The sequence below is a fragment of the Acipenser ruthenus genome, chromosome 3 (assembly GCF_902713425.1).
Source record: "Acipenser ruthenus chromosome 3, fAciRut3.2 maternal haplotype, whole genome shotgun sequence".
NCBI lineage: Eukaryota > Metazoa > Chordata > Actinopteri > Acipenseriformes > Acipenseridae > Acipenser > Acipenser ruthenus.
The window spans coordinates 3,698,546-3,842,443 of NC_081191.1; the positions used below are offsets into that span (position 1 = coordinate 3,698,546).

The following is a 143,898-nucleotide window of genomic DNA, read 5'->3' on the forward strand; positions in this document are numbered from 1 at the left end:
AGATTTCCAGCATGGGAAACAATGGATGAAAAGAAAAATGTTTACTTTAGATCAATTTTGGCGGTAGCTCTCTACTTCAATAATACAGTATATCCAGGAGGGCGTCACACCTCAAATACGCAAGACAGAAAACAGCACAGAGGTTTTGCGTGCAGGGAATCCATGAACACGGCATAGCGACATCTGCTGCCGTTTGGAAGCAGCGGTGCATTTCCTGAGCTGAAACATCACACATCTTCAGTCTCATCCCAAAGCCCTTGCAACTCCAGGTAAAATGTTTTCCCATTTAACATGTGATTTGATTAGCCGTTAGTCATCAAGTTCGTTTCTCGAAGCTGAGACTGCTAAACAATGTAATTTATGTATGCATTGTATTAACTCACAGGTTTTCAACCGGCGGTACGGTTACCCCTGGGGGTACTTCTAAGGGTCATAGGGGGTACACGGGACGACTCAGAAATGCACAAATAAAAAAGAAAGTAAGAGAATATTATGATCTTGAATTTGTTTAACGGTATTATATATTCTGTAAACCACGATGTATACTTATTTAATCTTTGTTTAGCAGCCCAAAGTTAACGGCTAATGAAAAAAAAAAAAAATCTATCACGTCCACATTTTCCACCTGTACGCATGCGCGATTTCGATTGCGTGGATTTCCACTCAGATATACAGGCGTTGTGTAATATTCTGTATCCCATAAAATCCCCTACATCCCCTGCTCATTGTACGATATGCAATCAGGTGGTCTGGCGATTAGTCTTCTGCACTTTTTCTATGGTTTGTTTTGTTGGAATCCCGAAGTTACCACTTTTTTCTAATGTTAAGGTTAGGTGAAGGGTGAGGGTTAGTCTATATTTGTAATGTTAAGGTTAGGTGAAGGGTGAGGGTTTGTCTGTATTTGTAATGTTAAGATTAGGTGAAAGGTGAGGGTTTGTATTTGTAATGTTAAGGTTAGGTGAAGGGTGAGGGTTAGTCTGTATTTGTAATGTTAAGGTTAGGTGAAGGGTGAGGGTTTGTCTGTATTTGTAATGTTAAGGTTAGGTGAAGGGTGAGGGTTTGTCTGTATTTGTAATGTTAAGGTTAGGTGAAGGGTGAGGGTTAGTCTGTATTTGTAATGTTAAGGTTAGGTGAAGGGTGAGGGTTAGTCTGTATTTGTAATGTTAAGGTTAGGTGAAGGGTGAGGGTTTGTCTGTATTTGTAATGTTAAGGTTAGGTGAAGGGTGAGGGTTAGTCTATATTTGTAATGTTAAGGTTAGGTGAAGGGTGAGGGTTAGTCTATATTTGTAATGTTAAGGTTAGGTGAAGGGTGAGGGTTAGTCTATATTTGTAATGTTAAGGTTAGGTGAAGGGTGAGGGTTTGTATTTGTAATGTTAAGGTTAGGTGAAGGGTGAGGGTTAGTCTGTATTTGTAATGTTAAGGTTAGGTGAAGGGTGAGGGTTTGTCTGTATTTGTAATGTTAAGGTTAGGTGAAGGGTGAGGGTTTGTCTGTATTTGTAATGTTAAGGTTAGGTGAAGGGTGAGGGTTAGTCTGTATTTGTAATGTTAAGGTTAGGTGAAGGGTGAGGGTTAGTCTATATTTGTAATGTTAAGGTTAGGTGAAGGGTGAGGGGTAGTCTATATTTGTAATGTTAAGGTTAGGTGAAGGGTGAGGGTTAGTCTATATTTGTAATGTTAAGGTTAGGTGAAGGGTGAGGGTTTGTCTGTATTTGTAATGTTAAGGTTAGGTGAAGGGTGAGGGTTTGTCTGTATTTGTAATGTTAAGGTTAGGTGAAGGGTGAGGGTTAGTCTATATTTGTAATGTTAAGGTTAGGTGAAGGGTGAGGGTTTGTCTGTATTTGTAATGTTAAGGTTAGGTGAAGGGTGAGAGTTTGTCTGTATTTGTAATGTTAAGGTTAGGTGAAGGGTGAGGGTTAGTCTATATTTGTAATGTTAAGGTTAGGTGAAGGGTGAGGGTTTGTCTGTATTTGTAATGTTAAGGTTAGGTGAAGGGTGAGGGTTAGTCTATATTTGTAATGTTAAGGTTAGGTGAAGGGTGAGGGTTTGTATTTGTAATGTTAAGGTTAGGTGAAGGGTGAGGGTTTGTCTCTATTTGTAATGTTAAAGTTAGGTGAAGGGTGAGGGTTAGTCTGTATTTGTAATGTTAAGGTTAGGTGAAGGGTGAGGGTTTGTCTGTATTTGTAATGTTAAGGTTAGGTGAAGGGTGAGGGTTTGTCTGTATTTGTAATGTTAAGGTTAGGTGAAGGGTGAGGGTTAGTCTATATTTGTAATGTTAAGGTTAGGTGAAGGGTGAGGGGTAGTCTATATTTGTAATGTTAAGGTTAGGTGAAGGGTGAGGATTTGTCTGTATTTGTAATCTTAAGGTTAGGTGAAGGGTGAGGGTTTGTCTGTATTTGTAATGTTAAGGTTAGGTGAAGGGTGAGGGTTTGTCTGTTTTTGTAATGTTAAGGTTAGGTGAAGGGTGAGGGGTAGTCTATATTTGTAATGTTAAGGTTAGGTGAAGGGTGAGGGGTAGTCTATATTTGCATTATTAGGGTACAATGTTTTTTTTTACTAATCAAAAACCACTTGATTGCAGATAGTACGTGCAATAAGCAGGGGATGCAGAATATTACACAACACCGGTGTAGGTGAAGTGAAGCAGGTGTCTGCCGATTGTGCCAGGAGAGAGCTCTGTGCTGCTCGTGATCTTTGCTGTTTTCAACTTCTCCTATCAGTGAAGCGCGGTGTTTCTGCGTTTTTAAGAAGCATAAATGCTCTGGGAAACATAAATAGTCATCACAATACTTGGACGTTTTTTGTTTATTACCGCGGCTGCATTTTATTAACAGTAATAGCAGCTGGTTGAATATGTGTTCGGTGTTTGATACATTTCTTACCTGCAATAGAAAAACACAAGTCAGAAAGTGCAAAGCGACATAAAGTTATACAGAGTCCCTTTGGATCATTTTTAGTTAGTAATCATAGTTTTATCTTGAGGTTAATGTTTTTGATACTGTAAACATTTTAAACGGCACACATAATTATGCTGAGGTGGGAAGTGAATAGTAACGTGATAAACATTTACAGTGCAGACTATTTTGTATTATTTATAATGACTTTTCCCAATAGAAACCAAATATGAGTCTTTCCAAAGATTACTAAATACTACCTTTTAATTCTTTGCATCCAAAGACGTGTAATTAAGTTTTAAGAATGAAGCCTACTGTTTGGTTTTCTGCCTCAGTCCCAGACTGTTGTGTAAAATTATATATTAAATTAACTGGAGAAAAAAGAACTGTGTTAACCAGATTATTCTGCCTTTTATTGCAACTGTGGTACCATTCAGTGAGCGAAATTTGTAAAGGGTACTTTAGCTGAAACCTCCCGACAGAAGGGGGACAGTTTCAAAAAAAGGTTGAAAACCCCTGTCTGAGGAACCTTTTCTGGCGGTCATCATACTGAGGTGAAGATTGTTCTTGACAATTGTTGGTAAATTGTTATACAAGGGGTAGCTTTCAGCACACAGACCCTGATTGTTGAAAAAAATTCTGTGTAACACTAAACCACCTCCAGCATTTTAGATGAACTTCATTGATTCTGTACAGCCTGATTAAAAAAGTTCACCTGATTCATTTTAGCACATTTAGCGCATTACATTACACTGCATAAAACCTTCTGCAATGACCGTCTAATGTGCCTTCACAATGATCTCTTTATATTATCAAAATACTGGAAATTACGAAGACATTGGTAAACTCATGCTTTAGTTTAGATGCAAATGTTTTGTCATTGGATGATTTGGTTGAGACAACAGTATTATTTGTACTCAGGTGATAATGCAACATGGAGAAATGAAAATCTGTACTTTGAATTAGCAGTTCATTTTGTTTTGTTTTTCATGAAAGAATGAACAATTCCTGAGTTAACTATATATCTAAACAGAGTAATTCATCTTCTGTATAACATGATTTTAGATTGTAGAGAAGCTGGGGTGTACCCCAGAGTAATGGTTGATTAAATACAGAGCTAGATAAATACACCTCTTTGTAGCTATGGGAGAAGGTGTAATCTCAGGAAACCCTAGGTGCTTGATACTACAATCCAGGAGTATTTCCCATTTCTGAAAAATGTTAAATGTACTCTGACATTTTTATGTGCAATTAATTTACAAAGCAACAAAATAAATACTTGCAGCCACCTTGATTGTAAATCACATTATTATTATTTATTTCTTAGCAGAAGCCCTTATACAGGGCGACTTACAATTGTTACAAGATATCACATTATTTTTACATACAATTTTTTATTTTTTTACACATTATTTTTATTTATTTCTTAACAGACGCCCTTATCCAGGGCGACTTACAGTTGTTACAAGATATCACATTATTTTTACATACAATTACATTATATTTTTTTTACAAATTATTTTTTACATACAATTACCCATTTATACAGTTGGGTTTTTACTGGAGCAGTCTAGGTAAAGTACCTTGCTCAAGGGTACAGCAGCAGTGTCCCCCACCTGGGATTGAACCCACAACCCTCTAGTCAAGAGTCCAGAGCCCTAACCACTACTCCACACTGCTCCACACATATAATATGATTACTATTACTTGATTGTAATTCACATATAACATGATTACTGTTACTTGATTGTAAATCACATCTAACATGATTACTACTCAGAACTCTGCAATACGTGGTTGGAAATTCATCCAAACCATGTGACCAATCGCGTTCATTCAGTTGTAGACATTAGTTCCCATTGGCATCTACAACTCTGTGAGTTTTTGTGTAATTATTTTTATTTTATGCAACTTTTAAGGTTTTATTGGCAGAAAGAAAAATAATAATAATCTTAAAATAATAATAATCTTAATAACAACAATAGGCTTCCCAGACATGGGCTTCGAAGCCTAATTAAAGATTATCCTGATGCTTGGAGCTACAAGCTAAGTGTTCTAATGGAGAGGGGTCTGAACCAAGTGTTACAGAACACCTACAGTTTACAAGAAACATGAGGCGTTATCTTTGCTGTGTCCTGTTGTCCGTATAGCAGAGTTAGATTTTTAAACAAAGTGACAAGTCTTTTGAAATGTTTTAGCACACGTCATGGATCTGGGCAATACATTTCTCAACATTTGCTTGTGAGCGTTCACCAGGAGAAAAAACAAATCTTCTAAGGATTGCAGTGCATCCAGATCACTCTCTGTCCTGCAACAGTGCAGATTTTCTGTTCCCACAACATGCCACTCATTTCAATCAGCAGCATTGTTGCAGGAGGGAGCATGGACTGGATACACAGAGACTTGCAGAAGAAAAAATCTCTTTCTCCTGGGGAACGTTCGAGTAAAAGTTGAAAAAAGCAATTACCTAGTTTATTTATCTATGATGTGTGAATAAAAAAAGATCAAAACTATGGCTGCGTACTGACGACACTGTAACACACTGCAGGGAGTTCTGTAACACTTTCATTTACACTGATTTATTAAACAAATATCTCAAAAGTAGCTGGGTCATTTTGTGTCATGTCAGCTATTATAGGGACATAGTCCATGTTATATTCTACTGATGTTGTTTCAGCATATTTAGTCATCATGAATTTCAGGGCTGCGTATGCAAAAAATAATATCTGCATTAAAAATACTATTCTATTCTTTCAACAAATCTGAATGTACACAGAAATCAAGATAGGGGCAGTGCCAGCTCTAGGATATGGTCAGTTTCACAGAGACCAATGTAGTGAAGACTAATGCTCTTGTAAGTCTAACTATATCTCGGCTATAACTGTCATTTGATCTGCCGGCTTGTCTTATCAGACTGTAATGGTGCCAAGGAAAGTGAATGGGACTGTCTTCGGAGAGGAGAGAAATTCTAGCCACCTGGGTTTCGCATTTCTTGGTTTTGTACTGTAAAGACACTCTCCCCTTCCAGTGCAGTACAGAGGTTAGGCTGATAATAAAAGCAATACATCTTGCACCTCTTATTTAAGTAAGCATTAAAGAATAAACTTGTGTCCTAGAATAAGGTTTCACTGCCCCTTACCTAAAAGCACTTCTTTTAGAACAAATGTAATGGACAGATTATTATCAGTGGAGTGTCTGTCTCATTTTCATCAGGAATCAGTTGAAGCAGCACTTTTGCTTCTGAGGTTGAGATTTGATTTTGCTGTTATATACGATTTTGGGGTCCGATACAACTGTTTGGGATAGAGAAGTTGGAATTATTGGGGTGAAGTGCAATTTTTTTCGCAGTACGAATGAGATATCTTTCAATTATTTGTAAACGTGCACTAAACGTGCAATAAAAGGGTAAAATTGTGCTGGTCCCCAGTGTATTATTAACAGATGAATTGTGCATTTCAAATAGAATATAAAAACGGGGGTAAAACTGAAAATATATTGTGATAAACCAGGGTTAGTTTGACACTTGCAGGAGCTTTTCACACTGTCTTCTATAAAAGGAACAGCACTCAGAATCACAGGTAGGTTTTTTTAACAGGGCACATAACCCCAGCACTTTATTTACACTCAGCACTGCTACTATAAAATTGTACAATTACAAATAATTACATTGTGTTAAAAGTGTCACCATTTTCTACATAAATGGAATAGCTCCGTATTTCATATGAAAAAGTTAGGTCAGTTTCTTTTTTTTGTGAATAAAACACAGGACAAAAGCACTTGTTACTGTCAACTTCCCTTGACAGGGGACGACATTAAATGCAAGTGAATGAGCCTGTTGTACCACCTTCCTCCTGCACCCCCTACACCCTGGTCTGTGATGCCACACATTCAGCAAATGATCTGTGAGTTCATGCATGGTATAACAACTAACAAGGATGATTCAAAGTAGAAATTAAACCATAATCACACAATCATAGACATTCTTTTTTTTTTGTAATCTTTTTAGTGTAGACATTTTTGGTATCAGTGAAAAATTGTCGGTATCAATAAGAGGATTGTTATTAAAAATAAATAAATAAATAAAAAACTTCGCTCAAATTCCCCAAAGGTAAAAAAGGCCACTGGTATTTCAGTGCATAATTAACTAAATGCTGAGTTCAAATATAAAGTGATGATGTAAAACATCATCATATTACCATTCTGAGTTTTCTAAAAGACAACCTCACAGTCTCAAAATTAACCATAATTGTTTGGAGCAACCTGAATTACCCTGCATTCCTGTGAAAAACTATAGCACATAACCATGACATACCTGACATACCTTATTAAAGGGGAGAGAGTCTCGGGTAATGGAGGAGGCTCCTTAATATAATACATCAAGCATCAGAAACTAATGAGTGTGGGTCAGTGACCTCCTTTATTGCACAGAACGAAAGAAAACCTTGCAATTTCATCACATGGCAGTACTTGCTTTTACTGCTGGATGTTGGAACTCCTCTTGAATAGTTATTGGACTGAGGACTTAACTCCGATCCCATTTCCTAGCCTGCTGTGACAATTCAGTAATTAAAGGGCTTAGCAGCATTGCACACAATTTCAGGCTTATGCTGATGCAGTCTGTCTTGCATCCAGCAGGAGTGCTGGGCTAAGTGGTTTACCCTGGACCCTTCACATTTTGTAATTTGCCTGCCTGCTCCAAAGAGCTTACCAGAGAGATAGAATCTAAGTGTTGTTATTCCCTGCTAAACATCAAACCTACAACCTCCCAATGAATAGGCACCTCTTTAAAAAGCTTTTCAAAAGATTAATCTTGGAACTTATTGTTTGCTTCTTGGGTCACTGCAGTGCGTGGTTTTCGTTCCAACCCGTCCCTAATGAGTTTGTTTCAATTTGCATTGCATTTCAGTGACTATTTGGACTATTATTATTATTTGTACATCAGGTATAACCGTGTATGGAATGAATGGAACAAAAACATGGTCTTTCTGTCTGTACACCAATAAGTATATAACTGGGGCATGTGGTTCCCCAGCCAAACACTGTAAATAACATGGGGAAACCACAGTAAGACAGTAACAACTAATTTATTTCAGCGTCCACGCCATGATCTCAGCCCAGGAAGGTGGCCTCAGCAAACTGATTTAAAAATGTTTAAACATCTATCATTACTGTAGCTACAGACCAGTGGAGTCTCATTAGAGGAGACAGGGGAGGCAGTGCCTCCTCAAAACTTCAAAGTGAAAAACAATATTGTTGTGTATATTGTTGTGCAGCATTATAATATAATAATGTTCAATAAAACAAAAGAAAAAAATATTGTCTAAAATGCAAGAAAGAATTATATTCAAACCAAAACCCTAGATTCAACATTTCTATATTAACAGCAGCACTGGCTCCTCAGAGGAGGCAAGTATCCGTTATAAACTACAAACTGCTATTAACCATAGTACTAGCAGTAGAAGATCATGTGATCGGAGCACACGTTTTAATTGGAGAAGCCCAGAGAGTTTTTTTCATAAGTGGAGACAAGCCTCCTTTATAAACTTCTATCTCTATAACCACAGTACTAGCAGTGACAGGAGATGTAGTCTGAGCCCTGGTTTTAATTGGAGGAGCAGCTCATACACTCCCACCCCCTGCTGAAGCACCGCTACTCTGTGCTCGATTGCGAGTGAAGTGTTGAATAATTGAAATTGCGTCACTAGATTACATTTTTTAATTCAGTTTTCTGAAGGAGATTTTTAAAAGTGACCAGAAAAAAAAAGAAATCCATCATAACAGTAGGAGAAATTTAAAAACTTGACAGAAAGTTAAATAGGAAGCCAGTATGTTGTTGTAGTTTTCGTCCGCATTTCTGCTGATTGAAAACACCTTTCAGCGTGTACCAGATAAACTACTATTCCCAGAAGACACTGCGTGTCCGTATGGCCATTGCATATTGTGACGCCGGGAGCGTCTGTAAGTGAGATTTATTTTCAAAGTTTCGTATTATGATACCACTTCCTTTCTCTGCGAACACACCAAGTTGTTAGTGTTTGTTGGAAGTTGTATTTTTATTATTTTAGCCCTTCCCCAGCAGTGTTTGTTTATTTTCCCCAGCGAAGGTAAACTCTTTAACTTTATTTTCATCTGTAGGACTACGGCATATAATTCTTTTGTTGGTCATTTATTTAAGTTAATTAAGTCTATATAGGATGCGCTTGATTTTTGTCTGCCTTTCTCCTGTCTTAACAACTTTGTTTAGAAAATGTTTTATGCAAAGCATGTTATTGACATACTGGCAGTGTGTACCAGTTAAGTGTATTAGAATAAACTATGATGGGCTACTGTTTTCTTTTGTCTGTTGGCTAGTGCAGAAAATGCGTTTAACAGCCGAATTGGGGTACACCTGTTTAGACTGCACTTGTAGATCTTTTGATCTACCCTGATGCACTGGACTCACCACTCACTGCTCAACACTCACTGGATCCTCAGCTGATGCACTATCCTGCACTATTGCACCGCTAATATGTCATTGTAGATATAACCTCTTGTAATCCTAACCTGTTGCATCCTATTTCATATTGTATTTTAGTAGTATTATTTGCACTTACTGTAAACTATACTGTATTAAATTAGTCTTGCATTGTCACCCTGTACTGCCCTGTAACACCTGTAGTAATAATAATAATAATAATAATAATTAATGAAAAGTGTTGACAGTCAGAAGACAATAATACAATTCTACTGCTGCCTGGAGCTTAAGGAAACCCTTTGCCTTTTTTCTTCCTCCGCCATTTTTGGGCCACCAGCCTCCACTGCTACAGACCATTATCAGACTATTGTGCTGGAAGTTCAAATGGGAAATTGAGATAGGGGTGTGTGTGTAATCAGCTGACAAATGGAGAGGAGAGAAGTACGGTGGAAACACCACTCAGGTGCTAAGGTTTTATTAAAGGTAGGGCGTCAATACCTGGTAGTGTAAAAGGTAGAGATGCAACAATTAATCGATTAATGATCATCTGTTCTTAAAAGGGACATATGGTGCAGACGCATGCATATTCTTTTCAGTTATTAATTGAACTCAGGTCCTTTCAATTTATTTAGTTTTTTAATGCATGAATGTAAGTTGTGCTTTGCTATTTAATCATACATGCACAGAAGCATTTTTAGTTATAGGCTCTTCTGATTTAAAAAAAAAAAAAAAAAGATGTTTGTTGATACATCGATTATTGTCGATAAAAGCGGATTTGATAATCGATTGAGAAATTAGATTACCAATTGCACCAGTAGTAAAAGGAACAGAAATACAGTAAAACGGTAATAGAGACTATACGGCATGCGCTGCGCTCACTGTTCTGAGAGGTCCCGCTGACACACACCCTCCTATACCTATAGGACAACAATCCCGAAACTCAAATCTGCCCCCTTACAGGAAAATAATATTTAAATAAACTTTGGACCAGTTCCACACTTGGTGGCCAAAGGTTCTGTTGGTGTTGATTGTGTGGCTACTCACAGCAAGCAGTACAGTGTGTTGATCTCTGTAGCTCGGACACGCCCACCAGCCAGGGCTACGCCTACCAGCCGGTCAAGGAACTGCAGCCAACCAATCCTTAGCTACGGTTCCTTGTAAACAAACCTCAGCTGGTAGCGCCTCACAAGCAGAGTGTCTGGCTCTCCTGCAGATACCTGGATGCAGGTGAGATGACGTCCCTGTTACAGCAATGTGTTGTTTTTCAGAGGCCTAGTTTCCTACTCTCCAGCAATCCTGCAGGTTTTCTAGGTGTCTTTACATCATCAGTGGCTAAAGATCTGGAACACCTGTTAATCTTGACTAATTAAGCCAATAATTGGTGCAATTAAGTAACTCAGAGCTCAGTTGAAATGAAAACCAGAAGACCCAGTAGCTCTGTAGGACTAGTTTTGGAGACCCCTGCCTTAGGAGATCGTCTTCAGCAAGCTCATTCAAACACAACCAACCCTAGCTCCCAGACTGGCTCCGGTATGTATCCTCACTTACACTTCTTTTTCTCTCCTCAGCCTTTTCTAGTTTATTTTAATAATGCCATGAAAGAAGGTACATATTTTGTATACATGGCAGCTTTTTTTTTAAAGGTTTCTAAATGTTCCATTTCCAACAGTGCCGTCAACAGAAATGTTCATGCCCAGGACAAGTTTTTAAGTCACCTCCTGACCTCCCCCCCCCCCGCCGACGAGATTATTTTAATGTCATTGCTGTTATTCATTTTAAGTAAAAGCTTGCGCAACAACTGGACATTCTTGGAATACGAGGGCGATCAACTGTAATATGTTTGTGCACGGTAGGAATGTCAGCATTCATTTTTCCATACAGCATTATAAAAAATGATCGCCCAGTCTGGCCCCCCAGTTGCCACACCCCGCCGTCTGCCCATGGGCAGCACTGGTTATCAATACTTCATGTTGATATCATAACATTAATTTAAGGATGGTTCACTTGGCATTAAACAAGAGTATGTCCCAAGAAATTAGGAGGGATGTGCGTAGTCAGAAAATAGCTGGAAAGCAAGGACACCTGCCAATAATAATATTTAACATTCTCCTTGTGAAGATGTTCAAGATTGTATTTGAATGCTATATGGAAAAACCAGATGTGGACATTTATTAAAATGCCAGGGTTTTAAAGAGAAACCTGTCCGTGTTCACAAAGCTCTTGAGTTTGATATTAAAGGAACGGTTTTAGACTGCTATTGGAATATTCAACAACAGTATAGGAAAGTACTGTGCTTAATCCACAAGTGTTTCCAGCCATCCTCATGAGTGAAAACATATGCAGTGTATGGAAAAGGAAGCATGTTTAACCTTGAAATAAACAGCTGGATTCGTACAGTTACTTTCCTTACATCAAGCATCAAAAAAAGCAACACAGTTTAATTTGGAACAGTGTGATTCTCCAAGTAGATTTTACTGAATGCAAGGTAGATTCCAACACAAGTTAACCCTTTAGGGACTAGTATTGCTTTCCTTCTCCCACTGAAAGTGCAGTTGAGGACAGTACAAAAAGGAAAACGTTTGTCATTCATTGCATTTATTTTACTACCGCCTGCAATGGGAGTCCACAAATAAAAATAAAAAAATGAAAGTGTTTTAAGTAAAAAAAATAAAAAAATGCATAGATTGTGCCTGTGAAACATTCAAATATGATTGATAATAATGTTTATATTTCCGTGAAATCCCCTCTTCTTTTTTTCCATTTTACAGTTTAATAATAATACAAAAGTTAAAATGCAGATATTATGTTTTACTTCTACTTTCCAGTTTGAATAAAAAAAAGCCCTGTCATATAAGTCATAGGGCCATCCAGGTAAAGTTATCAATATCAGAATACTGGCTAGCCCAAGATTATTGTAGTGATAGGTCTAGTCTAATACACAGAAGCCTTGGATAAAATAAAATAAAAATATAAGGATAATAACGAAGAAAGTCTTGCACTTGAAATTAATCTGATACTGATGACTTATATTATGTAATGAACATTACGTTTACATGGCGTGGCCCTATAGTCAATTACACTGTACCGTGATAATGGAGGGTGGGTCTCTCAGAGCAAGCAGTGTAAACTATTGTTCTTACTAGTTTGGGATTATTGGAATTGATGTTTTTTTTTTTTCTTTAAAAAATAAAATAAAATAAATTCCAAACACGATCTGTGAAAAAAAAAAAAAAAAACCTATTTCATTCTGTTGCCCCATAGCAGATCCCTTATAGCGACTGCTGAAAGACAGGAGACCTTAGAAGGGAGCAATTGTTGAGAGATGTGAGACTGAGGAGCGGCTGTTTAATCCTACACCCTAGCAGCTGCTTGTCAAGGCCGTTCCCTTGTCCTATGAGCACTTTCTGTCCCTGTATTCTAGGTACTGTAAGGTCTTGTACATGCACATTGTTTAGGGGTTGACAGACTTCACATACCGTTTTCATGGTTTCTGATAAGGTTTTTGATGTGTTAACATGTATGCAGTTTCCACAGGACTGGTTAAAAAGATTAACAGTGTGTTCAGAGTACACATTTACACATTGGATTCCAGTCAGATAACCCCATTCTGCTCCTCCGCCCCAGGAATAAATTACTTGCCATATAATAAAATGTAACTAGACAAGCGTGTTGAGGTATGGAAACGCACCTAAAAATACAATGGTTTTAATGAGGGTTTTTTTTATTTTAACTAATGGAAATCAGAAAGATACAATGGGATCATTACACATTTCTTTTGATTGTTTTGTTTTGTTTGTTATTGTTCAGATCCAGCATTGTAAACAGGACTGCTTTCTTTCACCATCTATATACATTCAATAGACTGCTGACAACATGTTGGAAGAAATGTTGGAGGAAATGGGTCAAGCAATAACCCCTTTGTCATTATTATTATTATTTATTTCTTAGCAGACGCCCTTATCCAGGGCGACTTACAATCGTAAGCAAATACATTTCAAGCATTACAGTACAAGTAATAATACAATTAAGAGCAAGATAAATACAATGACTTTGGTTCAAGCAAGTACAAGTGTGACAAAATACAATTCAATAATACAGCAGATAACAGTGTCAGTGATAGGTACATCAGGATATGATTAAATACAAAATACTACAGATAAAACACTTGGCAGATTACAGTACTCTGAAGTACAGGATTAAATGCAGTAAAATAGGGGGCAGATAAGAGCAAATAAAGCACATTTAAGGAAGGGTGATAAGTGTCCCAGGGGAAAAACAGAGGAGTTCTGCAGGTGTTGTCTGAAGAGGTGAGTCTTAAGGAGGCGCCGGAATGTGGTCAGGGACTGGGCAGTCCTGACATCTGTAGGAAGGTCATTCCACCACTGCGGAGCGAGGGTGGAGAAGGAGCGGGCTCTGGAGGCAGGGGAGCGTAGAGGAGGTAGAGCAGTCTTCTAGTGCAGGCGGAGCAGAGAGGTCGAGTGGGGGTGTAGGGAGAGATGAGGGTCTGGAGGTAGCTGGGTGCAGTCTGGTCAAGGCATCTGTAGGCTAGTACAAGAGTTTTGAACTGGATGCGAGCGGTGATCGGGAGCCAGTGGAGTAAGCGGAGTAGTGGAGTAGCGTGGGAGAAGCGAGGCAGAGAGAACACCAGGCGGGCAGCGGAGTTCTGGATGAGCTGGAGCGGACGGGTGGCGGACGCAGGGAGGCCAGCCAGGAGGGAGTTGCAGTAGTCTAGGCGGGAGAGTACCAAGGCCTGGACCAGGAGCTGGGTGGCGTAGTTGGTGAGGAAGGGTCGGATTCTTCGGATGTTGTGAACTGGATGTGAGTGGTGTAAAATACAAGTAAAGGTCCATACCAGAGTTCTCCCAAAAAGTCTGTGTTTATTTAGAAAACACAAATAATAATCATTAACCACCCCTCTACCAGCGATGGTATCGGGGGGGAACATGGCAGGTTTACAGTCCTGATAAACAAATAATAATAACACTCCTGTGACCACAATCCTCCGTGCACGAAACTGTGCTCTTTCTCCGGGGTCGTGGTGAGTGCTGGTTCTGTGCTGTGTTGTGCTGTGAGGGACGTGCTCCAGGTCTTAGTGCTGGCTCCGCGGCTGCAGCTCCCGACTCACTCCTCCTCTGCTAAAGACAAACACAAAAAATAACAAACACACAGGCTCCGGCTGGATACCGTCATCAGCGAAAGGGGCCGTACTAACGTAGCTGCTTCCCCTTTGTACCCAGAACCTCCTCCTTGCAAGCAACCGGTTGCCATGGTTTCTCCAATAGGGGCCCGCCCCGCAGCTGATTGCAATGGAATCCTTCCAGGTACGTGCAACTACGCGCTCCCCCTAATATGGTCACCTTTCAGTTTCCGGCCACCGTCAAGGCAGTCCATCTAGGAGGAAGCATACGATCAACCTTACCCAGCGCCGTTTTTGGTTGGGAGGGAGATTTACAGTTCAAATTCTTTCTCTCTCTGTCACACCCTGACATTGAGAAAAACTCACAGTGATAACCCCTTACACTGAGAAAAACTCACAGTGATAACCCATTACATTGAGAAAAACTCACAGTGCTAACCCCTTACATTAACAGACAAACTCACAGTGATAACCCCTTACATTAACAGACAAACTCACAGTGATAACCCCTTACATTGAGAAAAACTCACAGTGCTAACCCCTTACACTGAGAAAAGCTCACAGTGATAACCCATTACATTAAGAAAAACTCACAGTGCTAACCCCTTACATTAAGAGACAAACTCACAGTGATAACCCCTTACATTGAGAAAAACTCACAGTGCTAACCCCTTACACTGAGAAAAGCTCACAGTGATAACCCATTACATTGAGAAAAACTCACAGTGCTAACCCCTTACATTGAGAAAAACTCACAGTGCTAACCCCTTACACTGAGAAAAGCTCACAGTGATAACCCATTACATTGAGAAAAACTCACAGTGCTAACCCCTTACATTGAGAAAAACTCACAGTGATAACCCCTTACACTGAGAAAAACTCAGTGCTAACCCCTTACATTAAGAGACAAACTCACAGTGATAACCCCTTACACTGAGAAAAACTCACAGTGATAACCCCTTACACTGAGAAAAACTCAGTGCTAACCCCTTACATTAAGAGACAAACTCACAGTGATAACCCCTTACATTAAGAGACAAACTCACAGTGCTAACCCCTTACACTGAGAAAAACTCACAGTGCTAACCCCTTACACTGAGAAAAACTCAGTGCTAACCCCTTACTTTAAGAGAAAAACTCACAGTGCTAACCCCTTACACTGAGAAAAACTCAGTGCTAACCCCTTACTTTAAGAGAAAAACTCACAGTGATAACCCCTTACACTGAGAAAAACTCAGTGATAACCCCTTACATTAAGAGAAAAACTCACCGTGCTAACCCCTTACACTGAGAAAAACTCACAGTGCTAACCCCTTACACTGAGAAAAACTCAGTGATAACCCCTTACACTGAGAAAAACTCACAGTGATAACCCCTTACTTTAAGAGACAAACTCACAGTGATAACCCCTTACTTTAAGAGAAAAACTCACAGTGATAACCCCTTACACTGAGAAAAACTCACAGTGCTAACCCCTTACACTGAGAAAAACTCACAGTGATAACCCCTTACATTAAGAGAAAAACTCACAGTGATAACCCCTTACACTGAGAAAAACTCACAGTGCTAACCCCTTACATTAAGAGAAAAACTCACAGTGATAACCCCTTACATTAAGAGAAAAACTCACAGTGATAACCCCTTACACTGAGAAAAACTCACAGTGCTAACCCCTTACATTAAGAGAAAAACTCACAGTGATAACCCCTTACACTGAGAAAAACTCACAGTGATAACCCCTTACACTGAGAAAAACTCACAGTGCTAACCCCTTACACTGAGAAAAACTCACAGTGCTAACCCCTTACATTAAGAGACAAACTCACAGTGATAACCCCTTACACTGAGAAAAACTCACAGTGATAACCCCTTTAAGAGACAAACTCACAGTGATAACCCCTTACACTGAGAAAAACTCACAGTGCTAACCCCTTACACTGAGAAAAACTCACAGTGCTAACCCCTTACACTGAGAAAAACTCACAGTGCTAACCCCTTACACTGAGAAAAACTCACAGTGATAACCCCTTACACTGAGAAAAACTCCCAGGGATAACCCCTTACATTAAAACCACCACTGGAATACAGAGTTCCTGGCTCGAGCAGGTTTAGATGGATCACGCCACTAGATTTGTGTGGTGTGGTTGTGACAGCCGTGGCTGGATTAAGAACTCTCGGGGGCATTTGGGAACAGAGTATCCAACTATATGCTGTGAGCTAAGCGTGGCAGGCTTTGAAGTAGCAGGTCCCAGAATGCTTTGACACAAATGAAACATATAGGGCTAGGACAAGAACAAAAAAAAAAAAAAAAATGGAATAAAAAAAATGTGTAAATGGACTGTCCGTCAAAATAGTTTTAATTCAAAGTCAAACATTTCAGCTGTTTCTTCTACAATGTCCAAGACTGCATAAAACACTCCTTAATGCCATAGTATTTTACTTGGGAGTAATATGCCTTTACCTGAAGAAGAACAAAGGAAGAAAATGAACTACTTTTTAGGGAAAATGGGTCAAACTGTTTTTTTTTTTCCCTCAGAAGAAATCTAGAATTGATACAAATATAAAACATGAAATGCACATTCCATATTAAATGATATATAACATAACATCAATATTGCCCTCCACTGATCTGGATGACAGGTGTCCCATTGCTATTGTTGCTTAATATTAACCTATTTCTCAACCTGCTTGTTTAATAAAGGCATTGACTGTGTGCGTCTTCTTGTCCATTAACCCATTAGTAGCAAATATTTTTTTCTTTGAAAAAAATCAGAACACAAGCTGTAATGTCATTCAATACCTTCATTTAGACTTTTGTGGTTAATAAAACTGGAGTAAGTTATCACTACATAACACTATAGTTAAAGTTAAAAATCAAAATAACAGGTAGATGCCAGTTCAAAATGCTCCAAAAATAAATTACAAAGTAGCCTGCCCTCAAATGAGGACAATGACGTTTAATGGGTTAAGCCAGCCTCCAATTAAGGAGACTGTTCAGGCTACCTTAGTCTGAGCTGGTGTTTCAGGTTCTCCAGGGGGTTGTGACATAAGGTATAGTTCTGAGATAACTTGCCATTAAGACAATACAGAATAATAATACAAAGCAAGCAACTTAATGTTTTGTGTCTATTGACAGAAAGGTCTTGTTGTCATACCATTTTTTGCCTCAAAACTTTTGTTCTGACATAACTTTTTCAGTTATGATAAAGCGTATTACGAGGCCTTCCAAGCATCTATCACTGCCGCCTGCGATTATGCAGTTAAACAAAGCTGCAGCGGCATTGTTTCTTCTCTCAGGCTTGATTTCTCCCGCCTAAGGAAGACTGTTGCGCCACCCAGCGAATAGGAGGCTATTCTCTCTTTATCTCTGCTGGTTTGCTCGGAGCCGCCATATTGTCAACCCAGAGACGCTGAGAGGTAACGCGGTACAAAATTTACATTTCACAACTAGGTTAGCCTTTATTCTACACTTGGAAACAAATACAGTAATGTGTGCTAAAATGTAACGCTTCCGTTTAACTAGCGTTGAAACTCAAAGAGCTCTGCTTGTAGTGTATTTTTGGAAATGCTCTTCGGTTTTCATCCCTGCCGGTATAGATGTAGTCCACACTGAAGAAGGTGGCTTCGACGATTCGAAAGGCTTGGTATATTAAAATTATACTTTTAGATTAAAAAAAAGGTTCGATTTTCAAAGAATAAGGTTAGGATTATTTGTTAAATTGTGGGGAAATTAAGTAAAATTGTTGTGTTGAGCCAGTTATCAAATTGTGAGGCGCACGGCGGGGGCCGGGGGGAGATCCGGCTACACCAGCAAGTAGTCCTATTAAATAAAATAGCACAATGTGAATAGTTGCTTTTTTTCCACACATTTATAAATCTGGTGGTATGTTTTTGCACACCAAACGGATGCGTTGATATGTGTGTGTGTGTGTAATATATAACGATAATCTATTCTGCGAGGCGACCATAGTCACGGTTTTAACAAGCCCAGTATATGTGTGGCTTTTCTCTTTTTTTTGAATTTTTGAAGATGACTACCAAGTCGAATTAACCCCTTTGTAATAATACTTGAGTGGAAATGTGAGACGTTTTGAAGGAACGATATGTCCACACTTTTTTGAATTACAAATGAACACGGATTTTAAATGTCTGTAGTTTCCTGTATCTCTGGTTGTAGCAGGTTCAAATACATTACATTACACTTGGGTAATTTTGTTTTCTAACACAGAAATATGTCATTTTATTTTTTTAAAGTATTTTTACTTGTATTTCATAAAGCACAACCCGTAATTTACATGCAGTAGAGGACTAAAACAGTTTATTGCTGTTTTTGTTATTTTACAGTTTCCAATACTACAGTAGTACAGAAGCTCTACCCACCTCCCTAAGTCCCCTCTCCTTAAATAGGCAAATTCGTCAGGAAAATCTCAGGCTACGAATGTGGCCTTAAAGGAGACGCGGGGGTTGGGTAAGAATATGGGGAACTTTTAATGTATTTTTTAGGTCGGTGTTTCGTTAGGCAACGCCTGTAAATACTGTCTTTGGGTTAAACTTCCTTGAATTTCTGCTTTGGAATTTTACATTTCATTATTGGCATGTAAATGACTCAAATATGGCAGACCGTGATTAATATACAGTATGTTGGCTTGTTGTTGGTGAGTATTTGCTGAATGGGCCCATACATAATGTGTTGTAGAATGAAGTCGTCATACAATAATATAACTTTAATTTGATACTGTAATTTTTGGTTCTCCAAATCGGCATATTTACAGTCTCGGTACCATTGTGAAGTAGCAGGTCTGTTTTTTTTATTGCTGGATATTATGCACACTATCAACCACTGTACATTGAAAAAGCAGTTTTGCTGTAGAGTACCTTAAAACAGCTATTGCTTACTGTGCATCAGTTTGCAGATCCCTTTGGTATATCAGTTTATGCCAGCCTCCTTCTAATGGTTCTTATGTTAAAAGCACCGCCACACCAGCCAACTAATCGTCCTGATCGATATTCTGTTCATTTGGCAAACATTCCTTTATAAATTAGGCCATACTGCTTTACAAATGATATGATCAATTAACATTTGTATCTATTACAATTTAACATAATAGGGCTGTTAATAATTGTACTCCTGTGAAACTTTGACAAGTTTGATTTTAAATCATTTCTGAACCGTTTGACATGTAGAAGTAGGATTTTCTTTTTTTATTACTCCTTCGGCATTAACAGTGCAAAATGAAAAGATGAAAGGATGTGCAAATTGTAACGCCTGACTGAAGACCTTGTGTCATACTTATTATGATGGCAGGTGCTGGGCAACATGCTGCCCTAAGGGCCTTTCACACTGGGATGCTCTACCCGGGTCTGAACCTACCCGGGTCAGGACCTGGTGTCATGCGGGTCAGGTACGCGATTTCACACTGCGTTTGATAACACAGGGTTGACCTGGGTGACAGACACAATGCGCGTATCAATGCCCCGGAAGCAGCTTGTTACAGATGCTTCTCTGGATTGAACCATTTTATAACTACTGTTATAAAATACTTATTTATTGTTTTGATACTTCTATTTGACTTGGAATTATTATATAGACAATAGAGTTCTATTTCTAAATTGGTGCTATCTAGACAACCTTCTAAATTCTATACAAGAGAAACATTTTGAAACATATATGTCAGAAATGTTATAGCTAACAATATGAATCCTAGTTGCACATGATGCATACTGTACATAAATATGTATTTCACCTTAATCGGCTAACAGTGACCTGTAATGGAAGTAGACATTCATGTCGTAGGGCCTACTAGTAAACACACTCCATATTTTCATTGCTGATATTTTCATTGCTGATATTTTCAATGCGTATTTGGAAAAGTATCAGTGCCACAAATGGGTGCGCTGTTCACAGGGAATGAGACACACTGCACAGTAGTTCCTACACAAAACATTCTGGTGGGCAGTGTTGGCAGTTAGATATTTTTTAAACTTACAACCTTGTTCAGGAAGTCAGTTCTTTGTCTTGATGCATGTGATCAAAATGCAAGTTTGTCGCTTAAATTTTTGTTTCTGTAGTGGCTTTGTGTGAAATTTCCTGTTTTGAAAGCTTGCTGCTTGTCAGTTTTAGTTTTTAAAGGTCTAATTGTGTGAGATGAACTAAAGGGAATGGAGTTATTGTGCAGTGTCTTGCATAGCAGCTAGGTGTATGCTTGTGTGGATAGATACAGTACACTACATCAGTACGGAATGTGAGGGCACACAATTGGTACCCCTGCTAATGTTGTTGTGTTAGACAGCCGAATGCCTCCCATATAACACTGTATTTTTGAGATTGAGTGCTTGGGATCTTTTGGGCACTGACAAGCCCTGGGGGAGGGGTGGGGGGCAGTTAGAAACTTGTTTGTAATTGTAACAAATATAAACCAAGTGGTTTTATAGTCTGCATTTTGAGGGTAGAGTCTCCAGACAGTAACAGTAAATGAAATTTAGATTAATCATTGTTACGAGGCTCTCCAGATAGAATTGTCACCACAATTAAATACATTTACTAAACTGCTCAAGCAATTCAAACTCGCCTTAAGTGTCGAATTAAAAGTGTGATGTGACTGTGCTGTTGCATACAGGGGTATGTTTGCATTCAGCAGCTGCATGACGTGTTTAGTGCGTGCACCACCAGTAATAGGGAGTTGAGAGCTGCGACAGAGTTCATCAAACGTGTTCTTGTTATTAAATACAACAGCTGCATTCAATACCGGATTCGTGTCTTTTATTTAAAGAACCGGACACATTGGAGGGATATGTTAAAATGGATGTGTGTCTGGGCGGATATAGAATTCTGATTCGGTTCACCGAATCCTAAGTATTCGGCCGAATCCGAACCCTGCTCAAAAAGTAGGTATTCGGGCCGAAACCGAATCCTGGATTCGGTGCATCCCTAGTTGTTTTATAAGTGTCACTTTCAAGGCTCGATTTCCATTTGTCCCGTCTTCTCACTTTCTCTTTTTGTTCTTTTACTTGGAGGTCTTACAGCCTGCGTTTCTTTGTTGTCAACTCCTGCCGAGCCATTGCATTGCTCCTGATTGCTTGCACCATCGTACCTGCTGCAGGAAGGTCCTTTAAGAGGTAAGGCTAGGCTATTCAAATGCAATGCATTTAGACGTGTTAAAGCAACGTAGTGGTATCTGGCTAGTGAGAGAACCTGTTTCCGAGAGTGTGCAATAACCATTGTTCTGCATGTCTTTCTGAAATGAACGATGTTTTGTTTGATGAATGATAGATCTGCATGCTTTAAGTATGCATTGGGGTAAAGATCACTGTGGTGCTTAAAAGGTGTTAGGACAGTGTCGCTTATGACACTGAAAGCTGGTAAGGAATGCTGGATATATTTTCTTCAGTTTGAGGTCTTGGCAACAGTTATGAATGTCTTTTTCTAATAGATTAAATTCAATATCCATTCATATGTCGCCACCTGTGTAGTTAGAATGATTTATGTTATGGTGTGCTAGGGGGAGGGGGATGCACCATATGAGTAGCTTTGTGTATTGGTTATGGTTTACTTTATTATTATTACTATTGCAGTAAAACCTGTTGCATCTGGCATCACTTGAGACCAGAAAATTGTCAGATTAGACAGTGTGCTGGATTAGTTACTGTAAAAAAGGCTAATACTGTACCTAAAAGGTAAAATGACAACTATTTGCAAGCTTTAAACTGTACATGCACAGGTATAATAAACAAGAATGCCTCGGCAAAATCTTTGCCTGTTATTAGCACTAGCCTGTTTAAACCATTCCCATAGAAAGAGATTTACTTGTTTGTACTGTACCTGCATGCGGGATTCGGGCATGCGGGATTTTCTTTGAGTGGAAGTTTAATGTTCAACAACTGCACAAGTCAGAATGATGCTGGTGGGACATGTGAGTATTTATTTTTTTATTTTATTTATACTGGTTTTAAACTTGGAAAAGATAAATCACATGACAGTGTGCTGGATTGCACAGTCAGTTACACTGATTTTATGCAGAAAAGACGTGCAGAGGGTATCGAACCATTCATTTCAATAGGGATTTGGTTGGGACCCAAAAATCATGCCTAATTCTACAGAATGTCTGTTTGTAGAAGGTCTGGATTAGACAAGTTTTCCTGAATTATTGATGTTGCTCTGATCTGGTTTTGTCTAGGTGGTGAAGTGAATATTCTTAGAACACACAGCTTGCTGCCATCCATAGCTCCAAACAAAAGCGTGGGGGAGGAGGGGGTGTATATCCAGAGGCATGTGTGCTATCAACTGACATACCAACAGTTACCATTTGGATGGCAACAGATAATTTGCATGCCTGCAGAAATTAAGTTCACTTATGCTTGTACATGTGCAGTGGTTTCAGGTCTCTCTGAAGATGGTAGAAAGACCTAATAGGCATTTTCCATGTACTGTAATTAATTCCAACTTTAATTCAATATTTATTAAATATTGGTTTATGTTAGGGATGCAAGTTGGTTAGGATTTATTTATTTTTGTAATCCTGCAAGGTGTCACAATGTATTTTAGACTTTGGACCAGTTTTTGCATGCGTCTAAGGCTGTGTTCACACTGGGCCCGTTTAGAGGGTTAGGTCCACACTCGGTTCGGTACATGTGGTGTGACGCGTGAACTACAAAGTCTGCATCGGAAACAAACTGTACTGAGTCCATCTAAAGAGAACACCAACTGGACAGTCCTTTTGCACATATGAAACAAATTATACAAGGTAACTTGACTAGGAACTAGACATTTCGCGTTTTGTTCATATTCTGAGGAAAGAAGTGGAGCAAAAAACAAAAAAATGTCTCAAATACATTAGGGTTACCAGACATCCTGGGAAAATTGACTGTCAGTTTTCAGCCTTAATTTTTTGTCCAGGCCGGAAACAGTAAAATTGGTAATCATTCCGGTTAATAGCAGAGTAATGTATTAGGTTGTGTAAGCACCATTCAAAAATAAAATAAACAATCTTATGGCATTATTTGTTTAATTATTCTGATTGTGTATGTTTAAATGGTAATAGCTGATGTATTTTTTAAATCTGCCTTTTTGTACATTTAACATGTTTTGACTAGATGACTATATAAGAGAATTATAGCGAAAACAAGGCCGAGCACAGTGATCAACTTCAGATTGATATCAGCAAAAAATATTTAGGGTCGGGTGGGAAACACCTCTCACTGAAGGCAAGGCAGACTGGCCTGCTTTGTCCTGCCACTGAGACTTCTGCCGTCGATCAGGGTATTGTGCACAATACTCTAAGTGTTTTCCTCTTGCGCTCCATTTTCAAATCAAACTAGTAACTGTCACTGTATATACCTATAATAGCAAATGCTTACCTACACCTTTAAACCCGCTAATTTCAAAGTAGCCGCTTTGAATGACAGGCTATAGCTGTCAAATGAAAGTGCACAGTTGGTCTGATGATTGACAGTAATTTAAACGAATGAGAGCATTCTAGCTCTTCAGCCAACCAGATCTGTCAGGACAGGATGAAATGACTGATGTTGAAACTACACTAGCCTATTAAGGAACCACTGATTTGACTGACAGCGACCCCTAGCCATTCAGAGTGGAACGGAGACGGGACAGACGGCAAGTATAAACTACACAGATGAGATGATTTCTTAAATTATTATTTTTAAGGAAAAAAAAAAATAGCGAGTGGTTTTACCGATGTTTATCCTATATAAATTTATTTCAGTCGAAATTCGACGCTTAACGACCTTTACCAATTACAATCAAAGTAGCAAGCCTAGTTGTAACTCACGCAGTCGTGTAAGTCCCTTATATTTATCACTTAGCAAGGCTCTGAAAATGACATGGCTCTACACCCCTGCTGTTGCTGGGAAGTGCATGTGCAGCGACGTGCCCTTCGATCTGTGTTCAGCACTCGGTTTGTTAACCGTTAAGGGTGTAAAACCAAAAAATCCAGTGTAGTGGTTTCTTTTTAGTTTGTCATCCCATATCCAGTCAAGATAGACAAACTTTTATTTTATGTACAGTATTGGAAGACATAATGATGATGATTCATAGGACATGTCTCCAGGTAACTGGATTCTAAATAAATAAGTGCAATATGTAGCTGTTAGGTAATATTTTTTCATTGAAATATTTAAACGGGCATGTTATAATGAAAACAAATCCGCGTTTCTGTTAGGTGCTATACTAATTTATTGAACTACTATAACATCTATCAGACTAAATGCAATGTTAAAGGCAGCAATTCACTCAAACTGGTGGTGATTTTATTATTGATGTAAAGAGCCCCAATCTTCAAGAGCGAGGCATGTTGCTAAATTGAGTGTTGAACTGTATTTGTAATAGTTGTTTTTACAAGGGATTGTGAATTTGTTTTCTGCAATTAATCTCACCTGGAAGCTTAATGTTTGCTTGTCCAGCTTTGACAATTGATGCAATAGGCTTTGTGTTTACTTGTTGTTTTTTTTTTTTGTGGGTCTCTCACTGGGCTGGCTATGCAGTCAGTTTTAGTTTAAAACCCACTAGATCAACGCCAGATTCCTCTTCCAAGGACCGAGTGCATTGTCTTGGTACTTGGCGGTATAAACCCTGGCAACATTGTTAAATGCTTTCCTCAAGCTTGGCTGATTCCAGGGTTTTCCCTTGGACCTCTCAGCTGAGCTCTGATGCAACTTGAATGGGAAGCTAATTGGATATTGTTATACCTATACAAATGTACTGTATGTTGTGAATTAAAATAAATAGCCAATATGAATGTTAAGTTTTGATTGATTTGATTTTTTTTTTTTTTGGCGGCCTGCATATACTTTCCCCTATCGAGCTATGGACTTAACATCCTTCCGGTCAGGAAAAAAAATAAATAAAAAAGCCTGTTTTTTGTTTTCAGATCACTTGGTAACTGGTAAGATTCGCAGGAACACACCGAGGTGATTTTATCATACAAGATTTTTTTTTTTCACCCCATTGGAAGCGAAGCTTTCTCAGCCCCCCCCCTTTCATGGCTTCTATTTGGATTCTCCCAGCGGGAGGCACCAAAATTGAAATACGGGCTGAATAAGTTAATTGTTCAGCAATATAATTTGATAAAGCCTACTGATGCTTTTAATGTATTGCCAGATTTACTCTGAATTGGCCAAAAGCAGCTTCTGACAGCAATAAACCAACAAAGTAGTCAGCCAACATCAGTGAGTGCCGGTTTGTAATTGAAAATAACAAGAAACCTTTTGCATACAATGCCACGGTGAAATGCATTCAAGTGAACTCCGCCAGTATCCATTGAATAGTGACAAGCAAACGTAAACTTAAAATGAAAAACAATCTGCAGTTGCAACAAAAACGTATGAAGCGTGTTTGACAAACGTATGAAGCGTGTTTGACAAACGTATGAAGTTGTTACACTTGCCAGCTGTGTTGGCGAATTTATGAAAGAGGTTTTTATTGAACCATCTGACATTTTGTTAGATGGCATGAGAGGAAAAAAATGAGGTGATGTGTAAAATGTACGCCCTGCAATTGAGCAATGACACGGCAGCTTGGTGCATTACCAATATATCACATTTCTAACTGTCTCATTGCTGCAATCAAATCAAGCCTGGCTTTTAGCATGGCATTAGATGAGTCAACTGATAATTGTATCTGGATTCAAACCCTGTTCCTGGCGGCACACCGTGTCTGCTGGTATTCGTTCCAACGCAACGCTCAATTGCTTAATTGATCCATATCAACAAATGAAGAGCTTGAAAATAACAGGAAAATGCCCAGTTAATCACTTTATTAGTTCAACGAAGGGTTCATTTAAGCAATTGAGCGCTGCGTTGTAAGGAAAACCAAAATTGGATTGTGTTTTTACATTTGCTACTAAAACATCCTTTTTATAGCTGTGCACTGTTTTATCCATTTTTAATGATGCATTGAGTATGTATTATACAAATATATAGAGCAGTGTGAACTGAAAATAATTTTTTTTGGGGGGGGGATTCTCAGCACCTGCTGTGGCCCCATGTCATGTTTCAGGGCCGCAAATGTGGCCCTTTGTAAAAATCATGTTTGAGAACCACTGGTCTAGATTATAATTTCAATCATGATAAGCTAATTTCAGGAAGGAAAAATTGCAACTCGGCCATTATTTATTTTAGGTTCTGATGTTTGTCAATCTGCTGCCAGCACTGTTTTCACTGCTAATAAACCATTTGAAATGCTGACTTTTGTGTACCTGTACACAACTCTATTCTATGATTCTAGGTTAAGTTTGATTGTGGCTATCATACCAGAAAAAAGATTAAACCATTTTTGGCAGAAATTTAAAAAGCAGCCGTCACTGCCTTCCTTTTTAGACCATTTTAATACCATTCCCAGTGTTGTCCAGTGAAAATGAACCGTTTCACTGCCCTATATTTCAAACCTGACCATACCAGCTCTTGAAACGTTGTCTTGCTCTAAATTGGGAGGATATTGTAAATTATAAATAAGGCTTCTGATTTTCGGTTTTAACTGATAAACGATAACATACCCCTCCCCCCCCCCCCCCTCCCCCCGATACAAAAACAAAATGAAATTGGTGTCTAGCCAATAAACGCCAGAAAAACACTGGAAATGATTACTCAATTCAAGTTGACTTCACCGCTTTACCATTTAAATTTTTTTAAATGGCTTAGTTCTGTGCAGTTGGGCAATGTCCCTCCATCCTGACTTGTATCTATCATTGATTCGTTCTGAATTCTTTAAACCAACCTCAGCTACTGAGTGGCAGCAAATTCTACATTTCTATTGGAGACTCGCTTGCGAGATTTAAAGCAAGATTACAATTACAGTAGGCTTGTTCGTGGGATTTAAAAATATATTAGTTAGATGGTGAGAATTTAAAACAGAATTACAGATTGTGGCAATGTAAAAAAAACTCACAAAATGCCTAAACACACAAAAACCCCAGCAGAATGTGCTTGTGACCAGAAGGATTTTATTGTGGAAGACAAAAGGAAAGAAGGTACAACAAAGTGTGCAGGTACTGTCGAGTTACTGCTATTGTGACAGAAAAAAAAAAAAAAAAACGCCCAAGCATTTTGGAAAGTAGCTGAAAACAAACAATAATTTAATACAGTATATTAAAAGCAAACGCCTCCCAAAAAATAACGGTTTATATAGCTCAAATAGCTAAAAATAAGCGCTGAAAAATTAAATTTAATAAAAACCGAAAAACAGAAGCCCCAATTATAAATAAGTCTAACAATTGGCCAATTTCCTGAAACCTCTTATGGTTGTGCTGGAATTTTGAAATCTTTCTTGCCAATTGCTGCATTGACACATGGTTACCACAGCGTACGTGATGGATTACTGTAATACAGTTCCAGACTACAAACATCTCAAGTCAGCTACGTGGTGAGAGTTCCCTAAGTATTGGAATGTGATACCCTAACTCCAGGATACTAGAACCCTAAGTGCATCGTTTGTTTATCTATTTTCTCTTGTTGTAGGTGCTCCTGGAATAACACGTTCACCTCTGTGTTGAGAATATGTCGGGACCAGTTCCGAGTCGAGCCAGAGTTTACCCCGATGTAAACACACAGAGACCTCGGGAGTACTGGGACTACGAATCGCATGTCGTTGAGTGGGGGTGAGCTCGGCAGATGGAAGTACCTAATGGTGGTAAAAGGTGTTGGAGCTGCTAGCACAGTTCATAAAGCACTGGTAGCTGAGTGTAATTAACAGCATTAATAAAAGGTACCTGTCTTGTGGAAACATTTAATTGCCAAGAAGACTAATGACCACTTTTCTTAGAATATGGCAGACTTCAAATTAGTTATGTTTATTTTTTTGCAGCGCAGCAGTTCAAACTGACTTTGTAACAGCCCTCTTAAATGGTTAGAGGTTAAGAAAATATTCCCAACTTGTGTGTGTATACTTCTAACACAAATGTTTTATACAGAAACCAAGATGACTACCAGTTGGTGAGGAAACTGGGCCGAGGCAAATACAGTGAAGTGTTTGAAGCCATTAACATCACAAACAATGAAAAAGTAGTTGTCAAAATACTTAAGGTAGGTGCCAAAGAATTACTTCTTATTTACCCCAAACATTGATACTGTCCCTTATACCGTGTTTACACTTACAACTCGGACCTGAACTGGCTTAGGTTTGATCAGATTAAAAGATTCTTAGTTGAGCCGTCTGTTTAGGTCCCATTGTGTAATGCTGAAATCAATTCATTTTCTTAAGTAAAGGCATATCTTACTCCTGTTAGTTAGCATGCACTCTAGCAGCCTCATCTACCAGTCGCTGTGTTGAGGGTGTTTGTCAAACCCGTCTGCAGCGGAGTGAAACGGAAGCTGAGCGGATGCGGTTTATAAGGCTCGAATCAAGTATTCAGGGAATACAACCAATCTGGGGTGGGGTGGGGTGGGGTGGGGAGGGGGGGGGGGGGGTAACCCCGGTTTCATGCAACAGTGTGACGGTGATAGCATAACCAATGCTGCAATTGAAACTTGTTTTTACTGAAATATAAACGGTAACATGTAATCTTAAGAGCTGTCTGTTACATGCAGTCAGATTAGGACTTTACTAATACTGAGCATGGGAGCTGCAGCATGCCATTTCACATGTTACAGCTGTACACAATTAGAGGTGTCGTGACTGCCTTCAACAATTCGACACAACGCTTGCAAAATTATTTAAAATTTAGTGCTGGGACGAACACAGGATTTTCATGTTCGGATATTCGCTCATAATTTAAATATTCATTTGGATATTCGTTCGTTTTTCCAAAAGTAATAAGTGCCATTATATTGCTGTGAACGCAGGCAGAGATGACATAGAGTAGGGGCAGGGGGCGTGGCCGTGGCCCCTGTATGTGTGCCTTTATTTTACAGCAAGACCGTACAATATGTAACACGTTCAAATACAAAAATATCCCAGGAGTAAAGAATATGTTGTGTAGGACTTACTTTACCCCAGTGAATTAACTACAAAACAGAGGATGCCAAATAACCGTTCGTTAAACGTTGTTTTGTTTATTCCCGAAATATATAGTACATAAAGTTGACAATGCATTATATGTATGTGTGTGTGTATATATGTGTATGTATGTGTGTATAATATGTATTTGTCATTTAGAGAATACGAACATCTGATTTTTGTATCCGAATACATGTCAAAAAATATTCGTTTGGATATTTGTCCCAGCACTAGTTAAAATAACATGCTGAGTTCATTGCTGTCATCAGCTGCACAGATTAACCATTCAGCAGAATGAGGCAACAAACAAGCGAGTACAGACATTGTTACTGTTTTAGTGTCACTTTGGTGTCTTAACAGGTTGTTGTATTTTAACCCCATGCTGCCTACGGGGAATGACCATATTTGGTCATAAATATGAACACTTTCTGTTTAAACGCTTGTAGTTTTGGAACCTTAAATTAGAAATTAAAACCCAATACACCTACAGAAAGGCATTAAGTAGATCTTTCCATTGATGCAATTTATTTTGTTTTTTTTTCATGAGCTACACCCCCCAAAAGATTATCGAAATATGACATATTATAAATATTTTTAAAAATTGCCAATTTCAACCTCTTTCCAAGTGTTATATAAAAAAACTTACAGTATATTGTATCTTCACAATTTGTCAAGGATTTCAAATCTGAAATCAGAATTTGAATATCTTGCAAAGTTGCAGAACTAGATAAGGTTTTATAATACATAGTATTTTACAAAAATCAACCTCCGAAATGGCAAAGGCAGACTAGGGTTACAACTTGACAAAAAGTGAGACTGGAAACACTATTGCCTTGTTTGAGATACAATTATATTTCAGTATAAAAATAAAGAAACAACACACAAGTTATCAAGTAAAAAAAAAAAAAAACACTGCAGATGTACTCGGCACAAAAAAAAACAATATAAAGTGGAAAAAAACCAACAACAATATGACTAATTAGCCCAAGTACTTACCGTTTAGATGATATGTAGATTAGCACTCTTGGGATTGTAAAACCGGAGATCCACAACTTCGAATCTGCTGTGCACTCAGTCACAATGGCGCCAGCAGAGACTCGTCCTTGTAATCAAAATATTATATGTCCCGCCCACCCTAGCCCTAAACCAATGGTATCATGACAAGCCCCGTAGTCATGGCTATGACCCACATTTTAAGAAAACAAAATTGCTGGTTGGATGGCTGAGATATGACGTGTTTTGTCATCATAAAAAAAAGTTACGAAATTACTGCGCGTCGGCAGCTAAGGGTTAAGCAGTTGAATATGTAGCAACCAACTTGCTCCTGAAGTGGCACCCAGCAATTGGATTTGGTAACCAAATTTTTTTTTTGGCCTCCACACTGTTGGCTCCTAAGGCAAAAACTTTGTCTGGAGCCCTGATTTGGAATTTTCATTTTCATGAAATGTATTTAAAAGAATAAACAGGAAACAAAATCAAAACAGGCCGTGAAGCTTATTGGACCAAAAGTGCTTTACCTGTGTTATTGCAAACGTTTACACAAGCAAATGAGACCATCGTGTGATTTTTATGTTTCATGCTAAATTTACTGTATCGTATCATTGACACTGCCGAGACCCAGCCCTAGTTACAGTAGATGTTGCTTCTCATATCTGGATTATTGTTTCCAATTAAAGCATTGTGTATTCTCTTTATATGGCATTATATTATTTGAGGGGAATAAAATATTTGAGGAACAAAAATTATAGTTTTATCCTGTGTTTGCAGCCAGTAAAAAAGAAGAAAATCAAGCGAGAAATTAAGATCTTGGAGAACCTCAGAGGGGGCCCCAACATAATCGCTCTGTTAGACATCGTCAAAGATCCTGTGGTGAGTGCTGCTAGTGACTGGGGATTTGAATATTAACTTGAGGGTTTTTATTTATACAGTCACAGTCCAAACTCTTGCCATTCTCTAAACAGTGGCCGTGTTTGGTTTTCAGAGAAACATTCTTAGTGATGGCATAAACAACATTTCAAATATAACATTGACGTTCAACAATATGTACCTTTTCCCTAAGTATGACTGTTGACATTTAAACATTAAGGTAATGCTTTTTAATACAAGACAGATTGTTTTTGATTCATGGCTTAATAATTAATATGTAACTTTAGAAAAGGTTGCGTTGTTGCTTCATTTTTTTAATGGGGGGGCAGGGAGGGATAGTCAAACAGAAGAGCCTGTGTGTGTGTGTGTGTGTGTGACTAATCTCCTTTCCTTTGTCTGGGTATCCCTCAGTCTAGGACACCAGCCCTGGTCTTTGAACATGTAAACAACACAGACTTTAAGGTAAGACATTCATTCTGAAACACCCAAAGAGAGCTAATAGCTTCTTGTGTCTTTAGATTTGCTTATTTTTATGCAAGAATTTGTATTGGAGTGCACAATCTGACGTGCACTTGAGATTTACAGCCAGTAAATAACACGTAATTGTAATGTTTATGAAGTGAAGGGTATGTTCTATATGGGGTTTTCATGTAATTGTGTATCCTTCATGGTGGTGTAAAATGTTTTAATTCTCTAACTATATATTATGATAACTTACTCATTGTTATCTACAAAAGTTAAATGTAATGCATCAAACGACTGAAATACAGCTTGTGTTCTGATTTTTTTTTTTTCAAATAAATTTATTTGGTTCATAATGGGTTAAATCTTGATTGTGCTTTGTAGTAACCTCTTTTTTTTTTTTTTTTAGCAATTATATCAAACGTTATCAGACTACGACATTCGGTTCTACATGTATGAAATATTAAAGGTAAGGCTGTGCCGTATCTAGGCTGTGTGGTCCAGTGGTTAAAGAAAAGGTCTTATAACCAGGAGGTCCCCGGTTCAAATCCCACCTCAGCCACTGACTCGCTGTGTGACCCTGAGCAAGTCACTTAACCTCCTTGTGCTCCGTCTTTCGGGTGAGACGTAGTTGTAAGTGACTCTGCAGCTGATGCATAGTTCACACACCCTAGTCTCTGTAAGTCGCCTTGGATAAAGGCGTCTGCTAAACAAACAAATAATAATAATAATAATCTAGCAATGCGTTGCAGACTCAAATAGCTTTTCCTTCTAATCTTAAACTGTATTAATCCCATCACAGTTTAATAGATTTAAATGCTAGAACAGCTGCAGACACTGTCTGTACCCTTCTGCAGACAGGAACAGATTGTCTTACAGCAGCACACTCTCCACATGGTTCTGAGAGAGGGCTGGGCATTTACCAATGGGTTTCTAGTCATCAAGCTAGCATCATATTTCTAAATAGGAGAGACTTCCTTTTTTTATTTATTTTAACTGATCAGGATCGTTTTTGGGAAAGGGATCATATAATTTGTTATTTAAATTATTAATTTTTTAGCAAATGGGTGTGAAGTGGAAGATTCCGAAACTAGATTGGATTGTTTATTGTTAGTGTGATAGCGATGCAAAAGGTTTTAAATTACAACTTTTAAAGCAGGTGATGGGAAATGTATTTTGAGCGTGGATTTCTATATTTGCATTGCCAGCATGAAACCCTAGCATTTTGCACTGCAGCCTACTGCGAGTTGTGTAATGGACCTGGAACGGAAGCAGAGAAATATTCTCTCTCGCTACAAAATTGCACCATTTGCTTTGTGATCGCCGATAAAATTTTACTCTCCGATTTAGACACTGTGAAATATATTTTGGGCGAGTAAAATGCAACATTACCTGGAAGTCATGAATACTTTAAATTAATACTGTAAATACATTTGAGAAACTATAATATTTTATTCCTTATTGATTGCCTTGATATAGCAATATAAAGCATGTTCTGGCAACACGGACCCACAACTGTTTGCGCAATGCGTGATACATGCACTTGCATATTTGTTGCACGTTTACGTGAACGGCCAAATTTAAAAAAATGTTTAATTTTAAACTACCTCTTGAATAAGCTGCAAACAGAATGTATATTGTGGAGAGCATCTGTATTAAATGCTTCTACCCTTTTTTAAAACTTACGACACTGGCAAATATTTGGGGTAACAGAAAACATCAGTGCAGTTTACTGAAATTTCTGATTTACACACTACACCAGACAATTGTTTTTCAGGCAGTTCATGTGCGTCTTGTAGCCTGATGTGAACCTTATGATTTTTAGATGTTCAAGAAGCTAGAAACAGTTATATTACACTGATTGCCAGATGACCTACTTTTGGCATTGGATGTGGCTGCTTTTAAACTGTCCTGTTTTTCTTGTTTTGCCTTAGGCCCTTGATTACTGTCACAGTATGGGAATCATGCACAGAGATGTCAAGCCACACAATGTCATGATCGACCACGAACACAGAAAGGTATTGTAGTAAATGTTTCCAGTTTGAGATTCCATAAAGGTTACATGTGAAAACATCATAAGGTCAAAGAATTGAGGCATTAATGCCCAACAATTGTACATGGAGAACAATTGAGGCAGTAATAAATGGGCCAATCTGAACATTTTACTTTTTTATTCTAGTGATTGGGTAGAGCATGTTCCTTTTGCGTTGTAAGAAGAGTTTATATACATACATACAATTCACTGTGGTAATGGACATTTCCATAAATATATTTTAACAAATGGCAAACTTAAGTACAGTCAATTCTCATTTAAGACTAACTCTGATAAAACACAATTCCTGATACTACAAATGTTCTATATGGTCCCGGTCAAATTTAGCAGTCACTTATTGGAAATTACTACTTGTAATACAAATTCACTTAACACAAATTTCTTGTTTCTGCAAATTACTTTTGGAGTCCCTCCAGGGAAGAAACATTTGAATAAAATGAATCGCCTTTGTTTGAACAGCTGAGTGTAAGATATTGGGAAATGTATTAACTTGCATCCACATTGGCACTTCTGGCACTGGTAGTGCTGTTTTGGGACTACTGATCCTGTAATGCATTTCGAGTTGCCACAGTGCTCATGCATCTATGCCATTTCCATGAAGCACAGAATTGAGTGATAAGCCCCAAAAGCTTGCAATATCCTTGCAGACAAAAGGGTGTTGCAAGCAGTGGATAATGCATCACCGTACAAGAAAGAAACATGTTGCTGCAGATTTCAACATTCCTGCGAACATTTTGTCAACCATTCTGAAAAGATGGAATAAAACAGCACTATGAACAGCAAAATGGATGCAAGTCGTCGGCCTTTCTGATTTGCTCAGTACCATGACGAAGGCATCTTGCGTTTTGTGGTTTAAAAATGCCTGTGATCAGAATGGGACACACAAGTTTCAAGTTGCAGTGCATACTTTTTTAAAAGTTCACTTACAACTGTATTTTCAGTAAAATGCACAACATTTAAATGTCTAATTGTTTTCATTGTACTGTAATTTTTAAATTGATTTATGTGACCAACATAAAAACTGTCGGTATGCATTTGGCTGCTTGTATTAAGAATGACTAAGACTTCCTTTTAAAATTCTTATTAATGACTACATTGGTACTACGCATAGCTTTGTTATATTATCAGCTTTTCATTGGTCTCTGGATAATCTTTAAACACTTCATTAGAATTGCAGATAGCGTCATACCTAAAAGATAATGCTGCAATAAGGATTGGCTTTTTGTTGTGAAACCTTGTTGGACAAGGGGGCAGGGTGGCGTGGGTATTTGTGAAATTGCTTCTATTTTAATATGCCTTAAATTATGCTTCTGATTTTACAGCTTCGTCTGATTGACTGGGGTTTGGCAGAATTTTACCATCCTGGCCAGGAATACAATGTCCGAGTCGCATCCAGGTACTTCAAGGGACCAGAACTGCTGGTGGACTACCAGGTGAGCATATCTTTCAATGCATTATCTGGATGTACACATTCAGCTAATAAGACAACTTCAATTTAGCATAGTTATCCTTAGTCCAGACACGCATGTGTGTGTATGTAGACTGCATAGATTAAGATATTGTAGTACTGTTTGGTATACAGCTGCCTACAATTTTTTGTTTTCTTAATTTCCATTAACAGTTTTACCTAGTAAACATTAACTGTTTCACTGTCACATTGTTTTAACTTCGTCATGTCAATGCTACAGACTGAGCACTTTCAGAAAGTCTTCCTAGTACACAATTTGTGACATCGTTATTTTTTGTAACATTTATAGAACTGTATTACAGGCTTTTTATTTAATGTTATGTTGGTATAATCCTACGGTTTGCTGTTGCTTTACAAGTTTATAACCTTTTTTTATGTGCTCTTCTAGATGTATGACTACAGTTTAGATATGTGGAGTTTAGGTTGTATGCTGGCCAGTATGATCTTCAGAAAGGAACCTTTTTTCCATGGACATGATAACTACGACCAGGTACATTTAATCAAGCAAGGAAGTTGTGTGTTTGTTTTTTTTTCTGTATGTAACTTATTTCCATTATGCTGTGAATGATTTTAGATTATTTTACAGATGTTTTAATTATTTCTGTTATTTGGCAGAAAAACAAGAGATGGAATCATTTCTATATAAAAAACATAGCTGCATTAACTTAACCATTTGTATATTCAGATTAGTGTGTGTTTTCCTGTTTAATATACAGTTACGAAAACGCTTAGACTTGTATTGCTCATTTTGTATTTCAACAGCTTGTACGAATCGCTAAAGTACTGGGCACAGAAGACTTGTATGACTACATTGACAAATACAACATTGAACTAGATCCTCGGTTTAATGATATTTTGGGCAGGTAGGTTTTTTGTTTTGTGGTGTTTTTTTGCTTATTATTCTTATTAGAAATGGTGCACCTATGCAGAGCAAACAGGCAATGCCATGTTTGACCTGAAACGGATAGTTAGTTTGAATTAAACATGCCAGGTGTTTGTCTCCTATAAATACTACTTCCAAACTATATACCAAGTTTCAGCATGGTAACTCTATATGCATATTAGTTGATATGACTTGGATTTGATATAAACAAACAACTTCTAAATGTTATCCTGTTTTGGTGGGGGGTAGGACTGGACTGTCTCAGAATTGTAATTCTGGAATAAAGAACATGTTTCTGAATTAATTTCCCTGAAGCGGTCAATACATGATCAAACGTGCCAGCTGTTAAGATTGGAAAAGGAAACTCTACATGGTTTTGAGTTTGGGTTGGTCAAGGCGAATACATATGTCTTGATAAAGATGACTGTAGTTGCTCAGTGTTTAACACAGGTGTGTGTATTAATTCTTTGAGATAGACATGTGGTGTGTATGCAGCAGAGTGAATCTAACTAAGAGGAAAATCACAGTCTCGTATGTCGTATTGGTGGATACAAGTGTTGCTATCGGCATTGCTGTGATTTGGAATACAAGTGGTATTGTACCACTTCATTAACATTTGTTTATTTTTTTTCTGTCCCACAGACATTCCCGTAAAAGGTGGGAGCGCTTCGTACACAGTGAGAACCAGCACCTGGTGAGCACTGAAGCTCTGGATTTCCTTGACAAACTACTTCGCTATGATCATCAAGCACGCCTCACAGCCAGGGAGGCCATGGAACATCCTTACTTCTGTGAGTCTCCTATGCAATGCCTGCCTCTCTGGGACAAGCTAGCTACAACCCGTTTAGTTAGCTGTTTCACTTGTGGCTGTTGCCTCATAAATTCGCAGTTGTATTCTATGATTCTACAAGTAATCCAGTATGCATTTTGTTTGTATGGCTGTGTGTGTGCATAGATAGATAGGACTAGTTGATGCCTGTGTTTCGGCAGTCCTGTGGTCGAAGGCTTAAGTGTACAGATATTCTCTCGCGTTCACAGGCTTGCATTTAAAAATGCAGAAGTCAGTTTTCTAACTGGGTGTAGCAGTGGTGAACAAACTTTCATAATGCTTACAAAACAGTTACTCAGAACTGAAACCTCCCTTCATCTCACCTTGTCATGACAAATTTTGCGTTTTGAGATGTTTCATTGAATTGTTTGATTTTACTAGCGCTATTCATTAATTTCACAGTTTGATATAAACAAAATGTACTTTAGAAACAGAAATTTCGTCACATTAAGTTTTTCATTTTTATAATTATGTATTTCTTTTTTGAAAGCCCAGTTGCTTGAACACAACACACTTGTTTGGTAGGTTGATCGTTAATCAGTGTAAAATATTAAAGTATGTAAAACTATATAGATTTAAGGGATGATTGCTTAACTGCCTTATTACAAGATTTAGTGTGAATTATTAGAACAACCACAAAAGAAAAATTCACAATTTGACTGGCTGCAGTAAGTCTACGCCTTCAGAAAATAAGATGTAATTCAAGGTTTGTGTCTAGTATGACAAAAGCCAGTGTGGCACATTTATAACTGTCAACCTTTTTAAGAGTCGATTTAAGATAAATATCAGTTATCTCGTACAGTTCTACAGATTAGTTCCATTACTGAGGCAGAGAAACACAATTGATGTTTCTGGGAATGAGCATTTAATGTTTGTATCCATCATTTTTAATTTTTTTTTTGTACAAAAAAAAAAAAATCTAAATATTCTAGGAAAATAAAATTTTAGGGAACCAACTCGGGAACTTCACATCAGGACTAGCAAGTTTCAAAAGGTAATAATTAGTTTCTAAGCATATATATATATATATATATATATATATATATAATTAGTTACTGCTTTCTTGAAAGCTACTTACTCTCCTGAGCTTTCCACTAATCGGGCAAAACATGTATGCAGTTGCTGTACTATGTCTTTTAAAACGCTGTGAATGTAGAAACCTTTTAGTGACTTTCACGTGATTTGATTGGCTCCAATGCTGATTACCCTTAATTCTATAGTTATTATTATTATTATTTATTTCTTAGCAGACGCCCTTATCCAGGGCGACTTACAATCGTAAGCAAATACATTTCAAGTGTTACAATACAAGTAATACAATAAGAGCAAGTTTACTGCTTTCTCACACCTTATATATTAGTACTTTATGGAAAAAGTGTTGCTGTGCGTGAATGCCTTCATGGTAGATTTTATATGTGTGTGTTATACAGGGTTCTCCCCAGGCCTTTTCAGCTGGTCGGGCCGCCCGGCAAAGTGCCTGTCGCCGCCCGACTGAAAAAACCCGATCCGCCCGTCTTGCAGATGCTACTGTGCCTTTAACAATAAGGATTGTTTGCACTTCTAGCAGACGATATCAGTTGCGCGTTGCTGGGTGAAAAAAAAATCTTGGAACCACATGACAGCTGGGTTACGTCTCGACACAACATTTAACCAATCAGAGAGTTGAAGGGGCGGGTTTTCTGTGTTAAGTACTTAGAGAGGCTAAAACATTAAAAATGACTGCAAAAAAAAATAACCAATTATTTTCAAAGCAAAAATAGTGACAGTGAATGCAGGGGGTCAAAATAATCCGGTCATCCGCGCAGTCCACCGCCTAATACTATATTTGTGCCGGTTACTTTATTAAAAAAATATTATGATTTATTTTCAGGTATTTTCATTGTCTGTCAGTTTGTCGTATTATTGTACTGTAAGATTTTATATAGTACATAATAGCTATACATAGGCACCAACAAAAAAAGAAAAGCGTATTCCTTTTGTTGTAGTGTGGAGCAGTGTGGAGTAGTGGTTAGGGCTCTGGACTCTTGACCGGATGGTTGTGGGTTCAATCCCAGGTGGGGACACTGCTGCTGTACCCTTGAGCAAGGTACTTCACCTAGATTGCTCCAGTAAAACCCCAACTGTATAAATGGGTAATTGTATGTAAGAAATAATGTGATAAATTGTAAGTCGCCCTGGATAAGGGTGTCTGCTAAGAAATTAATAATATGTACCCAAGTGCTTGTGAGATATTGGGGGTTCATATATAGAGGCTGTATGCCTTTTAAGAAGAAAGGCGTGATGGGATATCAGCTGAACATGTCAGCTGACATACAAATGCTTAAGTGCAGAGGTGCTGGATTATTACACTCTGGTGTTCTGATGGTGACCAAACGTGTGTTAGTACTGTTGTGTTAAATTGTTAATGAACAGTTGCATTCAAAAAATGTAGAACCGGGAAAAACAAAGACGTGCATTAACAAAATGCACTGAAAACGTAACAAAGAAAATGTAACACAGAATTTAAATGAAGCAGGAAGCTCAATAATTAAGCTAAAAAGGAAGTGAAAAGGTTACCTTACGCAAATTCGAAAAGGTTACCTTACGCAAATTCGACCTTACACAAAAAGTTCCATAAGGCATAAATAAAATTGAGTTGCGGAAAATATTGCTTGGCGTACAGAAATGCAAAGTAGTGCGGTGTGCGGAGGAATACAGCAGTAGCATCTCCTACAAGGGAAGACTTTGCGCTCTCACAGCCTCTGTCTCGTGTTCTTGTTTCCGATCGGATACTCGCGGCATCGTGTTATTTCAGTGATACTGTATTTCTGTTATTTCACCCAATTTCATTCAAATCATGATGCGACCAAGTGATAGCAAGAATGCAGGACCAGTTCGTAAGCGAAAGAAGATTGATATACGTATCCGATATATATTGATATATACGTTTCCGACTTGCGTAAAATTCGGGTTACCCAAGGCTTTCCGGAACGGAACGATTGCGTAAGTTGGGGAGCATCTGTATAGTCAACGAAAGACAACACATTATTCAAATTCTTTGTCGTATTATGTATTTGAGGTAAGAAGTTTTATTTTTCTGTTTAAAAGTGCTCCCGGCTATAATGTTCTGCCGCCCGGCTGTACAGAATTCCTGGGGACCAGAGTAAAAAGGCAGATAAATGAATGCTGTTTTAAATACCATTATACACAGCTGTAACAATTACTGTACTATATTATTAAGAAAATAAATTACAAACAAGAGGAGGTCATTTGGCCCATCTTGCTCGTTTGGTTGTTTAGTAGCTTATTGATCCCAGAATTTCATCATGCAGCAGCTTGAAGGATCCCAGGGTGACCGCTTCAACATTATTACTGGGGAGTTGGTTCCAGACTCCCACAATTCTCTGTGTAAAAAAAGTGCCTCCTATTTTCTGTTCTGTTATTGTTTTGAGATTCATCTTTTATAAGGGAGCTCCCCTAAACCCCTTCTTTAGAAAGATGCAGGGTGTTAATGCTTGACAGTGCATGCATTAGCTGCTGGGTGACAGGCAGAAGATCCTCGAGATGGTTGAAGTTGATACGCCCCCTGCAGACAAGCAGGATTTATTTACATATAGTAGCGCTGAGCTGCGGGGTTTTCGGGATGTCAACTCTATATGATCAAGCTTTTTTTAATTGGCAATCGCTGCAACACCTGATGAAGACACACTGTATTATTATAACGTTTTTTAAACAATGTAAGAATCTGATGTATTATAATGGCGGTTAAGTCTTGGAAGAGATTTGAGTGAGCGACCAACTTCGTCTATGAGCGTCCTCGAGCAAAGTATACATGGTTAATTTGTCATTGCTGTTAACTAGTTTATATTATATAATATATATGTGTGTGTAATTTATTTATTTATATATATATATATATATAATATATATATAAATATATTAGTGTTTTGCAGAAATATTCACCCCCTACCAATAATGCCACATTTTGTTGAATTACAAATAATTTATGCACAGTTGTTCAAACAAACTTTTTTTATTCAAAGCTGTAGTGGTTAAACTGAACACTGTTATATGAGGAGGAGGTCAAATGTCAGCAAAACTTGCAAAGAAAATGTACCAAATGAAATTTACTGGTTGCATAAGTATTCAGCCCCTTAAGTTAATACTTGGTAGAAGCACCTTTTGCAGCAGTTACTGCTATGAGTCTTTTTGGATAGGTCTCTACTAGCTTTGCACAGTAGGATGGTGACATTTTTGCCCATTCTTCACTGGGAAAATTGCTCCAGTTCTGATAAGTTTGTTGGGGATCGTCGATGGACTGCAATCTTCAAGTCTCGCCGTAAATTTGATTGGATTCAAGTGAGAACTTTGACTGGGCCACTCAAGAACTTTAATTCTCAAAAGCTTTTTCCACGTCTGCAGTATCATCTACATACTTTTTCGCAAACTCCATACATGCTTTAAGATGAGGCTTTTTGAGTAATGGCTTCTTTCTTGCCACCCGTCCATACAGGCCAGCTTTGTGTAGGGACCGGCTTATTGTTGATGTGCGACTCCCATCTCAGGCACAGAACTTTGCAGATCTCTCAAGGTCATTGTTGGCTTCAGAGTGACATTCCGAACCAGTTTCCTGCTTGCCCGGATGCTCAGTTTGGGAGGGCGACCTGATCTGGGTAGTGTCTGGGTGGTATGATGCATCTTCCACTTCTTAATGATAGACTTCACTGTGCTGAGTGATAATCAGCGCCTTTTGAAATTTTGTTGTACCCTTCTCCTGCTCTGTGCCTCTCTACCACTTTATCCCTGACTTGTTTCGAAAGCTCCTTGGTCATCATGGTTGCTTTGTTGGATCACTATGTGGGTTGCAGCTTGAAAGTCTTTATATACCTGAGGGAAATTCTCTACAAGTTAAACCACTTTGAGTACACACATGCAACTGAGATTAATCTGTTTTTCCCTGTAAATCTTATTTATATTCTATATGCATTTTTTAACTTTATCAATGTGGAGTAGTTTGTGTAGATTCTACATGTAAAGTCTAATTTGAAAGCGTCGTGGAGTACGCTCAGGAGCCAACAAAATGTGAAAACTTTGCAGGGGGGTGAAAAACCACTGTGTGTTATATAATGTACAAAACAAAAATATATGCCTCCTTCCGCTTTAGATCCGATAGTAAAAGACCAGGTGAGGATGGGATCCTCATCAGCAATGTCTGCTGGCAACACCCCAGTTAGCTCCTCCAGTATGATGGCAGGTATGTAATTGGATTTTGGACTTCAGGTAAGGTACTTTTGACTCATGTTGGAATAAAATTAGCAAAAAAAAAAGTCAAATGATGTGATTGTAGCTGACATGCTTGTCTGTGTAGTGTGTTTTTAAAAAAGACAAACAAAAAAAAAACCTTAATTTGTTTTATGATTTATGATTTCACATTGTGCCAGCCTAGCCTGGAAAGTTTGAATTCACTATTTTTGAGTAGTACCTCAAAGATTTAAGTCTTTGTTTGCACAGTTTACTGACCATGTACTTCTTATTTTGTAGGTATTACATCGATGTCTTCGTCGCAGCCTCTTGGTAACCTCGCTGGCTCTCCTGTCGTCTCCTCTCCGAATACGTTGGGAGCACCAATCCCAGCTGCTGCAGGGGCACAGCCCTGAACTCTGACCTCTGATTAGCGTGACAAGGCCCATCACCTCATACCTTTTCTTTCATGTACCTGTGTGGGCCAGCCGGCAGCCCGCCAGTCCTGCGCTCACAGTGAAGGTGTTCGGTGCTCTGGAGTTTATTTTTATTATGTTGAGTAAAAGAGAAAAACACACACGTTGGGTTCCTTTTTTCTTTTTTTTTTCCTCCGTACTATAATTGTATATTACGGACACACAACAGATATTTTATGTTGCGTCTGTGTCTGGATTAAATGTAGCTGCGTTCTTTCATGATGATGGTGTTTAGAAATGCAACTACTACAATGTAGAAATTAGAAGAAAAAAAAAGGATAATAAAATTAATTTTATATGTCCCTAAAGTGCATCCTTGTTGGAGGCTGTTTACAAGTTTGGATGTTCCCAATAAAGTTCCATTTTAACAATGATTTATTTTTAAAATCAGCTTTTTTTTTTTTTTTTTTTTTGCTAAAAAAAATCTGCCTCGTCAGTTAATATGTGCAGCATTTTTGTTTGATCTTTATTTTTGAAAACACATTACTTTTAAATATCACAAGCCCATACTGTCTTTGTTTAGGGAAATTGCATTTCCATCACTGCATATGTCTTTTCATTAGTTGCTGGGTTTTTTTTGACGTATGTTTTAAGGCACTGTTCATCGTTTTATTTGTACAGGGTTTAATGTTAAATTGTGGGAATGTAATGCTGCAAATAAAGCTTTATGTTGAGGCAGATTTCTTTCAGATTGGTGAATATAATAAATAACTAGTTCATAGAACGGCAAGGGGATTTGTTTTCACAAACTTAACATTTGTTTATTAACAAAAGAGCATGACTGTAATGCAGATGCCTGTGTACACACTGCCTCTGAAACACTGGAGATCCTGCAGTAGAAGATCATCCCTGTGCAGCTCTGGCCTGGGTTTCTCGTGGTTTTCATTGTTTGTGATCAGTTAGGATTGAGACGTCAACGCTGCATAAAATGAGTGGAATACATTGGTTTGTTCCAAGAGGCACATCAAATGGTTGCATGTCTACATTAAGTTGACCTACTTTTTTTTCATGCTGACAGCTAATATTTGTTGAACTATTGATGGCAATGTGTATTTTTGCTTTCTTTTTATACATGCATCACCCTTACAAACAATTGTAAGTTGCAGATTTGAAACAATCCATTTAGGTTAAGCTTGGAAGTAGCTTTTTTTATTTTATTTATTTATTTATTTATTTATTTATTTATTTATTTATTCACACAAAGTCTTTGACTAACTATTTAACAACTGTATGTTATTCCTACAATGTAGTGTTAAAATCAAATTTGGAATCCGCTCTGACCCCACAGGTTGGGTGATAAGCGTGATGTGAAAGCAGACAAGCTGATGTTCAAAAGGAGAGACTAATAGCATGATTTGCTGTCTGTTCCTACGGTAATGCCCGTATGTAACCCTAGTACATCTACTAGAAAGTGTGCTCCCCTGTTAGCGTGTCGACTACAGCCATTGTGCATCACTACTCTCTACCACCCAAACTGACTCTTACAGTATTTTAGAATATTCAGAAAGCCTTTGGCAGACAAAATGCAATCAAAGAAAACCCTGTGTGTTTTGAAGTATTGAATATCTATCTGTTTCCCTTAGCTATTTTGTTACATAACTTTAAACCCTAAATTTGAATGTGTTTCACAAGTATTGCTATCAGTTGGCAGCAAGTTTAATGATTCTTTATTTAATTGACCCAAAGTTTATTTAAGAGCTTGAATATGTTATAGTATGCAGATTACTTTTAGCAGCAAACATACTGGTCATGTGAAGAATACAATATAAGGGTAACGTGAACTGAAAGATCAGAAGTATACATATGGTCATAGACGACGGTGGTCAACCTTGACTCCTTCAGGGCATTACACTGCAAGACTTTGTGCCAAAAAGATCCTGTAATTACTTTAGTTCCATATTAATGGATCCAACTGAAGTTCAACTATTTAGAAACTAGTCCTGGACTGGAAGCACAAAGGTTGCCTACCTCTACCAAGGCCAATTGGAAAGAAGAAAGTGTTCCAATGGGCAACCTGCTGTTCCAGGGTCCGCATGGTCACTGCCAGCAGATAAACCACTTTTGTACGGCACACCTTCAGCCATGTGCATAACCAAAGGGATTTCACTTGTCATGCTGAAGATTGGCAGATGATGTCTCTTCCTGCTGTTAAGTCAGTTGCATCTCATCACTCACCGGACCGAAGTAACAAAGGTTACCAAGCTGCTGAACGCTGGAGAAATCTGCGTTGACTCGTCTGGCACCGCTTGGTATGAGCAGGATTCGAACCACCCTGTTCTCCAAACACAAGTTCTTCTGCTGTGGGAGTCACAACGGACCCTGTGAGAGGGGCAGTATCTTTAGCCTGGGCTACACTTCTAGTATAGTGCTTGCTTCCTTTTTTGTACAAAAATGCCACTCTTTGGGCCCTAGTATCAAAGATGGAGTGAACTGTATAGCGATTAGAAATATTGGATTATAGTGACCTATCCAGTCCTGAGGAAGTCAATGCCAGCAGAAATGTTTCCAAAGGCTCCAACGGCCCCATCATAACAGCAGGTTGTTATTTGCAGGGACATCTCTGTTACTAATGGGCATAGCAAGGTTGCCACTGCAGCAGATGGAGGAGTTCCTGACAGGATGACCTTTCACCTGCTTTAGGGAGTCTTATTTACTCGTGTTTGATTCGCACATGAAGCGTTTTAAAAGGCTCTTGATGTCATCTGAGGCAACTTGACAGCACAGGCCTAATACTGCTGGAATACTTTGTTAATGATAATAAAACGCACTGAGTTCTGTCTTTTTCATAGCCTCTGAATGTGTCTGGGGATACTAAAAGGATTTCACATCAACTACAGGGCTCTGCTGTTGGTCAAGTATTGCTTAAGATGACAGGTGATGGATGGGCAAAGTAATGTCTATGTAAACTTCTAACATCACCTAAAGTAGAAAAATTTAAGAAACCCAATGTTAATCCTGATCTGTAGTGCAACAATACATATTTAAGAAAGTGTTATTCACTGTTTAGCAGCAGAACTTAATGTGAGCTGTGGAAGTTAAGAAAGGACCAATAACTAACTTTCTTATTCTGTGCCTTCAAGATGGATAATCATTAAAATGTATATAATTAAGAAGAATGTAAACCACTAGATGGCACTAGGATATCTTAACCAACTGTCAATTCTGCACTATGGTATTGGTACATTAGACATGCTGGGGTTTTATTCCATGCAGCACGTTGTGGTGTAATGCATTCACCCATAGCAACCCAATACTGAAAAACCCTGGGTTGTGAGCCCTGGGGATGGGTTTACTGAACCCCTTGCACTAGGAAGAAAAACATTGACAAACAAAACGATTGACAAAAAACAAGCAAGAACACTGCAATCCTTTAAGGTAATCTGAGGTCCGATCATAAATAAAAGTTACTTCAATAAAAAATAATCAGAAATCAGATGAGCAACTTTATACCAAATTGAGACATGTTAACTGATAAAAAATAATGATGCAAATATTCTGGTCTGTCTGAATCTAATCAAACCTTGGAGCATTTTTTATTGACGCATGAACAAGAGCTGGGTGTCATAGTTAAAAATACAAAACCCACAACATGTACATTAGATCCCATTCCTACTGCACTTTGAAAAGAAGTATATCCAAAAATAAATACCACTCTCAAATAATGTTAACAGCTCTCTTTCATCGGGTATTGTTCCTAATTTGTTCAAGACAGCAGTAATAAAACCTTTGTTCAAGAAGCCCACCCTCGATCCAAATGTGCTTAATAACTACAGACCTCTATCCAATCTTCCTTTTTTATCCAAGGTGTTAGAAAGAGTGGTGGCGGAGCAACTTAACAGATTTCTTGCTGCACAGAACATTGCTGGTTTTCGGTCGTATCATAGCACTGGTACGGCAATAATTTGAGTGGTAAATGATGCGTTGTGATCCTCTGACGTGGGCTCTCCGGTTTTTGTCTTACTGGATTTAAGGGCAGCTTTTGACACCATTAATCACTGTTTTAATTGAAAATATGGTGGGGCTGTCGGGTACTGTCCTGTCCTTGTTCCGGTCCTCTAACAGGTTTCAGTTTGTTAAAATTGAGGAGGAGACCTCAAAGGTTACATGTGGGGTCCTCCAGTGCTCAATTCTTGCCCCAATTCTGTTTTCTCTTTATATGCTACCCTTGGGTAATATTATGCATAGACATGGAGTTAATTTTCACTGTTGATGATACTCTGCTTTACCTCTCACTCAAGCAGGGTGATGGGTCTGCTGCTAATATTTTGAATACCTGTCTAGCTGACAAAATTGAATGTTTAAAAACTTCCAAATGCTAAATTCAGACAAAACAGAATTGATGACATTGGGACCTCAGAAACAATACAAGAAAATACACTCATTTGATTTTGTACTTAACGTTCTTTGTACAGATTTTAGAGCAGAAATAAAAAAACGTAGGTCTCATCTGAAGCACACATTAAAAATGTTTTTTTTCATTTAAGAAACCTTGCCAGATTGAGAGGTATTTTTTCCAGGCAGGATGCTGAGCGATTGATGCACGCTTTTATGTTGTCAAGAATTGATTATTGTAATGGTATTTTAATTGGTATTGGTAGCAATGTGACATCTCATCAGCAACTTGTACAACATGCTGCTGCAGGAGTTTTAACTGGTACTAAGAGACGAGATCATATCACTCCTGTGCTGGCATCTCTATACTGGCTTCCTGTCCGATTTAGGATAGATTTAAGTTATTAACCTATAAGGCTTTAAATGGCCTTGCTCCACCTTAAAAGTATTTTAACACCATACGTCCCCAAAATTATTGGAACCTCAAGATTTGTCATTTATATCCTTTATACCTACCTGCATGAAAACCTGTGTGAGAATTTCAATTTTCAATCCTTAATCAGAAATATAAAAACAATAGGGAAAATCTTAGAACAATTTATGCTTTAATTAGGCATCTTAAACAGCTTCTGTAAAGTCTTATGCATCTTACCATTTGTGGCCATGTCTTCCTTCTGTCTTGGTGTTTTAAATGAATTACATGTGTGGCCCTCCTGTTTCCTCTTGTCTCTGGACAGCAGGTGGCATCTCTCCCCCTGGATGGATGCAGGCAGGTGATGTTTCCTGTTGTTACACACAGCGCACTCCTGAAGGCCGTGACTGCCACACGCCTCCTGATCCGACAGCGACACATCCTCCACGCCTTCCTGTTTAACAAAAAAAATATTCCAGTGGGAAGGAAGGAAGTTTCCATAATATTTCCCTTTGATAATTTGTTTTCCATTCATAAGTTTATTGTGCCTGGATCTTATTTTGGACCATTAATCAAGGGCCTGTGTTAACCCTTTAGCTCTTACACTTTTATAGGCAGACATGCTGTTCTCTATTCCATGTTGTTTTCCGTTGGCACACTGCGTGACGCTCACTATTTATGACATCGCAGTTTTGATTTGTGTGATTACATCAGGTTGTCAGGGTTAATGTATCAATCCAACCAAGGGTATATACAGTAACAAAACAATACCAGTACCCAAAAAGAAAAACTGTTATGTACAGTAACGGAGTAGATTTTTGAACATGTTACCCCCATCCATTTTGTGATGCAGTTATTCCGAATTAGTTCTGTTGCTCATAACTGTTTGTTTTTATTGTTCAAGCTTGATGCTATCTAGTTTGCTGGACGGTATTGTTTTGCCATGCTTTTTGTTTCTGGTTCCTCACAACCATGTGATGAATGAGCATTCAACCTACTGGTTTAATAGTACAGATTTTTATTTTTCTTGTGTGTGTCAAGGAAGTATTATATTACAATGGAACACTACTGCCTTAGGTAGTTCCTCTTTGAAAACAACAGTAAAACAGATGTTAAAATGTCAGTCAAGTGGCATGAAATGTCAACAGAGATGCTAAATCTTTGTATAGGTCAGTGGGATTGAAGCTTACAAATGCCAATTTACTTGTAAGATGGTAACTGAGCTGGCATTCTTAACTTCAGCACTGATGTCTCTGTGCAATCGGTGTGGTGCACCTGAATTAATGGTTTTTTTTTTTTTCTATCATGTACTTCAAATGAACTGACTGCTCAGTGGAATGTTAGATACATAATACCTTAATGGATGGGGACATTATCTTGTATTTAATAATTATTTGGGTTAGTCTTATCTGGTTATTTATTATATGAGGTGTTTTATGGATTGAATAATATATAAGAAAATGTGTGCGTGTGTGTGTGTTTAATAGTTTTCTTTCAAAACCAATGAAGTCAATTCGCTGGTTTTTATTCCCAAATCTAATGATGGTTAAAAAGGAAATAATCTCGTGTCACAAAGGAAATAATCTCGTGTCAAGTGTCTTTTTACGCAAGATTGATCAGAAAATCGGTAATGCAAGACACCAGGCATCTGCTTTTCTTTTTAAATTGATGACAAAAGCAGGTAATGACTCACGATATAATTGTGTTACTGCATGCAGTTAGAAAGGACAATCCAAACGAAGAGTCTGCGTAGCATTATGGCGGTTATGTTTCTGTTTTTAAACAACACTTTTCTCCCAATTTTTGATGCTATTCCAAACGTACAGATTCGATAAAAAGATTATATGAATTAAATAAATAAGTAAACCTTGCCCGTTTTCCGGACACACCTATAATTGTATGCCAATGTGGTCTTAAAAAAAACAAACAAACAAAAAAAACAAACACCGTTCCTGACCCTGTAGTGTGTGACAATCCTTTTCCTGTTTCCTGGCAATAACCCTTCTGCTTTGAGTGGTAGTTTAACAGAAATTGTTTTAACGGCCCTAATAAGCGTTACTTTTGTAGCCTATGAACCTTGCATTCCAAAACGACCAGGGGCTAAACCAAGACATCTAAACCAGTTTTAAAAACAGGGAGTGCCCACCCACACGGCACACACGCTCTTGTTTACGACGGTGCTTGACAGCATGGGGAATTCTGAAGTGTCAGCCCTGACATTGCAACTCGTTTTTATTTAGCACTCGTTCCTGTGACATCAATTCCAACAGTACCAAAGTCATATTACTGTGTGCTGAGGTCATTTTATTCAGAAATGGACAGTGCGTGCTTGTTTTTTTTCCTCCCAGTCCTCCACAGAGAACATGTCGATGATTTTAGGCCATTGATGTTCTGCATAGGCAACCATGTGTAAAACAATATTACAATAATCTACATTAATGATATAGATTCTGGTATAGTAAGCAAACTTGTTAAATTTGCAGACGACACAAAAATAGGCGTGGCAAACACTGTTGCAGCAGCAAAGGTCATTCAAAATGATCTTGACAGCATTCAGAACTGGGCAGACACATGGCAAATGACATTTAATAGAGAATAGTGTAAAGTCAACATGAAAACTATAATAAGATCCAAAATGGAAAATTACCTATATGGTAACAATATCATGGGGGACAGTCAGCATGGTTTCAGGAAAGGGAGATCGTGTCTAACTAACCTACTTGACTTTTTTGAGGATGCAACATTGAAAATGGATAATTGCAAAGCATATGACATGGTTTATTTAGATTTCCAGAAAGCTTTTGACAAAGTCCCGCATAAAAGATTAATTCTCAAACTGAACGCAGTAGGGATTCAAGGAAATGCATGCACGTGGATTAGGGAGTGGTTAACATGTAGAAAACAGAAAGTACTGATTAGAGGAGAAACCTCAAAATGGAGTGAGGTAACCAGTGGTGTATCACAGGGATCAGTATTAGGTCCTCTGCTATTCCTAATCTACATTAATGATTTAGATGCTGGTATAGTAAGCAAACTCATTAAATTTGCAGACGACACAAAAATAGGAGGAGTGGCAAACACTGTTGCAGCAGCAAAGGTCATTGAAAATGATCTAGACAGCATGCAGAACTGGGCAGACACATGGCAAATGACATTTAATAGAGAAAAGTGTAAAGTATTGCATGCAGGCAAAAAAATGAGCATTGTAAATATCATATGGGAGATACTGAAATTGAAGAAGGGAACTATGAAAAAGACCTAGGAGTTTATGTTGATTCAGAAATGTCTTCCGCTAGACAATGTGGGGAAGCGATAAAAAAGGACAAGATGCTCGGATATATTGTGAGAAGTGTTGAATTTAAATCAAGGGAAGTAATGTTAAAACTTTACAATGCATTATAAGACCACCTAGAATATTGGGTTCAGTTCTGGTCACCTCGTTACAAAAAGGATATTGCTGCTCTAGAAAGAGTGCAAAGAAGAGCAACCAGAATTATCCCGGGTTTAAAAGACATGTCGTATGCAGACAGGCTAAAACAATTGAATCTATTCAGTCTTGAACAAAGAAAACTACGCGGCGATCTGATTCAAACATTCAAAATCCTAAAAGGTATAGACAATGTCGACCCAGGGGACTTTTTTGACCTGAAAAAAGAAATAAGGACCAGGGGTCACAAATGGAGATTAGATAAAGGGGCATTCAGAACAGAAAATAGGAGGCACTTTTTTAACACAGAGAATTGTGAGGGTCTGGAACCAACTTCCGTAATGTTGTTGAAGCCGACACCCTGGGATCCTTCAAGAAGGAGCTTGATGAGATTCTGGGATCAATAAGCTACTAACAACCAAACGAGCAAGATGGGCTGAATGGCCTCCTCTTGTTTCTAAACTTTCTTATGTTCTTATGGAGGTTCCTGAATGGCTCAGCTGGATTCCACAGAGAGATGTAGATCTCAGTCAGCAGGGACTGAGTGAACTCCACATGCTACAATGACCCCTACTGGCCAGGAGGCCAGCGAGCTCAAGCGCACACCAGCTGGTCTCCAGCTCGTCAGAATCCGCTGTGCAAGCTGCTGAGTGTAAATAGATGACAAGGGGGACAAAAATGGGGCTAAAATAATCTGGCCCTCTGTGGACTGTTCCATTGTAGCAATGGGTTTCTCAAGTACAGTTTATATTTGAAATTAAGAACTGTGCTTAACGGTTTTAAAATCCTCAACAACGACAGCGTTCGCAGTGAGCTTCCGAAAATCATTTGGTGCCATTTGAACAGTCACCATGCGCTCTGTGGGCTGGTAACCACAGGAGGTTATGTTTTTGTGGATCACTATCACTGAAACCAGTCTTTATTAATGTCTCAGAAATCACACTATAGCAGACTGCTTTTAGAGTTCATTTGAGCCTAATTTAGGCTTAAATAAAAAAAGGTCAAAATACTAAGGTTACTAATAAGCTCTTTTTAACTGGAATGCTGGCACGCATGGAATGAAGATACTAAGAGATGGAACTGGGTTTCTGTAACAGTCAGAGTTTGATATTATTCTGCATAGCGTGGGGATTTCCAAATGGTGGCCAGTTACAAGGAAAGTCCTCTACTTGCTGAACATGATATCCAAACCTTCATTTAGGGACCAAAACAGACGAAGCGGCCCCCATCCCTCAGACACCTCCCTGCGTGGACCATCTTGGGTTGAAGCGTCACCTGCTGTAATCCCATGCCTTTTGAGAAGTCTTGGGAATGAATGGAGCTCCGACATGCACAGCCCAGACTTCCTCCCCCCCTTCACACAGCGGAAATGAAGACATCAACCCCCTGCAATGTGAAACAGAAACTGTGGGGCGAAGAGGCACACAATCAATGATCCATGTTGCTGCACTTGCTCAATGCAGCTATTTCATCTTCTACTGCAGTGCAGTGTGTATTATGTACGATACAACACTCTTCAAAATGGCACCAGTGCTTGTGTCTACAAGCACAATGAACAATTAAACCTGCCCTCCTCTTTCCAGTTTTCATTACTGTCTCCATACAAACTCAGGAGTTAATTACACAACTGAGCTTTCTTCAGTGAAAAGATATTTTAAAACATTTAGAATTAATCACCAAAATTAATTTGGTGTGATATCGTACAGAATTCAACGAGATGTGAAGTATCATGTGCTTAAGTTCAGTGTCGGTAACAACTGTTTATTATTGAACAGGTATTTATTATGTAGCAACACAGCCAGCTGTTGTTAGAACTTATTCAACATGCTACCTTGTGGGGAATGTCAGTGCATGACCTATACATGTGTGGAGAGGTGGTAACAGCCTATCCCTCCCAAAGCCATCCCAGCACGCCCTGCAGGAAGTCACTCTAGGACTGCATGTTCTGGGCCTGTCACATGCATATCCAGCCAGTAGTCCCTGTTATTGGGAACTTTGCAACTCTAGGATGAACAATTTATATCTACAATGACATAATTATAGTGCAATACTGCAAGGATTATTATTTATTTATTAGCAGACACCCTTATCCAGGGCGAATTACAATTGTTACAAGATATCACATTATTTTTACATACAATTACCCATTTATACAGTTGGGTTTTTACTGGAGCAATCTAGGTAAAGTACCTCGCTCAAGGGTACAGCAGCAATGTCCCCCACCTGGGATTGAACCCACGACCCTCCGGTCAAGAGTCCAGAGCCCTAACCACTACTCCACACTGCTGTCCCAGCAGCAGCTGAGGATCCAGTATTGTGGTGCTGAGGTCAGACGAATACAGTAGATAGTAGGAAGGGTAGATTACTGCAGTCTAAACAGGGGGGTCTTGAGGAGGCAGCAGAAGGCAGTGAGAGACAGGGCAGTCCTGATGTTCTCCAGGAGCTGGTTCCACCACAGAGGGGCTAGGCACAGGAGGATGGAGAGTGGAGAGAAGGCAGCTGAGGAGAAGTGGAGAGGGCGAGAGGGGGTGTAGGGAGACATGAGGGATTGGAGGTAGGAGGGGTACCCTTCCAAACCTTTAGAATCCACATTGGAATTTCAAGACTGTGTTTTTCATTAATGTTTTAAGGGCAAATTCCAGCCTTACTGACACCACCCTGTGGGTGTTGTTTTAAAGCGATGTACATTGCACACAAACACTCAACGTATGCATTTTGGCACTGTACCTTGAGTAATGCTTTAACATGTAATGTATAACCTATTGTAGCAATATATAGTTTCCAGGGCAATAATATTTTTGTAATTAAGAAAATGAATACAAAAATATTCTGAAACACACACCAAATTGTACCCTTTACCTCGTGTGCTCTTTTGCTTGTCAGTTTCCAATTTTATTTCAATGCAATTTGTTCAACTTTTTTTTTCTTTAAAAATCAAAACCACTGGCAGAAACATGAACACTTAAGAAAATATTCATCTTAGTGTATTACTGGTTTTGTGCCAATTTAAAAAGAAAAAATCACCCTGCCGTCTGACGGCATAGAAGAAAATTCAGGTGTGATCACAGACGTGATTGGAGAACATGGCCCCATCCCGATAACCAAGAATAGACCAAGTCTATTCTAGCAAGACCCTCACATTGTGGATCCCACATACAGCTTACCTGCAGGAACTACCAGAACACGTTTTATGGAAGAGCTAAAATGGGTACCAATGCATGAGCGGACCGCAACACATATTGATGACCTTTGACACACAGTAAAAAGAACAAGGGACTACAAGATGGAGAAACTGCAAGAAAAGGTTAAACATTAAATTCAACTCTTCCCCACCTTCTTTTTGTTGGTTGCACAAAACATTTGAAACCACACAGTATATATTTTCCGAAAATGGAAACAGTTGTACAAAACATAAGAGACACAAAGAATTGAGCGCTTCTTCTTAAAATCTGAGAGCGACTCGAGTATCACGAGGAGGAAACTGACAATTTGTACCCAGCCTGTCGTAAATTTTGAACCCCCCTGTTCGTTGCAAATAAAAAAAAATAAAGTCAGCATCATTTTATTTGTGGTTCACATGTGTCCCTTGTACCTTAAAAGGGTTAAACAGCAAATTAATCAGAGACTTACTTTTTGGTAAATATCCTTTATCTATCTATCTATCTATCAGATATTTTATATATACATATTGTATATATATATATATATAAAAAAAAAAACTTCAAAATGTTTCAATTAATTTAATATTTTTTTAATTTATTTTTTGCAGTGTACAAACTGAAGGCAGAAACGGCTGCTGTATCCCAGCGATTCTCATCATACAGTACCTGGCTACTGCTCATTATTATCCACACTGACACGGGTAACAGGGGTTCTGACACATTACTGCCTGCTGTTTCAGAGTAGCTGGCTTATTACAACTCCAAGAAGACCTTACTTTTTAATATTATTAAATCATCATTATTATTATTAGGCCATACACTAATTTAAAGCTTGCAGATCCATCACCTGCCACCTAATCAAAACTACATTTTGTCTGTGATCACGACACACACCCCAAACTGGGAGATCAGCTTTGGATGAGGTATTCTACATGTTCTTAATATTCTGTATGAAACAAATGCAAAAATAATTTCTATTAAAAATACAGAGTCCCCAAATAGAACTCTCTCCCTCCCTCGCTATTCTTTTAGGAGTGTGACACAGAGATCTCAGTGGTGTACAGGTTATAAGGGACTCCACAGTGACATGCACTAGAAAAACGTATAGAAAACATAGAAAACAAAACGGAAGCATTTTGATAGCAAATTGACAAAGATCATATTATACAAGAAGTCTGAGAATGAAGTCAAGTTCTTTTGCAAGGGCTCCATTGATTCCTTTACATCTAAGCAAGCTGGATGGATGGATGGTCGAGTCTGTTTACCAGTCATTACTGCAGTATTTGTGGTACTGACTGACTGTCTTTTTCAACAAGTGTCCATTTAATGTGTCCACACACATGGATGCAGAACTTACAAAACGCTGTGTTCAAGATATCAGGGTCAGTGCTTAGCAATGATACAATGTGCATTTTAAGGGACTAGCCAACACATGGTAATACTGTGTACAAATGAAGGGGAAACACAATAGGCTTTTCTTCAACACCCTGAGCTAAGTCAAAACTCATGTCTCCTAGTTAAGCCTACTGGCTTCACAAGGATCTTGTTTAAAACAGAAAGGCAGAATTCAAGTGCGCTGGTGGTGAACAATCGATTCCCTGTGCACGGTTTGCTGTCAGAGGAAGGCAGTGTCCAAGGTCACATGATGCAGCATTTGTTCTTGTGGTTGTGTGGCTCCTTGAATCGGAGTCTCTGTTTGGGTCGATATTTTTCCAAATAGGTGAGCTGCTTGCTGTTGATGGCTCCCCTTCGTTTCCTGAAACAAGTACACAAATTAGGGTTTAATAAATGTTTTAAGTTTTTTTTTTTTTTTTTTAATTTATTATTGTATTTAAAACACTCCTGCCTTCAAATGATCCTGACAGTTAATAACACGGGCATAACGACAACTTTGACTTGCAGTGAATGGTTATTCTCTAGCTTTATAGTTTTAAATTAACTAGCCAAGCTTTTCATGTCTTGCTGGTAAACAATTTGTAAAGTATGAATGCACCGAATGATAAGAGATAAACTTACTGCCTGATGAACTGTATGGCATCCTCATACTTCATCCCACTTTCAATAAGAGCAAGAGCAACAAGGACAGGGGCTCTGAGACAAAAAAACACACACATACACACATCAACTACACAGCACGAGAGAAATGTGTCATATTGGCACCTAAACCTTAGGCTGAATCCATACTACAAGTAATCTCTCCAACTACTAAATTAACAAAAAAGTAAAAACGGCATCAATTAAGAGAAACTCTACAAAACATGCTTTTACAAATTCAACATTAAGAAAATAGTCTTAACCCCAGATTTCTTTGTGCCTTCATGGGCAGGTGGTTGTTCTTCTGTGTAACAGCACCATCTAGTGTTCAAGCAAGCTCATGCAGCAACAGGTTCCCCTTAAAACCACAGTGCAAGCTGCCTTACCTTCAGACACTTGCACAGCAGATATCAGAAATAAACACGCATTTATTTATACATTTTCAAAAACCTAAGTTATCAGGGTGGTTAGCTGTAAATGGCAGCTCACCTGTAGAAATTATTATTTATTTCTTTTTTATTACCTGTAAGATCTGGTAATTCAGTGATACTGCCCCCCCCCCCCCGGCTCATCCTTCAACACAATGGCTGTACTAACCAAGGCGTCAATTCCAATCTTCCAGTCACAAGCCGGCCACAATGGATGGAGCCCTCTGGAGGGTTACACACCTGGCTCTACCGAAGCAGGATTGCTGCTTGTCACAATCACAGAAACTTGGTTGGGATATTCTTCAGTACAAGTTATGGATGCTATCAAAAATCTGGTAGTATTGTCTCTTTGTATGTTCATATACTTAAAGATCTATTTTGTATGATTTCTCTATCCCCCAGCCTCCTCCTCCCCTCCCCCTCTGTGCCTCCACTTTGTCAAGACCATGAAGACATGTGAGTAACACTTACCTTCCAAGGCCAGCAACACAGTGGACAGCAACACAGCTGCCAGGATCCTCACAGAACTTGCTTTTCAGTAAATTCAGCCAGTCCTCAACTATCTTCTTAGGCGGTGGAGCCCCGTCATCAAAAGGCCAGTCCTGTAAGGAGGAAACATAACCGAACATTAGAAGTGACTGTGTGCTTGGTTTGGTGTGGAAGCCTTCAGGAGGTGAGGATACATACAGTAAATGGAGCTTGCAATAACACTTCATGACCCTGACCCCCTACCCTTACCAACAGCAGGTGCCAAACCAACCCAGGACAACTTGTTTTAGCAGCTCAGCTTATTAAATTATAATTCACTTTTACAAAGAAGTTGCCGAAGTTCAACTAGCAATAGCTCTGTTGTCCCAAGGAGCTGACTACAGATCAGGCTTCTAGGGAATCTTCTAAAGGGAAGAGGGTTGAAAAACAACATAATATACCTGGGTATCAATGCTTCTGTACTCCATCAGAATGTTTTATTGCTGTTACTATTTACTTATTTCAGATGGTTTACTCTGTTTTCCATTCTTGCCTATGTGACTGTCCAGCCACTCAAACCTCTGCAAGCTTTCAAAGTCCCGCTTGTGGATAAACATAGAGCAGAGTTTTCAGATACAATAACTACTATCTGAACCAGCAAATAATGCTTCAAAATATTAACTTTATCTTTAAGGTGTTAAGGGAGAAATCTAGAAGCAGGATTTCTCACCAAATCTCACTTCCAGTCATACAGGGAAATGAACCGTTTAAGCAGGTTATTGTGTGTATGGCTTACTTGTTACATTATGAAGTTAGCAGGATGCAGGAGATATTCCACTAATCAAAACACCAGAGTCACAATGATACATACAGCACTGTAATTATAAAGATGCTAACCTGGTACTCTTAATAAACACACACTTTGACTTCTTCGGTCATTTGAGATTAGAAATGACTGTTGAGTTCAGGAAAGAGGAAATGCATTGATCAGTGTGAAGTGAACTTCCTTCTTACAGTACATCAGCACACATTCATCACCCCAGTCCTTTTTGTTTGACGGGTTGTAGATAAATTACTTCACACAATATATGACTCAGAATTCAGTACTGTTCAAATAAATACTCACTGTGTACTGTAACCAACTTTGCATTCCAGGACTAATCCCAGAAAGAAAGGGTGGGTACTACTGGTGGGTTTCAATGGTGTGTCTGGGCTGGCAATCACTTTTACAAAAAGTTAAACTCTGATTGTATTACTTCATAGAATTGTACAACTTAGAATTACAATAATGTGCAAATATGCTACCCATTGTGTCAAAGTATTCCATAAAAAATGAGCTTAAAAATGCATCTCTTGTACGATTATCTACTGCTGCTTACTCCTACTCCAGTGCAAATTACTTTTTAAAAGGCCTCCTCAAGGCTGACTGAGGAAGCGAGGTGGGGAAGCATATTAGCATTGCACATGCTTCACCAAACTGTGCTTTACTACAGGCTTCAGTGCACAGAGCAACCCCATCTCACTTCAGTCTTGTGGAGTCCTTTGAGAAGCCGAGTTTTGCTGGAACAGCAAGCAAGCAATAGATAAATCATACAAAATAGAAAAGTAAGAAATTAAATTAGGAAAACATTTATATAAAAGGTATCCTTTTAAACACTGGAGTTCAGGTTATCACTATAGGGTGAACCAGGACAGAGGAAGCAGCACACACACCCACATTGTCAGGCTGTATGCATTGCTGTATGACAGCCGCACTGCACTCACTGAGCAGAGCACCCGAGAGCTGGAAACTCCATGTTATCACAAGCTTTATCTACTTGCCAAGGAACACTCCTATCACAAGATCAGAGTCACCCACATTGTCAGCTCCCAGCAATGCATACAGCCTGCCAGCCGCACTGCACTCACTGAGCAGAGCTCCAGAGAGCTGGAAACTCCACGTTATCACAAGCTTTACCTGCTTGCCAAGGCACACACTCCTAGCACAAGATCAGCCATACTGAAGTACTTCTGCTTGACTGAGCCACTGCCGGCCAGCTGCGGTTCATTTATAAACTAGATGCATCGTACCATACTGTAGAGTCCCTTCAATTATACATTGCACAACGCTGGGTATTTAAAGCTGCAGACAACCTTTTCAAGTAAAGGGATTTGAACAGGTTAGAATTAGTTGTAATAGTATTTGTAAACCATTAAGGAGTTAATGACCCTCCACCTACCTGAGCTATGAATGACATGCAGCAACCCCTGAATGAGACATGTCATGCATGAAACTACTTCTAATCAAAAAGCACACCGAATTATGCAAATGTTCTGCTTGTCTCGCTATTCAATTATGCAGGCAAGTATGCTTTTACTTCTTTACTGAAGCATGTTTTTATTGTTCCTTTCTTCCCAGACTGTCAGATGGTTATCATCATTGTGCAAATACTGATGAAATGAAAGCTGGCGTCTGCATTGTACTTCATTCAAGCGCCACTTTGTGCTGCAGTCCGAATGCATTGCACTGCATCACAGGAGCCTTGTGCAAATCACTTTCCCTTACTGACCGACAGGTTTTTATACCTTACTTGTTTATTAGTTTATTTTATACCTTACTTGTTTATTAGTGGAGAAATGCACTGCATTAGTACTAAATGTTAAGCGCAGTTTGCTCCCCAATTGTTTTTTTGTTTTGTTTTGCTTGAAAAGTCCCCCTGCATTATTTAAACCTTGCCGTTCTGTTCACTGCAGGTGGTTTAACCAATAACTCTTAACCAATATACACGCCCTACTGCTGCTATGGTCAAAGGGGTGCCCCTATGAATGAGATATTGCATTAGAAATGTTTCATTCATTTTGTCTTTAAAATGAGACCCCCTTTTTATACTGCTATATATATATATATATATATATATATTATATATATATATAGACACACACACACACATTGTGACGGTTAAGGAGAGTCTGCACTGGGCTTGGTGTGTGTATAGAACACTCTACACATTGTGATGGTTTTGTAGAGTCGTGAACCCCAAGCATCAAAAAATTCCACAGTCCACCATATTATATATATATATATATATATATATATATATATATATATATATATACACACACACACACACAAAAATCAACTCCAGTGGACAGCCACAGTGAAGGTGAAGAAAGACAGCAACTCATGTTAATCAAGTCCATATATTCTCAATTAACGCAATAATCTTTATTTCATATCTTTAAAACTTCACAGCAAACACAGCTAACACATTTCAACCCATAGCTCTGAAGACGACCTATGGGTTAAAACATGTTAGCTAGGTTTGCTGCTTTGGGTATACAGGCGAAGTCATGAACGTTTTGCGGCCAACTGTGTGCGACAGGTGGACAGATTTGGTGGTGGGAGTGTCATGGTGTGGGCGGCAATCTCTGACAGTGGCAGAACCAACCTTGTTCATGTTCAAGGCAACCTGACAGCTCAGCGCTACTGTCATGAGATCATACGGCCTCATGTGATCCCATTCATGAACCATCGTAACGTCATTTTCCAGCATGACAATGCACGACCGCACAATTCTGTCAAGACGTGGAGGTATCTTCGCCAAGCACACATGCATGTCATGGTCAATGTTCATCCTGGCTCGGTACTTTGTTTCACGCTGGGCAATAAAATGAGTGCTCCCACCTTGCATAGTTTTATTCAGCTTATTCATTTCACTGAATAGGTCTGCGAGGTAACCCAGTTTTGCCAGCCACATGTCATCTCACCTCTGTATGCATGAGGAAGGAATGGTGCTCTGTGCCCACTTCCTCACAAAGTGCAGCAAAACACCTGGAGTTTGTTGCTCTGGATTTAATAAAATTAACAGTTGTCCGCTGTGTTCAGAACACTGTGAAGACCTGGTTCAGTATCTTTTGCAGCAAGCGCCTCTCTGTGTAAAAAGACCAAACAGTGCGAGGTGCGACAGCTTTTATTTTTTGCACAACAGCAGAATGCTTTCCCGTCATTGCTGCGGCTCCAGCAGTGCAGACGCCAGTGCAATTAGTACAGCTGATTCATCGAGTTGTATAGCAAAATCATTGTCACACAGCCGATCAATGCACTGCGAAACTATGTCTTCTGACATAAACGCAATCCGTTGTTTGACAGTGTCATTTCACATTGCTATTTTTGCCAGTTCCTTGGCCTTCTGCTCTCCAAACACTTCCTTTACAATTTCAATGACACCATGCATTATCAACTCCTCAGCAATCACATGCGATTGTTTTTCTGCACCACTATGTACGATGACACTACAAGTTTTTTTTGTTTCTTTTTTATCTGCGGTGGTTGTGGATTTCATTACAGCTTTAGTACCAAGCAGTTCCTTAGCCTTTCGCTCAAAAATGAATGTTGCTTGTTTTTTTTTTTTTTTATAAATTTCATGCTTGATATTTAAATGTCTGTAATTTGGAGGGTTTCAAACATTCATTGGACAGTACTTGTGCACAAACTACACACTGCAGTTGAGGTATATCTCCACTTCCAGTACAAATAAAACTGAAATTCAAGAAGCTGTCTTTGTATTTCCTTAATTTTGCAGGGTTAATAATGGCTTTATGTTTTTTACTCACAACACTACCTTCTCGCTGTTCTTCAGCCCTTACGGGTGAACTTGTTGAAGGAAGTTCTGTATCACCATTCTGTGGGTTTTGTTGCTGATGGTCGAATTAAAAATGTATCCATATCTGGTATTTATTGTGTGCGTTTCCAGCAATTTTTCCTCTGTTTGTTAATCTGTCGCCCTCCCCCTGAAATAGCTCTATTACACCATATGTAACCCGAGAACGTGTTAAGTAACCTGAGAACACGTTCATTTCTGCGCATGCTTATGACATGCTGAAGCTAATAGGTTTCAGCGTGTCATAAGCATGCAGGGAAAATAACACATTCTCTGGTTTATTTTTGGAGGACCCCTTGAAAACTCCTCAAGGCCCCCTAGGGGGCCGCGGACCCCCGGTTGAGAACCCCTGGTTTAAAAGACACATACTAGCAAAGTGTAGCTTGTACTCACCATGACTGTAATGCCATCCTTTTCTAGTGGTGTTTTGTCGTAAGTGATCTCACACACTCTTACGACCGTTGTTGCACCGTATTTCTTCAAATCCTAGATACAATAAATAATACAATTATGGGTAGATTTATTAAGGCACATATTCTATAAGCAACAACTTCCATAAAAAACGAACACATTTAAATGTATTTAAATTACTGCAAATCTTGATCAATCACTTTCATTAAATGGAAGGGGTTATACCAATCATTTCAAAACCTGCATAGCGAGCATTGTTTTTTTTGGCTGAAAGCATCTGAAAATTCTCCCAAAGCCTCCATCTTGAAAAAAGAAATAGATGTAAAGCTCACATCTTGAAAACAATACAATGGACCTCATTTCCCAGGCATCATACACTGTACAAGCTAGAAGAACCTTGACATTTTCAAGACCATGCTCTTTTTCATCCATGTGCTATAATAAAGCAGATATGACTCCGGTGTCCACAGCAACAAGACGCTTGTGACAGAGTTGTTATGATGAGACCTTGCAGCTTGTGCAAACAACAGGTACGTACAGTACTGTGAAACACTAATGAAGAGTGAAGCTGCACAGCACACGACATCTAGTGAATAAACATTGTGTCACTTTTCCTATATTGTGTGACCTTGCTCCACCTATCAATGTCCCTAACGTTGCAATTTTGGCATGAACAGTAAAGTCACATTTGCTGGTGTCATTGCAGGAGAAGCTGGTTTACAAAAAAAAAAAAAAAAAAATGCATTTCCTCTTCTTCAGGTGTATAATAAATGACTAAAACATCTTAAATAATCTCCCCTAACTTCCCTCTCCATATGACACTGAAGCTCACCGAACTTTAAGTTGGACTCGTGGCTGGTCAGGATCGGTCATTAATATTAAAAACAGTCCTCACAAACTACACCTCGTCTATGAATTTGGAGTGCACGGTATTCTTTGTAACTCTGTCATTTACAAGGAGAGTTTCATAAATGGCAATCTAATCTCAAGGGTTCTTAAACATAAAATCGAACCGAACTCATCTGGATAATTGCATAGTGCCAGCGTGGTGCCCACTGCTACAGCACACCCCAGCAACTCTCACTAAACTGGATATATAGGGCACACTACGGGGCATGCCAGCTGTTTGTCCTCACCTCTATAAATGTGTTGAGGGTAGAGTTGGTGGGGTTGTGGGTTATGAGGAACCTCATACTTTTGTAACAGACCTCCACAGGTGCAGGGCGGTTCATACGCGCCATGATGAAGAAGCTGCAGTTCACAAACACGAGAGCGGCTTTGTCTGCGTATCCTTGAACGGCAAGGAAGCTTCCCTGAAAGAATGGTACAGTAGCAGGATGCTCTGTGCTCAATAACAACGCGATGCAGTTCTCACAAGAGCAAACGCACAAGAAGATGCAACAATCCTTCCTTTCTACTGTTCCCCTTTCCCGCCCCCACAGATTATTTATTTGTCTTGTTTGGAGGGCGGGGGATGGGGGTGAAAGACAGGAGGATACACAGGGCTCCTTCAAAGCAGCATATGTTTCTTGCAGATAATCGTGTTACCCCATCTGGAAGCCTACAGTGCTCTCAGAGTAAAGAGTAAAGTTTTTTTTTTAAATGAGTTGTGTGCAACACAGTTTTTGTTCACATCCACTGCTCAGTCTGAGCCGTCATCCTTGTTTCAGATTGGTCAAGGCTGGTTTGGCTTCTTTGCGTGTCTTTATTTCTTCAGGTGCGATGCTGTGCGAAGCAGTAGTCACCACTCCCTCTCAGGAACTCCATCAGACTCCCAACAGTCAAACTGCAGTTCGTCTAAAAACAAAAAAAGACAACAAATCAAAATGGTAAAACTCTTAAATGAACTGGTGTGCATTCCAAGTTCAGATCAGCCCCTACGGAGGAACTAAAACAACACCCACCTCCCCCACCAGGACTGTACAGGGTGGTCCCTGCCGGTCAGGGCTGAGGCAAGGAAACAAGGGAGGGGGCTTCCTCTCTATGTGGTGGATTTGCGAAAATGTAGGGCAACAAGCCATGTCACCTTCCCTTACCTTCCAAAACGCCACATGCATTTATCAAAAACGAGTTGCAAAACAATGCGCACAGCCTGCCGACCGTAAACATTACCATATACAGCACAGACTTGTTACGATTTCTAACAATTTCACTAAACAATGCACAGTTCCATTGTCTAGCGTCTACAGTGTGCACTGCGTGAAAGACATAAAGCACCACATTCCTGGCTGTGCAGTACATTGGGGTACAATCTGGTCACAACAGCAGTGGTTTAAAAGATTGAATAGTCCTTTCCCCCAGCTGTAACATACTTCAAAATGACTTATCCAGTACAGCACTGTGGTTCTGCCAGGCTATTCCTGGTGTATAATCATGTAACGCAGTACAACAATCCACTCCCATTTAAATTGTCTTTCAGCTTAATTGAGGTGGGGGGTGGGGGGTAATCAAATAGGTTTTGGGGAAATAAATGTACATAAAAAGGTATCAACATCATTTATCTGTGATGCAAAGGATAGTTTTAGTGCTCTGTTCATTTTGATTAGCAGATGGGAAGCTCCGACTGAAACTGCAAGAGAACAGAGAAGATGCCACTGGGAGGAACAGAATTGGGCGACAAGGCCTACAGTGACAGTACATGCTGCTGCCAGAGTACATGCTAAATAAGCTGTGTAAACTGCCCTGCAACAAGGGAGTTACGAGAGAGCAAGGGGGAGGGGAGAAGGGAATATTAAGGGTAAACTGTTCAGTGCTTGACTCATCCTTCTCTTCTTGATATAGACATGACTACTTTACATAAAGGTCAACTAAAAAAACAAAACAACATCGTGATGTCCAAATTGCCATTTGAGACCACATGATAACTAATGAATACAAGACACATCACAGAGTTACAGGCTAAATGCAAATTCCTACACAGAGTCACGCGTTTAATTAATGCTTCATACACTGCCTACAGTACACTGTACTCTCCGAAGCACAGTAATTGTTCAGACATTGATACAGGAATTATGTTACTAAAAAACAACATAAAAGCCATTGGAAAAAAAACCCAAACAGAAACCCGAAATCAGCGTTCATGCTTCACTTCAGAAGATTCCACGGCAACTCGATAAGCTGTTCCTTCCCAGCAAGCTTCCAAATTAGGGAATGTCATTTCTGATATCAGTTTTAATTTTTATTTTATAACATATGTTTCTTGTTACTGTGTCTCTTATCCAAAAAATAACGCACATTTGTTTCCAGCATTTTTAGCAAATGAGGACTTCAGAAAAAAATGCAAGAAACACACTAATATATATATATATATATATATATATACACACACACACACACACACACACACACACAATGCTTTCACCAGGCATACAGTGTACCTTTTCTGTACTTGACCACCTTTTTTACTCGGTTTTGCCATGGTAAACCACAGTAAAATTTAAGAGTTATAAATTCAAAGGGTTAATGGAAGACTTTCAGGCTCAATTTTTTTTTCTGATTCTAAAAAGGTACACGTTAGCTGCACACAGTACCTGTCAAATATGACAAGCAGATGTTTAATTTTACAGCATTTTGTCCACACCGTCCAAAAGATATTATATATAGATAGATAGATACACAAATAATTCACACAATCCATCACGATTAAGTACTTTACATGGCAGAGATGTACCAGTTGCTATTTCCCCCCCCATTTACATGTAGCTCATTACAATGGTTGCAGTAAGACCTGCAAGCTTGGAACACCTGTAAACAGCTTGATTAAATCAGGCAGGAGGGTTCCAGTTGGGTTAGTTTACCGCTGTGCCAAGCCTGGGCTTTGTGTATCTTACCTTTCTGCAGCACCGTGGTCTGCTGAGGATCAAGCCGTTCGTTTTGATGGGACTAACAGAAAGTAAACAGCCTCTATTGCTGACACCAATCACTGTCACTGCACAGAACCAGTTGAGTCTGCCTTGGCTTGCCATATGACACTGACAGCTCACTGCTAATGTCACAAACAAATGCACTCTTAATACTCTTAGGAGGAGAGAGCTGGGGAGCTCGGGAGTGCCCCCTCCCTCTCCTGCTCCAATAATCCAACAGCAACAGGTAGTAAACATGTAACACAGCACTCAAATATAGATTCATGACGTTGTATCAGAAATACATTGTATTATTATTATTACTACCTGAAATACAGGACTTCTAACATCTGTGAATACCCCTTAATTGTTTGGAAAAGCCCAGGTTGCCCTCCCTTGTGTTACTGTCTGGGCAAGCTGTTTCTGCAGCCCATGGAACAAGATTTTCCTTCCCTCCCAAAGCCTTTATACAAAAGCACATGGTCTGGAATTCTTTTCAATTTGATTTGTAGTGAAACTGACAGACAGCAGAGTCATCTGGGGATGACAAGCTACTTTAAAATAGGTTTGCAGCTCAGACGTTTGGCAGCAGTGTTTGTAGAGCAAATACAAGTTGATGTATGTAGCCTCCAGGCCAGAGGTTTGAATACTGTTCATATTTTATATATATATATATATATATATATATACACACACACACACACACTAAAGCTGAATATCTGAATACCTACAGTACAAATGGAGTCCGAAAGAGTATTAAAAAAAGGGGGGTGGGGGGGTTGGGTACTAGTGTATTATTTCTCTCTACAGATAAAAACCTAACTTTGGGAAATGTAAAACAGGTCTGCATCCATCCTTGTGGTTGCAGTACATTGTTCTACAGTGAAAAGCCTTAGGTTGCAAAGATCATTTCACTTAACTGCATGCAAGACAAAAAAAAACACATTGAGGTACTGTAGGCATCTCCAACGTTATGCACTGTACTGTACATCATGCACAGTTGAGATCTCTTTTTATCCCCCCCCCCCTCCATTACAAAGTTCCTAGCTCCAGGTGTTCATAAGCTGGAATTTGTCCTCGCAGATGATTGGAACAGACTGATCCAACAACAGAAATCAAGGAAACAGAGAAAATATCAGTGACAGCAGGGTAACATCAGGAATTCAGTACATACTGCGTGACCGATACCAACAACTGGCCTAAGACGTTTAAAACAGTTGACTGATGATATACAGAAGAGGAGAAAAAAAAAAAAAAAAAAACTTTAGAAAAACATCCTGAACGACTGGATATATAGGAAGAAAAATAAATAGCATGCAAAACACGCTGCTGCTGCCACCATGAGCCCACACCCAAGTGGAGATGAAATCAAACAGGGTACATGCAGATAAGCTGTAAATGGGATGTCAAAAAAGTGCATTCTCAACAAGCTGCCTATTAAAGAATACCCAGGGCTACAGTATTTACCACTTAAGCTTGAGTTCGCAAAGTGCAGTGCTTGGTAAATAATATGCTGGTACATGGGTTACAGGGGGAACCCTTGGGATGTTACACAAAACAAGATTCAAGTAGAGAGAATGTTGCTAGGTTCCTACTCCAGAGAGACCATCAAATTAGGCTTTTGTTATGCAACCCATGGACAAAATGTTCAATATACACTGCATGCCTATAATCATGCCATAGCTACTGTATAAACAAACCACAGGTGCCACAGACACACCCCAGTACCATGGAATGACAAGGTGCAGTCAGGGGTTATTCACAATGGGGATCACTGTCCCGGCTTCACCAGTACAGTACAGAGAGATGAGGTGCAGTCACGGGCTATTCACAATGGGGATTACTGTCCCAGCTTCACCAGTACAGTGCAGAGTGATGAGGTGCAGCCACGAGTTATTCACAATGGGGATTACTGTCCCAGCTTCACCAGTACAGTGCAGAGTGATGAGGTGCAGCCACGAGTTATTCACAATGGGGATTACTGTCCCAGCTTCACCAGTACATTGCAGAGTGATGAGGTGCAGTCACGGGTTATTCACAATGGGGATCAGTGTCCCAGCTTCACCAGTACAGTGCAGAGAGATGAGGTGCAGTCACGGGTTATTCACAATGGGGATTACTGTCCCAGCTTCACCAGTACAGTGCAGAGTGATGAGGTGCAGTCACGAGTTATTCACAATGGGGATCAGTGTCCCAGCTTCACCAGTACAGTGCAGAGAGATGAGGTGCAGTCACGGGTTATTCACAATGGGGATCAGTGTCCCAGCTTCACCAGTACAGTGCAGAGAGATGAGGTGCAGCCACGAGTTATTCACAATGGGGATTACTGTCCCAGCTTCACCAGTACAGTGCAGAGTGATGAGGTGCAGTCACGGGTTATTCACAATGGGGATCAGTGTCCCAGCTTCACCAGTACAGTGCAGAGTGATGAGGTGCAGTCACGGGTTATTCACAATGGGGATCACTGTCCCAGCTTCACCAGTACAGTGCAGAGTGATGAGGTGCAGCCACGAGTTATTCACAATGGGGATCAGTGTCCCAGCTTCACCAATACAGTGCAGAGTGATGAGGTGCAGTCACGGGTTATTCACAATGGGGATCAGTGTCCCAGCTTCGCCAGTACAGTGCAGAGTGATGAGGTGCAGTCACGGGTTATTCACAATGGGGATCACTGTCCCAGCTTCACCAGTACAGTGCAGAGTGATGAGGTGCAGCCACGAGTTATTCACAATGGGGATCACTGTCCCAGCTTCACCAGTACAGTGCAGAGAGATGAGGTGCAGTCACGGGTTATTCACAATGGGGTTCTCAGTTCCAGTTTTGTTATTTCAGGAGCTAAAAGTCTAATTAATTAATATTCAAGGTTTCCATAGTGCTCAAAAACACTTGCGAGCGTGTTCACAGTCAGTATTCATGCAACAGAACTGGAGGAACCCATTAACAGTCCTCGGTAAAGATGCAGCACTGTGCTAGTAGTGTACCCTCTGAACAAGCATGCTGTTTACACTATGTTGCACTAGGAGATATGTCGTCCATGTGCTTGGAGAGGGCATTTGTCAAGGTTGAGGCAGCCCATTGATGCAAACAGCCTGCTATACTGCTGCATGTCTGTCACGTACCTCGTTATTGGCCAACTATATGCTGTTGCTCATGAGCAGCAGCCTGGCACTCTCAATACGTTATAGGGAGAGTGGAGTGCAAAGTGTGCTCTAGATTTCAGAGACTGGGGAATCGGCCCCTTCACATTTATTCTCCGATGATCTGATCACAGTTCACTCCGATTGTTCTGTACATATTCTATACATATTTGATTCCAGTCTCATTTGAAATGAGTTCACTCTAATAGTTCTTACAATCCTGTATTTTAAATGGGGGTAAAATGCAACATTACCTTGAACTCATGAGTAATCTCAATCAATACTCTACAATCTTGGATTTGTAGCTGGAATTGGGTGTTTACATTTCAACCTGTGTAGCTTCAAATTTTTCTTATTATTACTGTGATTGGCTGCAAAGACAATAGGGCTAGCCATAGATTGGATAATGTTTGTTGGGTTGTTTTTTCATGTAGTTTTCTAGTAATTGAAGACCTTGTATTCTGGGAGATGTAGTTGTCAGTGGAAGTTTTAGGGGAGGCAGACAAGCTGTGCAGCAAAATTGCTCTGCGTACATGTTACACATTACATTTAAATTGAGTGTGTATTTCACATTATCTGGACCGCTGGGAACAACATGCCTTGTGACTTCAAAGCCCCAATCAGGGGAAAATAAATGCTAAAATAAAACTGTCCTTTTAGCTGCTTTTTACCCCATTATAATGCTTCTGGTCAGGATTAACAAGCTGTACTGGACAGCTCACAGTGTCTTACTCTGAAGGACTCCACTCCAGGATAAACACTGAGCAACAGCATTGCTGGCACCTGCTTTCTAAATTTAACCTTCCATCTGTTAACCCAGTACATCGAGCGCGGCTCAAATGAAGGAAAGTTCTACACAACTTGAGCACACGCCAGCATTGCGGTGAGGGGCATGTTTTGAAACTAGAGTATGCCTCATGCAGATGCATGTAAAAGACATCAAATCAAAAGGGAGTCAGAGGATCTGAGGCTTATGGCTTGGTAACACACAAACTCCAGGTATATAGTTTTTAGTTGTGTTAAAAACCTTTACAGCCTCTACAGCCTCTATACATGAACCCCCAAAAGAAGCTGGGTACATATTTTTAAGATATCACAACAAAAGGAATACGTTTTTTTCTGTTTTTTGGGTGCATATGTATAGCTATTATGTACTACATACTATATGTACTATAGTACAATAATACGACAAACTGACTGAATGATAATAACCGAAAATCACCTTAATTTTTTTAATAAAGTAGCCGGCGTAAATCTAGTATTAGGCGGTGGATTGCGTCGATCGCCGGCTTATTTTGACCCCCTGCATTCACTGTCACTATTTTTGCTTTGAAAATAATTGGTTATTTTTTTTTTAGCAGTCATGTTAATGTTTGAGCCTCTCGAAGTGCTTAACACAGAAAACCCGCCCCTTCAACTCTCTGATTGGTTAAATGTTGTGTCAAGACGTAACACAGCTGTCATGTGGTTCCAAAATTTTTTTTTTCATCCAGCAACGTGCAACTGATCTAATCTGCTAGAAGTGCAAACCATCCTTATTGTTAAAGGCACAGTAGCATCTGCAAGACGGGCGGATCGGGTTTTTTCAGCCGGGCGGCGACAGGCACTTTGCCGGGCTGAAAAGGCCTGGGGAGAATGAAAACCTTTTCTAGGTATGAAAAAGGAATGCGTGCACAACACTGTGAAGGTTAAACTAGGATGCTGGATCTTTAAGGGGAGGTCAGGCTCATCAAGCACAACACGATTAGGACATTCCGTCTCAAGGAAAGCATGCACAGTCTGGGGGTCAGTTGCACAACTCTGTGACAAGGCACAGTATCTTGGATGAAAAGCCTAGTGTTACAAGTCGTATGACTGAATGAGTGGAAAACCAAGGAGCGTGGCCTGGAAACGCTTACAGTGCAAGGCTTCCTTGAAGTAGGACAGCAGGTGGGGGGTGTCAAATCCCCATATATTGCAATATATGTCTGAGGACAGAGTATGGCGTTTCAAATTTCAGAATTAGGAATTGTGTAGAAACTGGAAAGAATTTCAACAGCAACGTCATCTTAACGGCAGAGTTACCTCTGAATCGAGAGCTAGCAGCTTGGACTGTAATCCGGTAATGGCATGTTGTAAATTCATGGTTATTCAAGCTGCTGTTAAAACATCATGTTGGCATTCCCAATTAAAATAAAATGGTTTATGACTGAAAATGTACAAGTATTGCTTCATTTTTCTTATTTATTTATTTTAAATACCGGTATTTATTTATTGTTGTTAACTAGATTTGATTGTAGATTTTTCTCTGAATGTACCTTCGGTAACACAGGACCAATTATTCGAAGGATCCTTTCTTCTAGTTGGTTTGTGGGGATATTAAGAATGGACCTCCTCTAGTTCTGCCTCTTTCCATTTTCACCATTGCCCCTTCTTTTTGGTTTCACTAAAGGCAGTGGATCACTTTTTTTTTTTTATCAGCTGTCAGAAGATTACCACAGCCAGCTGAAACGGCCATTGCAATGTTGGCTCATGGCTTCTCTTTGCTTCTAAAGAAACGCTTGTGGAAAATATTCCAAATCTTATTTTTAGATTTTTAAACATGAAGCTCGAACTGCAACGTGCTCCATTCAGACTTGATCAGTCATTTAGGTAGAAAATCCTATCGATTATTTGTTTATTTAGCCGATCTAACACAAAACTTAACAAAAAGTTAGGATTTACTAACTAATGTTACAATAGGATACGACACTTAGGAAATTGTAGACACTGCTGATTTAGGTAATGTTTTGTAATACCAAGTTAGGAAAAATCCTATCCTAGCCATGAAAGATAAGATAGGAAAGTAATCCCTGGTTCTAAAGCACTTCAAATCGTTATTTCAACTAATTAACCCTCTAACAGAACAGCATTCCAGGACTAGAGTCTCTTATTAACCCTCTAACAGAACAGCATTCCAGGACTAGAGTCTCTTATTAACCCTCTAACAGAACAGCATTCCAGGACTAGAGTCTCTTATTTTAACCCTCTAACAGAACGGCATTCCAGGACTAGAGTCTCTTATTAACCCTCTAACAGAACAGCATTCCAGGACTAGAGTCTCTTATTAACCCTCTAACAGAACAGCATTCCAGGACTAGAGTCTCTTATTTTAACCCTCTAACAGAACAGCATTCCAGGACTAGAGTCTCTTGTAGTATTAATGTATAGAGTTTTAGTATCAGCATGGCTATCAAGTGCCAAGTACTGCAGTTTCTGTACATGTTTGGATCCCTAGAGGTTGTGTGTTCAGTGCAAAGCAAGTGCAATATTTTACACCAAGTACTTAAAGTAAAAATGTGCAGCAACACAGACAGTTTATATATATATATATATATATATATATATATATATATATATATATATATATATAACATAGCAGTTTACAGTTCCTCTATTCAAAACCTTAAGCTAGTAATCCCAGGAGAACACATGGTGCTGTAAACAAAGGCTTTCCGTCTCAAGTGTAACATAAAAATAAATGGTCTCTTGACACACAGAATGTGTTTGTTATGGTGCTACATAAGTCCTAGGCAGATTTAGTTACAGATTTAGGATTGTCATTAATAAAATAAAAGCAGTGGGTCATTTATAACTAGCGGATAACAGTGTAATCACAGTCGTTGTCCAAATCACTGGCACTGGGTGGAATAATAGGTAGATGAGAGAAAGAGTTGCATTAAATGCACACAATTACTACAGCATTACTGCTACTAGTAGATGTACTGTATCGAAACCCAGCTAGTTCAGGATCTTTAATACGCCGAACAGACACAAGACCGTGGGACTCAAACACACAATACTGGTCTAAAAGTCCAATAAACCGGTCAATCCTGGCTGAATTGAAAGTCAGAGTTGCGCAGTACTGGTATGGCAAACTGTATTGTACCAACAGAGACAGAAAGCATACTTTAATCTCGGATTAAACTCGACAAAGAAACACATTTCCCAGTTTGCCAGGTCACCTGTACGTCATCAGTCAGTTCTGTGACATGTTTTCATTGTCAGATCACGGCCTCTGTACAGCACTATGGCAGTATAGACACCAGTGCCCAGGGTGCGAGGAAATCAGCTTTTAAAACACCTTGGGGCCTCATTTTCATACAGGGCTAGTTTTATTAAGTGCAGAAACAACGCAGCCTGCGCTGCGACTGACTTGCAGCCAGTTCTAAAAATGCAAAAGTCGTAAACCTCATGGTAAATGAGTATTTAGTAAGTACAAACACGCCCACTCACCGACGCTTCCGCTGGAATAGTTTGAAAGAGTCTCAGATGGGCTGCCATAAAAAAAAAGAAAAGCAAACTTCACAGAGGAAAAGACGCACATTTTGGAAGAAGTAATACAAAATGAATCGGCTTTGTTTGGAAAAGGCCCAAGTACAAAACATTGTAAAGCAGAAAAAAAAGAAGACTTGGCAAACAATAGTTAATAAAGTTAATGCTGTGTCAAAGGCTTCAATAAACATTGCAGACATCAGAAAAAGGTACTAGGATGTTAAAGCCTGTGCTAAAGACAAATTAGCAACTACGACAAAAAAAACAAAAAAAAATTATATATATAAATGAAGGGCACTGGAGGGGGGCCTAGGACACAATGAAGCGGAGTGTAGGAATGTTCCATAGCCAGGAACATCTGCAGGTTACATTGGCACTTCAGCCGAACCCCAGCTGGCAGTGTTGCTTGCAGGGGACATAGGAAAAACGATGCATTTATTTGCCTTCTTAACCAAAGCAGCAGTTACCTGGCTGGTGCATTTAGACACCGAAGACTGGCAGATACCAGAAACATCCCCAGCAGGTATTTGGAATGAGCCAGCTGTGTAAAAGGTTAAGGCAGCAGTGCCCTTTATATGCACTGGTATGACACAGCTCCGGCAGTAGCACTCTGTAGATTGTCCTTTAACCTTGAACACAGATCTGCTATAGTCTGTTTATTATTATTATTATTATTATTATAACTTAGTCATTTAGCAGACGCTTTTATCCAACACGACTTAGAGACTAGAGGGTGACCTATGCATCATAACTGCTGCTGCACAGTCACTTACAATAGAACCTTGGTTTTACCTCTCATGTGAAGGACGGGTTTATCAAGCCTTGTAAGACATGTTCATCTGATGGGTCAAGAAACGCCACTCTGGTCAATTGCCGGGTAGCTCCTTCTCCTTTCCCTTCCCTGAAGGTGTAATGCCATCTTTTTTTCACAATTCCACATAGCTCTTGCCATGCTTAAGTTTGTGTTTAATTAGAGATTGGGTCAAAATCACCTATGCCGTCAATTACAAACGTAACACAATAGTGTTCCCCTCATTATCACATTTCACACAAACCCGGCTATTCTTAATAAAAACAAAACACTTTTATGGCTGATTGCAACAACCGCGACTCATTCAGAATAACTCAAAGCGCACCCGAGTCTAAGAGACGCAACGTGGTGAGATGCGATCATTGTGCTGATTGAAAATTGCAGGTGGGTCAAAAAAAGCAGAGAACGTCCTGAATACGCCCACAAAGTTCCGACAGAACCATGCACCGACTCAAGGCTAGTTTTTCAGTGCAACTCTGATATTGAAAATCGTCTGCAGCTGCGACTCTGTCCGTCACATCTCTTTTGAAAATGGAGCCCTTAAAGTTACCATTGAGGGATTTTCCCATTTTGAAATAAGCAAATTGATTAACAGGTTTGTTTGGCTTCATTTAATACAGTACCAGCCAACAAAATCTTCTTAAAGTGATTACAAGTATTGGTACACCCCTACTGTAATAATAATAATAATAATAATAATAATAATAATAATAATAATAATAATAATAATAATAATAATAATAATAATAATAATAAATCAGCTCAGGGGTCCATCTGATTTGTGCCACTCGATGAAAGAAAGTTGCTTTGCAGTCAGAGCTGGAGTGAAAGAATCTGTACAGCGTGAGATTCAATGTGAAGTGGCAGTATAGCCCCTGTGGGGGAGTGTTCCTGTTCTCAATCCCACTGGGATAAAAAACTGGGGACAGCTTGTAAAGACTCCCACTGGAAATGATGTTGCATCTCAGCTGGACCTTTCTGGAGGAAAACAAACAAGTACAAAAAAAAAAAAAAAAAACGGTTCTCACAATATACAGTATAAATCTGACTACAGTGCGTGGCACAGCAATGAAAGTGCATCAATCACTGGGAAAAGCACAACCCAAAAGGGCACCATTAGTCCCTGAGGATTGTAGGATTTATGTATTTATTTATTTTAATTAAAAGGAAACACAGAATAGAAAAAGGAGGTTCAATGCAAGTGCCAATAAACAAATTCATAATGTAGTTTACCAATTTTAAAAAGACGACCAATCCTGGTAAAAAAAAAGAAAAAAAAAAAGAAAAAGTAATTTCAGATAATGCCCTTGCTTGCTGGGGCACCACATTCTACTAGTCCAGTGGTTTTCAACCTTTTCATCTCAAGTGCCAGTGTTTCTAGCAGGGACCACCAGGTGTACCAGTAACTATGTGCAGTCTTGGTTTATTGTGTCTGTACTCACTTTTTGTTGCCTCACCTATGCAGCTGATAACTGCAATTAACTCAGCATGTTAATATTTGAAATATTTTGCAAGTGTCAGTGAAGTCCTGATCTGACAGCATGCAACACAGACAGCTCTTATGATTGCATGTTACCATTTTTTTTTCAGTAAAAACAAGTTTAAATTGCAGTAATTGCGTGTTTCCCATTCTGGTGAGTTGCTTTACCATTCTGTTAAATTAATTATATATATATATATATATATATATATATATATATATATATATATATATATATATATATATATATATATATATATACTTGCCTATTGTTTTGCTTTTACTTATTTAGTTCATTTCATGTGTTGATGCACGTGCATCATGACAAGTAATACATACGTATTTATTGATTCATATTTTGTGTCTGGTGGCTAACTCAGTCTTAGTGAACACTTCGGCTATAAGAACACTTTGCTTGCTTCCAGAGGGGTGTTCTCTTAGCTGGAGAGTACTGTATCACCCTTCATTAATTATTTTCTTTATTTTAAGTTTCTAGGGCATTTTGTTAAAGGCACGTGTGCAATACACAAACCTTAAGTGTATTTTTATTTTTTGCTGTTCTTGTTCTACATTTCTAAAATGCAACTGTTCATTTTAAGCACATTTTTTACACAACAGCACTCGCACACGTTTGGTCACACGTGATCAGCATTTTTTAAATACATACCGACGTCATGTTGCATTGACACATGCTTTTGAAAGGGAGAGGCAGCATTTCTGTGCCTAACCCCGAAAAAACAGTTGTCAAAACTTGTCGCATTTGCACCCATTTTAGTCGCAGTCTGGAGCCCTGCATCAATATTTCTCATCTCTCTGTGGTTCAGTGGTACAAACAGACTGCTGATTATGATGGTGTGATTGAGGGAGTATTATGGTTGAGGAATCACATCAGTGCGTACCAGGTGCAAGTCTGTCACGTACCAGCACTGGTATGCACACCACAGCTTGAAAACCACTGTAGAAGACTGTACTGTATGTCCAAGTTCTCCACTGGCAGATTGCCATTCTACTTGTGCCTATAAAGGCTTTCAACAGGAACATTAGTTTGCAGTAGAGTAAATGCACCCCCTTCCTGCCTGTAAGATGTGCATTCAGTATACTGTACACTGCCACAGCTGGTCAGCGTTAGCATGACAAATACACTGTCATTTATTTGTTCAGAAGGTTTTTGATCTATTTTTCTCATTTCAGATTTCCTTGGTACATTTCCTGTCATGTGCAAGCAGTTTACTGGGCTCCAGCTGCTGCAGTTTAATGCTGTCCCAGCCCAGGCCACAACACATCCTGCCACACACCCACTGCGGTGCATGGATAAACCACGCCAAGGCATTCGTGACCGTTACGAGTATAGAACCCGCTCAGGGTTTACTGTCAGGTATTTGACCTGTGTTACGAGTATAGAACCCGCTCAGGGTTTACTGTCAGGTATTTGACCTGTGTTACTAGTATAGAACCCGCTCAGGGTTTACTGTCAGGTATTTGACCTGTGTTACGAGTATAGAACCCGCTCAGGGTTTACTGTCAGGTATTTGACCTGTGTTACTAGTATAGAACCCGCTCAGGGTTTACTGTCAGGTATTTGACCTGTGTTACGAGTATAGAACCCGCTCAGGGTTTACTGTCAGGTATTTGACCTGTGTTACGAGTATAGAACCCGCTCAGGGTTTACTGTCAGGTATTTGACCTGTGTTACGAGTATAGAACCCGCTCAGGGTTTACTGTCAGGTATTTGACCTGTGTTACGAGTATAGAACCCGCTCAGGGTTTACTGTCAGGTATTTGACCCGTGTTACGAGTATAGAACCCGCTCAGGGTTTACTGTCAGGTATTTGACCTGTGTTACGAGTATAGAACCCGCTCAGGGTTTACTGTCAGGTATTTGACCTGTGTTACGAGTATAGAACCCGCTCAGGGTTTACTGTCAGGTATTTGACCTGTGTTACCGCTCAGGGTTTACTTGGTTAAACCTGCCTTGTGCTTTGAGGCTCTTGCATTTATTTTCTCTTTTTTTTTCCGAATGTGAAAGGTGTGCATTGTTAACCCTATAACTGAATACTGCATGTAAACAATCAATGTAAAATTCTGAATCAAGCTCAGTCCACAACAACCGATCTATATAATCACATAATACATACTGCTGTATGTATTATTTTTCAATGGAAGTACACTTTAATACATATGGTCAGGGAGACGGAGAGGGATTGTGTGGGATCTGCATAGGAATAATCCCACACTTCTACTGCAGACAATAAAAAAAAATATATATATACATTAAATCTGAATTTTATTTCAAGAAGGACCAACACTGCTTATGTCAGAGACAGCTCTGCCAATACGCATCCTTTCTAACCTGAATGACCACCTTCCTGTAATGACAAAACACAGTGATTCTGTGACACACAGTGCAGTGCCGCCACTTCTATATTCCAAAGGCTTGCGGATAGGCACATCTTATAGCCAGACATATGCTCTAAAATGCATGTAGAGGTTTTTTAAAGCGGACACTAGACATACAGAAGCCTGCTGTGCATGGGAGGACCACGTTGAGTTGAAATGTTTCTGCATGATCACACTGTGGTGTGCTAGTAGGACTCGAGATCCAATACTGCGATCTGAACTCACCTGAAGAACTGAACGGCATCTCAAACATTACAAGGCTTAGTTGCAGTGCAGTCCTGCCCCACACAAGAGCTATCCAGACTGAGACACCACCTCCCGCCCACAGCAAAGAGATGGCTTCATTCCAGCAGCCCCACTTCTGAGAAGTCCCCAGACTGATACTGTAGCACAGAAGGAACGGAAATGTCTCACGAACAGGAACTGCTCTCCAACAGTGATGCTTTCTGGCTAGCAAGTGTGCTCAGAAGAGATTTCCTACACTGTAATGCTGTGTTGTGGATGTGTAGAGAAATTCAGTAAGTGAACTACTCTACACACAGCCAGTTCAAAAGTCTTGAAGGGCATTTTTATTGAAGCTGGGGCTCGTTCCTCTCACTGCTTTAGCCACCACTCCTGGTCAATCGCATGACAAATCCAGACAAATAAAGTCTCACGTTTATCGTCAAACCTTCCGATCGAACTGGGCATTTCAAATGAGAGAGGATGCATAACTGAGCAGAAAAGAAAAAAAAAATCATGTTACTGTTTAGCAACAACCAGATTGTACCTGCACATGGGAAGCTGCATCAAACTCAAAGTCTATATAAACAAGCGGTTCAATAAGAAGAGGTTAAACACTCCTTAACAATAAACAATAAAAAAAAGCGATCACCAACAAAAACATGCAAGCCATAGAGAACGATTATGCTTCAGTAACAGTCTAAAGCACATACTGTACCTTACTCAGCCCAATTCATCTTGCTTCCAGTGAAGGCTTCTATCCAGAAATTCAGCAGAGAGGACTGGGGGCAGAATGAGATCAATAGGCTTGCCAGAAGTTACACAGCAAGTCAGTGGCCCAGCTGGCATTCAAAGCCTGCCTCTGTTGATTTGTCCTTTGTTCTAACCTTCATGTCTCCACTAAAGTATTCAGTGGGTTTTCCACTTGCCTTGGTTTAAATGCTCCCTCACAGCCTATGACAGGTTTCACAAAAGCAACCTCCCTACATGAACTACTTTATAATAAAGGCAGGAGGGTGCCTAAGAGGTTGTTTTCAAGGAATTTTTGTAAAAGCAAACTTTGACGGCCAAATAGTCTAAACAGCAATTCCGCAGCCTGTTGACTTCAAGTAAACTGCTACATTATGTAATGATAGTTTTGCCTGATAATGAGTTTGCACTGTCCTCGCCCATGATTACTATACAATGAAAATCCTAACCATGCCTGTTCTCCACCCCGACACCTTCCACTAACCTTCATCATGCATGCATATCCACAGTGCTGACAGGCAATAACAGATACCCGAGTGACAGAGTGTATTTAAATCTTACCCACAATTAAAGCTTTCCATGTCTATAATTCACACCTGCTTACTGTATAAAGTATGTCATCATCATGCGTTCTCCGCGTTTAGCATATTACACACTAAAAACCTGCCAGCACTGTATTTAGCTACACTATGTGACTGTCAAGTTGATGGAGTTGTCGAGGTGTCTGGTGCCAAACATTTAAATGTACCGATACAGACATTCACCGCAGCATAGGCCGACGCGGGCATCAGGTTAGTGCAAGATCCCAATGTGACCATATGCTCTGCTGTTGCAGGCAAATCATCTGTCCTCAGAATCCGCACATCTTTAACACGGCCCCTCAGCTGTGTCCGATGGGGTGCAATGTCAGTTCAGATTCCAGATGCTTCACTCTGCATGGCAGATCTTGTGATTCTGAGCGATGAGGTGAAAGGTTGCACACAGACAACATTAGGGAAGCCGAGGTTACAGCATGATCTTTTACCTGCATGGCTGATAAAGTATAGCCATGGATATGCAGAGATGGAGCTCTTCATTACTAGTGGAGTCCCTATAGGTGACAAAGTGCTCTGCTGACTGTATTTCATGACGTATCAAGGAAACAACCAAACAAACAAGTTACAAAGTTCAGTTTCATAAATAAAGCATAAAGATCCACAGTTTAGGCGCTTAGGATCTTAACAGACATTAAGGGTGGTGAAGAACAGCACGAAGGTGGCTTTTTAACAGACTCTGACTAGTTATTTTAACAATTTATTTATTACAATTTTTTTTTTTAAAAATCATGAAACTACATTTCCAGGCAAAACAGCAACAGACAGAGCAGCTATAAAAATAAAATTCTAATTCGAGTGGTTTGCATTACCAAGGGGTTTTGCAAAAACTAAACAAACTCAACTGTTGACGACTTTTGAAAAAGGTTTTATATTAAAAGGCAGCCTATTGCAAGTACTGATCTGAACAATTCGCCCGTGCCTTATACAGTAGTCCATTCACACCCTTTCTACTTGGAATTTTGGTTTTACTCCAATCTTTACACATTTCTTTCCTGCAGTTTGCTACTGTAGCTCTGACTGCCTGATCCATACATTTCATGTCGGACCCCCTAACAGAGGCAACAGTCTACCAATCCAAAGACTCCTTCATCTACAGCTCAGCCATGTGCTTGTCCAGTTATAAATACCACACTTTCCACAACTGCATTGCCTCTTCCACGGGATGAAATTGACAGCAAACACTTTCAAAATAGCTGATCCCTCTGATGCAGCTTTACAGCAACTGCCTCGCTCAGCCCTCCATTTAGAAAGAGGTTCTGTTTTGAAATTACCGATCCCTCTCATGCAGCATTACAGCAACCGCCTCGCTCAGCCCTCCATTTAGAAAGAGGTTCTGTTTTAGTCACATCACAGGTTTAACATGCTTAGTGTAACAGCTAGCAAGTGATCTGTATGGAATTAATGCAGTAAAAGCTTCAGTTCAGGGCTACAAAAATTGGCATTATTCAAAATCTGTGCAATCTTTAATTTTACAAGTCTGCTAATATTTCCAGAAGATAGAGATAATAATAATAATAATAATAATAATAATAATAATAATAATAATAATAATAATAATAATGCTGCATCAGGGTTGAAAAAAATCAGTTTCCTGGGCCAAGAAGTAGCATCTAGGATCACCTTGGCCCGGTTCTGCCTGATTTTCTGCACACTCAGCGGGAGCAGGGCGAGCGGTGGCAAGGCATATAACAGTTCCCTCAGTCACTGGTGTGCTAAAGCATCTATTGCCAGTGGGCCCCCACTTCTTCCTATTATGGAGAACCAGAGGGGGCAGTGGTACATTTCTCCCTCGAACCTCCTGCAGCTCAAACATTGATGTGGAGAACCTCCAAGGGGGGTTCCATACGCCTTGCGCACCCCTGCCATTCCACACAGCGCCCCTGCCCAGGCTGGACGCGTCCGTGGTGACTACCTCTCTTCTGGTAACGCTGCCCAGTGCTACACCGAGGTCCATCGTCTTTGAGGTCTACCGTGGTGAACCATCGCCTGGCCTGAATGACTGCAACAGCTGTTCCATCATCAACATTTTGAACCTCCTTCGGCTCAGATACAGGTTGACATGTTGAAATGGGACAGGCCCAGGTTCTTCGCATCACGTACCCTATATAGGGCGTCCATCGACCGGGAAACAGCAGCAGCTGTTGTCGGGTGATCCCAGGAAGACTAGATTTCAGGATGGGAGAGACATGGGAGATAGTAATGGCGTGGAGATCTGTGAGCGCAGTGCCTTTGTGACTTTGGGGGTGGGCAATGACTGTGTCACAGGCTCGTGGAGCAGCTTTGGTATATCTTATTCAGGTTTCGGGTCTCTACAAGGTAAATACCCATACGGTAATGGTTACATTTTGTACTTGAAAGAGAAACGCATTCACTAAATTTAGCTCTCAGATTGTGCCAATGAAAATATCTAAAATGTATTGAAATGTGCTTGCTGTGGTGTATTTAATATCTTAAATACTGGAACGAATTCGATGCAATTTAAACTCGTTTTTACTGAAAAATAAACAGTAACATGTAATCACAGGAGCTGTCTGTGAAACATGCTATCACATCAGGACTTCACTAACACTGAACATGGGAGCTGCAGCACGCTGTTTATCGTATTACAACTGTACAGTCACCAATTCTACACACATTTTCAGTCAGTCTTGTATTGCAGGGGCTCCAAAAGTAATGCCTTGCTGTGAGCAGCGCTGAAATAAAGCTCCTTTATTGCACTAATGGAGCACTTTGTCAGACACTACAAGCAGACCACTACTATTCAAGCACATGTTTAAACCATGCGAAAATGCGGCAGAATGCACCATTTTAATCCTTTTTTCAAAAAGCTCTGTAAAATAGCGAACAAGTAAATATGAATGGAAACAGTTATAGCTTGTGTACTTGGATAAAAACCCTACAACATAAATAAAAGTTCTTTATGAAATGCCTAGGCCTTCATGCTACTCAGCAACACACCTCCTCAAGAAAATGTAGCAACTTATATATATGCCTTTGAAATGCTTTTTTAATGTACTTATTGTATGGCCTGGCCACTGATTAAGATTACATTCCACACTCTTAAGCCCCTTTCACACTGGCATGATCTACCCGGGTCAGAACCTTCCCGGGTCAGGACCCGGTGTCATGCGGGTCAGGTATACGATTTCACACTGCTTTTGATAAAGCAGGGTTGACCTGGGTGACAGACACAAGTGCACAATGTGCGTATCAATGGCCCGGAAGCAGCTTGTTACTTACACTTCCATCCAAGCTTCTCTGGATTGAACCGTCGGCCCAAATGTGGATTAGAGCAAATGTTTCTTCATCCCTGCTGCAATCTGGCTCACGGTGAGTCTCATGCAACAAAAATATGGCTAAACAGAATAAACAAAAACATTCCTTGCGGAAGTGAAACTTTCACGCAGGTGTGGCTGTTTGTTATTTTGTCCGACGTCATGCATTTTGTCTCGCTCAACTCGGGGTCAAAGCATGTCGGCCCACATCCTGAGGTGGGTCACTGGGACCCAGGTTAACCCGGGTACAACCCAGGTACGTGGTTTTACACTACGCCAGACTGTGACCCGGGTAGCCAGAACCCGGGTCTGGACCAGGGTAGGCGTGCCAGTGTGAAAGGGCTCTAGATTGTCTAGCTATTTCTCTTTCTATCACTGCATATGAATCATCCAAAGCAGATGCTTACATTGACAGATGGCTCAAAACTGAACTCTGCCAAGCAGAACTCAATCCAGCTGCTCTGAAGTGGTTTCTTTATTTTTATTGTTTTTCAAAACTGCTAAAATTAGCAGGACTGCTGTGCTGTAGATTGCTATTATACCATTTTCAGTTATTACTTCTGTTAGTCACTCAACTGCAGTTTGTTTCCCCGTCCTGAACAAACAGCTGAGCAAAAAAGAAAAAAATTGTAAAAAGATCCACACAGCGGTGAAAAAGCTCTAAATATGAGTGCACAGTACAGTTACTTGTTGCCTTCCTGAGCTGTGAGGAAGGGATGCGTTTAAAAGCTCTAAATATGAGCGCACAGTACAGTTTACTCGTTGCCTTTCTGAGCTGTGAGGAAGTGATGCGTTTAAAAGCTCTAAATATGAGCGCACAGTACAGTTTACTCGTTGCCTTTCTGAGCTGTGAGGAAGTGATGTGCTGAAGCAGAACCGAGTGCCTCAGCACAACACTGCAACATTTACTGTACACCGACACATTCACAACAGTGTGCAGCCTTTCCTGGAAACTGCTGCCTGAGCACAGAGATACGTATGAACAGGAGAGCACAGCATTCATCGTTCTTGGAACTTTAAAACCGCAGTTTTCAATCCATTCACACCCTGAATAATGCTGTACTGCTACTCAGCTTTGTATCACAACATATGGAATACTGTTAAGACATCATGATACATTTTGTAAAAAAAAATAAATAAATAAATAAAATAATGAATGCATTAAATTAACTACCTATCACCAGTGATCCCCATATTATGTGAAGGGCTGGAAATGTGTCCTGTGAAAAGTCTCCTATACAGCAGTGCCACATTTAATAACACATTTTAATATCCCCTTGAATACATGTGAACAAATGTTACTGAATTTAATTCATGTTGACGGCATACACAATTACAATAGATATATTACTTCAAGATACATTATTTCAATAAACAAACAAAAAACACTCACACACCTCACCATTCAAGGCGCTGTATTACTTAAAGTTATAAAACCCCAAAGTGTTTGCTTACCCTGTACCACGCACATGCAGTATAATATTTTAATTATGTGCCAGTGAAACAGGACCTCTGAGTTCTGCAAGGCAAAAAAAAAAAAAAAAAAGTGAAATCCTGTTTTTATTTTTTGGGATATCCCCCTTCACCAGCTGTGAGCTTTCAAACGTTAAACTAACGTCAACGTTTTCCTGCTTTGGATTCAGTGCCTGACCTATAAATCTTTTAAAATTTTATAATTATATATATATATAAAACAATAAAAACAAATATAAATAAAAAGTCCTTCCACTGTGAGAACTCAAAGAGAGAGCAAGAGAGAGAGACAGCGAGAGAGCACACACACACAAAAGCACAGCATGCAAATGTAAAGTCAACTGGAGGCGTTACAGATACAAGAAGATCTCACCTCCTGCGCAGTCTGCCAGTTCAAATGGGCTGAGACACTATCCCCACCCTCCCAAATAAAGCACGCTTTTTAAACAACGTGTTTCCGGAGAGCTCGCCTGCCTGTGCTGGGATGTCTGTGTTCAATTAGTGATCTGAAATGCCAGCTCGAAGGAAAAGGGAGGCCGCCTCCTCAGGGAGTCGCAATATAGCCATTCATTTTGCTGCTGCACAAATCTGAAAGCTCCACTAGTCCACTCCCCCCTCCCCCTTTTAATTTCTGAACACAATCCAAGACCTTGGGGGGCCAGGGTTATATGGATGTAGGGTCCAGTACAAAGAAAGATTCCAAGAGTTAGGTGGATGGCAGCGGGCAAGGCTAAGAGTCCATTATAGCACAAATTCAAAGCATCAGAGACTTTTCAGAATCAGGCTCCATGGCTGAAAAGGAATATCATTTACTGTAGTGAGCCTGGTAAACAACCCAAGCTAAAACAGTCATACAAACACACACACACACAGAGGAATATGACAGAACGAGGTACCAAATCAAGCACTTTGAGAAAGTAAACGCTGTTAAGTATTGCTTTATGACTGTTTGGAATCTTACGTTATAGGCAAATATTTTATTTGACCAATAATTCTGACCGATAGGATGTAGTGTTACTGTGTGTTTTTAGATAGAACCTTGAGCTCACTGTGTCAATGCAGCCCCTCTTGCTTCCTACCGTTCCCGGTGTTAATGAAGGTGGTTGTTTGGATACATTAGACGCAGGCAGATCGGTAACTGGCATTTCTTGACTAAACTCGTTCAAAGAAATTGGGGTCCAAATCAAAACAAAAATAGAAATCTGAAATTATTTCAGACATTTTAAAGTTGTTATAAAATCACGTATCTGTGGCAGTATTGTGTGAACTACCAACAGCTCCATCCTGAATTTCAGCAGCAGACCGCTGGATTGGAAGTAAGCAAAGACACATTCAAAACTAGCCCCAGTAAGTATGTTATCCAACCAGAGCATGTGAGCGGAGCGAGGAGTGGAGGGGGACCACTTTTCTAGGAGCATGGAGTGGCGTGGAGGGGGACCACTTTTCTAGGAGCATGGAGTGGCGTGGAGGGGGACCACTTTTCTAGGAGCATGGAGTGGCGTGGAGGGGGACCACTTTTCTAGGAGCATGGAGTGGCGTGGAGGGGGACCACTTTTCTAGGAGCATGGAGTGGCGTGGAGGGGGACCACTTTTCTAGGAGCGTGGAGTGGCGTGGAGGGGGACCACTTTTCTAGGAGCGTGGAGTGGCGTGGAGGGGGACCACTTTTCTAGGAGCATGGAGTGGCGTGGAGGGGGACCACTTTTCTAGGAGCATGGAGTGGCGTGGAGGGGGACCACTTTTCTAGGAGCATGGAGTGGCGTGGAGGGGGACCACTTTTCTAGGAGCATGGAGTGGCGTGGAGGGGGACCACTTTTCTAGGAGCATGGAGTGGCGTGGAGGGGGACCACTTTTCTAGGAGCATGGAGTGGAGTGGAGGGGGACCACTTTTCTAGGAGCGTGGAGTGGCGTGGAGGGGGACCACTTTTCTAGGAGCATGGAGTGGCGTGGAGGGGGACCACTTTTCTAGGAGCATGGAGTGGCGTGGAGGGGGACCACTTTTCTAGGAGCATGGAGTGGAGTGGAGGGGGACCACTTTTCTAGGAGCATGGAGTGGCGTGGAGGGGGACCACTTTTCTAGGAGCATGGAGTGGCGTGGAGGGGGACCACTTTTCTAGGAGCATGGAGTGGCGTGGAGGGGGACCACTTTTCTAGGAGCATGGAGTGGAGTGGAGGGGGACCACTTTTCTAGGAGCATGGAGTGGCGTGGAGGGGGACCACTTTTCTAGGAGCATGGAGTGGAGTGGAGGGGGACCACTTTTCTAGGAGCATGGAGTGGCGTGGAGGGGGACCACTTTTCTAGGAGCATGGAATGGCGTGGAGGGGGACCACTTTTCTAGGAGCATGGAGTGGCGTGGGTAAAGTGCCCGAGCGGAGTGTGAGCACGAAAAGCATCTAGCACCACTCCCACTCCAAAAGATGGTTTGCAAAGGAAAAATATGACACTGTAAATATAAGATATGATCCATAAACGATGCAGCTTTTCGATGCTCTGACAATATTGTGCAATCTATGAAATCGCCCTGCGTAATTAAAGCAAAATAATCAATAATATCTAATTTGCACAGCAAGAGTTTTATTATAACAGCGAAAGCCATTGTGTGCTTGTATATGAACCATGTTAATTGCAAATTTCACAAAGCTTATATAATTAAAAAAATCTTTAACCACATTATATGTGCAAAAGGGTCAGCGTATGTTAGGATCCCAAGCCGAAATACGACCCCATCTGCTTGGGGTTAAATGACTTTTTCAGATAGCTGAAATCGTGTCGTGTTCGGCTTGTGGTTGTCTTGCAAATGATCCCCTCAAGGTGCAGAAGATTCACGTTACCCAAAGCGTTTTCATCACTTCATTTAAAAGTGAGACTGAATTATTCTCCAGGGAAATACATATAATTAAAAAAAAAAAAAAAAAAAACATTTAAACTTTAAATAATAATAAATATTTTGCAGACCTTTTTTTTTTTTTATAAGTGTGAACGTGTCAATTCTAGTTATCAAATGGATTTTTGACAGAAATTAATGTTTTAATAATCAGTTTTACTAAAAACATAATAGTACTGACTGGAACCGGATCCCTGATATTTGTACCCGCTTCGTCTGTACCAAAGCAGAAACCGGTACCCGATTTCAAAGGAACCAGTTCGCTCATCTCTACATGTTGGAAGCGATTTACACTAGCAGTGGAGTGGAGCTGGCTGCAGAATTAGAAGCGCCGGAGCACAGTGGACTGGGAAAAAAAAGGCCTTGGAGCATACGGTTTTAAAGAGGAAGAGAGCGAGGAGCGGCGTTTATGAGCGTTCCACTCCGCTCACATGCTCTGTATCCCACTGAAGTGAAATAACAAAATGTATCCCACGTTAGATAAACCCACACTTGTGTGGTGTGTGCACAGGAACAAAATAAAAGGTTTTAAACAAAACACTACAAAGTCTTACACAGAAAACAGCACCCAAGCGCCGCTATTCACTCTCACTCTATTTCTTTCTTGCATTTCCTCAGATTTTACTGCTGGAGGCATGTACAGTATGGGACCAAGAAGCCAACTCTGTTGGCTCACACAGTCATATTTTCCTAATCAAGCAGGAGTTCCCCTACCCTGCTAGTCAGGGAACCACCCTGACCCAGGGCACTCATTTACGTCAGGGCTGAACTATTGTTGCGATTGCCAAGGATCAAGCCTATGAACTTCCAATCAGAAGCACCTGCTGCTGTACAAAGCTTGCTTAAAACGTCTGGCAGTTTAGCAGCGTCCCCCACCGTTCGCAGGGGTGGTGTAGCAAACACTGCCTGCAGTGTGGCTGCAGGAGGCACCAAATCAGGGACAAGGAAACCCTGCCCTTCGACAGCACATCCCGTCTGGCTGATTAGAGAGGAACGACAAGCCGGACGATGGGACTCACACCCTGGTTTATGGGCAGTGTGAGAATACCGGCGGTGGAACAGCACCCTCAACTCTGAGAAATGCCCTGCCTATACAGAACTGTTCTCTATCGAGGTCAGCAGTTATAACCATCATTGTACCAGAGTACCCTACAAGAGTTTAAGTAGAGTAGATTTGTTTTAATGCTAGTTCATTGTTAATACCGGAAATCCTACATTAGGCACGTAAGGTTGTGTCATGCATGCCTAATAAAAGGTGCCAAACGTGAGTCATTTATAAGAGCGAGTGAGAAATATTAATCCTATATGTAGGGTTAATTTAGCACTCAATTTTGGCATCTGAAAATTAACCGGAAAAATAATGATATACTGTATACAGAGCCCCCGAACAATACAATCATGAATAATAATTTATACAAATCAACAGTTACATGTAAACTCTAGAAAATCGTACACCGGATCATACGATCCACAGGATAATAATCTGTGTTAACCCTACAGGTCTGGCAATAATATACAGTACTGTGCAAAAGTTTTAGGCAGGTGTGAAAAAATGCTGTAAAGTAAGAATGCTTTCAAAAATAGACATGTTAATAGTTTATATTTATCAATTAACAAAATGCAAAGTGAGTGAACAGAAGAAAAATCTACATCAAATCAATATTTGGTGTGACCACCCTTTGCCTTCAAAACAGCATAAATTCTTCTAGGTACACTTGCACACAGCTTTTGAAGGAACTCGGCAGGTAGGTTGGCCCAAACATCTTGGAGAACTAACCACAGTTCTTCTGTGGATTTAGGCAGCCTCAGTTGCTTCTCTCTCTTCATGTAATCCCAGACAGACTCGATGATGTTGAGATCAGGGCTCTGTGGGGGCCATACCATCACTTCCAGGACTCCTTGTTCTTCTTTACGCTGAAGATAGTTCTTAATGACTTTAGCTGTTTGTTTGGGAACGTTGTCATGCTGCAGAATAAATTTGGGGCCAATCAGATGCCTCCCTGATGGTATTGCATGATGGATAAGTATCTGCCTGTACTTCTCAGCATTGAGGAGACCATTAATTCTGACCAAATCCCCAACTCCATTTGCAGAAATGCAGCCCCAAACTTGCAAGGAACCTCCACCATGCTTCACTGTTGCCTGCAGACACTCATTCGTGTACCGCTCTCCAGCCCTTCGGCGAACAAACTGCCTTCTGCTACAGCCAAATATTTCAAATTTTGACTCATCAGTCCAGAGCACCTGCTGCCATTTTTCTGCACCCCAGTTCCTGTGTTTTCGTGCATAGTTGAGTCGCTTGGCCTTGTTTCCACGTCGGAAGTATGGCTTTTTGGCCGCAAGTCTTCCATGTAGGCCACTTCTGACCAGACTTCTCCGGACAGTAGATGGGTATACCAGGGTCCCACTGTTTTCTGCCAATTCTGAGCTGATGGCACAGCTGGACATCTTCCGATTGCGAAGGGAAGTAAGCATGATGTGTCTTTCATCTGCTGCAGTAAGTTTCCTTGGCTGACCACTGCGTCTACGGTCCTCAACGTTGCCCCTTTCTTTGTGCTTCTTCAAAAGAGCTTGGACAGCACATCTGGAAACCCCTGTCTGCCTTGAAATTTCTGCCTGGGAGAGACCTTGCTGATGCAGTATAACTACCTTGTGTCTTGTTGCTGTGCTCAGTCTTGCCATGGTGTATGACTTTTGACAGTAAACTGTCTTCAGCAACCTCACCTTGTTAGCTGAGTTTGGCTGTTCCTCACCCTGTTTTATTCCTCCTACACAGCTGTTTCTGTTTCAGTTCATGATTGTGTTTCAACCTACATATTGAATTGATGATCATTAGCACCTGTTTGGTATAATTGTTTAATCATACACCTGACTATATGCCTACAAAATCCCTGACTTTGTGCAAGTGTACCTAGAAGAATTGATGCTGTTTTGAAGGCAAAGGGTGGTCACACCAAATATGGATTTGATTTAGATTTTTCTTCTGTTCACTCACTTTGCATTTAGTTAATTGAAAAATATAATCTATTAACATGTCTATTTTTGAAAGCATTCTTACTTTACAGCATTTTTTCACACCTGCCTAAAACTTTTGCACAGTACTATATATTATATATATATATATTATATACACACACACACACACACACACACACACACACAGTACCATGTTACTTATACTAAACCAGTTTTTTAAATGGCAAAACAAATGGCAAAGCACTGGTCTACATCAATGTCTGGTCTTTAAAACTCCAGAGTAGTGCAGGGACAAATACCCTAATATCTGAACGAACATTTTTTGTACATGTATTCGAAGGCATTTCAAATTTGCCACAAAACAGCACATCTGACAGTAGTACAGCAGTACACAGCAGTAACCAGTATCTTAACCCATTAAATTGCAGCATTAATTTATTTGAAAAACAAAACCCAGCAAAATCTGTATTTATGTAATCAGATACATTACTGTACATTTATACCCCTACTCCACTGGCACATCCGACCCGCGAGGGCTCGGTACGGTACGGGTGCTTCTCCACTGGCTGTTTGTCGAGCCGAACAAGAACCAAACCGTGAAACTCCGGCCTCACAAGACATCTGAATCCGGCTGCGAGCCGAGCCGAGCCAGGGGCGGGGTTATGGATTTTCGTCATTAAGCTGCATCAGTCCGTACACTCCACAAAGACAAACAACAAACAACATGCCGGGCAGCATGTGATGAGAGAAAAGTACAGCCTTGGGACGCTGAGGAAGTGCAGGCTCTAGTTTCTCTGTGGGCAGATAGCAACGTTCAGGAAGATCTAGAGTCGTGCGTTAGGAATGAGAAAGTTTATGCTAGAATTTCTGACAATTTTAAACAAATGGACATAAATTGCAGGTACGGTACATTTAACTCACACACTCAAAATTCTACCAAATTTCTCATCCTTGAGCTTTATTATATTAATGAACACCATTAGTTTGCACATTTTTTGGTAAACTGAGTTAATAACAACTGTCTTTCGTTGCGTGTGACGTCAGTAGCATGTCTTGGCTCTGCAATGGAAAACGAGGCATGAGTCAAGTTTAGGAGTTTTAGGTGCAACACATTCCAGAGTGCAAGGGTTGCTTACAGTATATTGTCAAGATCAGTTCCAATTCTCATAACCCCACGGGACATTTTTTGTCCTTTTATTTTCTAGTGAGCTACAGTACAGGTGCTGTAGACAATGTACCAGAAAGTCAGGTAACATTAAGAATGAAGTCACTGTTGTTTCAGTGTGCTTGCAGTCAATATCAGCAGGCACTGTGCCAGCTGTACTGTACCATACTGACTCATGAGTTGTTTTGCTAGCTTCTGTTTAATTACTGCTATATGAGGCTTCCATCTGCTGTGCTGTATGGGAAGGGTGGAATCTAATTTGCTCCGTTCTCAAACATGTTCTTCTATAATTCACCCCTATTTGAAGCAAGCAAACAAACTCACGAGGCTCTGCTTGTTGCTGTGATCACCAATGCAAAAACAAAACAAGAGTGCTGTGTAGAAGGCAATTAAACGCGGAGCCCGTGGAGATTCATAGCAAGTGATGTTGGCTCATTACGCTGCACGCTAGTCTCAGAGAAGGTAGTACATGTACAGTAAAACTCCTAGGAGGCACCATTTAATTTGAATAGGTACCAGGTGTATACACCCAATACAAGTGTCCCCAGCCCACACCACAAGAGAGAGGGGTTCAGAAATGTCATGCCAGACTCTACTGCAGGGTTCAAATGTTAAATGTTGCTCTTGCCCTATTTTGTAATCCGGGCATGTTGCACAGAAGAATATTCTTCCGTCTTCCTAAAAGAAAGTTTAGCAACTGAAGTGTTAACAGGAAACCAGTGTGGCCTTCTGGCTCAAAATACAATTTTCAGAAAGTTTAGGCATAAACTGTGTGAGCTTGTGTGCTTATGAATGGCCATGGATCTCAAGCTGTTATTCTTCTTCGAATAAGTCAAATTCTTCAGTACATGTTAGTCATCCAAAATTGTAATTGGTACTGTACAATAGCTTCTCAGTAACATCAAAAGCTGCTGCTGGCACTTGATCTTCTGCAGATGGTTGGGTCATTCCATTGTATTTTTTGTCCTATCAATAGTAAATTACTGATAGGAAACTGAGACAAGAAAAATGACCAGAAAGTGGCCTGTATTTTGTACCTAATAGGACGAAATTGTAGGCCATGGCCCTGGAAACAATCAAATGGAAATCCTGCCATTTACTTTATCATTAGGAAACTGGATCGCAGGACACCAAAGCCTCCTTTCCACTGCCTTTCCCCTGCTACAGCTCAGCTGGACAGTCTGGGCGAGGTGTAGCTGGAGGGTGTTTCCACTGACACTCAGCTATACCTTAGTTACACCTCAGACAGTACAGTCTCATATCTCATACCCAACGGGGCCAAGCCATCGAAATGGATGTTTAAAAGAGGCAAAGAGTTCTGACCAATGGCAGCTGTTTTCCGCCAGTTCTCTCTTATTGCAGGGCAAAAGCTCCTTAATAAAGACTACTGACAGCTGTGGAAAGACTGAAAATAAAAACAGCCACAAACGTTTGTTCAACTTCGTCCATCTTCGCTTGTTTACACATATTTAATCAGTCCTACAAAACATGACCTTGACTGCCGCATTACTACTTCCTGGGTCAGCTATACCTGACAAAATGACACTGGAACGCAGACAGCCGTCTGTACACCTGGACCAGACCACCCAGCTCAGCTATACGATACCTGGGAAAAGGAAGCGAGGCATAACTTTACAGAGTCAAATGGCTTAAAGGAGTGCAGTCCCAGAGATGAGAAAAAAAAAAAAAGGTCAAGATGCTCCCAACTGAATGCTACAGTACCCAGCGACCAATGCTAATGGTAAACACTGTGACCTCAAGACAGATCTAAAAGAAACAATCTGGTGGTTAAACTCATCTTTAATCCTTTAAAGGTCAAGATATTTTGGCAAGTAATCTATAAATTCCCATTGCAACATGCTTCAAGAGGATTCTGTAAAAGTACAACAAAGGACGACAGCATGACAGCAGCTCTGGGCTCAACAGGGTCACATGGTCCAAACCCTGCTTTCAGACGAGCCTGTGTGCATTAGTGTACAGTAACCAACAGTGTTTCCCTCCAGGTGAAAACCTGGTTAAAGAATATGTTACATGACATTCAAATATTGACACCTGGCATGGGTACTGTCTTGGACATTCAAGTCAGGTTGTGTGTTTCAGTTGGTCAGAAACCAAGAATAAATATAAAGATATTACATTAAGCAGCAAAGCCTCTGCCATCCTGTTGCGCAATATACAGCAACATGTGTTTAATGGCATTTCCACGAATAAACCGAGTCAGCTTGAAATAAATAAGTACGAAGAACACTCAAGCAATCTGTTCTGAAAACACAAACAATAGTGTTCAAGCAAAGTCCCTGTGTGTTGCCATGATCCTTCAACATTCCAACATTAGGACTGCAGCCAACAGTGCAAGAGCAGACAGCTGGGGTGGAAACTCAGTCAAGGTGGAGGGCATGAGGGCAGGAAGCTGGGCATGGGGACAGGAAGCTGGGCATGGGGACAGGAAGCTGGGCATGGGGACAGGAAGCCTTTGCCTCAAGTCTTCAGCTCAGGCTGTGCGCTCCCTGGCACACAGAAAGGGCCTTTTAGGAAAGGGATTTGACGAAGTTATCTGTTGGGGCACTTCAGTTACTCAAGGCAAAGCATCTTTGCAAAATAAAAGCTTCATGAGAATGGACAGGAAGAACGGGGACAGGAAGAATACAAACACATTTTGTAGACATACAGTACACCCAATATGATACAATGCCATGCTTTGTAACTGCTCTAGCTTCTACTGTAGTTTCTTTCATTCTTCCTTTGTCAAACCAGCATACCGTGCCTACTGGGTATACTTCCTCACCGGTCTAATGAGAGCTTTATAAATACCCTGACTATCCTGTCACGGTTACAAAACTGCTTTCAACTCCTAACAATATAAAATAGCACTGTTCCCTGTTGGTTAATTCACATTTCCAATAAACAATGTAGTAAAAATACACACACACACGTTGAGCAATACAGTCATTTGAGAGTGCTATGGAACTAACACCAGCCCGATGGCTGATCGGAGTGAAGTTCAGTGACAGACATGGTGAATTTATCTTTGTTATTTTTAATTGATATTTATACAAACACTTAAGTCTAATTTTATAACTACTAAATGATCCTAATATTTACTGATAGTTATGTTTTTTTAAGCAAATGAGAAAAAATTAAACATATTAGTGCTTAAAACCTTGTGGTTTACAATATACCTACAGTAATATCCCTGCAGGTCACTCAGAATATAATCCCAAACTTTTAACCCCAACTGCGCTGTGGCCCTTTACCTTTGGCATCTTGCTACTCTGCTGCCTCACAAATCAGAATGGGGACCAAGAATATTAAATCAGAACATTTGAAAAACAAATCCTTTTATTTGGGATATTGTAATGTTACAGTACATTCTGCACTAACATAGGCGGATTGTTGGGCTGTGTTACATTTTAACCTTCTAAAGAGAGTACAATTCTATCCTTATCTAGCTTTTTTTTATTTTTTATTTTTTTAACTTGGTAAAGAAGGATATCCAACAGAGATCAAAGGCAGTTACTTTGACTACCCAAAAAACATGCTAAACTTGAAAAGGGTGAAGAAAAAAACAAAAGGTTAATGGTCTCTATGGTCGAATGGGTCGTAGCCTAGGTGGGTCTGCTGGCACTTCAGTTTAAAAAGGAAGGCCTCACGCATTGAACCCCAGAGAACGACAGCACTTAGTTTGTTTTCTTTCTGCAGTTGATGCAGATAAGGATCACGCACAAGAAGGAAGGAATTATGCACAAAGCTAGAGCACTAGAGTGTAGGCTAATCAAGATCTTCTGTTAATGAACCTTTTTCCTATGCAACAAAGACTCTGAATAAACCCCCCAAAATCAAACAGTTCACAGTAATAAGTTGTGCTCTGGAATCTACAAAAAAAAAAAAACGCTAAACCAACTAGGTAGTTATATAATTGATCACTGAAGAATGTTTAAAAGGTAACTGGAAAGCTGGGGTGGTGAATCAAATACCTTTATTACCATCGATGGTCAAGCCTGAGAACTGCTGAAAGCAATAAATGTGGATGCCTCGAAACAAAAAAATAAATCCAAGTCGCTGTCATTGCTGTTACCAGATGGATGATCATGTCATTTTATCAGTGGATTGCCCACTATCAGATTCCCAAAATACTATAGCTCGGATTTTGTGGAGAATTATGTATAACCTGAGGTTATACAAATCAGTGCTGAAGTTTTCTGTAATTTCCTAGATATTTTACTACTGTATTACCTACAGCTTCAAATGGTTTGCACTGTTAAAAGTTCCAAAACTCAGGGGAAATAGTGCTGTATTTAGGCTAAAGTACATAAGCAGACATTAAGATTGTTGAAGCCAAGGTTGTCTTGTCTTTGCAGAAGAATTACAATACCCATTCTGTCAATCCGCAGAGACACAATTTGTTCAGCTTAAAAATGTAATTTACAAACTAAATATGACAGTTTACCCTTCATCGTGGTACAGCAGTGATTCACTAAGGATTTCAACTAAAACAGACACATCAGTCACATGCAATTCATTTAATACGTTCTTTATATTGCAACCAAGGGCTACAGTAACGAAGAGCTGCTTCCACTGGTGGTACTGTAATAATGTATTTGCTTTAAAAAAAATTCAAGCATAAAAATATAGTATTCTGGATTTCAGGATCATATAGTACTGCAAGTAAAAAAAAAAAAAAAAAAAAGTGAGCTTTGTTTGACACACATTTCATTTTTTCTCAGACTACAGCTGAAACTTGTAAGTGCCCTGGGACCGAGCCTAAGAATCACTCCCCCCGCATCAGAGAACTAAAAGCATTGAGCAGCCACAATCTAACCCTGACCACAGAGAACACTGCAGGAAGAAGACTGTGTAACGTCACTCTCTGCCAAGGAACTGTGCGGTCTGGCACAGGCAGGGGTCATGTGGAAGTATTTAGAACTCTGAGGGTCGCTGTGAAATTCTCATCAGGGCTGAGAATGCCCCCTTCTGCAGAGGTGAAGGCTTACTTGAGCCAAAAGCTTGGATGCTTCGTTGGAAAGGGCGTCCTTTGCATTTTTATATGCATACAGTACCACTCTCCCAAAGGTTGTTTTTTTTAATCCACTTTTAACCCAGTTAAATACCAGAAGTCCAACTAAAGGCCATTGCACACTGGATCTGTTCCATCATTTAGCATCCGTCACCCGAAAAAGTCGTGCGTCAATCCATTGCACGCTAGATGCATTAATATTGGAGAGCGCTGATGTGCAGTGGAGGCTTTGTAGTAAATCTACCTGGTTTCAGTATTTTAATACAAAATAAAAATACAATTCTGTTGTTAATTCTTACATAACTTTGAACATAAAAAATGTTAAATGTAGTATAAACTTAATGATCAGCAAATGCTGACAGAGGTTAAAACGTTTTAATTATTACGTTTCTACTAGATCTACAATAATGTTGTTACGCAATACATAAGCAAAACAAAACAAAAAAAAACATATGATATTACACAACACAGTGGTCATAGCATCAGAACGAGGCTGTGTGGTCCAGTGGTTAAAGAAAAGGGATGGTCCCCGGTTCAAATCCCACCTCAGCCACTGACTCATTATTTGACCCTGAGCAAGTCACTTCGGGTCTTTCAATTACGTCTTTCGGGTGGGACGTAATTGTAAGTGACTCTGCAGCTGATGCATAGTTCACACACCCTAGTCTCTGTAAGTCGCCTTGGATAAAGGCGTCTGCTAAATAAGCAAATATTAATAATAAATTAAAGAAGAAGAAGAAGAAGAAACCATATGACCAATATTTAATTTTTCAAACACTCGCTCCTGTAATAAATATATCTAAAAGCTGGGAAGCTAGCAATGAGCTACCGAAAATACTTCACCATAATGACCTTCTACTCTCTGTGTATGGAGCCAGAAATTCCACCACTTTCATGTACTCTTTTTGTTCAGCACTGACCGCTCTTGCCCTGTCACACTTCTTTCTCTGATATGTGTCTCCAGGTTAGGGTATTGTTTCTTTACTTCCTCGACTATAATTGAAATAAAAAGTATATGCTTGTAATAACATATAGCCTACTGCACAAAATCCATGTGTTTATGTATGCTATCAGTTCATAACTTCATGTTTTATAATATATATTGTTTTGCCAATGTTAAGGAGAGATTACTTAGCTGCAGTACAGGAGGCAATGTGTGTAACACAGGGTTGGGATCAATTCCATAAAAGGAAATGGGAATTGGGAACCAATTTTAAAAAGGAATTAGAAATGGAACTGGAATTGTTAAACAGCAATTGACCCAACCCTGGTGTCACGTCTGCCCAGACCAAAAGTGTGAGTGGTACTTCCTATAGTGAGCTAGGTAAACAGGGCTCACCGTCCTAGTGCTGGGTCCCAACAAGCTCCAGCTTTCCAGACCAACTTCTTAACAGAGGAGCGTCTTCAACATGACCCAAAGCAATCTGCTTGAGCTTTCCTTGCAATATCTGAAAATTACCCCTCTCAACAGTCACTCCCTTTCGCATCAAAGGGACTGACAGATCCCACAACTGTATTTCATTGATGATACAGAGACCACAACAAAGCAAGAAGCTTTCTATTTCAATACTTAAGGAATTTTATCATTTTGTGCACAAACATTAACTTCTGTCTACTTGTGGTCAAAACAGAAAGTCTCATACAGTAGCTGCCAGATGGATACAATATGAATTGCTCCCACAAGGATAATCTTTCAACACAACCCTTGAGAGTTTGAAGGGCCTTCAGTTGCTTACCAACAGCCCTAAGGAAATAAAACCAGTAAACTGCAACATGAAACTTTTAGGTTTGACGTCAGACCAACGTCAGTTTATAAAAATTCATTGCATCCAACAAAGCTGGACCCATAGCTGTGACAGGCCCTGACAGCTAAAATAGGCTATCAACCCCCACCGACAACCACTGCAGTACTGTACATTAAAACAAACATGGACTCAAAGTGATGGGTTTCACTGAGAAAATCATCACAGTCCACTGTCTAGAGAATAGCTCTGGAATCTGTGAAAACAAGGACCTGTTACAGCAGCAAACACATACATGGGCATCTAATTTGGTATATCTGGGGGTAATCAACAGAAGCAGAAGATAAGCGTCTCAATCAGGGTTGGCTGATTTAAAAAAAAAAAAAAAAAAAAAATCACTGATTTAAATAATACCTATTTTATATAGTTTCTCAAGGAAAAGACGTGAAAACTGTGTTTTAAAAACATTTTATTAACACAAACATCTTAAACTCTTACTGTCTATAAACTAAAACTCTTAGGGCTGTATTCTGATCACAGCACAAATGCAAGCGTGAATGGCGATTGCCCCTGATTCTGTGGTGCATAAATGGAGAGAAAAAATACTGCACTGAAATGGTATTCTGAAGACGTGTCTTGCCCTGTTATAGAGCTCCTGTCCCATCATTAACATATTCACAGAAGCGATTCTGATGACAATGGGGTCCCAAATAGACAACTGAGCTCTGTGTTAAGACCCACTGAAACCAGGTTTATTTAGTGGTGCAATCAGGAACTTTAACAATTTAACACACTATAAAAAGCAAAGCAGTCCTAAGCAACAACTGCGTGTGTTTGGACTGACACTGAAAGAGGAAATCAAAGAAAGAAAAGTAAAAGAAAAGAATGACTAGGATGAGTGAGGGGGGGTTTTCTCTGGCGTACTCCATCGCTAAATTCTTCTAGTTCACATATAAGAACATAAGAAAGTTTACAAACGAGAGGAGGCCATTCGGCCCATCTTGCTCGTTTGGTTGTTAGTAGCTTATTGATCCCAGAATCTCATCAAGCAGCTTCTTGAAGGATCCCAGGGTGTCAGCTTCAACAACATTACTGGGGAGTTGGTTCCAGACCCTCACAATTCTCTGTGTAAAAAAGTGCCTCCTATTTTCTGTTCTGAATGCCCCTTTATCTAATCTCCATTTATGACCTCTGGTCCTTGTTTCTTTTTTCAGGTCGAAAACGTCCCCTGGGTCGACATTGTCAATACCTTTTAGAATTTTGAATGCTTGAATCAGATCACAGCGTAGTTTTTGTTCAAGACTGAATAGATTAAATTATTTCAGCCTGTCTGCATAAGACATGCCTTTTAAACCAGGGATAATTCTGGTCGCTCTTCTTTGTACTCTTTCTAGTGCAGCACTATCCTTTTTGTAACGAGGTGACCAGAACTGAACACAATATTCTAGGTGAGGTCTTACTAATACATTTTAAAGTTTTAACATTACTTCCGTTGATTTAAATTCAACACTATTTTGTAGTTCACAGGATGCCAAAATGATACATGATGTGCTTTATTTATGTATTCATTTAAGATTGAGTAATTTTGTTTATTCACAAACCACCACTTCCAACATCCTTAAATTTACAGTTTGGAGGTACTGTAGAGCTACAGTACTGCAAAAAAAATTCCACAATTTAAAAAAAATTGATTTAAATAAAAAAAATATCTGATTTAAATCAAATAAATCTGATTTTTTTTTTTAATTAAAATTTTTTTAAAAAAAAAATCACCAACCCTGGTCTCAATAGCTGGGATAGATGTCTGGCATGTACTGTATCCTGAAAGGGAAGATGATGTATTTTAATTGAGTATTAACCTTGTAATCTTCATTTCTGGATCACATATGATACAAAGCTTAGACATCCCTGTATTATTATTTTTTAAATCTAGCCTCACAAGCCAGAATTTTTCATGTGTAGTACATGATGTCAGACAGAAAAAAGGGGTTTTGTAAAAGAAAAGGGAATCTAGTTACATAAATAAAGTAGCTTTTCTCTTTTTAAAAATGCTCGGGTGTTACAGCAGTAAGTAGGTCATTACTTTTACATTTCCAAGTCCTGTGGTATGTAGTATACACAAACATTTGTACAGAATACAAACATCATACAGGACATAGTGTACATTATACTGTTGGAAATACATGCAGAAAGTAAAAGTTCAACAACATGAATTCAGAATGAGGCAGCACACAGTAAAAAGGTTTTCTTCATATTTAATCACAAAAAAACAAAAGCCATATTGTGCATTTTAAATTAAAAGCATAAATGAAACACAAGTGCTATAATTGACTGTATAAGGGCCCTTTTTAAATAAACCATTTAAATACAGTACAGGAGAGTTCAATCAAGGACCAGCACCCAGAATTCAACTCAGCCTTTGTGTGCATAATGTACCGTATTACTTTGAATTAATGCAACAGCGTTTATTTTAAATTGCTAAACAGCTGTGGCTCTTATTCAAGGGCGGCAGCAATTAGAAGTACTATGGTTTTCGAAAGGCGCAATTTTTTATTGCGTTTTTTTACAGTGTTTGAGAGAGGCGTATATTGAAGTTATTTCTGCGGATACATCTTGATCAGGACGGCGAAGAAGTCCTACAACTTTAAACTGAAAGCTGTTGAGCTCGCAGATCAGATCAGTGTTTGACTAGGTGAGGTCACACACCAGTGTCAGTGCATAGTGCCGTGTACCAATACTTTTTTTTTTGTTTGGGTTCCGTAAACTTTACAGTAAAATACCGGTATGCTTCAGTGTAATTGCATTCGTTTAAATACATTTTTATTCAGGTTTAATCAATTAATTTTGTTTCCATTTGTAATGTTTTGCCATACTGTGTTTTGTATGTGTTTCTTTATTAAGTGCTGCATTTATTTGAGAAAAAAAACGTGCATGTTTCATCATTGAGTGTGGCGCTTATTGTAGGGGGGCAGCAATCCAGAGTAATACGGTATTCCCTATTTCGGGAAATTATTATAATGATGGCAAGCCATTCTTGTGTTAGATTGTACAGTACATTTTAACCAAAAGTTTACATCTTTACAGTTGTCAGATTTGGGAACAAACTATACCATGATTAAGAAAAAGAGATATATAAATTGTGTTTTATTTGACGTCAAATTTAATGGGTAGCTCTAATTTCGTGAAACTTGAATTGTTAACTGCTTATTGCTGATCTAGGAAATTGTATATGTCTTTGTTTTGGGGGGGAAATGGGGGGGGGGGGGGGGCACAATCCGTGACATTTATTATTGGAGCCGTATCTTACTAAACTGACTTCATTGAAGTCTGACAAAGGAACTGTACCCATTTACTCTACATTCCCATTTCCTCAGTAACAGGGCTTGCATTATGCCAGTTTAGCAGCTTTCTTCAATAGGCACTGAATCATTCACAGTTCAGCAAGTTGTTAAAATGTAGAAAAGGTTGGCCAGACAACATGAGCATGTGTGTTGGGTTAGAAGGATACAAAATATACTTAGCTATTATTAAACCATCTACAAAGCACATTGTTTTTACCAATACTGTATCTTTGAAGTCTACACCCCCCACCCCCAACGTGAACTAGATGACAAACTCCCTATTTGAGATACCACAACCATACTGTGATAAATGACTAAGCTCCAACCCTCCAGGGTAGTAACAGAGCACATTGTTTTAATTGAGGGGAATCCTCAAGCTGCATGGTTCCAAGGTTAAAAAAACACACGCAGCCCAACAGCCGCCTGCCCTGCTTACAGATCATCCTGGCAGTTAGATTCACTTGCACAAGCACATAAACTACTCAAATGAAAATCAAGGCTTTATTGTGATGTCCTGCTGCCTTCAGCCTTCATACACCCCATACAGTAATTCCACACCACTGTTCTTTAACTCTTTCAATACTGCAGACCTCTATACAGGTCTAGGAACAACGACTCGACTCAAAATAACAATGCACTAGCCTAGTACAAATACATGCGCTTACAATTTATTTTCAGTACAAAATACTGAAACAATTTAATTATTTAGTTATATAATAATAGTATTTCTGTAAAGTTACATAGTGGTGGAAACAGTTAACTCAGTGGAACAAAGTGACTTTTTTTATTTCTGCAAGTAATTTCTCAGTGTTATTTTTATCTGAGAAACTTACAGGTGCAAATGAGATTATATATATGATAGATATTTAAAATTAACCAATTTCCAAGAAAGTCCCTACCTGACCTTTTATGACCTAACATTAACAGTGTTATCCAGTCTGCCTATCCATGTGACTTACCTGGAATAGCCTGTCTCCACTCACACAAAGAACAGCTGAATGCTGAGCAGACCCCACAACACGAACTAACCCTATCCTTTCTGCTAAGTGTCAAAAATCAAAAATACTTCATGCATCAACCGTGGCCTTTTCCGAATAAGGGTACAGCATGAATCTCCACAAGTCTTTGTACCAACGGCTGCCACCACTCCCATCAATAACAACTCTGTATTTTAAAATGAATAGGAAGTCCCTGAACCCACACCCATAAAACAACCTTCTTACAGTATATCCACAGTGCAATTAACTACCCTCGCTTTAACCCTTTTAATCAGCTTATCTACCTTCTTTATTTCCCCTTCTACCATTGTTCTGCTGACCTTGAGAATAACCATCAAGTCATACATTTGGACCCCAGATTGTTACCAACAGACAAGGCATTCATTCACCCCAGCCTATTCTCTCAGCAAATTCCCCATACCCTTTACCAGAATGATACTGCAGAGTAACATCTCTCCCTTCTGGGGTAAAAATCTTCCAAAGCTGACAGAGCTCACTAAGCAGCAGGGATGTTTAGAGAAGAGAGTTCGTTTTTTGTTTTGCCCATTAATTATTTCATAAAATGGCAGTTTGAGAACCTAGGAGGCCACTTTACTTGTTAATGTCTGGTTAAATACATACATAAAATCATTTATTACAGAATTGTGAACTTGCAGAGGCGTACAAGCATTCAAACCCCTTTATAAACAATGTACACAATGCATTTGTCAATTACGGTGACCATTTCTCCCTGCGCTTGTTTGCACCGGAGAGGTGGAGAATTGCAATATGAATTCAATCTACCTGGGCAGTCGGTATTACACTGAATGAACAAATTAATGATTTAACAAGAAAACAGAAAATACAGCAATATTCAGTCTATAAGATTCCTCGTATTTTACAGCAATCCCTGCATACGTACTGTGTTCCAAACATATCCTAATAATTATGTCAACTTCTACATCAGTTAGTACTTGTGCAGTTTAGTCAGAGGTCCGTCCAGTCCTGCCGTTCAGCAGAAATGCAGGTAACACACCGTGTGTATTATACACGGCATTATGTTGGTCCGGGGGCAGCACAGAATGTGTGTTTTATGGTCTAGTCGAGTATTTCTTACCTCGTCTATAGTTTACGATGCTTCATGCCAGGACTGTGCTTTACCAGTGATCTTATTAACATGACACCCCCAGATTTGGTAGATATCACGAAGTACCCCCACCTCTGCTTTTGCAAGGAGCATTGCCTGTTCTGTTTCCGGTTTAATAAAACACTCGCACTGTGTGTGTTAGCAATCGACCAAGGGACTGCATTAATCCGACCCAGATTCGTGTAAAAAAAAAAACCCCGCCTTCCACAAGTTTTTATTTCATTTTTAAAGAGACACCAACCCTTTCTCTGCATTTGTAAACACGTATAACCACTCCCTTATCTAACTCGTGAGACAATTCATCAACATTGGTTTTCTCGATCATTGAGCACACAGCATTTCCCACCCATGCTGATTCCACATACCGATAGTTAACTGAACCCAGCAATTACAAAAAAATGTTGCAAGCAAGACGATTGCAATTATTAACATGTATGCATTCAAAATTACCAGTCTATCACCTTCATTATTTTTTTTTTCTCAACCTTTTCATGGCTGTGTTTAAGCAGTCTGCTGCAACATTTTTTTTTGTTTCTCCAAAAAACAAAGGGAGTAAAATTGTACACTCACCTTTATTAACCTCCAGATTATTGAACTCGTTTCTTTGCTTTTTTCCCCCACCAAACCTATCCCTTCTCGTGTTCACTCTGCAATATTAACCAATGCATGGGATTCCCGAGTTAGAACTCCACTCCACGTGATTTTAGTGACAGGATGACATTCTTGTCCCTCCTCCTGTCTCCATGGGGACGCGGCGTAGCACGAGGCGGGGTAGGACCATTGCTCCGTTTTGCGGGAGAAAATTATCATAGGCGGGTTGTCAATTTTTGGGCGGTTTTAGCAAAACGTTTTTTTTTTTTTTTTTTTTTTTTATTTTATTTTATTACACGAAACCTGTCATGATTACACAACGTGATTAATAATAACACATCGAATCAGAATCGCAGTAAGAGCACACACAGCCCCGGCCCCACCCCCTGCCCTGTCAAGTATCCACCAATTGTTTTCTTTCCGCGGGAAAATAGGCAAAGTTATTTTTTAGATCCCGCAAATGAAATATGCCGAAGTCGTGGACAAAATATATGAACAAATGAAACCCTTCTTGGGAACGAGAAGCATTTTTTAAGGGTGAGAATGTGTCTATTGTTGGAGCGCGACCACACACATTCATAAATCTGACAAGAGCAGCTGGCCGTTCATCTGCCACTACCTATACTGTACTTACACATGCTTGCTTTAATGTAGCTCATCATTACAATACCCCCCCCCCCCCCCCCCCCAAAAAAAAAATGCATTTCAAAAGAGATGTGTTTAAGTCTTACTTAAACTGTTATTAAGAAGATACGGCCAGTTGATCATTTTGTGGCCCGAACGGCAGTGTGGGGTAGGTTTTGTTCTGGCCGGTTCCACGACACTTGTCTATGTAATATATATATATATATATATATATATATATATATATATATATATATATATATATATATATATATATATATATTATGTCTAATATGTCATATACGTTGTTTTAATTATGAGTATTTAGTGAACGATGTTACGTTTATATACGAACAACATAGAAATACTGTATATAATTCATATTAGTACTGTATTTTGTAACAAACTATTGAAAATGTATTTTTAATGTAAGTTAATTTATTCTTAAAAGGAAAAGATAATCTTGGTCAAATCACGTCAAAGTGTGCTCGCTCACCGTTGGTGCACAGTAGGGGTCACAAATTCCAAGTACCTGGCACATCATGAATGATATCTCTAATTCCTGTGACTGAAGGTATAAGAATACTCTGTGGTTGTAAAATGGGTTGTTGTCTTCAGCATTATTCAAATGCTGGGGATAAAGTAGAACGTACAGATCAGTACTAAACAGTACATTTTTCTAAATAGGATAGTGGAAATCGTTTAAGCAACTAGTAATGTATGTCAAAGAAAAGGAGACGGTATTGAATTCTAAAATGCTCTGCAACCCCTGCAAACAGCCACACACATTCTCCCCATTCTCTAACGGCGTGACCCGTCCCATTCCGAAAAATGTGCTTAAACCAGCAACATTTCTTACGCCTGCATTAACTCTCCATAGAATTTGTTTTTTTTTGCCTAACTCTCTATACACCACATCTTTTGACGGGAGTCTCCATTGAAAATCAGCGGAGTCGAGTATCTTGTTAAATAGAATATCTTTTGAAACGCCCTTCTAAATATTATTGGCTGAGGCTGGATTTTCATTGATTCTAATATTTGTGTGTGCTCCCATTGGCTAGAAAGGTTGCAGTGTTTTCGTCACAGTGCGAGATTGACAGTTGGAAGTTTGTCTGTTTGTTGGGAAGTTTGTCTAGTTGATTGGAAGTTTGCACGTCGGTACAGCCATTCGTATTAATGAATTGACAAATTAATTAAGGAATTATTAGATGAATTAACAAATACGTTTATGAATTACTGTATGAATTGACAAATCTATGGACGAATTGACAAACAAATTGACAAACTAACGGCCGGATAGTTTTGGCACAAATGGCGCTCCATAACAAACTGCACCGATCTCAGAGACATCCAGCTGCACAAACTCAGTCCTGGGCCCATGCTTTTTTTTTTTTTTTTTTTTTTTTTAATTTATTTATTTTTATTAAGGTTTATTTTATTTATGAAAAAAGTATTGATATTAAAACCAAAAGTTACATTGTAAATCACACAATAAAAGTGGGTTTTCTAAAAAGCTTATTCTTTATTGTTTTATATTCCATATCTCTTGGATTCTGTTTTTAAGTTAATGTGTCTGACGTTGTGCTTGTGTGGTTTTATGTAGCTGGCAGCCCGACTGTTTAAATTAAAAAGTAGAAGAGTGGCTGCAGATTCTTTATTTGAATTGGTATCCTTTCCTGCTGAACTTGCACAAATACAATGCTTTGTGCTGTATTACAAATGAGTCACAGTGACTGTATTTCACCTGGTTAATTGACCCGAGGAAAAAGCAGGAGTTTTTATGTTATTTACCACAGAAGCCCAGTTACAGGTACCAAAAAACAGTGTGTTGAAAAGATTGGACCCACTATGTTTAATACCAGTGAAGCCTTGCAAAGAAAACTTTCCAACGTTTAGGGAAATGTATTGTCTTTTTAATCTAGCATTTGCACAGCCCTCTTTGGCTGATATTTTGTTGTACCATGTCACATTTTGTTTAATAGCATTTTAATTTATTTAACATGAGGGTGTACTGTTTGAACCTCAGCAGAGCATTTTAATAATTACATATGAAGCTACATAATATTCTGACCACCCAGATTTAACAACATACACATATTCCCTGGATATATAGAGCAAAAGATTATACATACATTCATACTATTTGCTAATTATATATAGTCGAAGACAAAAATATTTGGACAGTTAAAAAAAGAGAAAAAACACAAATAAAGTGATTTCTATCATTTCTAATTGTTCTATAAAGATATAAATTAGAGATTCAGCTTTATAACAAAACACATTATTACATAATATGCATAAAATGAAAAATAACATGCAAAAACACATTCATACTTTGACAAAAGTATTTGGGCAATCAATATATTTCATATGAAACCCATTCATTGCTAATTATTGACAATTGTCATGATTGAAGACTAACACCTGATGATAATTATAGAATAAATAAATAAATAAATACATAATCATCACGTGCTGAAAAATAAATAAAAACTAAGGAGTACAGCAATGATCTCAAGATGTCAGTGATACAGCTAAATGAAAACGGAGAAACTACCAGAAAAATAGCAGAAAGACTCATTTTACTGAAAAACACTGTGTGGGCTAGTATTGACAAACACAGGAGAACAGGCACCATTACAACTAGCTCCAGGTGTGGAAGACCAAGAAAGATTTCTGCAAAATCTGGAAGAAGAATCATTCGAGCAGCCTGGCAAAATCCTCGGATTACTGCAAAAGATTTTACACAAGAATTGAGAGAAGATGGTCTAGAAATTCATGAGCTAACAATTCAACGATACCTTAACAAGATGAATGTCCAAGGGCGAAAACCAAGATAAACCTTTGTTAAAAACAATACACAAAAGAAAGCGATTGGAGTTTTCAATTGAACACTTGAAGAAGCCTGATGATTTCTTCAGCCAACTTTTATGGTCAGACGAATCCAAAATATAACTTTTTTTTCATCAAGAAAGCAACAATATGTTTGGAGGAAGAGAGAAGAAGAATTTAAAGAAAAGTTCATCCTGCCCATTGTCAAACAAGGTGAAGGTTGTGTAATGGGATGGGCTTGTTATTCTGCAAAGTCTACAAAGTAATTTCTGAAAAAAAGTAAGATTTCAGTTATGGATTGGCCATCTCAGTCCACAGACCTGAATCCTACTGAGATGTTGTGGATTGACTGGAAGGCTGCTGTTGCAAAAAGAAAACCAACATCAATTGCAGAACTCAAAGCTGCATGTGTTGAAAAATGAGCAAAAATATCTCAGGAAAGATGCACTAAATGCACTAAAAGACTGCAGGCTGTAAAGGAAGCAAAGGGTGGGCACACAAAATATTAGGTAAGGGTGCCCAAATACTTTTGTCAAAGTAGGAAATGAGTTGTTGCATGTTATTTTTCATTTTATGCATGTTATGTAATCATTTCTTATTTTATTATAAAGCTGAATCTCTAACATATATCTTTCAATAGAACAATTAGAAATTATAGAAATCATTTTCTTTGTGGTTTTTCTCGTTTTTTTAACTGCCCAAATACTTTTGTCTGAGACTGTGTGTGTTCATAGTGCTGCAGGAAGAGGGCCTTGCAATATCCGCCGGTCAGTCATGGCAGTGACACAGAGAGGTGGGAGAGAGGGGGTGCGGGCTTTCCCTCTCTCTGAGTGGCTGAGAGGCGGGCTTTGGGGGGATTGCTGGCCCTATAAAATAATGTTCTGTTGTTCCCTCAGGTCTGCCCCTGTACGACGAAACAACGAGCTAGCGGAAATATATATATATATATAATCTATATATCATGGGTGTCGGGGTCCAATATAAATCCTCTATATATCGAGGGCCGCGATATAGCGAGAGCCCCATAGAAAAACAAATAGGCTACAAATACTGTACAATCACTCCCACATTTTATCAGGGGCGTCAGGGTCCAATATAAATCCTCTACGCAACACGCTTTTTCTTATTTTTCATATAAAAAGCAGCACACTGTTTTAATTCGTACTGGTGGAGGGTAATTGCTTCTCATCAACTTAAGTCTCCAGTTACTTTCATGAATCTTCCTCTCCTTTCTCAAATGCCCAAACCCACTGCATTGAAAGAATCCATTCCCAGCACAGGAGGCTTGTTGCTAGGGAGCTGACGTCACTGCCCTGTGACTTTTGATAGTGCATTGCTTAAACTACTTCAGAGATAGACTACCAAAGATATTCAAAGTGAATTGGCTGCAAGTGGGACTGGGGTTTCCATTTCAACCATATATATATATATATATATATATATATATATATATATATATACACACTCACACACACAACAGGGAAAGGCTTTTAAAATGTTTATTTTATAATAGCTTAGATGTCGTAGTGTTTCAAGCCAGTTTTAAGTGTTTTTTAATAAGCTCTAACTGCCTGAAGGCAATGGAAACAAGCTGTCTGCAACATTATTGCTATAAAATAGGCTAAATAACCACCAAAGGCAGAGCAATAAAATGAACAGCACAGAGAACAAATTAGTTTATTATAAATGAGACACAAATGACTAGTTTTACTCTAAATCACCGTAGCCCAAAAATCAAACCATAAATACATTCTGACATTTAATTAAGTGATTTTTTCCTCAGAAAGAATAATGTGCTAAAGATGATTTGGAGTAAATGGTGTTGAGGATCTACCTTATTTGGTAATATGTCCTTTACTCCAATCTTTAATAAACTTATATTTTTTGAAAGTAGAAAAATCCTTCTAAATGTTACAAAATGAGAAATAATAAACTGAGAGTGTTAAGGTATTTGAAATGATATTGTGTAGTTGTTTGGTTATGTATAATTTGATATGCATGTACAGCCAGGAAGAGAGTTCCGAGGCTTGGTCTTCTTTCTGGGGTTCAGTAGTTTAGTAACTGTTTTTTTGGTGTTGTGTGTGAAAGGAGGCGATTGGCTTGATCTTCAGTTTTCCTCATAAGTATGTTAGTTGCAGTGGTGAGGCACCATTTGAATTGAGCATTTGTCACACTGGTAGGGTTTTAAGTATAAGCGCAAAGGTAGGGATGCTTACGCTAATAAAAAGTAAGAAAATAGATTTTAAACCTGGGCTATCACTTCTTTAACATTTTATCTGTCGGCTAACATATTACTGAAACCAAATACCCTATAGGTGGCACTCTCGAAATGTACATCTCTACTGTGAGAGATTATATCCAGATCATCTCCAATACCAGAGAACTAGAAATAACATTCAATTATTTTGCGGGATTATGAACATCTTTGTAATCTATTCAGAAACATTGTTGCAGTCTTTGACATTGACATTCTTACAAGGCAGCTGTATACATGAATAACAAGACCAGGGATGCGTTTTCAAGCATGCTTCAGTTGTGACCTGAGTGAGGTATTGCTGCCCTTGCTTTGTCACCTCAATAGAAATACCCTGCCTTTCAAATACTGCCATTAACAGTTCTAAAAGTGGTACTAATAAAATGCTGAAATCGGGCGTTAGGGGCCGGAAATCAACTGTTGGAACAAAGGGGTAATTGATATGTTTATTAGTAAATTTGTGCCACTTGTTCCCACAGACATATTGAAATTACTAAGCACGATCGCATTGACAATACTTTCACTTTATCAGTTCAAGGACTCAATCACCAACAACTGAGATGAATTACTGTATTCAGGAGTCACACAACCTTCTGCCAAAAAAATAAAAAAAATAATTGTTACATGACACAGCCATCACAGTCACAATTTAACATAGTAAACAGAAGTAAAATATAATACAAAACAATATTTATTACACCCCTCCTCTGAAAAAAAAACCCTGTGCTGTGAAGAACAAATGTTTTAATATAACTTAATATATTTTTTATATAGTATACTAATGATCTCCACTCATGGAAGAGGTATTGTAATTTGAACTTGTTTTGTTCTGTTTTCTTGTCACACCAGGGGCTCTTTTATATCCTGTATCAGATGTTGTCACTGATGCACTTGGGTCAGACCGATATAATCTCCACAGCTGTTCATTTCACAAACAATAAGCATTAACAGATTGACTTCACATTATGTTAGCCTCTGTCGCCATCCTGTGTCTGATGGGATTGTAAACTTTACTTGAGCAGCTGTATTCAGACATCTTAACTAAGTAATGTTACAACATCTAGTGCCAATCTATATTAGGAGGGATTTGGGAAACAATATTAAAGAGAAACTATACGCTCACACAAAAATCAGTCATCAGTAACTATACTTTTTCCAATTTTATTCTATTTAACGCAAGCCAGTTTTGAGTCCAAAATGTCAAGGTTAACAGAAATTGGGGGTTTGTAATGGGTAGTGGGACAGAGTGCATGGATATTTATACAATAGACTCATTGTATAGACAATTAACACTAATTAGCATAATACCTTGCAAAATGGCAAGTTATCAAGTGAGAACTGTGGGAGGAACATTGCGAATGCCAAGAGGTGGGTACACTTCAGCAAACTGAAATATTTACAATTTAACTTAGCATTAGTGAAAACTAATATAAACAACCTTTACTTGTTCCAATTATAATTAACTTTTAATTTGATATACCAAGAAGTTGGGAGAACCAGGTTGTGGTTTGCTTCATTCATGTATTATTATTATTATTATTATTATTATTATTATTATTATTATTATTATTATTATTATTTATTTATTTATTTATTTATTTATTTCTTAGCCAATGCCCTTATCCAGGTTGACTTACAATTGTTACAAGACATCACATTATTTTTACATACAATTACATTATTTTTTACACATTATTTTTACATACAATTACCCATTTGTACAATTGGGTTTTAAATGTAGTTACCTGCCGTTATTTGTTTGGTTTGTTAAGCTGTTTGTTTATTAGGTCTTTCAAGAATTGTTTTTGCAATTTGTGGAATACATTAACGTCATCAAAATAGAATAATGTATGGGTTAGAATGTATAACCACACACGTATATAATGTATGGGTCAGAATGTATAACCACACACGTATATAATGTATGGGTCAGAATGTATAACCACACACGTATATAATGTATGGGTCAGAATGTATAACCACACACGTATATAATGTATGGGTCAGAATGTATTGTTACTCATTAATATGTCTCTGGTTGGTTTGGGGCAGTAACGCACGAGTGGCACAGTCATGATAACCAGAGACATCTTTTACGGTGTGACAATAATATATTCTTGTCCCGTGTTATTTTACATGTTCTGTGTTTCTTGGCGCATACAAAGGTTAATAAAACATGTCTATAGTTATTGTTTGTCAGTTTATTTTCGACGTATGAAAATGTCAAATACTAAAGCAGGGCGCCACTACTTTTGTCATGAAGTTGTGTATTTAAATGTTGATTTTCTTAAAAAGTCATAATTTACTAAATGCGTGTCTTTCATGTTACCTTGAATTACGATATAATAACTGTGGTGTGCCAGTACTTTTGTGTGGGACTGTATGTACATGACGATTACAACAGGCTTACCTGTTATATATGTGTGTGTGTGTGTGTGTGTGTGTCTGTGTGTGCGTGTGTGTGTGTGTGTGTGTGTGTTACAGTCCATGTGTAAATTGATGTAGATTTACCAGCTCAGCAGTCAATGTATCAAATAACTAAGGAGATGGTAGTTATAAAGATACAGCATTTGAGGTGAATTCGGAAATAAAGTATAAGGGAGCTTAACTGCAAAAAAAAAAAAAACTTGGGTAAATGGAATAATTTAATCTTTGTTCTCCAAGGCTTACCTGAGGAAATGTCAAGCTTCTCTTTGGCGAGGTTTGAATCACAAACGCGATCATGGCCAGGTATGTGGAGCGGAGTTTGGCATAGCGCCGGTATTTCCTCCTCGGTTTCGATTCTGGCTGCATTCTGTCTACAGCATCACTTCCCAGCGGGAAGGGGTGCATGGATATTTATACAATAGACTCACTGAATAGACAATTAACACCTATTAGCATAATACCGTGCAAAATGACACATTATCAAGTGATAACTGCGGGAGGAACATTGAGAATGCCAAGAGGTCCGAACACTTAACGTACAGCAAACTAAAATATTTTAAATATTACTTGGGATTAGTGAAAAATTATATAAACAAAACATTAAAAATGATTCGAAAACGGATCACAGATTTTCTTTAACCTGAACACGAGTCAATACAAGTTCCCAAATCTCTGGTAAAGGTACTGGAATGCTATGTTTCAGACTAGTTCTAGGTTGTGGTGTCCTCCCCTTCTTTGGGATGGAGGTCTAAATCCCAGACAGTGGGAAATAGTGCACTCTACACAATGAAAGGCAGAAAGGGGTTTCAGATAAGTTCAAAAGCATATTAACAATAAATACGGTATGCAGATAAATACAAATAAAATAAATGGCTAGTAAAATTATACTCATTTAATCAGATAAGAAATTCACGAATTACTTACTTTAAAAAAAAATCACATGTCAACCTAATCCCCAATTAGTTTTTAATTCTTAGGCAATAACTGGTTAGCAAAGTGTACTGTACAGCCAGCGTGAATAATAATAATAATAATAATAATAATAATAATAATAATAATAATAATAATAATAATACAAAATCAAATTCAAATAATTGTGCAAAACAAACGGACTCTCTCTCAAATACCTCAAAACAAATAATAAATCTAATAAATTCAAAGTGAAAAACACAAATAGCAACAGTTAGTTAATAGTGCAATAAATCAGAAAAATAATACAACTGGCCTAAACAGACGAATTACAGCACATAACCAAAAAGGGGCCGGTAAAAACAGGACGTTTAGGATAACAGAATGCATACAGATTATTGCTAAAATAGAATATACTGCACAGGAAACATATTTGCACGATTCCAGAAAGACAACAAACACGGTCCAATGATTTTCAGTGGGCTGAAACGGCAGACTAGAAAAAATAAATACATATTTAGAGAAATGTAAACAAGCACAGGCTGACGAATCACCAACGGAGGTCTGTAGTCAACTCAGCGGTCGATGTATAAAATAACTAAGGATATGGTAGTTATAAAGCTACAGCATTTGAGGTGAATTCGGAAATTAACATCAGGGAGCTTAATTGAAAAAAAAAATCCTAAGGCTGGTGTAGGAAAAATAAAGAATAAATTACTTCATTTACCCAAGGTTTTTTTTTGTATTTATTTTTTGCAATTAAGCTCCCTGATCTTACTTTATTTCCGAATTCACCTCAAATGCTGTAACTTTATAACTACCGTCTCCTTAGTTATTTTATACATTGACCGCTGAGCTATATACTGTGTGTATTGTAATCGTCATGTACATACAGTCCCACACAAAAGTACTGGCACACCACAATTATTATAGCGTAATTCAAGGTAACACACGCATTTAGTAAATTATGACTTTTTAAGAAAACCAAAATTTAAATACACAACTTCTAGTAATTTAACAAATAATCTTTACCAAAAAATAAAGTATTCGTTCATGACAAAAGTAGTGGCGCCCTGCTTTAGTATTTGACATTTTCATACGTCGAAAATAAACTGACAAACAATAACTATAGACATGTTTTATTAACCTTTGTATGCGCCAAGAAACACAGAACATGTAAAATAACACGGGACAAGAATATATTATTGTCACACTGTAAAAGATGTCTCTGGTTATCATGACTGTGCCACTCGTGCGTTACTGCTCCAAACCAACCAGAGACATATTAATGAGTAACAATACATTCTGACCCATACATTATATACGTGTGTGGTTATACATTCTGACCCATACATTATATACGTGTGTGGTTATACATTCTAACCCATACATTATATACGTGTGTGGTTATACATTCTAACCCATACATTATATACGTGTGTGGTTATACATTCTGACCCATACATTATATACGTGTGTGGTTATACATTCTGACCCATACATTATATACGTGTGTGGTTATACATTCTAACCCATACATTATATACGTGTGTGGTTATACATTCTGACCCATACATTATATACGTGTGTGGTTATACATTCTGACCCATACATTATATACGTGTGTGGTTATACATTCTGACCCATACATTATATACGTGTGTGGTTATACATTCTGACCCATACATTATATACGTGTGTGGTTATACATTCTGACCCATACATTATATACGTGTGTGGTTATACATTCTGACCCATACATTATATACGTGTGTGGTTATACAGTCTGACCCATACATTATTCTATTTTGATGACGTTAATGTATTCCACAAATTGCAAAAACAATTCTTGAAAGACCTAATAAACAAACAGCTTAACAAACCAAACAAATACTATAGATGCAATTCGAAACCTGGTTCCCCCAACTTTTTGGTATATAACATTAAAAGTTAATTATAATTGGAACGAATATAGTTTGTTCATATTAGTTTTCACTAATGCTAAGTTAGATTGTAAATATTTTAGTTTGCTGTGTTTCTGCTTATTGACATTCGCAATGTTTCTCCCGCAGTTATCACTTGATAATGTGTCATTTTGCACGGTATTATGCAAATAGGTGTTAATTGTCTATACAGTGAGTCTATTGTATAAATATCCATGCACTCTATCCCGTTACCCCTTACAAACTCAGGAATACTGCTCCGAAATTGAAGCGATTACATTCACCAGCAAAACCGAAGATGTCAGGAAGTGATGCTGTAGACAGAATGCAGCCAGAATCGAAACCGAGGAGGAAATACCGGCGCTATGCCAAACCGCGCTCCACATACCTGGCCATGATCGCGTTTGTGATTCAAACCTCGCCAAAGAGAAGCCTGACATTTCCTCAGGTAAGCCTTGGAGAACAACAGACGATTATTATTATTATTATTATTATTATTATTATTATTATTATTATTATTATTATTATTATTATTGTTATTATTATATAGAAATGAATGCACGGGAACTCTTTGAGAACAACTTGTGGTCTTACCTTTTCCTTGGTCTTTCAGATCATCGTTAAGTTAAGAGAATTCATTGGAGGAGAAAGCAAAGGATGGGCAAACAATGTTAGAGTCTGCTTGTCATCCAACGAATGTTTCATTAAGGTAAGTTTACATTCCCGGTTGTGCTATTACTAAATATTTATTTCAATACTAGTTATCAGGTTTTTTTTATAATGACTGAGAACACATCGTCAGGTTGTTAACCACAAAACACCTCAGTAAATCTATAACGAATAATGTATTCATTGGAAAGGTTTCACTCCGAGTAACATTTTCAAAGTAACAACACCAAACTCTTAACGTCTCTTCTGTATTTGTAGGTGCCGTTGAATCCAGAGAATCCCAATGGAAAAAAGAATTTTTGGAGAGTTGATGTCAATCGCATCCCACCAAATGCACTACGACGTCACCTCCAAGGCACGATGGAGATCTTTCCTGATTTGTCACCTTCACAAGTTGCGAGCTGCAAAGAAAACGCTCCGCCTTCAGGAGATGTAGACGCTGCACAGGTTACTGGGGACTGCGCGAAGAAGTTTAAAAGCCCATTTTCCATCGAATCTCTGTTAAAAAAAACATGCAGTGCACAACTGGGGCCAAAACTGCCAAGTTCCTTCGATATAACGAGTGGTTTTTGCCTGAGAGAGAATCACAGCTTCAGAAACTTGTACTCACAAGCGGATTCAGTTGGAGATGGCTATACACAAGCCAATCAAACAAACGACCTGCATTATCATGGATATCCCTTACCTACACCGTTACATGAAAGTCGGGGAGCTTTTCATGGATATGAGGAGAGGCGAGTCGAGGCAAACGTTGATCTCTCCAGACAAGCACAGAAAAGAAAACGCTTCTCAGACAGTGATTACTCCGGCAGCTTCTCTGCAAATTCAGGAGACGATTTCTCCTCGATGCGCAAAAAAACTCATTTATGCAGAGAGTTGCCAGCATATGTTTTCCCGTCCGGCGTTTAAGTTTCTGTGCACCACGTTAACCAGTTCGTCAATATGGATTCATGTCACCATCTAACAGCTAATTTAAACAGCCAGCTGTGGAACCCATTTGGGCATGTGGATATGCAGCAATATGGACGTTACATTCCAAGAGGTGTACCAGTAAAGACTGTAAAGTATTAGGGTAGACTTTATTGTTAGACTGTACAACTGATCATTATCACATAAATTTATAAAACCTGCATTATACTGTGTTCATATCAATACATCTTTACTATCAATACACGTTTCCCTTTTTGAAACACACCACTGGTTAATATATTGGCGTTATATAGACCGATTGTATTTTTATAATGCCGTTTTTTATTGACTAATGCAAACACCGATACTTGTGTGATTTATTGTAAGAGTTGTGGAAAACAAAGACCATTGGTGAAAACAACTTACACTGTTACACATGTCTAAACTTGTTTAAATACTTCAATTATGGGAAGTAGAAAAGATGAAAACACAAACAGGATGTAGGGTTGTGGTTCAATTTCTTATATTTTTAACATTAATTCACTTATTGTCACTACCAATGATCAATAAAGTATAATTAAGAATGACTCAATACGAATGGCTCATAATTGAAATTTAACAAGATCACATTTATTTGATTCCAAAGCACACATTTACATGTATTAAACTTCTGTTCCATTGAGTTATGTAAGACGGCCACTGGCATCAAACAGCAGATTTAAGGTAATGGCCAAGTTGCCTGTTTCTAATGGGAGGCATTGGTATAGGAGTCCTTCAGGTGGTGGATAGGTGATCTGGAGGTATTTGAATTGTCTCTGGGTTACTCATAACTACACAATATATCCCATAGGTTAAATATATATGCCAGTACATATATATTTTCTTACCCATGCTTGATATTACATGTGCAAACCATGTCTTTGAACTTATCGTTCGTACACTCAGCCATTTCCACTGGACATCTTTACTTTCTGTACATAGTTTACGGAGCACAAAATTCAAATGATCCTCCACTCAGAGCTATACAACTCTCTCATTCCATCTCCACTCAGAGCCAAAAGGCCTCTCATTCCATCTCCACTGAGAGCTACTGTATAAAACTCTCACACTCCATCTCCACGCAAAGCTATAAAATGATCACTCCATCTCTGCTCAGCTATAAAACTCTCTCACCCCATCTCCACTCAGAGCTATACAACTCTCACACTCCATCTCCACTCAAAGCTATAAAATGATCCCTCCATCTCCACTCAGCTATAAAACTCTCTCACCCCATCTCCACTCAGAGCTATACAACTCTCACACTCCATCTCCACTCAAAGCTATAAAATGATCCCTCCATCTCCACTCAGCTATAAAACTCTCTCACCCCATCTCCACTCAGAGCTATACAACTCTCACACTCCATCTCCACTCAGAGCTATACAACTCTCACACTCCATCTCCACTCAGAGCTATACAACTCTCTCACCCCATCTCCACTCAGAGCTATACAACTCTCTCACCCCATCTCCACTCAGAGCTATACAACTCTCTCACCCCATCTCCACTCAGAGCTATACAACTCTCTCACTCCATCTCCACTCAGAGCTATACAACTCTCACACTCCATCTCCACTCTGTTATAAAACTCTCACTCCATCTCCACTCAGCTATAAAACTCTCTCACCCCATCTCCACTCAGAGCTATACAACTCTCTCACTCCATCTCCACTCAGAGCTATACAACTCTCACACTCCATCTCCACTCTGTTATAAAACTCTCACTCCATCTCCACTCAGCTATAAAACTCTCTCACTCCATCTCCACTCAGAGCTATACAACTCTCTCACTCCATCTCCACTCAGTTATTCAACTCTCTCACGCCATCTCCACTCAGTTATTCAACTCTCTCACGCCATCTCCACTCAGTTATTAAACTCTCTCACTCCATCTCCAATCAGAGCTATAAAACTCTCTCACTCCAACTCAGTTGTAAAACTCTCTCACTCCATCTCCACTCAGAGCTATAAAACTCTCACTCCAGTTGTTGGCCCACTTGGTATACATGATTGTGATAGAGAGTGAATGAATCCTAGTCAACAATCTCCCTCCCGACCTGTGAGGGCGCTGTATAACAGGAACAGTGTGCCCCGGACTGGATGGTTTGGCAGTTCATTCCAGGGTCAGTCGGAAGTTGGCGGAGTCACAATATCAGAAGTCATCGTCTTAATGCAGTAGGCGATGTGTCAGTCATGGATTGGAGGATATGTGATTGCACTCGCTACCGAAGGGGGCGTGACTGAGGGTGTATCAGTGGCGAAGCAATATGTTCCTTTGTTATGGTTACGGAAAGACCTGTAAAGGACGTACGAACGAAAAAGAAACTGTGAGTTTTTGTGTGTTGCTTTGCCTGTCTATTTAACTATATTGGTCATCAAAGAAGGCTAAACTCTGGGAGCCATAGCTAAACAGCCAGCAACCAAACCTGGACTCCACTTCACCATTGTGCATGTATAAACCTGTAAATCACCACTTTTACTAAGAGCACTCACTCTGGAGTTGTGACCATGTTGTGTTTGTGTGTGTCTTGTTTAGTGTCTTATTATTTTGGGACTGAACCCCGTGGTTTAACTGAGCGATACACATTGGTGTATAGATCCGGGTATTATTATTTAAGAGTTGCCAGCACGCAACCCAGCCAAATAAAAGAACTGCTTTTCACGTGAACTCTCTTGTGTCTGTTATTACTGAGCACTGCATCATCTCTACACCTGCACACTGCAAACCACTTTGCCACAATGCTCATCACATTTCTCTACAGGGTTAACCATACCTCTCTGTGCTTTACAATGCTTCCCTATGCTTTACCATGTTTTCACTGTGCTTTATTACACTTTGCTGTGCTTTACTGTGGGGAACTTTTATAAGGGTTGATATTGCATTTGCTGACATTTAAAATGCACAAAATTTAATCAAACTCCCTGTTTCCTTTATCTAACTCACAATCAAACAGAAACAGTTCTCTTTAAACTCACAACCAAACAGAAACTGATGGTGTTAAACTACCGGCAGCAGTCTTTCTGGGGGATTTCTTACCGGCACTAGGATTTGTACTGGTAATAATTTAATAAGAAACCCCAGAAAGGCTACTGCTGGTAGATTTGCTACAGTATACTGGTTCCAGCCTCTCCTTTATAATTAATTTCACATTTTTTATTATATTATTTATTTCTTAGCAGACCCCCTTATCCAGAGCAACTTACAATTGTTACAACATATCACATTATTTTTAAATACAATTACCCATTTATACAGTTGGGTTTTTACTGGAGCAATCTAGGTAAAGTACCTTGCTCAAGGGTACAGCAGCAGCGTCCCCCACCTGGGATTGAACCCACAACCTTCCGGTCAAGAGTCCAGAGCCCTAACCACTATTCCACACTACTGCCCTATTTATGTTTGTGTTTGCAAAAGGAACTTAATGTGTGACAATGAGCTTGTGTGTATTAAGTCAATGTATAACATTTTAACAGAGCATTAAATATTACAGTAAAAAAATTAAAGAATTGAGTTAGGTGTCATGTTACTGTAGGGTAAGTTTGAAGTTTACTGAAGAAAAGGGTGAGAGACACAGTATAATATAGAAAACTAAGGAGATTGAAATGTACGGGGTCTGTCTGAATCATTGCTAGTGCTGTTACTGGCACCAAAATGGACTGTGTCATGGACTGAGGACAGGATGGGAGTATTCCCAGTAAATAGTGGTTTTACCCTGTGCCTACTGATTGATTTGCAGTCCTGTCCTGTGTCTGTGTGTATGCGTGTGATATGAGTTAGTTCGCTTGGCCCCCAACCCTCGTGTTTCCTCTCAAGTCAGTGTGTGTGTGAGTGATTGGGCGCCCAGTATGCAAATGTATGTGTCCAGTGTGCCCAATGGGAGCCCGGGGCGGGAATATAAAAGGGAGGTGTGTGTTTGGCTTGGGTCTCTCTGTTTAAATTGCACACTGCCTCCTGTTATTTGTTTATTTAGCAGATGCCTTTATCCAAGGTGACTTACAGAGACTAGGGTGTGTAAACTATGCATCAGCTGCACAGTCACTTACAATTACGTCTCACCCGAAAGACGGAGCACAAGGAGGTTAAGTAACTTGCTCAGGGTCACACAATGAGTCAGTGGCTGAGGTGGGATTTGAACTGGGGACCATCTGGTTACAAGCCCTTTTCTTTAACCACTGGACCACACAGCCTGTGTGTTTGGCTTGGGTCTCTCTGTTTGGACTGCACGCTGCCTCCTGTGTCCATTTATTCCGTGGAACCTACCGCTCGCCGTCACATTGGTGTCTGAAAACTAGCGGAATAGTAATGGATTGAGTGAGAGAAAGGGGAGGGGAAGCACCGGTCTGGAGCCGAGAGTGGGTGATAAGCTGGCTGAAGCCAACACCGGTCATGAGAGCACTCTGGAGAGCAGAAGGAGCGAGATGGAATGAACCCCCATGTTCCTGCGCAGTCTACAACCCACCCACTGCGCCACCAGGTCCACCTTGCCGCCCCCGTCATGCTAGACGAGGACATCCACCAAGCGCTGGCTGTTGAGGCTGTGTTACAAGAGGAAGCACACCCACCGCGTCAATCACGCTCCTGCCCCGCCCATGCTGAGAGACCCACTAATGAAAGAAGGGAATGTCCTGACCAAGTGTACAAGAAGACCAGCATGGAGAGACAAAAGGAACGGACCAGCTAGAGATGTGGCTTACCCGGGTATGTGATGGCCAACTGCCGCCAGCTAGAAGCGAAACCCTTACCCCCCGACCCAGCTGGCCGGGAAACGAGAGGGGACTCGTGTGAGAGGGGAATCACCCCACCAATTCAGCCCCCTGATGTTGCCATTATCAGGCATACCGAGAAAAGCACCTGCCTGCACGTTTCTGTGTCCATTAAAGGAGTCCCCTGCACTGCCTTAATAGACACTGGGTTCTCCATCACTATTGTGATGTGTTAGCAAGAGCCATCTCAGACTGGAAAATCCAAGTCCAGCCTACTGCGGCCAAACTCTAGACAGTCCCCGGAGAGCTAGCGCCAATTGAGGGAAGAGGGACGCTACAAGTCAGGTATGGGGGAACCACCAAGATGCATGAAGTATGGATAGCCACCGTTCACGACCCCTGTATACTTGAACTAGACTTCCTGTAACGCGTTGGCAACTTGCTCGACCTGCGCCACAGTCACATCAGCCCTTGCAACCCCAGGCACACCACTGCCCCATACCAGGCTGCCCGTAGCGCCACCATCCCCTTACCAGCCCGCCAACACCACTGCTCCCCAGCTCCAACTCCAGTTTCACCTGGGATCCAGTCAGCGGTGGAAACAGTCTTGTATAACAGCTGTGTGGACTACAGGCGCATGAATGATGTAGACTCCTACCCCCTGCCGCGCTTCGACGAGTCGCTAGATCTAGTGTCTGGCTCCACCTGCTTCAGCTCCTTGGATCTCCGCAGCGGCTACTGGCAGGTTGAGCTGGCATCTGAAGTGTGCCTGAAGACGGCATTTTCCACTGGAAAAGTGCTCTGGACCGACCCAGGCCAATCAGCCCCAGCTGTGGGGATTCCTGGGAGCAAGTAATTGCATGCTACAGCCGCACCTTTAACAAAGCTGAACGGCGCTATTGCATAACTCGCCGGGAGCTGCTTGCTTTTGTTGCTGCTCTCAAACAGTTCCACCCCTGCCTGTGTAGGATCTCAGGGTAGAAACAGACTGCCATCACATGGAATAAGACAAGAGAGACACCAGTCCACTATACCCTCTCCCCTCTCCCGCCCCCTCTCTCCACACTCCCCTATCTCCCCTCCCCTCATCGCCTGAAAAGAGACAGACTAATGCATTCAGTTTTAAAGAACCAGAGGGACAACTCGCATGATGGCTGGAGCAGCTACAGGAATACCATTTCAACATTGAGCACAGACCAGGCAAACGACACTTGAACGCTGACACATTGTTCCGTCGCCCCTGCCTGGCTGATGATGCGCACTGTGAGAGAAGGGAACAGCAGGAAGAAGCAGCTGGGGAAGCGGAGCAATGAGTGGCCAGCACCCGCCGGACAAACCTACCTACCTACAGCCGAAGAGTGGAGAACGCAACAGGAGCAGGACCCAGATTTACAACAGGTGAGTGTGCCTGCTGGGAAATTATTACTGTGAGCTCACTAATAACCAAAGGGCTGGGGGTACTTCCTCCCACTCTTGGACCAAGCGGAGTGCAGCCTGCAGTCAGGGGTCGCTGTAATTTCAGATGTTTCCTCAGCTCCCCAAGCCCCAGTGCTTGTTCAGCAAGGGTGGAGAACGCATATCTCCCTCTCAAGCTCTGAGGCCAACCTGGCCAGGCTTTCTCCCTTCCTGCACAGGCATCGCCTTAATCGGAGCTTCAGGCCCTCAGGGTCAGATAGATTGCCGAAGCGTCTCACCAGTGCTTTGCTCAGGGCCTGTTAGCTTCCCAGGCAGTCGGGATAGAGGTTCACGACAAGCTGTTCCTTGCCCCTCAGCGCAGCTGTCAGCTGGCTGGCCTTCATGCTGTCGGTCCAGCCATGCAGCTGTGCCAACATTGTAAGCTGCATAGCAAAGGCCTCCCGGCTGCCTGTCCCATCAAACCCCGGAATCTTCACATCACCGGGCCATGTCGTCATTCCAATCCTCCTCACAGCCTCTTCACCTATCCCTAGCTTTTCTACCCTTCTGCAGTTGGTGCAGGGCCCATCTCTGGGCTTAACTAGCTGTCTAGATGCTGCACTGCAGTCAAGCAGCCCATAAAAATCTTCAAAATGGGTCTCATCGGGTTGTTTTGATGTTGGGATATTGTTTACATTTCCAGGTCTTTCCGCGCCTCACACTGACGTCACAGCTGCGGTCGCCCCGCCCTGTTGTGTGTTGATGTCACCTTCTCTGGTCTCGCGATCACTGACTCTCCTCCCCCTTGTACCATCTTGTTCCAGCCTCTGCCACAGACGGTGTACACTTAGCAGTGGCAAAATGTCCCCTCTGCCTTCACTCACAGGCGTGCGCTCCATAATCCCACTTCTAAACACCAGTGTAATGTTTTGTGTGAATGAAAACCGGTAGACAGGGATTGCAGTTCTTGAATTCACGGTTTATTATTTACAGGTACTGTATTTATTTAGTGACTGTCAGCCGTGACCCACGTCTCCAAAACAATAAACCTTTCTGTTTAATGATGTGCTTCTGGATTTAACACACTATTTTGGCTCCTCTCTCTCAAGAACCAACCCCTTCTGCGTATTTACTGTTGCCAGCTCAAGCTCTCTTCTTTGAATCTTTAAGGCTCAAGTTTTAAGTTAAAATATAAGTATTTCTCTTTCATCAGCCCTGTTTCCTATTACCAGTACAAATTCGACTGCCAGTAAGAAGCCCCAGAAAAAGACTGCGGCCAGTAAGTTTTGTACTGAAAAGCTCTGAAATAATGTGTTTGTTCTTTGGGTAAGAGTAGTGCATATTCAAGCCTATCGTGGTTCTGCTTTTATTAATTGTATTACTAACATAACGCTTCTCTGGTTCATGATCTTTTATTTTAAATTTTATCCAAAAATGAAGGAATTTCTGCTGTATTTACTTCTTTTTACCAGAAGAGGGCATATCAACACTTCTAGAAAGGAGGCAATTTAGATTATTTTTTTTTTTACAGACAGACCTTGTTCATTTAAAGCCAAGTTCAACATGGTGTAAATTATTAGCCTGTGCAGGTTCCTCTCTCTTAAACAATGAACATTTTCAGCCATGGTACACAATCATTAATATGAAGTTGTTCAAGCTGTTCAAGAATGTCTGCAAGTCTTGTGCAATTTCAAATGTGCAAATCTTCACTGATAGCCAAACAAGTGTATTACGAGAACAGTTATTAACAAGCATACGAGTTCATCAAGAATGTTTCAGTTTAGTTTTTGCATTTGTTCTTTGATAGTTGTGCTTATAATAGCATACTTTGGAATAGGTGATAAATATTAATTATAGATTTTTTTCAACTAAAGAATAAATGTGCTATGCAAGAAAATAATTATGCAAGAAAAAAGAATACTATAATTTACCATTTTCTTTCGGGAGCAATTGAGATTCAAATAAATCTCATACTGTATTAAGAGTTTCTTTTTTTTATTTACAGAAAAGTTCCCAGGAGCCTCTGAGTTCCGTCTCAGTTCTGCTTAGTGCAGACAGGGACAGTGGCCAACTATATACAGTGTATATATATGAAACATACAGTATTGCTAATTTGCTATAATTGTTGTAACTAACAAAATAATTCAGTAAATCACATGTCATGCACATCTATTTTCTATATATCAGAAATGTTATAGCAAATACTGGTAGGTTTTCATTTTAAAACATAAAATAAAAGCTCTCAGTGTCCTTTTATTACAAAATAAATGGTTACAAAGTAATGAGATGATTTCATATGTCAAGGTAAGTAAACGATAAGAGTAACTGAACTGTGTTTGCACAGATCACTACTGTTCGGACTGTGCAATGCATGATACAAAGGTTAGCAAAGTCATGTTGGGTTAACCAACAGCATCAGCTGAATAAGCACTTTACCTTCACCAGGTCCCACCAGCTATTTTGTGTTCCATACCTGTGTTTGTTTTACTTGGTAGTCCATGTACTGTCAACTTTCATGTTTAACATATTTTCTACTCAAATTGTTTAGCAAGTAATGTTTTTTTCAAAAAACACAATTGTTATGTTGCTGTCTTTTTGGTGCAACTTAACAGACATGAGTTATATTGTTATATATATTTTTTTGATTGCTGGATTTTAGGAGTAGATGTCATGTGACCAAGAAGTCTTTTAACCATTTTTTTCAGTCTTTTACTGTAGTATGGAGATTCATTAATAAAGACCCAACCTTTTAATTAAGAAATTTCAGTTTTGCTTTAGATACAATAACATGAATCTAATAAATAGTTGTATTCCTCTTCACTTTGTTTCTCAGACTAGCACCACTGTGTGTAGAACTCTACAGGAGTAGCAATGGTATGAGGTACTAATTACCTGAAGCGCTTATATGAATTTTAAACTTTATTTTTCAATTATATTATGGTTGTATCTAAGCCAGAATCTAGATAAGAATGCCTTTAACTGTCTTGTTCATACATGTAAACTGACTATGTTCCCTTTTCTCCAGCGGGTGGTCCTATTTGGTTTGGGTGTATTCGGCTGTCATTCAATATCTTTGTGTGACATTAAAGTCTTAATATCATTTTGTAAACACCCACAAACCAGTACGGTTGTCTGTATTTCTTCTTGTAACCCCTAAACCTGGGGCTTCACTGAAAGAATCCTTCATGTATTCATTTTTTGAGGGTCAGTTCTAAACCCGCTGCTGTAGCATTATTCAGCTGTAAGTTACACAGTAACTTCAAATGAAGCAACCTTGTTTTACCCACATGTGTACACCGCACCTGCACAATTTACAGGCATGTAGTAATAAACTGCTTTTTATACCAAAGCTTTAAGCAACTGATTAAACACAAAATGACTAAACAATATTATGTTAACATATTGAATTACATACCACTTTGAACCATTTTATATTGTTTATAAAAAAGAAATCCTAGAAATCTAGGAGATGCAAAACTTTTGGCCATAGCTGTACATTTTCTTGTAATTGAATAGCTTGGTATAGAGCTGGATCACACACACATCTAAACTATATCCAAGATACTACTGTAGGCGTGCAATGGTGCTTTCATCTTAAGTACTATGCAAGGGACCCATATTACAGGAGGATTATTGTGTGTCAGCATACTTGAACTCACTGACCTGTTTACATTCGCTTCTCTCTCGCTAGCCCCAGGAAACAGAACCATAGAAAACATCCAGTGGTCAACATGTATAGTGACATCAACCTTAGTTTTCTAGTCTTTTTGGACTGTGTTATTAGTCGTAGTATGTATTGTATCAGCTGTTTTTGTATGTATGCATGTTTGTTTTTAATAAAAGGGATGGGGTAATAAATTCTTTATTTTCCTGTTTATATACCAGAAGTACTTTTCCATAGGAACATCTGTTCATTCAAAACCACATAAACAATTTGGTTTTAAACCTTAGCAATACATGACAAAACAACCTTTATCAGAAACAATATTCAAAGAGAAATGTAAACGGCTAAGTGTGGGTTTGTTCATAAGAAGTTTACAGTAATAGCATGTAGGATCAGTCATCACAGGATTTGCAATACTGTAACCCCCTTTCTATCCACAACCATTAATGTGACAAAGAATAAACTGTTGTATACTGGGTAGCTCTGTTAGAAATTAAATGGGCATAGCGAATATTGGTAATATAAAACAAAGTTAATCTTAAATTTGGTGGTAGAATGGCCTTACAATGTTCTCTAGAGAACCCAGTGGTTCTGATTGCAAGTTATCAACTCTAAGTAAGACAAAGAGAAACAGACAGGTGGCTTCATCATTTAGATTGGATGTACTAACCTTTACTTGTACCGCCAAATTATTTGCTTCTGATAAGTATCTATTTACTTGCAAGTCTCTGAATAAATTGGTCTCATGCTGATAACAAAAGGTTATAACTTTCTTGAAGTTGTATTACTTATCACTGAAACCTCATAAAATGTCTCCCCGTTTGATTAGCAAATACTGTAGTAGTATAAATATAGAGCTCACATTCATCTTAAACATTAACCACAAACACCGGTTTAATGATTAATGCACAGTATCATTCTCTTTAAGGGCAGAGGTCTCCCCACATTACCAGCAGGATATTTTCTTGTATTTACAAGCCACTTGCTTATTTAACCATAGCTGTGGCTTATTATAACTTCTTATTCTCTTATGCATGTCTCTATTAGTTTTTATTAACCTGGGGCCAAATGTATTTCTAAAAAGGTCTTTGGTTATAATCTCAAACAAAATCTTCAATACAACCCATAATTTCACAAATAATAAATACAAAAAATAAAATAAAATAAAATGCCATTTATTGGCCAGTATAATTGTTATTAATAGTAGTAGTCGTGGTAGTACAGCGAGCGCAAGGAATAATAATCCTAATTTAGTGTGGCCACAGCAGCCCCCCTCCCCCCACTCTCATCCTAGTTAAAGATGAGCTCCCTTATAAATCAGCCATGAACCCTGGCTCTGTTATACTTTACTGCAATGGGCACTTTTGTATTATTATTGGTAACTACCAATGAATAGCTTATTAATATGTTAGTTAATTATTTCGTAAGGATTAGCAAATATGTATAATTTTAAGGTGGTTGGGAGGTGAATGAAAGCTTCACATCGGTCTCAATGCACATTCCTATTTACGCTTAGCATACATCGAAGTGAATCCGCACTACACTTGCATCATTCAGTCTCTATCAGGCAACACTTTTCCCTTCTCTGTGCTGGAACAGCCCCACAAACCCATTATTTATGTGGTAAAACTGAGTTCCAGCTGGAAAGAGAATAAAAAGTGATATTCTTGTTAACACCTGTCTCTGCAATGTAACCCATTCAGCAATTCTAAAATTGTCCACTGGCCGCCTTTGCATTTCATTTTACTTGTATTTGGCTTCAGTTGGACAACAATCTTTAATTATATGAAGCCCATTTTACTACACTGTCTGATGTCTTTGAATTATTCATAGATAACTCTGCTGTCTGGAAGCTCATGATGACCCCGGGCTGGTCAGGTTTAACTCTGCTGTCTGGAAGCTCATGATGACCCCGGGCTGGTCAGGTTTAACTCTGCTGTCTGGAAGCTCATGATGACCCCGGACGGGTCAGGTTTAACTCTGCTGTCTGGAAGCTCATGATGACCCCGGGCTGGTCAGGTTTAACTCTGCTGTCTGGAAGCTCATGATGACCCCGGGCTGGTCAGGTTTAACTCTGCTATCTGGAAGCTCATGATGACCCCGGGCTGGTCAGGTTTAACTCTGCTGTCTGGAAGCTCATGATGACCCCGGGCTGGTCAGGTTTAACTCTGCTGTCTGGAAGCTCATGATGACCCCGGGCGGGTCAGGTTTAACTCTGCTGTCTGGAAGCATGTGATGACCCTGGGCTGGTCAGGTTTAACTCTGCTGTCTGGAAGCTCATGATGACCCCGGGCTGGTCAGGTTTAACTCTGCTATCTGGAAGCTCATGATGACCTCGGGCTGGTCAGGTTTAACTCTGCTATCTGGAAGCTCATGATGACCTCGGGCTGGTCAGGTTTAACTCTGCTGTCTGGAAGCTCATGATGACCCCGGGCGGGTCAGGTTTAACTGTGCTGTCTGGAAGCTCATGATGACCTCGGGCTGGTCAGGTTTAACTCTGCTGTCTGGAAGCTCATGATGACCCCGGGCGGGTCAGGTTTAACTCTGCTATCTGGAAGCTCATGATGACCCCAGGCTGGTCAGGTTTAACTCTGCTATCTGGAAGCTCATGATGACCCCGGCCCGGATGGAGTTTTTCAGCTTTTGCTTACGGGACCCTGTAGCAGACCTTGCCTCTGGTTTGGCAGTGATATCTGTTAGGCTTAAGCTGTTGCAGCATGTTTGCTTCCAAGTACATGCACGTGTGTAACCACAAACCGGCAAAGGACACATTATTTCCCCGTTAAGAAACTGGATGTGATACTAGTAACCTCTTTCTTCATCTGGTAAACTAAGACCTGACCTGTTTGTATTTCGAGCCATGTACTATTTTACATTTTAACTGCTTCAGACTACTCTGTGCTCTAGATTGTATGGTGAATAGGATTTCATTGTGTATAACCCTTGTTTAATTACTTGATTAGCTTATCCTCAGCTCTACTGCTTTGCAGAAACAATACATGTTCTCTAGTAAAGCTGTTGTGCCACTATGGCTTGACTGGATATTTCACATTAATACTGGGGAACATTTGTTGTACTTCTGACATTATAACCTGGCTATCTGTCTTGTTTATCCCCCCCCCCCCAACAACCCCCAACCCTAAATATTTCCATATTCTCAAAACCTTACATTGCAACTCACAGCCCAGTTGCGTTTCACTCTTCAGCAACAGTTCTTAATCACTGTATAAAAGTACCAGGCTCATGTGAGAGCAATTGGAGACCTGCATGGTGCCTTTCCTTTTGTCCATGTTGTCAGTTACGCTGCAGGTTTCAGTCTTGTTCCGACTGCCACAGTCACATAACCAAAAATAAATTGTCCGGGCCAGGGGTTCATTTGCAAACCAAAAGGTACCGGATCTTATAATGAGGAAGAGGGACATTTTTGTTTCTCAACCTAATTTATAGACCTTGATTTACAGTAGCTTCCATATATGTTTCAAGTTCTCACCTGCTTGGGTATTGGGTAATGACGTGCATTTGAGGAGATTTTTGGAATCGGGTCCGAACCGGGTATCTGTCATAGGAACCGGGTATTTTGAGTATTCGTGTTCCCATGCTATTTAGATAAACATGTCCGTGTATAAACAAGCACTAGTGCTACAGGTCTATGTCAGCATGAAAACCATTAGAAAGACCACAACAATCACAGAGCAAAAAATAAGTCAAACTAAACTCATCACAGCTGCAATTGGTCAGTAGTCCAAAACAAAGACAACAAAACGCAAATATATAGTCTAGCTAAGTTCATGGTTTTATTTATTTATTTATTTTTGTGAATGTGTCCATTATAGTTATCAAATTTATTTGACACAAATTGAAAGTATTTGATCATTTTAATGAGTTTACGTTTTTTAATAATCAGGTTTATTAAAAACATAATAGTACTCACTGGAACCAGATCCTTGATATTTGTATATCCGGTTTGCACATCTCTAGTATCGAGGCTTCGTACCATATTGTTGGTGTCAGTAGCGGCATGCTGACCTAATCATGTTTTAATATAATCTTCAGGTCTGAACAATACCAGTGGTGGGCCGACTAATCTGATGAACAGGAGCGACAACACTGTAGTTGTTAAAAACGATAGTTTTTTTGCTGTTGTAATTAAGTTTCCTTAATCCTACATGATGCATCCCAAAAACATATTGTTACAGTACAGTTTTGTCACTCAATTCATGGAACAGGAAAGAGTTATATGGTATATGTTATGTATAAACAGTACTATTTATCCCATACAGTTTATAATTTGAAAACTATAATTATCATCTGTCAGACAAAAAGGTACCCAATCCAAGTGCGATTCGGCATAAATGAAACACTGGTGCTGATGGAAAAACTATTTCCCACTTTCCAGAACAGTGCAGTGCTCCTGTTCCTTAAATTACTAACTGTCAATTTTTTCCACTGTAAGTCGATTACTCCTCTCCACTCCATTTCCCACTATGTCTCAAATCAATACAGTATGCTTACTAACTAGTCAACTACTAGCCACTGCTGCAGTATTTTAGACTTACTGAACGATTTCCTTTGTATTATAAACAATATAGAAACAGTAACAGTTTACTGTATGTACAGATACTTGTGTCAGTTTTTCCTTACTGTGGTAAAATTAAAAATACTTGCAGACATCTGACTACACTGTTTACCACCCAGTGCCTTAAAATTACAGCTTTGTGTTTTCTAACTTTACACAAGTGTGGGATAAGTGGAGTCAGATCTATAATCAAGCGCATAAACAACAACAATGTCTTGCACACAATGTCTTGCCTGTATGTGTCAGTATGAGATTGCTCATGAATGTGTCATCTTTACAGAAAGCATGCAATGGGACACGTATAAAGGTGGTGTCACGGGACACGTATAGAAATGGCACATCTGATACAACTAGTCATAAATTATGACCTTCCTTGCATGAATCTCAAGAGGTATAAAGATGCAGGTAAATGGGTGAAAAAAGGCTAAATTAATTTCTTCCAAAGTGCATGCAAGTAAACAACAGAGGCTACAGCAGTGTAACCCTTTAAAGCTCAGTTCTCTTAAAGACAAAGGAAACCAAAATGCATGTAAATAAAAGAAGCATTACCTCCACATTTTTAGCATTTTCCTTGAAGTACCAGACTTCATTATTCATTTCTTAGCAGACACCCTTATCCAGGGCAACTTATAATTGTTACAAGATATCACATTATTTTTATATACAATTACATTATTTATACAAATACAATTACTCATTTATACAGCTGGGTTTTTACTGGAGCAATCTAGGTAACGCACCTTGCGCAAGAATACAGCAGCAGTGTACCCCACCTGGGTTTGAACCCACGACCCGCTGGTCAAGAGTCCAGAGCTCTAACCACTACTCCACACTGCTGCCCATACCCAGGCTTCTTGTAGTCTTGAAATATTGTCAGAATGTGACATGCATGCAACTCCAGACTTACCGGTATATCAAATGAAAAATAAGCACACATTTTTATTTATTTCGTTTTCATTTTTAAGTAATAAAGCTGATTTAACATGTTCTAAATGTTCTAAATAGTTCTAAATGATCAATGCCACTGGGTTTTTCATTGACTTTAAACTTGTTTCTAAAACATGAAACCGGTATGTCTTTTCTGATTGGCTCACATATTACAATGAACAAGTAAACTTAATAGGGATTGGGGCACACAGCTCGCAACTCATGCATTATTTGAATCATTCCTTTGAGAAAGAATACAAGTCACGCTCTCCTCTTGGGGGTTCTAGGTTTCTCCAAAACCAGGCATGAACAATAAATGAATCTGCAAGCTTTTTTACAATTTTATTTTAAATATTCCACAAATGCAATTCCCAATCTGTAACACAGGTAAAACATACAAGCCACTTTCTCCAGTTGACTTGCTTTTTCTTATTGCTGATTCACTTAGGTATCATGTGGCAATGTAGACAACTTGAATTAATCAGTTAGTCATGTCCTTTGGACTCATTGGCATTGCATTATCAACACAGAACAGTAAGTCTAAAAAGATATAACAACTTGTGCAAGGGTCTTTTTTGTTCAACACTTCTGAGATGCCAGTGCACCATGCAATAACTACATCACTGGGAAAAGAGTTACATGTATGACCGAGACAGAGACATATTATAAAGTTGTAAAAATAACATGTGTGTGTTTTATTATTATTAGGGTACAATCATTGTTTATTATAGTGTTTTTCTTTGTTGAACTGCAGTTCAGTGCAGAATCTGCAAGAGATATCTTCATTAATGAACAGCTTAAAGCTATCAATGATTAAAACAAACTACTGTTTATCAAGTTATATTTAAGCATGTGACCTAGTTTTGAAACTTTAAGAAAAGCCTCAACTCACTTTAAGAAAAAAAGTATTATTATTATTTATTTCTTAGCAGACGTCCTTATCCAGGGCGACTTACAATTGTTAACAGATATCACATTATTTTTTACATACAATACCCATTTTTACAGTTGGGTTTTTACTGGAGCAATGTAGGTAAAGTACCTTGCTCAAGGGTACAGCAGCAGTGTCCCCACCGGGGATTGAACCCACAACCCTCCGGTCATGAGTCCAGAGCCCTAACCACTACTCCACACTGTATTATTAAATAGAAACGTCATAATACAACAGAACATTGTTTTTGTAGAAGCAACTAAACCAAATTGTGTGTGTGTGTTTATCTGTACTTTTCATGTTATTTTAACTTTATTATTCTGTAAAACAACTGTAAAACAAAATCTTCTCATGTCACAGTTACTTTACATAACGTGTTAAAAACAGTAAGTTGCTGATTCATCTTGTGCTGTATGCTGTAAGCAGAGTATTTACAATCGTCCTGCTGGGGACATGAATAGCAATTAATGCTGTAAGCAGAGTATTTAACAGTCGTCCTGCTGGGGGACATGAATAGCAATTTTTAAATCTCTTAGGCCCCGATTCACGTACCAGTGGTAAAACTGCAGTTAAGATTGAAGGTGTGTTATTATCATTCCTCCATTACTCCTTGCTTCTGCTGATTCACAAACGCCTCCAGTGATTAAGCCATACTTGCAAGGGCTATACCACTCCCTTATGATTTACAACACTTTGCAAGTATCTTATTTTGTGCTTTGAGACCTTCCAGTTCATATCCACAAGGGAGAACAGACACGTGATACGTTTGTTGAAACTATGATAGGTCTTAGTAGTCCATTGAGGAAAGTATCCGAGTCCAGTTAATGGACAGATAACTTCCAGCTGATTACATTACCTGTGCACTTCCCTGTCTAACTTGCACCGGACAGTTACCATTCACAATTATAATCAAATACAGGAAGCAATTTATTATGAGCATAAAGCCATAATAAAACAAATATTCATGATAAATAAAAAAATGCCATATCTACTACTATGGGTTCAGGATTGAAGATACATTCTTCTCTTCTAAAAGTATTAAGCTAATATTGTGTTGTTTTTTTCAATCAATCATATTTGCTAGTACCACAGTTTAACATTTTGAACCTTATAGTTCATTAAGATGGTAAACTAATCTAGTCAACTGAGCAAACATCACATGCTGTTTCCCCCAGGTCAAAACTCCTGAAATATAGTACCATTGTGGATTATTTTGGCTCTTTTGTTAGAGTGCAACATTTCACATGGGATGTTTAAGCAAATCAAAAACAAAAGAAAGTAGTGGACTCTGTAGTATGGGTATTGGTGAAACAGTAATATCCATATCGAAGAAAAAAACAGGGCTCAGTGTGTATAGCTCATGTAGATAGCAATTACACAACAATGATTTATTGCTTCCTAGTTAGATAGTCGATTCAATATCAAGACTTTGTTGTCTTATTTTTAGTGAATGGCAATGTGTGTTTGTGTAGAGACTCATAAACTATTTGACCAATTAGAAATGAAAGGGGGGCAGGGTACAATTTGCTTATGCACATGGCACTGGTATGTTATGTTGCAGTTTGAGTCAGACATGCAGCACCCTGGACCCACAATTCAACCTGATACACCATGCCTGGGCTTACCTCTTTATTTGTTGTGCAATAGATCCATATTTCAGTGTAGTTTGGAGTGGTCCAAACTTTCACTTACAGGCCTCAATAGCGTGGCAGTTATATGGACCTGACGAGCCTCTAGTGCAGCACACTGCCCCTCCCAGACCACTCCACCAGTGTTTCACTAAGCATGCCTACCACCATTACCCAATCCTGTCATAACAACCCACGTGCCCTGAAGTGACATTAAAACAACCTAAAGAATAGAACATAAAACCGGACTCTTTTAGCAAGTGACCCATCACAATGTGGTAATGTGTTAGTGTGGTGCCACTCAGGCTGAAGAATTCCTATGTATAGATGTGTGCCTCGTCTACCATACTTGTAACTGTGAACACCATAGAGGGTACCCCCTGACAAGCTTATTGTGTGAGCTGTGCTTTTTAGAAAACTAGGTTTGTTATATCAATAGTTTTTAATTTGGTTTAGCAGGTGGGCAGTAGTAGGAATTTTCTTTTTATTTGCAGGTATTGACCCTGTATGATAAAGGAGACACAGACACACAGCTTTATCTACCAGATAAACCTCTGCATGGTAGTTTATTGAAGACCTCTGTAAAGCATACAAAGATCCCCAGCAACCCATCTTAACAATATTCTCTCAGGGTTACATTCCCTCAAACGAGCGCTCACCTTTACATGCGGGTGCCTCTGTGGTACTGTAATTGACCCCCTGTTTGTAACTTTCACATTAGCTAACCCAAATGGAATAATGATTTCCCCTTTTCCTTTGGAAAAACAAGGCACAATGTGGAACTCTCAGAACCATTTTTTTCTGATATCGCTTTTACTCCCTAGGGAAGCACGCCTTTCCTTATCCGTTGGAATATATCTCTGACTTATTTATTTAATACAGCTAACGGATAACACCTCACATTCACACAAACATAGCAACAAAGGGTGCTACGCTCTGCTATCTTTCACAGTTTGATAAAGGAACACATTGTGTGTCTACAGCATAATTATTTGCTGCTGATGACCGCACATTTCTTTATTTTTTTTTAACAACCACGCTAAGTAGTATGAATAGCCTTTTGTTGTTTATTTTGTTCAGCGTAAATGTTCCTGCTTACAGGATTGCAATAATACCAGATTGAAGTCTCATCTCTGGATGTTTTGGATGAAATGCAGAAATGACACTTTCTTCCTGATGCTTAATGCCAAGTATATATTTATATGTAATATTAGGTAAAAAGCATACCCCCCAGAACAGGCGTTTTTCACATCTTGCAACGTGGGGTTGTTGAGGTCTAATGGAACCTGATATAACAAATATGATATCCTCATATAACAAATATGTATGCAGCGGATTACTTTAAAAAAAATAAACATAAAAATATATTCTGAATGCTTTCCTTTCAAGTTTAAAAAAGCTGTAAATGCCAGGAATTAAAAACAAAAAACTAAAATAAAACAGTTGGCTACCTCTCAGGTCAGCATGTCCTTTGTGTACCCTAAAATCCCTATTATTAAGTCACAGGTCCAGTGTTGGCAGCAATTAATGGAAAAAACATTTTTTCAGCCCAATAATCAGCTTTTGATGTCCTGTTTTTACCATGGGCACTGTCCTGTTAAGGAAGTGTTACAATATGTTAAGGTCAGATAATTTCAACACAGAATATCCATTTAATAAATTAATAAATAAATAAATACAGTACCAGACAAATCCAATTGCTAGGTTTTATGGTTGAAAGAAACTCTGGTATTTATTTTTAATTAATAACTTGTAAATGTTTTACTTTCATAAAAATGGAACCTTAGCCTTAAAGCTAGGAATCCCATTGGCTAAACAACCCAATAGCTGGGTATAGATACAGAAGACCACCTTACACAAATCTAAATGTAATATACCAAAACGTCTTTGAATTCTTTTTCCTTGATCATACATTAACCTACAGTAAAAAAAAAAAAGTACTGCACTGCCCAGTTCAGCACATAATATGTAATTTTTTCATCCATAACTTCAAACAGTCACAAATGATCAAGGCAGTAAACAAATGCTTTTCAACTGATTTGTGTTCTTCATTTATCTTACAGTTTAGTTCAGATACAGGGGGCAGCAGGCTTTTCTCAGTCGGTGACTTATTGAAGATGCAGCAAGAAGTTACCCAGCACTCTACCAGCAACGAGAAAGGACAGAAAATTAACAGTTTTTCTTTTTAGAAAACATGAAGCTCAGGAAGAGGAGTTGCCAGTGTCCTCAAAAAACAGTTTCCTAGTTGCTCTGTTGATTTGAGATAAAAGTAAACTGCATTATAATTAATTTGCTAGTTTCCATTAATAGCTGTTCAATGTGAACGCTATATACAGTTTATTACATTATATTGAAAATATCATAAGGGTTATTACCACAGCACAGACAATCGTGCATTGAAAGACTCGTAAGCTTGTTACTGTGAATTCGCTATGGGGCAGGCAAATTCCTCTTTGTTGAGAACAGACTCCATGACTGTGAGGTGAGTGCTGTTTCCAGTTCCAGCTCGCTCAGCAGGTTACTCTGCATTTTTGCCAACATGTGGCACAATGCAAGACAGACCAGCCCAGATAAACAAGCCATTGTTACCCTCAGAGAATGGTAGTGTGCAGAGGACATTCTTTTAAGAAACAATTGACAAATACAAGATTTCACAAAATTAAAAAGAAATATTAATTGTAGGGTAACGTTTTCACGTGTGAACAGCTAAATAGATTTTCCAGTTCCCATTAAACAAACGGTCCTCATAGATTGGGGAGTAAAAATAAGTGTGAGTGCTAATAATGGCTGTTTTTCTCACCCTAAACAGAGCCACATTCCTTCAGATTTTGTACTAATTTTGCATTATTGTTTTAAAAGAAAACAAATCCTTTAGAAAAAAACTCTATAAATGCTATTCATGGCTATAACTTTATATCATTAGAAACTGCTGCAACAATTCACCAACAAAAACCTGACTTTATAAAAGCACTTGTCACAACAGTCATAATAAATGCCCTCCAATAAAAAAGAACAATTATAAACAAGGTAATGCTTAACTATAAATCAGTAAAACATTTTCATTTTTTTATTGAATATCTTATTAGCCAAACAAAGAATTTTAAAGTTGTAAAAAATCACTAACAGAGCAAAAAGCCATAAGCCAAAGAGCCTATCAGACAGCCTGTTTACTGTTCATTGACTGCAGATAAGCTAGTTGCATTGCAAGAGTACAGATAAAACAAATTGCACAACGTTACAATGGATAAAGATTGATAATGTTTTATTAGTTCATCCAAAGTATCATGTACACAATGTGGAATTTCCTAACAGCATTTGAAGCCTCCTGTTTTGCATCATCCTCTAACATTAGAACCAATTTCAGTTTGCAGCTGCCTTCAGCAGTTAAGCATTGTCGGTAGACATCCTTGACGACTGCTCGGTAAAGTAAAGTAGCAAGCCGACCATTTAAATGTCCAAATGCATAACTGTGGGAAAGGCCATAATTGCAAACTTGCCAGAGAAGACACTCTCCGCTTGGACAGGGGGAGCTGTTGTGGGACCAGTGATAAGAGGTCAATTGCAGCGTTCCACTTCAGCTGTTTTAAAGTCAACCTGAAAACAATTGTAATTAAATTGTATTATGTTCTTCTCACGGTTTAGATTATGTTTGAATCCTAGGAGGATGTGTGGAGGGGTGTGTTTGTCCAACACCGCTGTACATCTTGTATGTCTGGCACAAAAAAACAAAAAAAAACAAAAACAACATAAAAACAATATAATAATTCTGACAAAAAACATGACTTGGAGGACCAAGCTGGCTAAAAGGGGAGAGAGGAAGTCTCAATTGTAACATATCAATTAGCACCACAATGTGTCAAAAGCCTGTTTTAATTTGAATTTACTGCATCAGCAGTGGCTTAAATGTGCAGTTATATCGCCTTGGGAGGTGGTAATGCTGCAAGGACCCAAGAGCTCTTCAGCACAAAAAGGGGGCTCAGATAATGTTGCTGGTGCAAATAAGAGGTAAGAACACAGAAAACCTCTGTATATAGGTGAATGTGACACACATAACATCAAAGATTCAGTTATTTTAATTATTCAACCTTGTGTTCTGAGATGTAATTCTAAGTACAGTACAAGCACTTACTGTGATGCTCGTTTAAAAGCTTCAGTTAGAAAGTTTTGTTTTATCCCTACTGTCTGTATATTTTCAATTCATCACATCATTTTGTGCCATTATGCAGTTGCACACAATACTGAAGCCTTACCTGCATGTCCTTTTAAGGTTTATTTCTATATTGAGATTCCAACATATTACCCTGAAGTGACACACTCAGAACATTATTGCACCACTGCATTACCAGCCATTGCATGAGTTAGAGCAAACAGTGCACTACAGTACTCACACTGTGCAGCACATTGGTAGTGATGTGGCACCATGGTCCTGCATTACCCCTGTGTATGTCTAACTAGCCTTCAATGTGGTTCCATTCTACCAGTGACTCGTAGCATTGTAGCTGACGTTGTGCTACCACCTCCCATGTGCTATCATTGCCATGAGTGTGTAGATCCACTACATTGACTTTGAAGTTATTTTTGCATTGTTTAAAATAATGCAAAACCCAGCTACCGAGCTTTAATAAAATCAAATGCAGTGCTGAATTGCTTCATGTCCATTGAATAATATATTTTCTAGGGGTCCATCTGTCTTTAAAGAGCTGCCCCGGAGTGTTTTAATCCCCAATATATCCGTTCCTCGTTAGACCCTGTGACCTTCTGTCCTTTCTTGGAAGCCAGGATTCCTATTTGATGTGTGTTGAAAATGTCATTCCAGCGCTATGTCATTCCAGCTCTCTTCATTCCCTGACTGCTATTAGAGTGATTTACTGCCTTTGAAGTGTCGCCAAAAAGGTCAAAATAGGCACATCGGAGATGGACAGTGCTGGTGGCAGGGAGTCTGAGTTGTAATGTCACTGTTACAGAAGATCAAATATCCTAATCAAACATCATCTGAAAACTGAATAACCGTCCCCCATGATAACAAAAGAGAGATTCGTCCAGTAGCTGTTTTAATTGGAACAGAACTGAAATCTCAGTCCTCAACTCAACCTCCAAGAATAAGATGGATTCATTTTCAAATAGTTTTAATGACAACTTATACTGCTCTCTAATTAATATAGAGAGACAATATATAGAATTACAAGTATTGCTTATACAGTAAATTGCTTATAGATGCACTACAAAGAATAAGCTAGTACATATAGTTCAAGATTGTTTGTCATTTAAAAATACACTGACAGCCTACTGCTAATCAAATTTCTTTCTATTTGTCTTTTGACAAAGCGAGTGTGTGTGTGTGTGTGTGTGTGTGTGTGTGTGTGTGTTCATACCATTTAATCTTCTACTAGATTTAATTAATCTCAACATACATCATTGTAAAAGGGCAATTAAGCAGCAGATTCCTTGGTATAATACAGGGCACCAGTACTTATTCTATTGTGATGGTATAATAAGACACGTGTCACATTCTCATATTGGATGTAGAAACATCTGACATCTGGAGAAGAGCCTGGCTCTGAATGAAATGTGATTAAGCTCAGATGACAGCCCGGATGGTATTTATTTAATTACTGTGTGATCTATGATGAACTAACTGCGATCTGATGAACTACTGACAATCAGAAGGGAGATACTTCATACACATTGTTGTTTAGGAACCCATGCAAAACGTTAAGTCATTTATAGCTTTTAGAAGCTGTTTGTAATTGATCGATGATGATCAGTCTGTTTGATGGGGTACGCCCGCCCCTATGTTTATTTTGTATTATTATTATTATTATTATTATTATTATTATTATTATTATTATTATTATTATTGTGAATTGTGTTTTATTATGATATAAATGTATTGTTTTGTGCTTGTTATTATTGTTTTCCAGCATGGATGGAGTTAAAATTCCATCTCCAGTTAAACGCGTGCTTAATGTGGCCATCTCCCAAATGAATTAAGTAAATACCAATTTGGAGATGGCCACATATATAAAAGTGGAGGAACGAGAGCGTCAGAGGGAGATCGAGCACAAAGTAAGCCAAAAGACAATTCCTACGCGTGCTGGTTTTAAACCAGCACCATACTTGTTTTTTTCAGTGTTTTGTATGGTTATATTTGTTTTGGCCGTCGTGCCTTTTGTTTTGTAAATGTGTTTTTGTTTATTTAATTTATTTAATTTAATAAACATGCACCAAGCGCTTCACATGCAGTACTGTGCTTCTGTTTATTTCCTGGTCTGTGACGTCATGACTCAGCCAGTCTGTGAGGAGGATCTCATCAATTCTTCAATATTGGCTAAGACACTAAGATATAAGGGATAGTGGTTATTTTTCTCTTGTGTAATAAAGGCAGGACATAATTGTACAGTGGGTTATGCTTTTACTGGTCAGTATAAATTATATTAACATATCAGTTGAAAAACTACAGTTGACTCAGGGATACATTTTTTAAAATGTAATACAATATACATTCTCTACAGTGACATATTTTCACAAACTGGGGTACATCCTTTAAATGGCCTTTAATGGCAATTTGTTGACTTTTTAAAACATCAAAGTAGTTTTGATTTGGCTTGGTACAACCTTGCAAGTCTGTATTTGCATGAACCAAGTTAACTGTTACAATGCAGCTGAAATACAAATATACAATATTTGTGAAACAAGTCAATAGCATAACTGAATCTGACATATTTTTAGTCTTGTTATATATGTTACAGTAATTGCGCCCTCAGAATTTGAACAATTTATGTCGGGGACTATGCCGTATACCAAGCCCGGGTGTCACTTTACATTAAGACTAACCGGTAAATGTCTGTAAAGCAATGTATTTCTTTATCATTTCTGACATTTACCACCTTAGTAAATGTTGACATTAATCAGCAAAACTTAAGATTGACCAGATTCTGACTTTTACCATAACATGTACATCATACAATAAAAACAAACAATCTGTGACCTCCAGGGTATTAAACATACCATTTTGATATAAAGTACAGCAAAGTAGCTTTTCATTAAGTTTTCTTTCTGATTACAGTGTAACCATATTGACCATTTTGTTATAGTTGTATGTATAGACAATATTAATATTAATAATAATATTTAATCTATTCATTCATAGATTGTTACAAAAAAAAACCCTACTATTCCTTAAATCTAAATGTCTTCATCAAATACCAGAAAAGGAAAATACTACAAAGTCAGTAAGTACTGTATCAAGTATGTTTACTTAGAGCTCACAATCTGTGTCAATAGAAAGAAATCAGTCTTTAGAAAAAAACAAACAAAAAAAAAAAAACAACATGTGTGGATTTGGCTATTCTGACGATGTTAAAATCTCAGTCCTAACTCATCGCAGGCATACTCCTTTGGGTTTAAATCTGGAGAAGAATCCAGGCCATTCTAGCCCAGTGTGTATAGGAATTACCCTGTTGCAATGTGTTGATGTCATAACTCAATCACGTGTGATGTTTTGCTGTTCAGTTAGAGAGCTGTGAATTACCTGTAAATGTGTGAGGTGAGGTGATTCTAAAAACATCTGGATTTCAGGAATGGTCACTCTGGCATTGACTGACGCTTTTTTCAGCCATACATTATATATTGTATCAATACACACATTACAGGGAATCTGATTTTTACATTGAAGGTATTGAAGGGAAAAAAGTACCAAATTGTACCTGGTTGATTATGTTTGGTACCAGTATTTATAGTAGATAAACATATACAGAAATAATCTGAATTATTATAAATAGGGCAGCAGTGTGGAGTAGTAGGGCTGTGAACTCTTGACCGGAGGGTTGTTGGTTCAATCCCAGGTGGGGGACACTGCTGCTGTACCCTTGAGCAAGCTACTTTACCCAACTGTATAAATGGGTATGTATGTAACAAAAATAATGTTGATATCTTGTAACAATTGTAAGTCGCCCTGGGTAAGGGCGTCTGCTGGGTAAGGGCGTCTGCTAAGAAATAAATAATAATAATAATAATAATAATAATAACGGGCAGTGTTGTGTGATGCACTGCCGTTATGGATTTTGTCTCCTACTGGTGAGATGAGGTTATAAAAACTTTAAAACCACAAATGTAGACTAACCTGGCTCTTTTGCATTGTGGTTAAGACGCTTGCTTGCGGTGCACGAAGTCACTGATTCATGCCCAGCCTCTGCCCTGTTACAAATAGAAGAAAGCAACTAGCATTAAGTGCAATTTAATGACGACAGGTCCCCTGCTGTTTTTGGAGTGGATCCCACTGTCTGATGTTCAAGATGAAGAACCTCCAGAATTAATGTTTGAAGGTCATGATCATCAATGCTCCCTCGAGCTGTGTTATTTGTTACAGGAGTAGCAAGAGCATATAAAGGGTCCAGATTTATTTATTTGTTTATTTATGTATTTATTTGGTCCATCTCTATATTAGCTGCAGCTTAAAAAGGAGATATTGTGCTACAATCTAAGTATGTGAGATTGATGTATTATCAACTTTATGTCAATCCTTAGTCTGTTTATTCTGCTAGATATTGCAACCCCAAAGTCACACTGCCACATTTGCATGTATTGTACATACCCCTCACATGTCTGATTGCTGTTTCACACCCAAGACTTCAAACACAGTATTACTGATATTTTATGAGTAACTATTATTACCTCTATGGACCATTCTGGAGAACAGACTGTACTGCAAATTTCTGAAGGAATTAGAGGCAGTAATCATTGAAGAATTTACATTTTGTGCTGCTCCAGCATATCTCAGGGGAATGCTACAGGAAGTCATACCACAGCTAGCCAGAAGTTTTTTTAAAAACATTACCCTAAAAGATCTGCAATTCAGTCTTGAAAACACGAGCCACAGTGAGCAACAGACGTCAGCCGGGAACACAGCCACAGTATGAGCTAGTAGGCTTACAGCAATGATTACAATTCTCTTTTTTCACTTTACTTTGTGCTGAAAAATCAATACTGGTTGTTCACTTTTATTTACATTTTTTAATTTTGATGGAAAAATATTTCCATTTGCAAAGCCATTGATCACGAGTCTGGATCCCCCGCCGCTCCCCCCCCCCCCCCCCTTCGTCATGGTAACCCCACACCCTCCTCCTCCACTGATGGTGTAATTCTTGAACGTCCCCAAAAGTTTTAGTTACAATGCACTTACCAAAAGATATGTACAAAATATGTTTTGTCTTGTTCTCATGTATATTCAATAAAGGAGTTTCCTTCTTTATTTATATAACTTAATTTCACATTCATCAGCACAACAACAACAACAACAAAAATATATCAGGACAGAAAGGGTTAAAAGGGGTGGCCATACCTCTCATTATCACAG

General features: G+C 39.2%; 2 protein-coding genes across 13 annotated transcripts; one reads left to right on the forward strand and one right to left on the reverse strand.

Annotated features, from left to right (window-relative positions):
- The first annotated feature begins 17,446 nt into the window (after nucleotides 1–17,446).
- Nucleotides 17,447–43,095, forward strand: zgc:86598 (STKc_CK2_alpha domain-containing protein). Of its 8 annotated transcripts, XM_059010448.1 has the most exons (15): nucleotides 17,767–17,900; nucleotides 21,498–21,599; nucleotides 25,367–25,406; nucleotides 27,951–28,090; nucleotides 28,403–28,514; nucleotides 31,195–31,296; nucleotides 31,705–31,755; nucleotides 32,165–32,224; nucleotides 33,690–33,773; nucleotides 35,131–35,241; nucleotides 35,665–35,766; nucleotides 36,039–36,139; nucleotides 36,802–36,950; nucleotides 42,132–42,221; nucleotides 42,509–43,095. In XM_059010448.1, the coding sequence occupies exons 4-15, from the start codon at nucleotides 27,990–27,992 to the stop codon at nucleotides 42,622–42,624; spliced, it is 1,179 nt and encodes a 392-aa protein (XP_058866431.1). In that variant the 5' UTR covers nucleotides 17,767–17,900; nucleotides 21,498–21,599; nucleotides 25,367–25,406; nucleotides 27,951–27,989; the 3' UTR covers nucleotides 42,625–43,095. The 8 variants fall into 8 exon arrangements, with proteins under 8 accessions (XP_058866430.1, XP_058866432.1, XP_058866431.1 ...); XM_059010447.1 differs by lacking the exons at nucleotides 17,767–17,900; nucleotides 25,367–25,406 and adding an exon at nucleotides 17,447–17,534; XM_034920881.2 differs by lacking the exon at nucleotides 25,367–25,406 and having other exon boundaries at nucleotides 17,768–17,934.
- Nucleotides 43,096–54,580: 11,485 nt separating this feature from the next.
- LOC117394889 (protein tyrosine phosphatase type IVA 3) lies at nucleotides 54,581–104,257 on the reverse strand. Of its 5 annotated transcripts, XM_059010451.1 has the most exons (7): nucleotides 104,089–104,257; nucleotides 84,256–84,319; nucleotides 63,134–63,794; nucleotides 61,980–62,072; nucleotides 56,950–57,080; nucleotides 56,033–56,107; nucleotides 54,581–55,772 (listed from the first exon to the last, which is right to left on the reverse strand). In XM_059010451.1, the coding sequence occupies exons 3-7, from the start codon at nucleotides 63,236–63,238 to the stop codon at nucleotides 55,655–55,657; spliced, it is 522 nt and encodes a 173-aa protein (XP_058866434.1). In that variant the 5' UTR covers nucleotides 63,239–63,794; nucleotides 84,256–84,319; nucleotides 104,089–104,257; the 3' UTR covers nucleotides 54,581–55,654. The 5 variants fall into 5 exon arrangements, with proteins under 5 accessions (XP_058866434.1, XP_033849467.1, XP_033849469.1 ...); XM_033993576.3 differs by lacking the exon at nucleotides 84,256–84,319; XM_033993578.3 differs by lacking the exons at nucleotides 84,256–84,319; nucleotides 104,089–104,257 and adding an exon at nucleotides 103,489–103,691.
- Between the last annotated feature and the right edge of the window lie 39,641 nt (nucleotides 104,258–143,898).

Excerpts from the sequence above, each read along its gene's own strand:
- zgc:86598 (XM_059010447.1), top strand. The coding sequence starts at position 27,990 with ATGTCGGGACCAGTTCCGAGTCGAGCCAGAGTTTACCCCGATGTAAAC. Across the intron at positions 28,515-31,194 it reads TAGTTGTCAAAATACTTAAG|CCAGTAAAAAAGAAGAAAAT; the intron begins GTAGGTGCCAAA and ends CTGTGTTTGCAG. Across the intron at positions 35,767-36,038 it reads GACATGATAACTACGACCAG|CTTGTACGAATCGCTAAAGT; the intron begins GTACATTTAATC and ends GTATTTCAACAG.
- LOC117394889 (XM_033993576.3), bottom strand. The coding sequence starts at position 63,238 with ATGGCGCGTATGAACCGCCCTGCACCTGTGGAGGTCTGTTACAAAAGT. Across the intron at positions 62,073-63,133 it reads CCCTCAACACATTTATAGAG|GATTTGAAGAAATACGGTGC; the intron begins GTGAGGACAAAC and ends TATTGTATCTAG. Across the intron at positions 55,773-56,032 it reads GCCATACAGTTCATCAGGCA|GAAACGAAGGGGAGCCATCA; the intron begins GTAAGTTTATCT and ends TACTTGTTTCAG.